Source organism: Martes martes (assembly GCF_963455335.1).
Source record: "Martes martes genome assembly, chromosome: X".
Lineage (NCBI taxonomy): Eukaryota > Metazoa > Chordata > Mammalia > Carnivora > Mustelidae > Martes > Martes martes.
Window position 1 is genome coordinate 120,016,265 of NC_137897.1, and position 144,179 is coordinate 120,160,443.

The 144,179-nt window shown below is 44.2% G+C and overlaps 1 protein-coding gene across 1 annotated transcript; it reads left to right on the forward strand.

The window, feature by feature from the left end:
• Positions 1-138,268: 138,268 nt before the first annotated feature.
• LOC308337511 (PWWP domain-containing DNA repair factor 3B-like) lies at positions 138,269-140,293 on the forward strand (the record flags this gene model as incomplete). The annotated part of the gene is made up of 1 exon (XM_080795599.1): positions 138,269-140,293. One exon carries the CDS (start codon positions 138,269-138,271, stop codon positions 140,291-140,293), a length of 2,025 nt encoding a protein of 674 aa, XP_080651725.1.
• Positions 140,294-144,179: the final 3,886 nt, after the last annotated feature.

Consider the following 144,179-nt stretch of genomic DNA (forward strand, 5'->3'; position numbering starts at 1 on the left):
AAGGGAAGCAGGTTCTCTGCTCAGCAGAGAGCCCGACCTGAGGCTCCATCCCAGGACCCTGAGATCAGGACCTGAGCTGAAGGCAGAGGCCCAACCCCCTGAGCCACCCAGGCGCCCCAACAACTCTTCTGCTTCCCCCCTCCCCGCCCCTCCCCCCCCACAGTCCTTCTTTCCAAAATATCTCACACCTGCTGGGTGATGTACTCTGGCATTAACCTTGAAAGACTTGCAACGCCGTGTCCGTCGCGTGGTCCGGGTCCCTGATCTGGTTTCATCGGACCTTGCACGGGCACGCTTCCTTTCCTATGTCTGCCTTAAAAACCGTGGGTTTGCAGGAGGGAGGCCTGAAGAACTCCACGGTTGAGGATATTGCTCCCTGAAAACTGACCCCCAAATGCCACACTTCGGTGTGTTTTGTTCTGTTTTGTTCTTTTACATTTAAATTCAATTAGCCAAGCTGTAGTACACCGTTGGTTTGTGATATAACGTTCATCAGCGATTCATCTGTTGCCTAGAACACCCGGCGCTCATCGCATGGCGCGCCCTCCTTAATGCCCACCACCATACTTCATTTTAAAATGTTTTCCACTTTTATTGCAACGCAGGAAACAATCCAGTAACTGAGAACCACTGGGGAAGAACTCCTCCAGCAGGATCATTTCTGGCAGATGTGGGGTAACGTGTTTAAAGCAATTTTCACTTGACTCACAGGGTACTTTAAGAATAATAAAGGTTGGCTCAGGTGACAAGTACTGTATGTGCAGCACCTGGCAGGATATATTTCATCCGGAAAACAAGCATGCTGTTTTAGGTATCCTTAATTAAATACCTAATGTCATTTCTTTACAGGAATGAATTACAGAATATGTTGGAACGATTTGAAGGTATGATTTAGGAGCTATTTCAGCACAAGTACATTGTTTTGAGCCATATAACACATATTAACAGGGAGTGTTAATCAGTGGAGTACAACACTGATATTTCATGCCTTGTTCTCAGACACAGGATTTTCCCTAAGTGTTTAGTGTGATTTGGCTTCATAGATTTCCTTAGTTGCCCTTTTTATCGTGGGTGTGCAGAGAATGGGGCTGCCAGCGGTGAGGTAAGAGTGACGCTTTTATTTTACACGTGGGTACATTTGATGGACTGTGGGGCTCCTAGAAAACATGGCACAAAATAATCTCTCTTCCACTTTGTGTCCCAGAGTAGGCGACAGATCAGTTTTTAAATATCAATTTTTAATTTTCTCATTGTAGTTATTTTCCTTGACTTTTCCATTTATTTTCTTTGGTGCACAAGTTTAAACCGAAGCCTGCAGAGTAAGTCTTTGTCATGCTGTTTACACTAATAAACTGTGCAGTGGAAAACTAAAGACCACTTTGCCAGCATGCTAGCAATATGTGATCAGAACCGATAGACCTCAAAGTTTCCAATCGTTCTGTCAGATGTCACTTAAACACTAACTGGGTTACAGGGCAAGACTCTTAGTAAAGAGTCCGAGGCAATATTTGAGTCCCCTGTATGGATCAGTCATACAAGCAGGTATGTATTGAAAGCTTTGCTCTACTCGGTGGTGTCAAAGTTCTTGGTGTGTGAGCTGCCTCATAAACTGATTATTACACGTGGCAAACTGGATGTAGAAAATAGTTGTAGAACAGCACGCCTTTTCATGATCCCTGGAAAATAGCTGTCGATGGCAGATCCATAACATACAATCAAATGCCTAGGAAAGCGTTTTTTGAAGCATTAAAAATTTCACTAATTGCAAAGCTGCTTTTTAAAAATGATGTAAGAAAAACTCCACTCATTTACTAAAAACATATTTAGGAAGTGTTTTCATTCCGAATAAATTCTTCTATTTCCTTAAACTCTCCATGGTCTTTTGTCCTCAGCTCAAATATACTTAAACCTCATTGACTAAATGAAAACACACACACACACACACACACACACACACACACACACATCCTATTTTCATTGCTTTATTTGTATCCCTTTTGGACACTTTTTTTTTTCCTTTTGGACACTTTTAAAATAGAATGATAAAGTGTGTTTTATATATTGAATTCTAACGAGAATCCATCTCAGCGAGTCCTTTCGTTTGAAGGATATTTTATACATTTATTAAAGACTAGCCTCTACAACTGTCTTTTCAAGAGAAAATTAAAGACTGTCATTGCGGAACCACCCCCGCACCCCATTTTTTTTTTTTTTACACATCTTGGAAGATAGTAACTTTTGCTTATTAGCTCTTTTTCCAGGATAAGTTAAATAAAGGGTGTGTGCAGGCAAAAAAATAAATAAATGAATTGGAATTCAGAGGCTAGTAACTGAAAGATTTCACAGGAAAAAAAACCATCTTGAATAATGATGAATTCATCTTGAAGATGAATAATCTTGATTTCTGATGTGAGGCCTTTAAAAAAAAAAAACAAACGCTAATTGTCTTTCCAATGCTGCTGAACCAATATTGCCTGTGTTGTCTTGAATAAACTGCAAAGAATAGCTTTCAGCATTAAATGTTAATAAATACGTATGTTTAATATAGGTGACACTAAAAGGATTCTTTATGCAAGGAGAAAAAGATGCATGATGGATACCAGAGCTTCCGTCAAAAGCATTAACCAGAAAATTGAGCGTGTTTGGAAAAGCCCGGAAGAGCAAAGGTAACGTTGTTGGGTTTTGGAACCAGAAGCTGCGTGTCATTTCTTAGTATTTGTGATGACAAATTAATTCGGTAGAATACTGTTATCCTCTATCTGTTGGAGTCTCTGTTGAAAAATACGTCTGGCTTGATTTTTGTCTAAGCAAATAGTTCCTTTCGTCCTATAAGTTCACACCATAATGGAAAAGAGATGTGTTATCTAGAGGTCAATAAAGATAACGCCTATTTTTCTCCTTTCAAATCACGATGGGGCTTTCTTAGCGTAAGAAAAAATTGCATTCATTCTGGGAGTATGCGAGCTGAATAAGAGACAAATGTCCCGTGAGAGTTAGCTGTATTCAATTATGTAGAAAAGATTAATCTTATATTTGAATAATTTTTAAATGTATCCCTATTGGGTTCACTGTTCCTTTGTGCAAAATCTTTATTGTGCCGCAGCGGGGGAAAAAGTGAAATGTTACTGTTTGGGAAACTTGTATTACATAAGTGACTATGACACCCTCACTGAATCTATTTGTCATTCCACAGCCTATATGTTATTCAGCAGGTGAATGAAAATGAAAAATTAAAAGTAAAAACAAAACCCCTTGTAGATAAAATGCAGTTTGGGGGAAAATTTATAATGCAATAAATCTTCCTTGGTTTTCAAGAGCTGAGGCATACGGGATAGCATCCCTCTTAGACAGTTAGGAGTGAGTGAGGGTTAGCAATGGGAGTAAGCCATCCGCTTTATTTTGCTGTTTTCCGTCAGAAGATTTCAGCTGTGATCGCCCCCTTCTCCCTTTATAGTACAATTTATGTCCAGTCAATTTGGTTTTGAGTGGGTTTACTTTTTTCTTAACGATACAAAGTATGACACTTACTCATAACTATGTTTTACAGGCGGAAGCTTTATCACGAATACTGCCAGCAGTTTCTAACTTTGTTTCAAGAGTGGGATAGAGATGCGCAGAAAACCAAGGAGGAAGAAGAAAAACTAGCTGTTGGTATCGGGCTTAGCTTGATAATTAATCTATAGTAACCAAGTCTCGAGTAGGAGTGGTGAGCCGAGCCACATCTTAGACCCGTAGATTTGAGCCAGAGTCCTGTTTCCATTGCTGGCTACGTGACTGGGCCCCGATCTCAGAGGAATCAGAGACGTATAGGCGCACATCCTACTCACGATAGCCCTTGGTCTCTACTTCCTCTCTTGGTTGGGGTTCCTGCAGTTCCAAGTGACAGACATTTGCCAAAGTACAAAAGAGGGATGCCCTTGGTTTATCTGAAGATGTCAAAGGGAGTTTCGCGCCAGGTATCGCTGAATGAGTCTGGGTAAATGTTGCTTGGGCAGTGCTGTCTGGGGCTCTGTCTCCGTCTCCTAATAGGACCTCTCCATGGGGTCAAGCATGACAGCACCTTACAATCCTAGATTCACTACCAGGTTAGTAACCCCAGTGTATCGAGATAACCTTTCTCCATAGGTCTGGCAGAAAAGTCCCCCGGACTGCCACCGGTAATCTAGTTTCAATCGTTTGCTCGTTCCTGAACGGGTCATTGAGCTCAGGGCACGGTTCCCTCTTAATGGACTGGCCTGTATCACATTTAGGAGTAAGGACGGTGGAGGAGATGTTGCTTTTTGAGGGCAGAGGAGAAGTCCTGGAATTGTTCCCTGAGAGGGGGCCAGTGACTGGACAAGGGAAAAAAGCATCGCCAAGCAACATTCTGGTCCAGGGTGGGTTGGGTGTCACAGCAATCGTAAATTTACGTGAGACTAGTACTCACGGTTGTGGTTGCGTCTGAGCAGCTGGAGAGCTGGATTTTCCAGGGTTGGGCTGAGGTTAGCCGTGCACCTCAACAGAGGGAGAAGGGGACAAGGTATATAAGCAAGGGTGTAGGTATGACCATCGACCATAGATTTATCTGGAAAGGGGGAAAATGAGGACAGAGGGTGGAGACAGGGGACGGTGAAAGGTGTTCATTCAATGGATGTCGGATCCTGCTAGGGCACTGAGCTGTAGTAGGAAAGGGAGAGTGAGCCACAAACACAGGGAGGTAGAGGTGGAATGTTGTGGAAAATGGGCAAAGAGCGTAGTCCAGTGGTCAAGAGCCTGGACACTGGGACAGTGATGTTTGGGATCCAGTTCTGATTTTCTAAATGCTAGCTGTGAAACCAGGGACAAACTGCTTTCCTCTGAACCTCAGTTTCCTCATCTACGAAAGGGAGTATAATAAGAGTACTTACAGGTTTTTTGTTTGTTTGTTCTGGTTTTTGTTTGTTTGTCTGCTTTTAGGATTTAAGTAAGCTCCTCCATAATAAGCTTATTTGAAATGGTTCAGACCAGTTTCTGTACATAGTTCCTCGGTAAGTCTTTGCCACTCGTAACATCATGTAGGTGTTTCAGTTATCGGGCTGACAAAAATCTAAGGTATGACTCTGAAAGCGAGTGGCTAAGTAGGGATATAACAAGTTCACTGGTGGAGGAATAGGAAGATCATGGAAGGGTTATTGGAGGGATCATGCGTGGGGATTTCAAAATCAACAAGAATAAGATATATGATTTGAATATTGTTAAGAAAGGAAATTTCCTACTTACTGACCGCCAGATAAGACTATTGTGGTGTTTCTCTATGTTGCCGGTAAACACAAATGATGTAAACTCGGTCATAACGTTTGATAAAAGAGAGGATACTAAAAAAATATTTATTTAAAAACTACTCCAGTTGAATCTAGATTTTTTTGTTGTGAGATTTTAAATTTCACCAAAATGGTCATCACAGCTTTTTTTTTTTTCTTTTATATTTGTAGAATATATTTCGACAGCAACAAAAGGTTTTGCAACACTCTAGAATTGTTTGGAGCCAGAGAACGCAAGCAATCAAAGAGTTGTATGAGCAATTCTTAAAGGTCTGTTGAATGTCGTAACACAATGTCTTCTCATAAAATGTTATATATGTATATCTATCTATCTATCTATCTATATGGAAGTAGGAAATAATTGTTTTTGTGTCTTAATACACGTCAAAAACATTTTGGTTATGCCTTCGAAATCAATTAAAATTAATTAGGCATTTTCCATTTTGAATTCATTGTTCTGATTGAACATAAATGCTAAATGTACTTCTGCTTTTCAGATTCATGAATGGTTTTGTGGGTGTTACTCAAGACAGGGAATGCTAGATTGGGAATTTTTCCAAGAAATATGCATGTCGTGCATGAAACCGATCCTTTATTAACAACTTAATCATGGTTATTTTTTCCAGAGTCAGTCTTTCTTAGGAGAGCAGTGATGACTTTGTAGTTTGAAAGTAGGAAGACTTTAAATCATTTCTCGATGTCATTTACTTCCCTTTGTGCTGCCAATGTTTCTTAAACAGCAAGTAGCCAATTTTATTTTCAGTTGCATTTTGTTAAGTGTTTCATGGCATATTTGCTTCCAGAATTATCAAAGTGACTAAGAGTGGCTTTATATGCCAACTTGTAATTGCAAGAGGCAGCACAGAGAATGAAAGAATGAAAATGAGAATGAAAAAAGCCAGAGTAAGGCTCTCAGCTTGTGAATTGAGATTACCTTCAGTCGTATTTCCACACTAGCGAATCCTCCTCAGTGACACGGACCTCTTCTTCACACAGCTACACACTCATTTGGGAGTGGATGGAATCCTGTACGTTCCCCTTCTGCCTTTGGTCAGGGTGCCCTTGTCGTCGTCGTTGTTTCTAATGTCCTAAGGATACCTAACGCGAGACGACCCACCTACCCTCTCTTATTCTTTTGCATGTGGATATAAAGTTTTCCCAGCTTCATTCGTTGAAGACACTATCTTTTCCTCATTTTGTATCCTTGGCCCCCACGTCAAAAATCAGTTGACTGTATATGTGAGAGTTTATTTCTGGGCTCACTGTTCTGTTCCATTGGTCTACACATCTGTCTTCATGCTACTTAGTACCAAGCTGTTCTTATTACTGTAGCTTTATAATATATTTTTCACATCAGGAGGTGTGGTGGCTCCAGCTTGTTGTTGTTGTTGTTCTTTCTTGAAATCGCTCTGGCTACTCACGGTCTTTTGCGGATCCACGTGAATTGTGGGGTTGCTTTGTAGAAGCATTTCTGTAGAAAAATAGCATTGGGGTTTTGATGGGGGTAACACTGAATCCGTACATTGCTTCGTGTGGTATGGGCGTTTGAACAGTATTAAGTCTTCCTGTCCATGAGCATGGGATAATCATTCCACTTATGTATGTTGCCTTTAATTTCTTTCATCAGTGCTTTGTAGTTTTCAGCCGACGGGTCTATCACCTCCTCGGTAAAGTGTTTTTCCTTAAGTATCTTACTCCTTTTGACGCCATTGTAAATGGGATTGTTTTCTTAATTTCACTTCTGGGGAACTCATTGTTAGTGTGTAGAAATACAGCTGACATTTGCGTGTTGGTTTGATAACTTGCAGCTTTGCTGAATTCATTTATTAGTTCTAACAGGGATTTTTTGCATGTGTGGAATCCTTGGGGTTTCCTACGTATAAGGTCACGCTACCTGCGAGCAGAGATAATTTCGCTTCTTCCTTTCCAGGTTGGAGGCCTTCTGTTTCCTTTTACTGCCAAAATGCTCCAGCTAGGCCCTCTGGTACTATGTTGAGTAGGAGTAGTGAGGTTGGGCAACCTTGTCTTACTCCTGATCGTAGAGGAAAAGCTTTCGGTTTTTCACCACTGAGTATGTTAGCTGTGGGCTTGTCATAAAGCTGTGGGCTTTATTATGGTGAGATACATTCCTCCTGTACCTAGTTTGTTGAGAGTTTTTATCGTGAAAGAGCGTTGAATTTTGTCAAACGCTTCTTCTGCGGCTTTTGAGATGATCATGTAATTTGTTCTTGGAAGAACCTTGTTCAAATACGTGGTGAAATGTCACTCTTCTAAACTAACTGGAATGTTTAAGAACTAGTGATGTAATTTCAAAATAAGTATTCTTTAAAGAATCTTAGGATTAAACATATACTAAATAGTAGTATTAAAATTGTTTCCAAGCGGAGAGTGTGTTGTTCTAATGCTCTGTGAAGGCCATTTATTGGGTGGCATGGAGGTTTCGTAAAGTAACAGAAATCATTTCTTCTCAATGTTATTGCCCAGTGTAACCACTTAGGGTTGGAAATTTACCGCTTTCCTTGACTCCTGTGGTCCCTTATCCTCCCCCTCCAGTTACTGTTGGGCTGTGTGGTACCTAACCTCTGCAATGGTACTTTAAATTCTTTCTTCGAATTCCCACTGCTGCAGCCCTAGCTGAGGACCTCATCGTCCCTTGCTTCTGCTACTAAACTCTCATCTGATCTCTCCATCCTTCCTAGGTCTGCGGGTAGTATCTTCCTACGAGGTAGTTCTCCCCTCTTGAAAGCCTGTCAGTAGGTTCCCCTTGTAAACTCTTAGGTATTCAAAGATTCACCATGACATGATGCCCTTTTTAGTTTTATTTGCTACATTCTGTCTTTATTCCCACCCTTCCCGATAACTGCTTCGTCTAAACTATTACTTCTACGCTCCGTTTATGTCCTTCCCCTGGAAGTGTTTTTAGCTTCTCTTTCTTCACCTGTTGAAATCTTATTCTTTTGCCAACCAGGTCGGCATTAATCTCCTTTTTCTGCTGTGCAGCCTCAACAAGTCGTGCTTCTATAACTATCATAAAATTTTTGTATCTTTTCTGTTTATGTTTGCTCTTGGCCCTGGAATATGGGAGAGATTGCGTCTTCATTTTTAAATTCCTCCACAGCACTCAACACGGTACTTTCTACATGGTACGCACTATTTCAGCACTTGTTGAATGAATAGCAAAATATAAAAAGTGGGTTGTGTCTTTCATAAGTTGTAGGGGACACATCACAGGTCGTTTTATTCCCTCTAAGGAAATCACGTTACGTTGACTATTACTGATAATAAACGTGTCATTACCTGACGTTAGAAAGCTCATTACTGGATTTCAAAATTACAGCGATTGTTGATAGGGACTCCCACTCCTTTTCTATTTTGGAGTCTATTTTGAGCTTGACCTTAGCTGCTTGACATTAACCCATTGTTTTGAGCAAAGTGTACTGTAGTTGTGTCTCCTAAAATAAGAGTATTTTGGGGCATCTGGGTGGCTCAGTCAGTTAAGCACCCAACCCTTGAGCTCAGCTCGGGTCTTCATCTCAGGGTTGTGAGTTCAAACCCCGTGTTGGAGCCCACTTAAAATAATAATAATTTAATGATGATGATGATGATGATGATGATGATGATGATTCTTATTATTCACTCGAATCTGATATTTAAAATTTTTCTTGGTGAATGTTTTGGTCTACCTGTGTGATTTTGAATTTTATTCCAAATAAGATAATGGACATCCCTGGAATATTTAAAAATGCAGTACTTTTGAAATTTAGTTTTGCATGTTTTGAACATAAGAAGAAAAATGGTGGTTTGTAACTGGACTAGGCTTTTTGTTTTAGAGTAAAGAAGACTTAGAGAAGAATCAGGAAAATTTTCTTATTGGCGAACAGAGCGAACTTAGGAAGGAAATGGTCGTGTTGCAAAAACACCTTATGATGGCACATGTAAGTAGTGTAATATTTAAAGGTGAAAATTAAGGGTTGATTTAAACGTTCAAGTAGTCTATTTGCTGTTATATGTATAATCCTTATATAAATACTAAACGAGTATATTCTCTCCTTTCATTTAACAGCAGCAACAAGAGGTGGCAACTGTTCGAAAGTCTCTTCAGTCTCTGTTATTTTGATGACATTTGAAGAAAGGACTTGAACTAAGTAACATGATAATTGTGGCTTAACAATTCCAGCTTAAATGATTACATCTTGTTACTTGTTGGCTTGTTTAAGTGCAAGCCCCTCTTTCTGTGGACCTAAACAGTTATGTGAGTAGCAACAATCCCAAAGTTATATGCAGGAAACGTTCAGAACTTTGGTAGCAATGGCGACTTCTTCTCCCTAACACTGTCAATGAAATTTCAGCAATAAAGATGATTTACATTGAAGTATGCTTCAGCGAATCTGTGTCAGTCCCCAAAGATAGAAAGTACAATTATAGAAGGTTACATTGCTCTTCCTGAAAGAAAAAATAATAACAATGAAAGAATACACCCTTCTGCGTATACTCGTAAAGTTACAGAACCAATTCCAATGAAGATAAGATTTGAAATACAGTCTACTCCACAAAATTACAAAATTTACTAAAGGCAACTCAAGTTTGTGCCCCAGAATAAGTGAAACTGCTAAAAGTCATTAAGACAACTGAATAAGATAGGTAAATATCGACTTGTGAGACATGAAGTTGTGAATATGCCATTTCCACCAAAAAAAAAAAATTAAAATGTCATTTAATTGATTTCGGTCCACTATTAAATGACACCTGCCCTTAGCGTGGATTAAAAAGTATTTTATCAACATATACGTGTGCTTAGTTACCTGTGGTTTAAATATTTCGTGCCTATCTTTAGAGGTTAATTACCTAGAAAGTTTCGTATTGCAAGTTTAATATCCAGTGAGTATATGGAAGGTTGATTGTATGCTCACCTAAAAACGTGAAATATTAATTCTCACACCTTGTCTTTATGGTGCACTTTTTACATGTGTAACTATATGAAATTTTCAATTGGAAATTGAAATTTCCGATTTTCAATTGGAAATGGAATTCAACTTCATAAGCACGAAGTTGTTTGTGAATTAGTTTGGAATAAATCAGTTAAATGTATTCTAAATTACTGAAATTCCTTTCATGAATCATTCAGAACAACAGCAACGAAAATACTCCCGTTTGGAGGAGAGGACTGTCTTTCTCCTGTTTTTCTGTGGGTTTAATATTTTAATTATGGCCACTAGAGCCCACTCTCCTATTTGTTTTATGGTTTTCCCTGTTTTCAAAGTAAGCCCAAACATTCTCATATTCATTTTCTCTCTCTCTCTCTCTCTCTCTCTCTCTCTTTTCCAAACCAAACTCTCTTTTTCTAACTTCTAACTTACTTTTCTTACATAGGAAGAAGGGAGTCCTCCACCATGAGTGAATATTTGACATCAAGGGACAGTTTACTCCTTAAATACTGCGTTTTTTGTTTTTTCGTTTTTTTATTTTGTGAAGGATTTTGCCCTTTATAAAGTTTCAATATCTAAATTATATGTTATCAAAGTTGGAATGATGGTAACAATAAGGCTAATAAAGAACTTAGAGTGTGGTTGGGAAGGTGGCCTCCCCGCATACAGCAGTAAGTCATATCACAATCTCACAGTTCCCGCGGAACACCGACAAAGCTGAACCGTTGATCGAGTAATGACACCAGAGAGGAAACCCGCCCGTTGTGTGAGTAGTTTCCAGCCTTGAGTTCCAGGACTAAGGGTTTTACCCACACCACGAGTCATCAGTTCAAATGACTTCTTACCACCAATTGTGTGAGGCTTTAGCAAAGACGCACTCAAATATTAGGGCGTAAAGATGAGGGTGTTTTTCAAAAGCGCTAGTTGCTGACTTCCTGTAGCTCGTTGTTGCCAGGAGGATCTTTGGTCCTGTGGGGAGTCCAGGTGACAGGACCCTGGCACCCTAAAGGATATAGCAGAAGGTCAGCCTCCAACCGTGACGTTGCATCTCTCCCACTGCAGACAGTATGCCAGACCGTCGTAAGCTGGAGCCTGCGGCCTGGAGGAGTAACCAGATCAGGCCTGCGCTTCCCAGACTTCCACAGAGCCTTATGGTGTTACTCAGAGGTCACACAGGGCCACAGAGGTTTGGGCCAACCTGATACACATGCGGTGTTTTACACCAGTGACCAGCTAACGGATAACAATGGGATTGATCCTACATATATTTTACCATGCCAGAGGTCATCGGCACGTGGGTTATCCAGTTAATACGTCTTTGTGCAGATATCTAAAGGATGCTTGTCCTGCCAATTCTCGAAAAACACACCATCACTGAATAGGAGGAGTGTAACTCTGCCCTGGCGTCTGCTCACAAACACCGTGTTCTGCAGTCTGACTGCAAATATCTAAGCTGTAAAATTGTACGAGGCAGCCCATTACATTTTTATCCATGTTAATCAGGAGTCCCCCAGCACTGCTAATCTAAAACAAATAATGAAATTAATTAGGTATGAAATCTCCTAAATCTAGAACCATCAACCTAAATCTGTGTTTGCTAAAATTGATTTGTTCTTGTCTACGTATAAAATAGTAATTAAAAAGGAAAAAACCAGGATGATTCCGGGAGTCAGATGAAGCAGTGATGGAGAAACCTGTAGGCACATAGTAAGTGTTGAATAAATGTTAAACGACGCCCTTGTTCTTCTTCTTAACGCGGCGGGCATGTATTAGCCACTTCGCCAGTATTATGGACTGAGGCTGTTGTGGCAGAGTAGTTTGTTCTCTCTGTGAGATTTCTTCCTATGCAAAGCTTGATTTGATGACAGCGGCCTCTTAAGAACCCACTTTTTTCAAGTACTGAGGTCAGCAACCAAGCAGAAAATAAAACATTGTATGAGGTTCAAATATGAGAACCTTCACCTCATAGTAGTTTATTAAAAATGCAGACTATCTGCTCTGTTCCACTGGTCTATGTGTCTGCTTTTATGCCAGGAGCCCCCCGCCTCCCCCCCGCCCGCCCGGCTTCCCGAAAAAAAATGCAGACTATCAACTTTTCTTTCCTAATACGGAGTTACAAGTTTTACACGTAGACTATTATACTGGATTTATTTCTGTCAACATTTAATGTATGAGATAAGTTTTATCCCATAAAAGATAGTTCAACTATTGCATTTAATTTTGTCTTGCGGAAATGAGGTCATTTGCTTGTCTATGGTAAAACATTCAACACATAGGGGGAAAATGTGCACAGTACATAGGATAACCAAATTATAGAATGAAGAAAAGAGGTACAGAGATGGAATCAGCACAAGCATAGCCCAGAGATTTTTTTTTTTTTTTTTTAGAAAATCCAGCAACGCAATATTGTTTTTCCGAATGTTTCACGGGTTCCTAAATATAGTGTTAAATGCTCATCTTGACCATCTAACCCCACATTGTTTCTTCTCAAAATGGAAATATCACAAAGATGATCAATGAAGCTACCTGAATTTCAGTCACATCTAGTCTAAGGAGGGAGAGCAAACAACAGGTGAGGGTTTATAAATAAAATTCCTGACTATGGAGGATAGCTACTCCTGTATTAAGCCCCAAAGATGTAGAAATATCTGAAATGTCTGTTGGCTTTACATTTTTTTTTTACTTTAGTTCCATGATTAACTTATTGTCTGACTGTAGTACTAAGTGAAGAATGCTAGAGAGCAACATAAGCTCACAGCTTTCAGTATGAAGAGGGGCGGGAGGCGGGGGGTGGGTACGGTGGGGGGGAGGGTGGTCGAAATCCTTGGGTGGGCGAAATCCTTGAGTGGCATGGATCAAGCTGCTAATAGCAATTATCACTGAGGTGACAGGAGACACTTACTTTCTACTTCATGCACTTCTGTCAAGTTTAAATATTGTTTTCAAAGATTTTATTTACTAATTTGACACACAGAGAGAGATCACAAGTGGGCAGAGAGGCAGGCCGGGGGGTGGGGTGGGGGGAAGCAGGCTCCCTGCTGAGCAGAGAGCCTGATGCGGGGCTTGATCCCAGGACCCTGAGACCATCACCTCAGCTGAAGGCAGAGGCCTAACGCTCTGAGCCACCCAGGTGCCCCAAGTTTAAATACTTTTTGTTACCAGTCATAAATTACTCTTGTAATCAGGAAAAAATTACAATAATCAAAGCCATCTGACTTCAGGCAATGCTTTAGACACTCTCATGTCAATTTCACTGAAAACCTAGAGAAAATTCCAATAGACTTTCTTACTAAGTTACGAATCGGCTTTTGGGTGTCCACAGACAAATCTCCACTAGTGTATAAACATGCTTAAGTGTCTTTCAAAGAACCATGAACCAACCTACGTTGCTTCCTCTAATGTCTCTCCTCCGAAACCATCACCCCACCTCCCCTTCCTTTCCTCCATATTAGACAAGCTAATTGAAAAGCAGTCTATATGCAGAGAAAGGGGAACGCTCTTACACTGTTGGTGGGAGTGCCAACTGGCGCAGCCACTCCGGAAAACAGTATGGAGGTTCCTCACAAAGGAAAAACAGAGCTACCCAGTGCACCTGGGTGGTTCAGTAGGTAAGCGTCTGCCTTCAGCTCAGGTCGTGATCCCACGGTCCTGCGATCCAGCCCTGTGTCAGGCTCCCTGCTCTGCGGGAAGCCTGCCTCTCCCTCTCCCACTCCCCTTGCTTGTGTTCCCTCTCTCGCTGTCTCTCTCTCTCTCTCTGTCCAATACATCAAATCTTAAAAAGAAAAAAAAAAAAAGGATTAGAGCTACCCTATGACCCAGCAATTGCACTACTAGGTATTTATCCAAAGGACACAAACAGAGTGATTCAAAGGGGTACATGCACCCCAATGTTTATAGCAGCAATGTCCACAATAGCCAAACTATGGAAAGAGCTCAGCTGTCCATCAACCGATGAAGGGATAAAGAAGATGTGAGTCACATATAAAATGGAATATTACTCAGCCATCAAAGAGAATGAAATCTTGCCATTTGCAACGACGTGGATGGAAGTAGAGGGTATTATGCTAAGCGAAATGAGTCAGTCGGAGAAAGACAAGTACCATATGATTTCACCCATTTGTGGAGTTTAAGAAACAAAGCGGATGAACACAGGTGAAAGGAAGGAAAAGTAAAATAAGATGAAAATGGACAGGGAGGCTAACCCTAAGAGACGCTGAACTCTAGGAAGCAAACCGAGGGTTGCTGGAAGGAAGGTTGGTGGGGGAGGAGGGATAATTGGGTGATGGGCCTTAAGGAGGGCACTTGATGTAATGGGCACTGGGTGTTCTATGCAACGGAAGAACCACTAAATTCTACCTGTGATACTACCAAAAAAAAAAAAAAAAGTAGTCTGCATTTGCAATTTACTCCTTACCCTCACATTTGCTTCTTACCGCACTAATATCTGGAGTTTGGCCACATTATTCTTACTAAACCTGTTTAAGGTAAGCATTGACTTTCTTTCTTTCTTCTCTTTCTTTTTTTCTTTCTTTCTTGTTGAGGGAGGGAAGGGGGGAGAGCGGGGCAGGGGGAGGGGCAGAGGGAGAGGGAGAGGGAGAGAATCCCAAGCAGACTCTGCACTGAGCGGGGAGCCTGAGCAAGGTGGGACTCCATCTCACGACCCTGAGGTCACGACCGGAGCCAAAATCAAAAGTCAGGCTCAACCAACTGAGCCACCCAGACACCCCAAGCACTGGCCTTCAATTGCATTTCACTAATAACCTTGCAAAACCTCTCTGCAATATTTGACAGGTTGGTCACTTCCTCTTTTTGAAATGCTTTGCTATGCTTTCATTTAGTCCATGTTCTTCCTTGGTGGAAACTCTTCTCCAGCTCCTTCTTAGACTGCTTCTTCCTCCCTGTCTTTAATTTTTCAGGATTCCATCCCTTCTCCTTTTATATTCATTGAACAATTTTATGTATACTGAAAACTACCATCTGTATGCTAAAAGCTGGTCCTGCACAACAAGTAGTTTGGGAGTAGTGGTCAACAAATGTCTGCATAAGGGGCCGAACACCATGTTTGTCGCATAGTGGGTCTAATACCGTGTGGGAATTCCCATGCTTTTGAAGGAAAGGAAAATTAACACTGAGTCTAAACAGTCACACGTAGGGATGCCTGGGTGGTTCCATCGGTTAAGCCTCCAACTCTTGATTTCGGCTCAGGTCATGATCTCACAGTTGTGAGATCGAGCCCGACGTCAGGCTCCACGCTCGGTGTGGAGCCTGATTAAGGTTCTCTCTCTCCCTCTGCCCCACGCCACCCACCATGAAATTAAAAAAAAAAAAAAAAGTAAGTAGTCACACATAAAGAACAATATATACCACATAGTAATGTTAACATTGGCTTTGCCCTTAGAATGATTGGTAGGGATTTTAATAAGTGAGCTGTAAGCACTGTTTACTCTTCTGAATTACACAAGACCCTTGCTACTTGGATTCGAACATACAAATAGGACATGACTTATCCCAAGGCTAGCATTAATTAGTACAGGGGCCGATTTCAACTGTACATTTATAAAAGTTTTCACTAAGTACATCCAGAAAAATACCAACTGATTAGCCTAAAACAATCTCTAGCTAGCGGTTGAAGAATATGGTTAAAAATAGTTATTAAGTTTCTCAGAGTCCTCAGTCTCTCATGGTTCCTCTCCCCCTCCAATTTCCCCCAACTCCTTTCTCCTCTCCATCTCCCCATGTCCTCCGTGTTATTCCTTGTGCTCCACAAGTAAGCGAAACCATATGACAATTGACTCTCTCTGCTTGACTTATTTCACTCAGCATCATCTCTTCCAGTCCCATCCATGTTGATACAAAAGTTGGGTATTCATCCTTTCTGATGGAGGCATAACACTCCATAGTGTATATGGACCACATCTTCCTTATCCATTCATCCGTTGAAGGGCATCTCCGTTCTTTCCACAGTTTGGCGACCGTGGCCATTGCTGCTATGAACATTGGGGTAAAGATGGGTACAGATGGCCCTTCTTTTCACTACATCTGTATCTTTGGGGTAAATACCCAGTAGTGCAATTGCAGGGTCATAGGGAAGCTCTATTTTTAATTTCTTGAGGAAACTCCACACTGTTTTCCAGAGTGGCTGCACCAACTTGCATCCCCACCAACAGTGTAAGAGGGTTCCCCTTTCTCCACATCCTCTCCAACACACATTGTTTCCTGTCTTGTTAATTTTGGCCATTCTGACCGGTGTAAGGTGGTATCTCAATGTGGTTTGGTTTGGATGTCCCTGATGGCTAATGATGATGCACATTTTTTCATGTGTCTGTTACCCATTTGTATGTCTTCTTTGGAGAAGTGTCTGTTCATATCTTCTGCCCAATTTTTGACGTGATTATCTGTTTTGTGTGTGTTGAATTTGAGGAGTTCTTTACAGATCTTGGATATCAGCCCTTTGTCTGTACTGTCATTTGCGAATATCTTCTCCCATTCCGTGGGTTGTCTGTTTGTTTTGTTGACTCTTTCCTTTTTTTCTTTTTATGGAATTTTTCCTTCTTTATTGTGGTACCATACACGGAACGTAAAATCTACCATCTGAACTATTTTCAAGTGGACCATTTAGTGGTACTAAATACAGTCACAATGTTGTACAACCATCACTATCCATCTGCAGAATGTTTTCCACCTTGCAATATTAAAACTCTATACCCATCATTATAGAATATTTTAACCTGGAAAATTACAGAATAACAAAACATAAGGCTATAGAAAATTTAAATAATTATTATTCATAATCCCAATATAACACACAGAGAGAGAGAGAGAGGGAGAGGGAGAAAACTATGAAAACAGCTTATATTCACTGTTTCGGGACTCCAAATATCTGTGGTCCTGCTTTAGACCACAAGGAAATGATTCATTCATTCTGTGGTTATGGAAAATAAAAACCTAAAAGCCTTGACTTAATCTTTTAATAACAAATCTTTTTAAACTCTAGATGTTACGTCACAGTGGTATTAAATGGGAAACCTTGAGACTTGATAGCCTTGTTCATACAAGTATTTTCCTTTGCTGTGCAGAAGCTCTTGATCTTGATGAAGTCCCAAAAGTTCATTTTCGCTTTTGTTTCCTTTGCCTTTGGAGACATATCGTGAAAGAAGTTGCTGTGGCCGATGTCAAAGACATCGTTCTCCTATGCCTATGTTCTCCTCTAGGATTCTGATGGATTCCTGCCTCACGTTGAGGTCTTTTATCCATTTTGTGTTTATCTTTGTGTATGGTGTAAGAGAATGGTCGAGTTTCATTCTTCTACACATAGCTGTCCAATTTTCCCAGCACCATTTATCGAAGAGACTGTCTTTTTTCCACTGTGTATTTTTTCCTGCTTTGTCGAAGATTATTTGACCATATAGTTGAGGGTCCATCTCTGGGCTCTCTGATCTGTTCCACCAGTCTATGTGTCTGTTTTTGTGCCAGTACCATGCTGTCTTGGTGATCACAGCTTTGCAGTAAAGCTTAGAATCAGGCAACGTGATGCCCCCAGTTTTGTTTTTCTTTTTTTCAACATTTCCTTAGCAATTCGGGGTCTCATCTGGTTCCATACAAATTTTGGGATTGTTTGTTCCAGCTCTTTGAAAAATGCCGGTGGAATTTTTTTTTTTTTAAGATTTTATTTATTTGACAGAGAGAGAGATCACAAGTAGGCAGAGAGGCAGGCAGAGCGAGGCGGGGGAGGGGGGAAGCAGGCTCCCCGCTGAGCAGAGAACCTGATGCGGGGCTCCATCCCAGGACCCTGAGATCATGACCTGAGCTGAAGGCAGAGGCTTAACCCACTGAGCCACGCAGGTGCCCCGTGCCGGTGGAAGTTTGACCGGAATGGCATTGAAAGTATAGATTGCTCTAGGCAATCTATACACATTATATATACAATCTAGGCAGTATAGACATTTTAACAGTGTTTATTCTTCCGATCCATGAGCATGGAATGGTCTTCCATCTTTTTGTGTCTTCTTCAGTTTCTTTCATGAGTGTTCTGTAGTTCCTGGAGTACAGATCCTTTACCTCTTTGATTAGGTTTATTCCCCGGTATCTTATGGTTCTTGGTGCTATAGTAAATGGAATCGGTTCTCTAATTTCCCTTTCTGTGTTTTCATTGTTAGCGTATAAGAAAGCCACTGATTTCTGTACATTGACTTTGTATCCTGCCACATTACTGAATTCCTGTATGAGTTCTCGTAGTTTGGGGGTGGAGTCTTTCGGGTTTCCCATATAAAGTATCACGTCATCTGCGAAGAGAGAGAGTTTGACTTCTTCATTGCCAATTTGAATACCTTTTATTTCCTTTTGTTGTCTAATTGCTGTTCCTAGGAATTCTAGTACTATGTTGAACAAGAGTGGTGAGAGTGGGCATCCTTGTCGTGTTCCTGATCTCAAAGGGAAGGCTGTCAGCTTTTCCCCATTGAGGAGGATATTCGCTGTGGGTTTTTCATAGATAGGTTTTATGCAGTTGAGGAATGTAGCCTCTATCCCTATACTTTGAATCGCTTTAATCAGGAACGGATGATGGATCTTGTCAAATGCTTTTTCTGGTTCACCTCCCCTTCCAATTTCCCTCAACTCCCTTCTCCTCTCCATCTACCCTCGTCCTCCATATTATTGAGAGACTGTGGACTCTGAAAAACAACCTGAGGGTTTTGAAGGGGCGGGGGTTGGGAGGTTGGGGGAACCAGGTGGTGGGAATTAGGGAGGGCACGGATTGCATGGAGCACTGGGTGTGGTGAAAAAACAATGAATACTGTTACGCTGAAAAGAAATTTTAAAAAACTAAATTAAAAATAACTGAGTAACTAACTAACTAAATAAATAAATAAAAATGCTTTTTCTGCATCAATTGAGAGGCCCATGTGGTTCTTCTCTCTTCTCTTACTGATTTGTTCTATCACATTGATTGATTTGCGAATGTTGAACCACCCCTGCGTCCCATGGAGAAAACCCACCTGGTCATGGTGGATAATCTTTTTAAGGTACTGTTGGATCCTGTTAGCTAGGATCCTGTGGAGAATCTTGGCATCCATATTCATCAGGGACATTGGTCTGAAATTCTCCCTTTTGGTGGGGTCTTTGCCTGGTTTGGGGATCAGGGTAATGCTGGCTTCATAAAAAGAGTTTGGAAGTTTTCCTTCTGCTTCTATTTTTTGGAAACAGCTTCAGGAGAATAGGTAGTATTTCCTCTTGGAATGTTTGGTAGAATTCCCCAGGGAATGCTGCCTGAGGGTTTTAGAGGGGAGGGGGGTGGGGGGGTTGGATGAGCCTGGTGGTGGGTATGAGGGAGGGCACGTATTGCACGGAGCACTGGGTGTGGTGCATAAACAATGAATTCTGGAACACTGAAAAGAAATTTAAGAAAATAGTTATTCAGTAATGTTTTGTGGTTTGTGTGATCTAACTCGAGGTAACAGATTCACATTTGTACTGATATCTACCTATTTTAAAACATAAAACATAGGGGCACCTGGGTGGCTCAGTGGGTTAAAGCCTCTTCCTTCGGCTCAGGTCATGATCCCAGGGTCCTGGGATGGAGTCCCGCATCGGGCTCTCTGCTCAGCGGGGAACCTGCTTCCCCCACCCTCTCTCTCTCTCTCTGCCCGCCTCTCCACCTACTCGTGATCTCTGTCTGTCAAATAAATAAATAAAAATCTTAAAAAAAAAAAAGAATTTGGGAATTTCAGTTTAAAACAAAAGACACTAATGTAAGACCAAATTAATCTTAAATTTGAATGGAAACAGCAGGAACTCATGAGTAGGAGCATGGATTCATTCGGTATGAACTCTGATTGTCAGTATGGGCCCTCAAAGAAATGTATTTCCTAGCTCTGTCCACTGCAAAGACCCGGAAGCAGTGACCATTATCGGTTGCAACAATGAGAACCCCCTAGTGCCCACCTTATGATCTCTAGAAGAAACCAGAGGTCCTTGGAGAAATGGCTGGTTTCGGATCCTGGGCAGAATAAGGACAAGATAAGTGTGGAACATCTTAGAGTATCCAAAAGTTAGGATATGTGTTGAAGTTATGTCAAAAAGACACCGGAGGCATGTGAAGGGGCTCCCAACGTCCAAATGTCAAGCAATGTGAGCGTCAGAAGGAATAATAACGGCAATGGTTTGGGTCACCAATACATTAATACCCATGAGTTCACCGCGGTACTGAAAAAGTCCCCAAACGATCCTTGTTCACTTTAAGAGACCAGAAGACAGCAACCCATCCCTCTGAAAGGGAAAGGATAAAGCAATAATTCTACCTTTCTTGTGTGAATTATCTTTCAGGAAAACAAAGCAGTTCGTAGTTACCTTCCATAGGAGAATTCCAGCCAACAAATGGAGCAAGAACAATCAAGTTAGAAAATTACCATTTTACAACACCCAATGAATTAATGGATCTACATAATAACCCTCAATGGCTGCCAAATATTTTACCTAGAGGTTGATATACAGGGTGAGCATACACTATGGTTTTCCTGGGGGCAAGTCCTGGTTTACATTGCTTGTCCACACCCTCCCTCGCTCTCAAACTTGTCTGCATTTAGATGATGCATTATATCACCACCCTAGTAACAGGGAACTTTGTAAAGAATGAGAAAAACTAGTAGCACCTGAACCCACTGCTCAACCTTAATATTATCTATATCTACGTCTGTATATATATATATATATATATATATATATATATATAGAGAGAGAGAGAGAGAGAGAGAGAGAGGGGAGAGAGAGAGTGAGAGAGAGAGTGGGGGAGGGCCCTCAGATATTAAGGATCTCCTGATGGGATGTGAAGATAGCTGGAAATGAGCCAATGGCAGAAAGTTCTTAAAGACTCAGACAGAGAGGAGGATCGCCTGGGTGTCTCAGTTCGTTAAACGATCAACTCTTGGTTTGGGCTCTGGTCATGAGATCAAGCCCCACATCGGGCTCTGTACTCAGCAGGGAGTCCTCTTGAGATTCTCTCTCTCCCCCTGCCCCTACCCCTGCTTGCGTTCTCTCTCTCTCCCTCCCTCCTTCTCTCTCTCTCTCTCTCTTTCCCTCTCTCTCAAATGAATAAATATATCCTTGGGGTGACTGGGTGACACAGTTAGTTGAGTGACTGATTCTAGGTTTCGGCTCAGGTTGTGATCTCAGGGTCATGAGATCAAGCCCTGCATCAGGCTCTGCGCTCAGCGCAGAGTCTGCTTGAGAGTCTCTCTCCCTCTCCCCCTGCCCCTCCTGTCCGTTCTCTTGTTCTCTCTCTCTCTCTCTCTCTCTCAAATAAATAAATAAATCTTAAAAGAAAAAAAGATTCAGGCAGAGAGGGAGCTACAAGGGCAAGAAGAAAGAGATTAGCTTTTCTGTTTAGTGCACTATTTCCTAGTGTCTCTTCTAAGAAAGAGATGTCTATATATCATCTAATGTTTGTTAGCACTTTTTAAATTTTTAAAAATATTTTTAAATTTATTTATTTGACACACACACACACACACACACAGAGAGAGATCACAAGTAGGCAGAGAGGCAGGCAGAGAGAGGGGGAAAGCAGGCTCCCCACAGAGCAGGGAGCCCAATGCAGGGCTCGATCCCAGGACCCTGAGGCCATGACCCGAGCTGAAGGCAGAGGCTTAACCCACTGAGCCACCCAGGTGCCCGTTTGTTCGCATTTACAAGGGGTTTTCACCTTGTATTACCAGTTGTCACAGTGGAGAGTCTCCTGATCACCTCTTGTCGGTGACAGCTGTGAACAGGCAGAGTCCCTTTTGACACAGAGGAAGGTTTTCACAGAAAAGGACCCACGGACTTCTTATCCCATTATATGATTAAAAAATCAACTGCTGCTTACTTAAGCAATGTGTGCCAATTTGTTCTATACTACTTATGTCCCTTATTTTTTGTCATCCTACTGTCTGTTGTAAGCCTAGCGTTGCGGGTAAGTCACACCTTTTAGAACGGCCACATCCCCACAAGACAAGAGGACCATCGCCGGCAAGGATGTGAGAAAAGGGAACCATTGTGCAACTGCTGATGGGATTGTAAGCTGGTGCAGCCGCCATGCAAAACAGCAGGGAAGAACCTCAGAAACTAAACAGTAGAACTACGGTACCATCCATCAGTTCCACTTCCGGGTACACATCCAAAAGAAGCAAAAAGACAGGGTGAAACAGATATTTGTGTACCTGTGTTCAGATAGCATTATTCACAATAGATACAAGTGGAAGCAACCTAACTGTCCATCACGAGATGAATGGACAAAAACAAACAAACAAACAAACAAATAAATAAATTTTTAGAAGTGACATATCCCTGCAGTGGATCATTATTTATCTCTTTAAAAAGGAAAGAAAAACTGAGACATGCTACAATATGGACGAATCTTGAAGACGTTGTGCTCAGTGAGATATTCCAGTCACAGAAGGACAAATACTGTACGTATGAGGCATCCAAACTCACAGAGAGAGTGTAGTGGTGGTTGCCAGGAGTTAGGAGGAGGAGGGAATGGGGAAGAGGTGTTTAATGGGTACATAGGTCCAGTTCGGAAAGATGAAAGAGTTTTAGAGATGGATGGCAGTGACGGGTGTACAGCAATGGGAATATACTTAAGGCCACTGAGCTGTATGTCTAAAAATGGCTTAAAAGGTAAAATTTGCGTTATTTGTGTTTTGTAGCAATAAGAAGACAGAGGGGAAACACTGTTGTAAGGACTGATATGTGGATAAGGAGGATGTGGTTCATGTATGTATAATGGGATATTACTCAGCCATCAGAAAGGATGACTACCTACCATTTACATCGACGTGGTTGGAGCTGGAGCATATTATGCCAAGTGAAATAAGTCAGTCAGAGAAAGAAAATTATCGTATGGTTTCATTCATATGTGGACTATAAGGAATAGTGTAGAGGACAATAGGGGAAAGGAGGGGAAACTGAATGGGAAGAAATCAGTGAGGGAAACAAACTGTGAGAGACTCTTGAGTCTGGGAAACAAACCGAGGGTTGCAGAAAGGCGGGGCGGGGCCGGGGGGGGGGCGGCGGCGGTGGTGGATGGGGGCATGGGGTAACTGGGTGATGGGCATTAAGGAGGGCATGTGATGCGATGAGCCCTGGGTGTTATACGCAACTAATGAATCATTGCACATTATACCGAAAGTGATGATGTACTGTATGTTGGCTAATTGAATTTAGGTTTAAATTTTAATTTTAAATTTTATCCCAGATTGACATCTGGGATACATGAAATGCTTCCACAAAACTGCAAGAAAGAAAGTCATCCTACCCATTTGAAGAAAGGTCACGACACCCACATAGATGATGCCATGGAAAAGGAAATTGAAATGGCCTATAGGCACAGAAGGAGCGCAATCTCCTTAGTGGTTGGAGAAATGCAAAAGAAGGCCACCACCGTCAGCCCCAATGTAATCCAATTATACTCAGTATTGGTGAGAATATGGAACAATTAGTACCCACGCTGCTGGTGGGAGTCTTAAGTTGGAAATAATTTGGCTATACGGAATACTCACTTAGCCTATGACCTAGCAAAGGGTCCTCACCGGCTCTAAACTCGTGGAGTCCTGGAAACGCCGCGAAGCACCATTGCACGTAGGCCAGACATCGGAGTGTTCCCAGCACCCCCGCTTTTCGGGGCTCTGAAGTGGCAAGTATCCACATGCCCATGGACAAGGGAACGGAGGAACGGACTGGGGAGCGGTCCCACAATGGCGTGCGCTACCGCAGGGAAGATGAAAGCAGTAGGGCTCCGCGGGATAGTACAGGTACTGTCAGGACACAATGTCGGGTGAAGAAGGAAGCGGCGGGACACACGAGGCACAACGTGATACAGTTTCTTGTACCACCCCGGCAGCACAGCAGGAGGCCAGGACCGTCAAGGATACCCACACGGGTCTCTAAAACAAAACAAAAACCAACCAGCCAACCAACCAGCCCGAACGACGACGACGACGACGACGACGACCATGACCACGACGACGACGACGATGATGACCACGACGACGACGACGACGACGATGACCACGACGACGACGGTGACAACACAACCCAAACAAACACCACGAACAAAAACACCCTAGAAAGCGGGGCGGGGGTGTTTACACAGGGCAAGCAGGAGGATGGCTATTCCTCCGCGAGTGGCAGCAGTGGGTGGGAAGGGCCCCGGGAGGAGACGGAGTGGGCATGGTCCAAGTGTCCCAGGTCAGGAAGGTGGAGGCTTGAGCACCGACCTGTTCCACACTCCCGTATCCTTTTGTGATTTCCGCGGAAGATGACCCGTGTAACGTCCTTGAACCGCAGCCGGGGCCTCGGACCTCGACCCTCGACCCTCGACCCTCGACCCTCGATGCTCAGCACCAGTGAGTGCCTGGACGGCGGTTGGCCCAGGGGGCGTGTCTCGGCCGAGGCCCCGCCTCCCGCACGCGCGCTGTGCCAGCCAATCAGCGACGCTCCCGCCTAGGCGTGGCTGGCTGCCTCCTCTCTGTGGAGACGCCCTCGGAGGAGCTTCGCGGAGGACGTGCTGTGGAGGTCGCTGTGCGGCTGGAGGGATGGAGGGAGGGACGGAGACAGACAGAGGACGGGGGTGGGGCATAGGGACCCTCGGGGAGGCCCCGGCGGGTAGGGAGGCGGACCCGGGGGCGCTGTGTGGCCGTGGGGGGTCTCCTCAGACGTGAGGGGACCAGGGTGTGGGGCAGCGGCGGCCGGGCTCACCTCTGACGTGATGTCCCCACGGGGTCCTCTGGGACTCCGACAGGACACGACGAGGCCCCTGAGGGCACGGCGGGCAGGGCCGGCCGGGCGGGGAGCGGGTCCGAGGGTCCCCACGTCCTGGGACGGTCACAGCTGGTGAGGAGGGGCCGTCTGCCTCTGTCCCTCCTGCCGGGCCGACCCGGCAGGACAGTTTGATCCCCTGAGGTCGTCCTGGGGCCCAGATGGAGCGTCGAGGACCGCCCCCCCACAGCCCCCCCCCCCCCACCACCACCGCTAGACCTGACCGTCCCCGGACAGGGGCAGAACGGTTTATTCCCCAACCATCCCAAGGGGACCCTTGTTTGTGTCCCGGCCAGGGTTGGGCCTCCAGACCAGCACATGGTCCCGCGGGCCCCAAAGGGGGTGGGGATGGCTTCTGTCCCAACGCAGGAGCGAGAATGTGGCGGAAGGTCCTGACACTCAGCTAGATGTCCCGGGTCGGGTCGCATGCCCTGGGTCGGGGCCGAGCAGGGAGCCAGGAGCGCAGAGGGTCGGGGGGTGGGGGGTGGGGGGTATGGGGTAGGGGTGGGGGAGGGGAGGCGAGGGAGAGGGGTCGGGGGGTCGGGGGTAGGGTTACGGGGTGGGGGTGGGGAGGGGAGGCGGGGGAGAGGGTTCGGGGGGTGGGGGGTGAGGGGTACGGGGTGGGGGTGGGGGAGGGGCAGCGGGGGAGAGGGGTCGGGGGGTGGGGGGTAGGGTTACGGGGTGGGGGTGGGGAGGGGAGGCGGGGGAGAGGGTTCGGGGGGTGGGGGGTGAGGGGTACGGGGTGGGGGTGGGGGAGGGGCAGCGGGGGAGAGGGGTCGGGGGGTGGGGGTGGGGGGTGGGGGGTACGGGGTGGGGGTGGGGGAGGGGAGGCGGGGGAGAGGGGTCCGCCAGCCGCATCGTCTTTGTGCGCTCCTGGTCCAACAAGAGACATGGGGACACACACACTCTGATCTGCGCAGGCAACCCTTGCCTGGCACCGCTCCCTGACCTTGCCCCCATTTCTTTAACACGTGTTTGCGCTCACAAGGTGCAGGAGAGCTCGGGAGACACCTCGGGATGCCGCCGGCTGGGAGGAAGCGCCTGGGGAGAGCTGCGAAGGCCCCCGTGGAGGCTCAGGGTATGGCGGCCTATGACTTGGGGAGACAAGAGAGAAGACAGCTGAGCGGGCCAGAGGTTGAAGGTAGGGTCCGTCTGACACCTTTGCAGAGAGAGCGCGTGTAGATAGCGCACACGGGCCAGGTCACTGCTTCGGAGTCCTCAGCGTTGCAAACAGTAAATTCCTTGCGCGTGCGTGTGTGTGTGTGTGTGTGTGTGTGTAGTGTGTGTGCGCGCGCGCGCGTGGGGGTGTGTGTGTGTGCGTGCGCGTGTGCGGGGGGTGTGTGTGCGTGCGTGCGCGTGTGCGGGGGTGTGTGTGCGTGCGTGCGCGCACACGCATGTAAAAAGCGGTTGCAGGTACCAGAGGCTGCCCCCTTGATGCTCCTGTCCCAGACCAGGATTACAGAGGCTTAGAGAGCAGCTCTTCTTTTTTTAAAAAAATATTTTATTTATTTATTTGACAGAGAGAGATGACAAGTAGGCAGAGAGGCAGGCAGAGAGAGAGGAAGGGAAGCAGGTTCTCTGCTCAGCAGAGAGCCCGACCTGAGGCTCCATCCCAGGACCCTGAGATCAGGACCTGAGCTGAAGGCAGAGGCCCAACCCCCTGAGCCACCCAGGCGCCCCAACAACTCTTCTGCTTCCCCCCTCCCCGCCCCTCCCCCCCCACAGTCCTTCTTTCCAAAATATCTCACACCTGCTGGGTGATGTACTCTGGCATTAACCTTGAAAGACTTGCAACGCCGTGTCCGTCGCGTGGTCCGGGTCCCTGATCTGGTTTCATCGGACCTTGCACGGGCACGCTTCCTTTCCTATGTCTGCCTTAAAAACCGTGGGTTTGCAGGAGGGAGGCCTGAAGAACTCCACGGTTGAGGATATTGCTCCCTGAAAACTGACCCCCAAATGCCACACTTCGGTGTGTTTTGTTCTGTTTTGTTCTTTTACATTTAAATTCAATTAGCCAAGCTGTAGTACACCGTTGGTTTGTGATATAACGTTCATCAGCGATTCATCTGTTGCCTAGAACACCCGGCGCTCATCGCATGGCGCGCCCTCCTTAATGCCCACCACCATACTTCATTTTAAAATGTTTTCCACTTTTATTGCAACGCAGGAAACAATCCAGTAACTGAGAACCACTGGGGAAGAACTCCTCCAGCAGGATCATTTCTGGCAGATGTGGGGTAACGTGTTTAAAGCAATTTTCACTTGACTCACAGGGTACTTTAAGAATAATAAAGGTTGGCTCAGGTGACAAGTACTGTATGTGCAGCACCTGGCAGGATATATTTCATCCGGAAAACAAGCATGCTGTTTTAGGTATCCTTAATTAAATACCTAATGTCATTTCTTTACAGGAATGAATTACAGAATATGTTGGAACGATTTGAAGGTATGATTTAGGAGCTATTTCAGCACAAGTACATTGTTTTGAGCCATATAACACATATTAACAGGGAGTGTTAATCAGTGGAGTACAACACTGATATTTCATGCCTTGTTCTCAGACACAGGATTTTCCCTAAGTGTTTAGTGTGATTTGGCTTCATAGATTTCCTTAGTTGCCCTTTTTATCGTGGGTGTGCAGAGAATGGGGCTGCCAGCGGTGAGGTAAGAGTGACGCTTTTATTTTACACGTGGGTACATTTGATGGACTGTGGGGCTCCTAGAAAACATGGCACAAAATAATCTCTCTTCCACTTTGTGTCCCAGAGTAGGCGACAGATCAGTTTTTAAATATCAATTTTTAATTTTCTCATTGTAGTTATTTTCCTTGACTTTTCCATTTATTTTCTTTGGTGCACAAGTTTAAACCGAAGCCTGCAGAGTAAGTCTTTGTCATGCTGTTTACACTAATAAACTGTGCAGTGGAAAACTAAAGACCACTTTGCCAGCATGCTAGCAATATGTGATCAGAACCGATAGACCTCAAAGTTTCCAATCGTTCTGTCAGATGTCACTTAAACACTAACTGGGTTACAGGGCAAGACTCTTAGTAAAGAGTCCGAGGCAATATTTGAGTCCCCTGTATGGATCAGTCATACAAGCAGGTATGTATTGAAAGCTTTGCTCTACTCGGTGGTGTCAAAGTTCTTGGTGTGTGAGCTGCCTCATAAACTGATTATTACACGTGGCAAACTGGATGTAGAAAATAGTTGTAGAACAGCACGCCTTTTCATGATCCCTGGAAAATAGCTGTCGATGGCAGATCCATAACATACAATCAAATGCCTAGGAAAGCGTTTTTTGAAGCATTAAAAATTTCACTAATTGCAAAGCTGCTTTTTAAAAATGATGTAAGAAAAACTCCACTCATTTACTAAAAACATATTTAGGAAGTGTTTTCATTCCGAATAAATTCTTCTATTTCCTTAAACTCTCCATGGTCTTTTGTCCTCAGCTCAAATATACTTAAACCTCATTGACTAAATGAAAACACACACACACACACACACACACACACACACATCCTATTTTCATTGCTTTATTTGTATCCCTTTTGGACACTTTTTTTTTTCCTTTTGGACACTTTTAAAATAGAATGATAAAGTGTGTTTTATATATTGAATTCTAACGAGAATCCATCTCAGCGAGTCCTTTCGTTTGAAGGATATTTTATACATTTATTAAAGACTAGCCTCTACAACTGTCTTTTCAAGAGAAAATTAAAGACTGTCATTGCGGAACCACCCCCGCACCCCCTTTTTTTTTTTTTTACACATCTTGGAAGATAGTAACTTTTGCTTATTAGCTCTTTTTCCAGGATAAGTTAAATAAAGGGTGTGTGCAGGCAAAAAAATAAATAAATGAATTGGAATTCAGAGGCTAGTAACTGAAAGATTTCACAGGAAAAAAAACCATCTTGAATAATGATGAATTCATCTTGAAGATGAATAATCTTGATTTCTGATGTGAGGCCTTTAAAAAAAAAAAACAAACGCTAATTGTCTTTCCAATGCTGCTGAACCAATATTGCCTGTGTTGTCTTGAATAAACTGCAAAGAATAGCTTTCAGCATTAAATGTTAATAAATACGTATGTTTAATATAGGTGACACTAAAAGGATTCTTTATGCAAGGAGAAAAAGATGCATGATGGATACCAGAGCTTCCGTCAAAAGCATTAACCAGAAAATTGAGCGTGTTTGGAAAAGCCCGGAAGAGCAAAGGTAACGTTGTTGGGTTTTGGAACCAGAAGCTGCGTGTCATTTCTTAGTATTTGTGATGACAAATTAATTCGGTAGAATACTGTTATCCTCTATCTGTTGGAGTCTCTGTTGAAAAATACGTCTGGCTTGATTTTTGTCTAAGCAAATAGTTCCTTTCGTCCTATAAGTTCACACCATAATGGAAAAGAGATGTGTTATCTAGAGGTCAATAAAGATAACGCCTATTTTTCTCCTTTCAAATCACGATGGGGCTTTCTTAGCGTAAGAAAAAATTGCATTCATTCTGGGAGTATGCGAGCTGAATAAGAGACAAATGTCCCGTGAGAGTTAGCTGTATTCAATTATGTAGAAAAGATTAATCTTATATTTGAATAATTTTTAAATGTATCCCTATTGGGTTCACTGTTCCTTTGTGCAAAATCTTTATTGTGCCGCAGCGGGGGAAAAAGTGAAATGTTACTGTTTGGGAAACTTGTATTACATAAGTGACTATGACACCCTCACTGAATCTATTTGTCATTCCACAGCCTATATGTTATTCAGCAGGTGAATGAAAATGAAAAATTAAAAGTAAAAACAAAACCCCTTGTAGATAAAATGCAGTTTGGGGGAAAATTTATAATGCAATAAATCTTCCTTGGTTTTCAAGAGCTGAGGCATACGGGATAGCATCCCTCTTAGACAGTTAGGAGTGAGTGAGGGTTAGCAATGGGAGTAAGCCATCCGCTTTATTTTGCTGTTTTCCGTCAGAAGATTTCAGCTGTGATCGCCCCCTTCTCCCTTTATAGTACAATTTATGTCCAGTCAATTTGGTTTTGAGTGGGTTTACTTTTTTCTTAACGATACAAAGTATGACACTTACTCATAACTATGTTTTACAGGCGGAAGCTTTATCACGAATACTGCCAGCAGTTTCTAACTTTGTTTCAAGAGTGGGATAGAGATGCGCAGAAAACCAAGGAGGAAGAAGAAAAACTAGCTGTTGGTATCGGGCTTAGCTTGATAATTAATCTATAGTAACCAAGTCTCGAGTAGGAGTGGTGAGCCGAGCCACATCTTAGACCCGTAGATTTGAGCCAGAGTCCTGTTTCCATTGCTGGCTACGTGACTGGGCCCCGATCTCAGAGGAATCAGAGACGTATAGGCGCACATCCTACTCACGATAGCCCTTGGTCTCTACTTCCTCTCTTGGTTGGGGTTCCTGCAGTTCCAAGTGACAGACATTTGCCAAAGTACAAAAGAGGGATGCCCTTGGTTTATCTGAAGATGTCAAAGGGAGTTTCGCGCCAGGTATCGCTGAATGAGTCTGGGTAAATGTTGCTTGGGCAGTGCTGTCTGGGGCTCTGTCTCCGTCTCCTAATAGGACCTCTCCATGGGGTCAAGCATGACAGCACCTTACAATCCTAGATTCACTACCAGGTTAGTAACCCCAGTGTATCGAGATAACCTTTCTCCATAGGTCTGGCAGAAAAGTCCCCCGGACTGCCACCGGTAATCTAGTTTCAATCGTTTGCTCGTTCCTGAACGGGTCATTGAGCTCAGGGCACGGTTCCCTCTTAATGGACTGGCCTGTATCACATTTAGGAGTAAGGACGGTGGAGGAGATGTTGCTTTTTGAGGGCAGAGGAGAAGTCCTGGAATTGTTCCCTGAGAGGGGGCCAGTGACTGGACAAGGGAAAAAAGCATCGCCAAGCAACATTCTGGTCCAGGGTGGGTTGGGTGTCACAGCAATCGTAAATTTACGTGAGACTAGTACTCACGGTTGTGGTTGCGTCTGAGCAGCTGGAGAGCTGGATTTTCCAGGGTTGGGCTGAGGTTAGCCGTGCACCTCAACAGAGGGAGAAGGGGACAAGGTATATAAGCAAGGGTGTAGGTATGACCATCGACCATAGATTTATCTGGAAAGGGGGAAAATGAGGACAGAGGGTGGAGACAGGGGACGGTGAAAGGTGTTCATTCAATGGATGTCGGATCCTGCTAGGGCACTGAGCTGTAGTAGGAAAGGGAGAGTGAGCCACAAACACAGGGAGGTAGAGGTGGAATGTTGTGGAAAATGGGCAAAGAGCGTAGTCCAGTGGTCAAGAGCCTGGACACTGGGACAGTGATGTTTGGGATCCAGTTCTGATTTTCTAAATGCTAGCTGTGAAACCAGGGACAAACTGCTTTCCTCTGAACCTCAGTTTCCTCATCTACGAAAGGGAGTATAATAAGAGTACTTACAGGTTTTTTGTTTGTTTGTTCTGGTTTTTGTTTGTTTGTCTGCTTTTAGGATTTAAGTAAGCTCCTCCATAATAAGCTTATTTGAAATGGTTCAGACCAGTTTCTGTACATAGTTCCTCGGTAAGTCTTTGCCACTCGTAACATCATGTAGGTGTTTCAGTTATCGGGCTGACAAAAATCTAAGGTATGACTCTGAAAGCGAGTGGCTAAGTAGGGATATAACAAGTTCACTGGTGGAGGAATAGGAAGATCATGGAAGGGTTATTGGAGGGATCATGCGTGGGGATTTCAAAATCAACAAGAATAAGATATATGATTTGAATATTGTTAAGAAAGGAAATTTCCTACTTACTGACCGCCAGATAAGACTATTGTGGTGTTTCTCTATGTTGCCGGTAAACACAAATGATGTAAACTCGGTCATAACGTTTGATAAAAGAGAGGATACTAAAAAAATATTTATTTAAAAACTACTCCAGTTGAATCTAGATTTTTTTGTTGTGAGATTTTAAATTTCACCAAAATGGTCATCACAGCTTTTTTTTTTTCTTTTATATTTGTAGAATATATTTCGACAGCAACAAAAGGTTTTGCAACACTCTAGAATTGTTTGGAGCCAGAGAACGCAAGCAATCAAAGAGTTGTATGAGCAATTCTTAAAGGTCTGTTGAATGTCGTAACACAATGTCTTCTCATAAAATGTTATATATGTATATCTATCTATCTATCTATCTATATGGAAGTAGGAAATAATTGTTTTTGTGTCTTAATACACGTCAAAAACATTTTGGTTATGCCTTCGAAATCAATTAAAATTAATTAGGCATTTTCCATTTTGAATTCATTGTTCTGATTGAATATAAATGCTAAATGTACTTCTGCTTTTCAGATTCATGAATGGTTTTGTGGGTGTTACTCAAGACAGGGAATGCTAGATTGGGAATTTTTCCAAGAAATATGCATGTCGTGCATGAAACCGATCCTTTATTAACAACTTAATCATGGTTATTTTTTCCAGAGTCAGTCTTTCTTAGGAGAGCAGTGATGACTTTGTAGTTTGAAAGTAGGAAGACTTTAAATCATTTCTCGATGTCATTTACTTCCCTTTGTGCTGCCAATGTTTCTTAAACAGCAAGTAGCCAATTTTATTTTCAGTTGCATTTTGTTAAGTGTTTCATGGCATATTTGCTTCCAGAATTATCAAAGTGACTAAGAGTGGCTTTATATGCCAACTTGTAATTGCAAGAGGCAGCACAGAGAATGAAAGAATGAAAATGAGAATGAAAAAAGCCAGAGTAAGGCTCTCAGCTTGTGAATTGAGATTACCTTCAGTCGTATTTCCACACTAGCGAATCCTCCTCAGTGACACGGACCTCTTCTTCACACAGCTACACACTCATTTGGGAGTGGATGGAATCCTGTACGTTCCCCTTCTGCCTTTGGTCAGGGTGCCCTTGTCGTCGTCGTTGTTTCTAATGTCCTAAGGATACCTAACGCGAGACGACCCACCTACCCTCTCTTATTCTTTTGCATGTGGATATAAAGTTTTCCCAGCTTCATTCGTTGAAGACACTATCTTTTCCTCATTTTGTATCCTTGGCCCCCACGTCAAAAATCAGTTGACTGTATATGTGAGAGTTTATTTCTGGGCTCACTGTTCTGTTCCATTGGTCTACACATCTGTCTTCATGCTACTTAGTACCAAGCTGTTCTTATTACTGTAGCTTTATAATATATTTTTCACATCAGGAGGTGTGGTGGCTCCAGCTTGTTGTTGTTGTTGTTCTTTCTTGAAATCGCTCTGGCTACTCACGGTCTTTTGCGGATCCACGTGAATTGTGGGGTTGCTTTGTAGAAGCATTTCTGTAGAAAAATAGCATTGGGGTTTTGATGGGGGTAACACTGAATCCGTACATTGCTTCGTGTGGTATGGGCGTTTGAACAGTATTAAGTCTTCCTGTCCATGAGCATGGGATAATCATTCCACTTATGTATGTTGCCTTTAATTTCTTTCATCAGTGCTTTGTAGTTTTCAGCCGACGGGTCTATCACCTCCTCGGTAAAGTGTTTTTCCTTAAGTATCTTACTCCTTTTGACGCCATTGTAAATGGGATTGTTTTCTTAATTTCACTTCTGGGGAACTCATTGTTAGTGTGTAGAAATACAGCTGACATTTGCGTGTTGGTTTGATAACTTGCAGCTTTGCTGAATTCATTTATTAGTTCTAACAGGGATTTTTTGCATGTGTGGAATCCTTGGGGTTTCCTACGTATAAGGTCACGCTACCTGCGAGCAGAGATAATTTCGCTTCTTCCTTTCCAGGTTGGAGGCCTTCTGTTTCCTTTTACTGCCAAAATGCTCCAGCTAGGCCCTCTGGTACTATGTTGAGTAGGAGTAGTGAGGTTGGGCAACCTTGTCTTACTCCTGATCGTAGAGGAAAAGCTTTCGGTTTTTCACCACTGAGTATGTTAGCTGTGGGCTTGTCATAAAGCTGTGGGCTTTATTATGGTGAGATACATTCCTCCTGTACCTAGTTTGTTGAGAGTTTTTATCGTGAAAGAGCGTTGAATTTTGTCAAACGCTTCTTCTGCGGCTTTTGAGATGATCATGTAATTTGTTCTTGGAAGAACCTTGTTCAAATACGTGGTGAAATGTCACTCTTCTAAACTAACTGGAATGTTTAAGAACTAGTGATGTAATTTCAAAATAAGTATTCTTTAAAGAATCTTAGGATTAAACATATACTAAATAGTAGTATTAAAATTGTTTCCAAGCGGAGAGTGTGTTGTTCTAATGCTCTGTGAAGGCCATTTATTGGGTGGCATGGAGGTTTCGTAAAGTAACAGAAATCATTTCTTCTCAATGTTATTGCCCAGTGTAACCACTTAGGGTTGGAAATTTACCGCTTTCCTTGACTCCTGTGGTCCCTTATCCTCCCCCTCCAGTTACTGTTGGGCTGTGTGGTACCTAACCTCTGCAATGGTACTTTAAATTCTTTCTTCGAATTCCCACTGCTGCAGCCCTAGCTGAGGACCTCATCGTCCCTTGCTTCTGCTACTAAACTCTCATCTGATCTCTCCATCCTTCCTAGGTCTGCGGGTAGTATCTTCCTACGAGGTAGTTCTCCCCTCTTGAAAGCCTGTCAGTAGGTTCCCCTTGTAAACTCTTAGGTATTCAAAGATTCACCATGACATGATGCCCTTTTTAGTTTTATTTGCTACATTCTGTCTTTATTCCCACCCTTCCCGATAACTGCTTCGTCTAAACTATTACTTCTACGCTCCGTTTATGTCCTTCCCCTGGAAGTGTTTTTAGCTTCTCTTTCTTCACCTGTTGAAATCTTATTCTTTTGCCAACCAGGTCGGCATTAATCTCCTTTTTCTGCTGTGCAGCCTCAACAAGTCGTGCTTCTATAACTATCATAAAATTTTTGTATCTTTTCTGTTTATGTTTGCTCTTGGCCCTGGAATATGGGAGAGATTGCGTCTTCATTTTTAAATTCCTCCACAGCACTCAACACGGTACTTTCTACATGGTACGCACTATTACAGCACTTGTTGAATGAATAGCAAAATATAAAAAGTGGGTTGTGTCTTTCATAAGTTGTAGGGGACACATCACAGGTTGTTTTATTCCCTCTAAGGAAATCACGTTACGTTGACTATTACTGATAATAAACGTGTCATTACCTGACGTTAGAAAGCTCATTACTGGATTTCAAAATTACAGCGATTGTTGATAGGGACTCCCACTCCTTTTCTATTTTGGAGTCTATTTTGAGCTTGACCTTAGCTGCTTGACATTAACCCATTGTTTTGAGCAAAGTGTACTGTAGTTGTGTCTCCTAAAATAAGAGTATTTTGGGGCATCTGGGTGGCTCAGTCAGTTAAGCACCCAACCCTTGAGCTCAGCTCGGGTCTTCATCTCAGGGTTGTGAGTTCAAACCCCGTGTTGGAGCCCACTTAAAATAATAATAATTTAATGATGATGATGATGATGATGATGATGATGATGATTCTTATTATTCACTCGAATCTGATATTTAAAATTTTTCTTGGTGAATGTTTTGGTCTACCTGTGTGATTTTGAATTTTATTCCAAATAAGATAATGGACATCCCTGGAATATTTAAAAATGCAGTACTTTTGAAATTTAGTTTTGCATGTTTTGAACATAAGAAGAAAAATGGTGGTTTGTAACTGGACTAGGCTTTTTGTTTTAGAGTAAAGAAGACTTAGAGAAGAATCAGGAAAATTTTCTTATTGGCGAACAGAGCGAACTTAGGAAGGAAATGGTCGTGTTGCAAAAACACCTTATGATGGCACATGTAAGTAGTGTAATATTTAAAGGTGAAAATTAAGGGTTGATTTAAACGTTCAAGTAGTCTATTTGCTGTTATATGTATAATCCTTATATAAATACTAAACGAGTATATTCTCTCCTTTCATTTAACAGCAGCAACAAGAGGTGGCAACTGTTCGAAAGTCTCTTCAGTCTCTGTTATTTTGATGACATTTGAAGAAAGGACTTGAACTAAGTAACATGATAATTGTGGCTTAACAATTCCAGCTTAAATGATTACATCTTGTTACTTGTTGGCTTGTTTAAGTGCAAGCCCCTCTTTCTGTGGACCTAAACAGTTATGTGAGTAGCAACAATCCCAAAGTTATATGCAGGAAACGTTCAGAACTTTGGTAGCAATGGCGACTTCTTCTCCCTAACACTGTCAATGAAATTTCAGCAATAAAGATGATTTACATTGAAGTATGCTTCAGCGAATCTGTGTCAGTCCCCAAAGATAGAAAGTACAATTATAGAAGGTTACATTGCTCTTCCTGAAAGAAAAAATAATAACAATGAAAGAATACACCCTTCTGCGTATACTCGTAAAGTTACAGAACCAATTCCAATGAAGATAAGATTTGAAATACAGTCTACTCCACAAAATTACAAAATTTACTAAAGGCAACTCAAGTTTGTGCCCCAGAATAAGTGAAACTGCTAAAAGTCATTAAGACAACTGAATAAGATAGGTAAATATCGACTTGTGAGACATGAAGTTGTGAATATGCCATTTCCACCAAAAAAAAAAAAATTAAAATGTCATTTAATTGATTTCGGTCCACTATTAAATGACACCTGCCCTTAGCGTGGATTAAAAAGTATTTTATCAACATATACGTGTGCTTAGTTACCTGTGGTTTAAATATTTCGTGCCTATCTTTAGAGGTTAATTACCTAGAAAGTTTCGTATTGCAAGTTTAATATCCAGTGAGTATATGGAAGGTTGATTGTATGCTCACCTAAAAACGTGAAAAATTAATTCTCACACCTTGTCTTTATGGTGCACTTTTTACATGTGTAACTATATGAAATTTTCAATTGGAAATTGAAATTTCCGATTTTCAATTGGAAATGGAATTCAACTTCATAAGCACGAAGTTGTTTGTGAATTAGTTTGGAATAAATCAGTTAAATGTATTCTAAATTACTGAAATTCCTTTCATGAATCATTCAGAACAACAGCAACGAAAATACTCCCGTTTGGAGGAGAGGACTGTCTTTCTCCTGTTTTTCTGTGGGTTTAATATTTTAATTATGGCCACTAGAGCCCACTCTCCTATTTGTTTTATGGTTTTCCCTGTTTTCAAAGTAAGCCCAAACATTCTCATATTCATTTTCTCTCTCTCTCTCTCTCTCTCTCTCTCTCTTTTCCAAACCAAACTCTCTTTTTCTAACTTCTAACTTACTTTTCTTACATAGGAAGAAGGGAGTCCTCCACCATGAGTGAATATTTGACATCAAGGGACAGTTTACTCCTTAAATACTGCGTTTTTTGTTTTTTCGTTTTTTTTTTTTGTGAAGGATTTTGCCCTTTATAAAGTTTCAATATCTAAATTATATGTTATCAAAGTTGGAATGATGGTAACAATAAGGCTAATAAAGAACTTAGAGTGTGGTTGGGAAGGTGGCCTCCCCGCATACAGCAGTAAGTCATATCACAATCTCACAGTTCCCGCGGAACACCGACAAAGCTGAACCGTTGATCGAGTAATGACACCAGAGAGGAAACCCGCCCGTTGTGTGAGTAGTTTCCAGCCTTGAGTTCCAGGACTAAGGGTTTTACCCACACCACGAGTCATCAGTTCAAATGACTTCTTACCACCAATTGTGTGAGGCTTTAGCAAAGACGCACTCAAATATTAGGGCGTAAAGATGAGGGTGTTTTTCAAAAGCGCTAGTTGCTGACTTCCTGTAGCTCGTTGTTGCCAGGAGGATCTTTGGTCCTGTGGGGAGTCCAGGTGACAGGACCCTGGCACCCTAAAGGATATAGCAGAAGGTCAGCCTCCAACCGTGACGTTGCATCTCTCCCACTGCAGACAGTATGCCAGACCGTCGTAAGCTGGAGCCTGCGGCCTGGAGGAGTAACCAGATCAGGCCTGCGCTTCCCAGACTTCCACAGAGCCTTATGGTGTTACTCAGAGGTCACACAGGGCCACAGAGGTTTGGGCCAACCTGATACACATGCGGTGTTTTACACCAGTGACCAGCTAACGGATAACAATGGGATTGATCCTACATATATTTTACCATGCCAGAGGTCATCGGCACGTGGGTTATCCAGTTAATACGTCTTTGTGCAGATATCTAAAGGATGCTTGTCCTGCCAATTCTCGAAAAACACACCATCACTGAATAGGAGGAGTGTAACTCTGCCCTGGCGTCTGCTCACAAACACCGTGTTCTGCAGTCTGACTGCAAATATCTAAGCTGTAAAATTGTACGAGGCAGCCCATTACATTTTTATCCATGTTAATCAGGAGTCCCCCAGCACTGCTAATCTAAAACAAATAATGAAATTAATTAGGTATGAAATCTCCTAAATCTAGAACCATCAACCTAAATCTGTGTTTGCTAAAATTGATTTGTTCTTGTCTACGTATAAAATAGTAATTAAAAAGGAAAAAACCAGGATGATTCTGGGAGTCAGATGAAGCAGTGATGGAGAAACCTGTAGGCACATAGTAAGTGTTGAATAAATGTTAAACGACGCCCTTGTTCTTCTTCTTAACGCGGCGGGCATGTATTAGCCACTTCGCCAGTATTATGGACTGAGGCTGTTGTGGCAGAGTAGTTTGTTCTCTCTGTGAGATTTCTTCCTATGCAAAGCTTGATTTGATGACAGCGGCCTCTTAAGAACCCACTTTTTTCAAGTACTGAGGTCAGCAACCAAGCAGAAAATAAAACATTGTATGAGGTTCAAATATGAGAACCTTCACCTCATAGTAGTTTATTAAAAATGCAGACTATCTGCTCTGTTCCACTGGTCTATGTGTCTGCTTTTATGCCAGGAGCCCCCCGCCTCCCCCCCGCCCGCCCGGCTTCCCGAAAAAAAATGCAGACTATCAACTTTTCTTTCCTAATACGGAGTTACAAGTTTTACACGTAGACTATTATACTGGATTTATTTCTGTCAACATTTAATGTATGAGATAAGTTTTATCCCATAAAAGATAGTTCAACTATTGCATTTAATTTTGTCTTGCGGAAATGAGGTCATTTGCTTGTCTATGGTAAAACATTCAACACATAGGGGGAAAATGTGCACAGTACATAGGATAACCAAATTATAGAATGAAGAAAAGAGGTACAGAGATGGAATCAGCACAAGCATAGCCCAGAGATTTTTTTTTTTTTTTTTAGAAAATCCAGCAACGCAATATTGTTTTTCCGAATGTTTCACGGGTTCCTAAATATAGTGTTAAATGCTCATCTTGACCATCTAACCCCACATTGTTTCTTCTCAAAATGGAAATATCACAAAGATGATCAATGAAGCTACCTGAATTTCAGTCACATCTAGTCTAAGGAGGGAGAGCAAACAACAGGTGAGGGTTTATAAATAAAATTCCTGACTATGGAGGATAGCTACTCCTGTATTAAGCCCCAAAGATGTAGAAATATCTGAAATGTCTGTTGGCTTTACATTTTTTTTTTACTTTAGTTCCATGATTAACTTATTGTCTGACTGTAGTACTAAGTGAAGAATGCTAGAGAGCAACATAAGCTCACAGCTTTCAGTATGAAGAGGGGCGGGAGGCGGGGGGTGGGTACGGTGGGGGGGAGGGTGGTCGAAATCCTTGGGTGGGCGAAATCCTTGAGTGGCATGGATCAAGCTGCTAATAGCAATTATCACTGAGGTGACAGGAGACACTTACTTTCTACTTCATGCACTTCTGTCAAGTTTAAATATTGTTTTCAAAGATTTTATTTACTAATTTGACACACAGAGAGAGATCACAAGTGGGCAGAGAGGCAGGCCGGGGGGTGGGGTGGGGGGAAGCAGGCTCCCTGCTGAGCAGAGAGCCTGATGCGGGGCTTGATCCCAGGACCCTGAGACCATCACCTCAGCTGAAGGCAGAGGCCTAACGCTCTGAGCCACCCAGGTGCCCCAAGTTTAAATACTTTTTGTTACCAGTCATAAATTACTCTTGTAATCAGGAAAAAATTACAATAATCAAAGCCATCTGACTTCAGGCAATGCTTTAGACACTCTCATGTCAATTTCACTGAAAACCTAGAGAAAATTCCAATAGACTTTCTTACTAAGTTACGAATCGGCTTTTGGGTGTCCACAGACAAATCTCCACTAGTGTATAAACATGCTTAAGTGTCTTTCAAAGAACCATGAACCAACCTACGTTGCTTCCTCTAATGTCTCTCCTCCGAAACCATCACCCCACCTCCCCTTCCTTTCCTCCATATTAGACAAGCTAATTGAAAAGCAGTCTATATGCAGAGAAAGGGGAACGCTCTTACACTGTTGGTGGGAGTGCCAACTGGCGCAGCCACTCCGGAAAACAGTATGGAGGTTCCTCACAAAGGAAAAACAGAGCTACCCAGTGCACCTGGGTGGTTCAGTAGGTAAGCGTCTGCCTTCAGCTCAGGTCGTGATCCCACGGTCCTGCGATCCAGCCCTGTGTCAGGCTCCCTGCTCTGCGGGAAGCCTGCCTCTCCCTCTCCCACTCCCCTTGCTTGTGTTCCCTCTCTCGCTGTCTCTCTCTCTCTCTCTGTCCAATACATCAAATCTTAAAAAGAAAAAAAAAAAAAGGATTAGAGCTACCCTATGACCCAGCAATTGCACTACTAGGTATTTATCCAAAGGACACAAACAGAGTGATTCAAAGGGGTACATGCACCCCAATGTTTATAGCAGCAATGTCCACAATAGCCAAACTATGGAAAGAGCTCAGCTGTCCATCAACCGATGAAGGGATAAAGAAGATGTGAGTCACATATAAAATGGAATATTACTCAGCCATCAAAGAGAATGAAATCTTGCCATTTGCAACGACGTGGATGGAAGTAGAGGGTATTATGCTAAGCGAAATGAGTCAGTCGGAGAAAGACAAGTACCATATGATTTCACCCATTTGTGGAGTTTAAGAAACAAAGCGGATGAACACAGGTGAAAGGAAGGAAAAGTAAAATAAGATGAAAATGGACAGGGAGGCTAACCCTAAGAGACGCTGAACTCTAGGAAGCAAACCGAGGGTTGCTGGAAGGAAGGTTGGTGGGGGAGGAGGGATAATTGGGTGATGGGCCTTAAGGAGGGCACTTGATGTAATGGGCACTGGGTGTTCTATGCAACGGAAGAACCACTAAATTCTACCTGTGATACTACCAAAAAAAAAAAAAAAAGTAGTCTGCATTTGCAATTTACTCCTTACCCTCACATTTGCTTCTTACCGCACTAATATCTGGAGTTTGGCCACATTATTCTTACTAAACCTGTTTAAGGTAAGCATTGACTTTCTTTCTTTCTTCTCTTTCTTTTTTTCTTTCTTTCTTGTTGAGGGAGGGAAGGGGGGAGAGCGGGGCAGGGGGAGGGGCAGAGGGAGAGGGAGAGGGAGAGAATCCCAAGCAGACTCTGCACTGAGCGGGGAGCCTGAGCAAGGTGGGACTCCATCTCACGACCCTGAGGTCACGACCGGAGCCAAAATCAAAAGTCAGGCTCAACCAACTGAGCCACCCAGACACCCCAAGCACTGGCCTTCAATTGCATTTCACTAATAACCTTGCAAAACCTCTCTGCAATATTTGACAGGTTGGTCACTTCCTCTTTTTGAAATGCTTTGCTATGCTTTCATTTAGTCCATGTTCTTCCTTGGTGGAAACTCTTCTCCAGCTCCTTCTTAGACTGCTTCTTCCTCCCTGTCTTTAATTTTTCAGGATTCCATCCCTTCTCCTTTTATATTCATTGAACAATTTTATGTATACTGAAAACTACCATCTGTATGCTAAAAGCTGGTCCTGCACAACAAGTAGTTTGGGAGTAGTGGTCAACAAATGTCTGCATAAGGGGCCGAACACCATGTTTGTCGCATAGTGGGTCTAATACCGTGTGGGAATTCCCATGCTTTTGAAGGAAAGGAAAATTAACACTGAGTCTAAACAGTCACACGTAGGGATGCCTGGGTGGTTCCATCGGTTAAGCCTCCAACTCTTGATTTCGGCTCAGGTCATGATCTCACAGTTGTGAGATCGAGCCCGACGTCAGGCTCCACGCTCGGTGTGGAGCCTGATTAAGGTTCTCTCTCTCCCTCTGCCCCACGCCACCCACCATGAAATTAAAAAAAAAAAAAAAGTAAGTAGTCACACATAAAGAACAATATATACCACATAGTAATGTTAACATTGGCTTTGCCCTTAGAATGATTGGTAGGGATTTTAATAAGTGAGCTGTAAGCACTGTTTACTCTTCTGAATTACACAAGACCCTTGCTACTTGGATTCGAACATACAAATAGGACATGACTTATCCCAAGGCTAGCATTAATTAGTACAGGGGCCGATTTCAACTGTACATTTATAAAAGTTTTCACTAAGTACATCCAGAAAAATACCAACTGATTAGCCTAAAACAATCTCTAGCTAGCGGTTGAAGAATATGGTTAAAAATAGTTATTAAGTTTCTCAGAGTCCTCAGTCTCTCATGGTTCCTCTCCCCCTCCAATTTCCCCCAACTCCTTTCTCCTCTCCATCTCCCCATGTCCTCCGTGTTATTCCTTGTGCTCCACAAGTAAGCGAAACCATATGACAATTGACTCTCTCTGCTTGACTTATTTCACTCAGCATCATCTCTTCCAGTCCCATCCATGTTGATACAAAAGTTGGGTATTCATCCTTTCTGATGGAGGCATAACACTCCATAGTGTATATGGACCACATCTTCCTTATCCATTCATCCGTTGAAGGGCATCTCCGTTCTTTCCACAGTTTGGCGACCGTGGCCATTGCTGCTATGAACATTGGGGTAAAGATGGGTACAGATGGCCCTTCTTTTCACTACATCTGTATCTTTGGGGTAAATACCCAGTAGTGCAATTGCAGGGTCATAGGGAAGCTCTATTTTTAATTTCTTGAGGAAACTCCACACTGTTTTCCAGAGTGGCTGCACCAACTTGCATTCCCACCAACAGTGTAAGAGGGTACCCCTTTCTCCACATCCTCTCCAACACACATTGTTTCCTGTCTTGTTAATTTTGGCCATTCTGACCGGTGTAAGGTGGTATCTCAATGTGGTTTGGTTTGGATGTCCCTGATGGCTAATGATGATGCACATTTTTTCATGTGTCTGTTACCCATTTGTATGTCTTCTTTGGAGAAGTGTCTGTTCATATCTTCTGCCCAATTTTTGACGTGATTATCTGTTTTGTGTGTGTTGAATTTGAGGAGTTCTTTACAGATCTTGGATATCAGCCCTTTGTCTGTACTGTCATTTGCGAATATCTTCTCCCATTCCGTGGGTTGTCTGTTTGTTTTGTTGACTCTTTCCTTTTTTTCTTTTTATGGAATTTTTCCTTCTTTATTGTGGTACCATACACGGAACGTAAAATCTACCATCTGAACTATTTTCAAGTGGACCATTTAGTGGTACTAAATACAGTCACAATGTTGTACAACCATCACTATCCATCTGCAGAATGTTTTCCACCTTGCAATATTAAAACTCTATACCCATCATTATAGAATATTTTAACCTGGAAAATTACAGAATAACAAAACATAAGGCTATAGAAAATTTAAATAATTATTATTCATAATCCCAATATAACACACAGAGAGAGAGAGAGAGGGAGAGGGAGAAAACTATGAAAACAGCTTATATTCACTGTTTCGGGACTCCAAATATCTGTGGTCCTGCTTTAGACCACAAGGAAATGATTCATTCATTCTGTGGTTATGGAAAATAAAAACCTAAAAGCCTTGACTTAATCTTTTAATAACAAATCTTTTTAAACTCTAGATGTTACGTCACAGTGGTATTAAATGGGAAACCTTGAGACTTGATAGCCTTGTTCATACAAGTATTTTCCTTTGCTGTGCAGAAGCTCTTGATCTTGATGAAGTCCCAAAAGTTCATTTTCGCTTTTGTTTCCTTTGCCTTTGGAGACATATCGTGAAAGAAGTTGCTGTGGCCGATGTCAAAGACATCGTTCTCCTATGCCTATGTTCTCCTCTAGGATTCTGATGGATTCCTGCCTCACGTTGAGGTCTTTTATCCATTTTGTGTTTATCTTTGTGTATGGTGTAAGAGAATGGTCGAGTTTCATTCTTCTACACATAGCTGTCCAATTTTCCCAGCACCATTTATCGAAGAGACTGTCTTTTTTCCACTGTGTATTTTTTCCTGCTTTGTCGAAGATTATTTGACCATATAGTTGAGGGTCCATCTCTGGGCTCTCTGCTCTGTTCCACCAGTCTATGTGTCTGTTTTTGTGCCAGTACCATGCTGTCTTGGTGATCACAGCTTTGCAGTAAAGCTTAGAATCAGGCAACGTGATGCCCCCCGTTTTGTTTTTCTTTTTTTCAACATTTCCTTAGCAATTCGGGGTCTCATCTGGTTCCATACAAATTTTGGGATTGTTTGTTCCAGCTCTTTGAAAAATGCCGGTGGAATTTTTTTTTTTTTAAGATTTTATTTATTTGACAGAGAGAGAGATCACAAGTAGGCAGAGAGGCAGGCAGAGCGAGGCGGGGGAGGGGGGAAGCAGGCTCCCCGCTGAGCAGAGAACCTGATGCGGGGCTCCATCCCAGGACCCTGAGATCATGACCTGAGCTGAAGGCAGAGGCTTAACCCACTGAGCCACGCAGGTGCCCCGTGCCGGTGGAAGTTTGACCGGAATGGCATTGAAAGTATAGATTGCTCTAGGCAATCTATACACATTATATATACAATCTAGGCAGTATAGACATTTTAACAGTGTTTATTCTTCCGATCCATGAGCATGGAATGGTCTTCCATCTTTTTGTGTCTTCTTCAGTTTCTTTCATGAGTGTTCTGTAGTTCCTGGAGTACAGATCCTTTACCTCTTTGATTAGGTTTATTCCCCGGTATCTTATGGTTCTTGGTGCTATAGTAAATGGAATCGGTTCTCTAATTTCCCTTTCTGTGTTTTCATTGTTAGCGTATAAGAAAGCCACTGATTTCTGTACATTGACTTTGTATCCTGCCACATTACTGAATTCCTGTATGGGTTCTCGTAGTTTGGGGGTGGAGTCTTTCGGGTTTCCCATATAAAGTATCACGTCATCTGCGAAGAGAGAGAGTTTGACTTCTTCATTGCCAATTTGAATACCTTTTATTTCCTTTTGTTGTCTAATTGCTGTTCCTAGGAATTCTAGTACTATGTTGAACAAGAGTGGTGAGAGTGGGCATCCTTGTCGTGTTCCTGATCTCAAAGGGAAGGCTGTCAGCTTTTCCCCATTGAGGAGGATATTCGCTGTGGGTTTTTCATAGATAGGTTTTATGCAGTTGAGGAATGTAGCCTCTATCCCTATACTTTGAATCGCTTTAATCAGGAACGGATGATGGATCTTGTCAAATGCTTTTTCTGGTTCACCTCCCCTTCCAATTTCCCTCAACTCCCTTCTCCTCTCCATCTACCCTCGTCCTCCATATTATTGAGAGACTGTGGACTCTGAAAAACAACCTGAGGGTTTTGAAGGGGCGGGGGTTGGGAGGTTGGGGGAACCAGGTGGTGGGAATTAGGGAGGGCACGGATTGCATGGAGCACTGGGTGTGGTGAAAAAACAATGAATACTGTTACGCTGAAAAGAAATTTTAAAAAACTAAATTAAAAATAACTGACTAACTAACTAACTAAATAAATAAATAAAAATGCTTTTTCTGCATCAATTGAGAGGCCCATGTGGTTCTTCTCTCTTCTCTTACTGATTTGTTCTATCACATTGATTGATTTGCGAATGTTGAACCACCCCTGCGTCCCATGGAGAAAACCCACCTGGTCATGGTGGATAATCTTTTTAAGGTACTGTTGGATCCTGTTAGCTAGGATCCTGTGGAGAATCTTGGCATCCATATTCATCAGGGACATTGGTCTGAAATTCTCCCTTTTGGTGGGGTCTTTGCCTGGTTTGGGGATCAGGGTAATGCTGGCTTCATAAAAAGAGTTTGGAAGTTTTCCTTCTGCTTCTATTTTTTGGAAACAGCTTCAGGAGAATAGGTAGTATTTCCTCTTGGAATGTTTGGTAGAATTCCCCAGGGAATGCTGCCTGAGGGTTTTAGAGGGGAGGGGGGTGGGGGGGTTGGATGAGCCTGGTGGTGGGTATGAGGGAGGGCACGTATTGCACGGAGCACTGGGTGTGGTGCATAAACAATGAATTCTGGAACACTGAAAAGAAATTTAAGAAAATAGTTATTCAGTAATGTTTTGTGGTTTGTGTGATCTAACTCGAGGTAACAGATTCACATTTGTACTGATATCTACCTATTTTAAAACATAAAACATAGGGGCACCTGGGTGGCTCAGTGGGTTAAAGCCTCTTCCTTCGGCTCAGGTCATGATCCCAGGGTCCTGGGATGGAGTCCCGCATCGGGCTCTCTGCTCAGCGGGGAACCTGCTTCCCCCACCCTCTCTCTCTCTCTCTGCCCGCCTCTCCACCTACTCGTGATCTCTGTCTGTCAAATAAATAAATAAAAATCTTAAAAAAAAAAAGAATTTGGGAATTTCAGTTTAAAACAAAAGACACTAATGTAAGACCAAATTAATCTTAAATTTGAATGGAAACAGCAGGAACTCATGAGTAGGAGCGTGGATTCATTCGGTATGAACTCTGATTGTCAGTATGGGCCCTCAAAGAAATGTATTTCCTAGCTCTGTCCACTGCAAAGACCCGGAAGCAGTGACCATTATCGGTTGCAACAATGAGAACCCCCTAGTGCCCACCTTATGATCTCTAGAAGAAACCAGAGGTCCTTGGAGAAATGGCTGGTTTCGGATCCTGGGCAGAATAAGGACAAGATAAGTGTGGAACATCTTAGAGTATCCAAAAGTTAGGATATGTGTTGAAGTTATGTCAAAAAGACACCGGAGGCATGTGAAGGGGCTCCCAACGTCCAAATGTCAAGCAATGTGAGCGTCAGAAGGAATAATAACGGCAATGGTTTGGGTCACCAATACATTAATACCCATGAGTTCACCGCGGTACTGAAAAAGTCCCCAAACGATCCTTGTTCACTTTAAGAGACCAGAAGACAGCAACCCATCCCTCTGAAAGGGAAAGGATAAAGCAATAATTCTACCTTTCTTGTGTGAATTATCTTTCAGGAAAACAAAGCAGTTCGTAGTTACCTTCCATAGGAGAATTCCAGCCAACAAATGGAGCAAGAACAATCAAGTTAGAAAATTACCATTTTACAACACCCAATGAATTAATGGATCTACATAATAACCCTCAATGGCTGCCAAATATTTTACCTAGAGGTTGATATACAGGGTGAGCATACACTATGGTTTTCCTGGGGGCAAGTCCTGGTTTACATTGCTTGTCCACACCCTCCCTCGCTCTCAAACTTGTCTGCATTTAGATGATGCATTATATCACCACCCTAGTAACAGGGAACTTTGTAAAGAATGAGAAAAACTAGTAGCACCTGAACCCACTGCTCAACCTTAATATTATCTATATCTACGTCTGTATATATATATATATATATATATAGAGAGAGAGAGAGAGAGAGAGAGAGAGAGAGTGAGAGGGGGAGAGAGAGAGTGAGAGAGAGAGTGGGGGAGGGCCCTCAGATATTAAGGATCTCCTGATGGGATGTGAAGATAGCTGGAAATGAGCCAATGGCAGAAAGTTCTTAAAGACTCAGACAGAGAGGAGGATCGCCTGGGTGTCTCAGTTCGTTAAACGATCAACTCTTGGTTTGGGCTCTGGTCATGAGATCAAGCCCCACATCGGGCTCTGTACTCAGCAGGGAGTCCTCTTGAGATTCTCTCTCTCCCCCTGCCCCTACCCCTGCTTGCGTTCTCTCTCTCTCCCTCCCTCCTTCTCTCTCTCTCTCTCTCTTTCCCTCTCTCTCAAATGAATAAATATATCCTTGGGGTGACTGGGTGACACAGTTAGTTGAGTGACTGATTCTAGGTTTCGGCTCAGGTTGTGATCTCAGGGTCATGAGATCAAGCCCTGCATCAGGCTCTGCGCTCAGCGCAGAGTCTGCTTGAGAGTCTCTCTCCCTCTCCCCCTGCCCCTCCTGTCCGTTCTCTTGTTCTCTCTCTCTCTCTCTCTCTCTCAAATAAATAAATAAATCTTAAAAGAAAAAAAGATTCAGGCAGAGAGGGAGCTACAAGGGCAAGAAGAAAGAGATTAGCTTTTCTGTTTAGTGCACTATTTCCTAGTGTCTCTTCTAAGAAAGAGATGTCTATATATCATCTAATGTTTGTTAGCACTTTTTAAATTTTTAAAAATATTTTTAAATTTATTTATTTGACACACACACACACACACACAGAGAGAGAGAGAGAGAGAGAGATCACAAGTAGGCAGAGAGGCAGGCAGAGAGAGGGGGAAAGCAGGCTCCCCACAGAGCAGGGAGCCCAATGCAGGGCTCGATCCCAGGACCCTGAGGCCATGACCCGAGCTGAAGGCAGAGGCTTAACCCACTGAGCCACCCAGGTGCCCGTTTGTTCGCATTTACAAGGGGTTTTCACCTTGTATTACCAGTTGTCACAGTGGAGATTCTCCTGATCACCTCTTGTCGGTGACAGCTGTGAACAGGCAGAGTCCCTTTTGACACAGAGGAAGGTTTTCACAGAAAAGGACCCACGGACTTCTTATCCCATTATATGATTAAAAAATCAACTGCTGCTTACTTAAGCAATGTGTGCCAATTTGTTCTATACTACTTATGTCCCTTATTTTTTGTCATCCTACTGTCTGTTGTAAGCCTAGCGTTGCGGGTAAGTCACACCTTTTAGAACGGCCACATCCCCACAAGACAAGAGGACCATCGCCGGCAAGGATGTGAGAAAAGGGAACCATTGTGCAACTGCTGATGGGATTGTAAGCTGGTGCAGCCGCCATGCAAAACAGCAGGGAAGAACCTCAGAAACTAAACAGTAGAACTACGGTACCATCCATCAGTTCCACTTCCGGGTACACATCCAAAAGAAGCAAAAAGACAGGGTGAAACAGATATTTGTGTACCTGTGTTCAGATAGCATTATTCACAATAGATACAAGTGGAAGCAACCTAACTGTCCATCACGAGATGAATGGACAAAAACAAACAAACAAACAAACAAATAAATAAATTTTTAGAAGTGACATATCCCTGCAGTGGATCATTATTTATCTCTTTAAAAAGGAAAGAAAAACTGAGACATGCTACAATATGGACGAATCTTGAAGACGTTGTGCTCAGTGAGATATTCCAGTCACAGAAGGACAAATACTGTACGTATGAGGCATCCAAACTCACAGAGAGAGTGTAGTGGTGGTTGCCAGGAGTTAGGAGGAGGAGGGAATGGGGAAGAGGTGTTTAATGGGTACATAGGTCCAGTTCGGAAAGATGAAAGAGTTTTAGAGATGGATGGCAGTGACGGGTGTACAGCAATGGGAATATACTTAAGGCCACTGAGCTGTATGTCTAAAAATGGCTTAAAAGGTAAAATTTGCGTTATTTGTGTTTTGTAGCAATAAGAAGACAGAGGGGAAACACTGTTGTAAGGACTGATATGTGGATAAGGAGGATGTGGTTCATGTATGTATAATGGGATATTACTCAGCCATCAGAAAGGATGACTACCTACCATTTACATCGACGTGGTTGGAGCTGGAGCATATTATGCCAAGTGAAATAAGTCAGTCAGAGAAAGAAAATTATCGTATGGTTTCATTCATATGTGGACTATAAGGAATAGTGTAGAGGACAATAGGGGAAAGGAGGGGAAACTGAATGGGAAGAAATCAGTGAGGGAAACAAACTGTGAGAGACTCTTGAGTCTGGGAAACAAACCGAGGGTTGCAGAAAGGCGGGGCGGGGCTGGGGGTGGGGGGGCGGCGGTGGTGGATGGGGGCATGGGGTAACTGGGTGATGGGCATTAAGGAGGGCATGTGATGCGATGAGCCCTGGGTGTTATACGCAACTAATGAATCATTGCACATTATACCGAAAGTGATGATGTACTGTATGTTGGCTAATTGAATTTAGGTTTAAATTTTAATTTTAAATTTTATCCCAGATTGACATCTGGGATACATGAAATGCTTCCACAAAACTGCAAGAAAGAAAGTCATCCTACCCATTTGAAGAAAGGTCACGACACCCACATAGATGATGCCATGGAAAAGGAAATTGAAATGGCCTATAGGCACAGAAGGAGCGCAATCTCCTTAGTGGTTGGAGAAATGCAAAAGAAGGCCACCACCGTCAGCCCCAATGTAATCCAATTATACTCAGTATTGGTGAGAATATGGAACAATTAGTACCCACGCTGCTGGTGGGAGTCTTAAGTTGGAAATAATTTGGCTATACGGAATACTCACTTAGCCTATGACCTAGCAAAGGGTCCTCACCGGCTCTAAACTCGTGGAGTCCTGGAAACGCCGCGAAGCACCATTGCACGTAGGCCAGACATCGGAGTGTTCCCAGCACCCCCGCTTTTCGGGGCTCTGAAGTGGCAAGTATCCACATGCCCATGGACAAGGGAACGGAGGAACGGACTGGGGAGCGGTCCCACAATGGCGTGCGCTACCGCAGGGAAGATGAAAGCAGTAGGGCTCCGCGGGATAGTACAGGTACTGTCAGGACACAATGTCGGGTGAAGAAGGAAGCGGCGGGACACACGAGGCACAACGTGATACAGTTTCTTGTACCACCCCGGCAGCACAGCAGGAGGCCAGGACCGTCAAGGATACCCACACGGGTCTCTAAAACAAAACAAAAACCAACCAGCCAACCAACCAGCCCGAACGACGACGACGACGACGACGACGACCATGACCACGACGACGACGACGATGATGACCACGACGACGACGACGACGACGATGACCACGACGACGACGGTGACAACACAACCCAAACAAACACCACGAACAAAAACACCCTAGAAAGCGGGGCGGGGGTGTTTACACAGGGCAAGCAGGAGGATGGCTATTCCTCCGCGAGTGGCAGCAGTGGGTGGGAAGGGCCCCGGGAGGAGACGGAGTGGGCATGGTCCAAGTGTCCCAGGTCAGGAAGGTGGAGGCTTGAGCACCGACCTGTTCCACACTCCCGTATCCTTTTGTGATTTCCGCGGAAGATGACCCGTGTAACGTCCTTGAACCGCAGCCGGGGCCTCGGACCTCGACCCTCGACCCTCGACCCTCGACCCTCGATGCTCAGCACCAGTGAGTGCCTGGACGGCGGTTGGCCCAGGGGGCGTGTCTCGGCCGAGGCCCCGCCTCCCGCACGCGCGCTGTGCCAGCCAATCAGCGACGCTCCCGCCTAGGCGTGGCTGGCTGCCTCCTCTCTGTGGAGACGCCCTCGGAGGAGCTTCGCGGAGGACGTGCTGTGGAGGTCGCTGTGCGGCTGGAGGGATGGAGGGAGGGACGGAGACAGACAGAGGACGGGGGTGGGGCATAGGGACCCTCGGGGAGGCCCCGGCGGGTAGGGAGGCGGACCCGGGGGCGCTGTGTGGCCGTGGGGGGTCTCCTCAGACGTGAGGGGACCAGGGTGTGGGGCAGCGGCGGCCGGGCTCACCTCTGACGTGATGTCCCCACGGGGTCCTCTGGGACTCCGACAGGACACGACGAGGCCCCTGAGGGCACGGCGGGCAGGGCCGGCCGGGCGGGGAGCGGGTCCGAGGGTCCCCACGTCCTGGGACGGTCACAGCTGGTGAGGAGGGGCCGTCTGCCTCTGTCCCTCCTGCCGGGCCGACCCGGCAGGACAGTTTGATCCCCTGAGGTCGTCCTGGGGCCCAGATGGAGCGTCGAGGACCGCCCCCCCCACAGCCCCCCCCCCCCCCACCACCACCGCTAGACCTGACCGTCCCCGGACAGGGGCAGAACGGTTTATTCCCCAACCATCCCAAGGGGACCCTTGTTTGTGTCCCGGCCAGGGTTGGGCCTCCAGACCAGCACATGGTCCCGCGGGCCCCAAAGGGGGTGGGGATGGCTTCTGTCCCAACGCAGGAGCGAGAATGTGGCGGAAGGTCCTGACACTCAGCTAGATGTCCCGGGTCGGGTCGCATGCCCTGGGTCGGGGCCGAGCAGGGAGCCAGGAGCGCAGAGGGTCGGGGGGTGGGGGGTGGGGGGTATGGGGTAGGGGTGGGGGAGGGGAGGCGAGGGAGAGGGGTCGGGGGGTCGGGGGTAGGGTTACGGGGTGGGGGTGGGGAGGGGAGGCGGGGGAGAGGGTTCGGGGGGTGGGGGGTGAGGGGTACGGGGTGGGGGTGGGGGAGGGGCAGCGGGGGAGAGGGGTCGGGGGGTGGGGGGTAGGGTTACGGGGTGGGGGTGGGGAGGGGAGGCGGGGGAGAGGGTTCGGGGGATGGGGGGTGAGGGGTACGGGGTGGGGGTGGGGGAGGGGCAGCGGGGGAGAGGGGTCGGGGGGTGGGGGTGGGGGGTGGGGGGTACGGGGTGGGGGTGGGGGAGGGGAGGCGGGGGAGAGGGGTCCGCCAGCCGCATCGTCTTTGTGCGCTCCTGGTCCAACAAGAGACATGGGGACACACACACTCTGATCTGCGCAGGCAACCCTTGCCTGGCACCGCTCCCTGACCTTGCCCCCATTTCTTTAACACGTGTTTGCGCTCACAAGGTGCAGGAGAGCTCGGGAGACACCTCGGGATGCCGCCGGCTGGGAGGAAGCGCCTGGGGAGAGCTGCGAAGGCCCCCGTGGAGGCTCAGGGTATGGCGGCCTATGACTTGGGGAGACAAGAGAGAAGACAGCTGAGCGGGCCAGAGGTTGAAGGTAGGGTCCGTCTGACACCTTTGCAGAGAGAGCGCGTGTAGATAGCGCACACGGGCCAGGTCACTGCTTCGGAGTCCTCAGCGTTGCAAACAGTAAATTCCTTGCGCGTGCGTGTGTGTGTGTGTGTGTGTGTGTGTAGTGTGTGTGCGCGCGCGCGCGTGGGGGTGTGTGTGTGTGCGTGCGCGTGTGCGGGGGGTGTGTGTGCGTGCGTGCGCGTGTGCGGGGGTGTGTGTGCGTGCGTGCGCGCACACGCATGTAAAAAGCGGTTGCAGGTACCAGAGGCTGCCCCCTTGATGCTCCTGTCCCAGACCAGGATTACAGAGGCTTAGAGAGCAGCTCTTCTTTTTTTAAAAAAATATTTTATTTATTTATTTGACAGAGAGAGATGACAAGTAGGCAGAGAGGCAGGCAGAGAGAGAGGAAGGGAAGCAGGTTCTCTGCTCAGCAGAGAGCCCGACCTGAGGCTCCATCCCAGGACCCTGAGATCAGGACCTGAGCTGAAGGCAGAGGCCCAACCCCCTGAGCCACCCAGGCGCCCCAACAACTCTTCTGCTTCCCCCCTCCCCGCCCCTCCCCCCCCACAGTCCTTCTTTCCAAAATATCTCACACCTGCTGGGTGATGTACTCTGGCATTAACCTTGAAAGACTTGCAACGCCGTGTCCGTCGCGTGGTCCGGGTCCCTGATCTGGTTTCATCGGACCTTGCACGGGCACGCTTCCTTTCCTATGTCTGCCTTAAAAACCGTGGGTTTGCAGGAGGGAGGCCTGAAGAACTCCACAGTTGAGGATATTGCTCCCTGAAAACTGACCCCCAAATGCCACACTTCGGTGTGTTTTGTTCTGTTTTGTTCTTTTACATTTAAATTCAATTAGCCAAGCTGTAGTACACCGTTGGTTTGTGATATAACGTTCATCAGCGATTCATCTGTTGTCTAGAACACCCCCCGCTCATCGCATGGTGCGCCCTCCTTAATGCCCACCACCATACTTCATTTTAAAATGTTTTTCACTTTTATTTCAACGCAGGAAACAATCCAGCAACCCATGAACGTGGGCGAAAAAGGCCTTCTGCAGAAACACTTGAGGACGATGTCGGGTAATGTGCTCATAGTATTTTCCCTTGCCAGATCAAGTCAACTTGGCTTACATAACAATTATTCTCTGTAAAACCCCAGAATGAGACATTTCCTCTGAAACAAATATGATCTCTGTTTATCCTTAGTAATGTTTGATGTAAATTCTTCACAGGGATGAAGTACAGAAGATGCTGCACGGACTAGGAGGTATGCTTAAATGGTATTTACGGTGAAAAAAAATAGTTTTAAACCATACGGCTTTTATAATTGAAAATGTTAATGAGGGATCTGCAACGCTGATTTTAATGCCTTGTTCTCGTATGTAGGATATTATACAAGTATTTAGTGTGATTCAACTTTGCAAGTTTCTTTACTGACCTTTTCCATTCTTGATGTGGAAAAGTAAAAATGGTACTAACATTGATGAGGTAAGAATGATGCTATTATTGTATACACGTTTACATTTCATATAAGTTAATATAAATTAAATGAAGAAAAGTGCGTACCTCCTTTTGTGTACAGAGATTAGGTGATAGATCAATTTTTCATGTCAATTTTAAATTTTCTTAATTTAATTACTTTTCATGACTTTCCGGTGTCCTAGTCTTTGGAGTAGCAGCACAAATTGAATCCTCTAAAAAACAAACAAACAAAAAATTCTTTATTGTTATTTTTCATTAGCAAACCGTGTAGCTGCCAACTAAAGCACTCTCCCAGCTAGTGAGAAATACATAATCACACCCAAACTCCCAAGTTTTCTGTTGTTCTGTCAGATGTCAGTTACACCATCTGCACTACAGGACAGTACACTTAGCAGAGTCCGAGTCAATTTGCGGCTCTTCGATAGAGATCAACCCTACGAGCAAGTATGGTTTGAAAGCTTTGCTCTGTTTGGTGGTCACAAAGAGCTGGCTTTGTGAGCTGTCTAATACACTTCTTACTACAGATGGATTCCGGGTGTGTAAAATATTTTATCATAGAGCAGATCCTTCATGACTACTGAAAAATAACTACTGACTGTAGATCCGTAAAGTCAAATCATAGGATTCGCAAAGCTTTAGTTGAAGTGTTAAGATTCTGTGAAATGCAGCACTTATGCATAAAAGTGTCATGTTAAAAGCTCCATGAAAATATTTTAAAAATGTTTTTGGATTCATTTATTTAAATTAGAATTTTTACACCTACAGCCCTTGTCTCTTTCAGTAGAACGCGGTTAAAAGCATCACTCACTAGACTGCTTGAAAAATAATTTTTTTTAATGTGCGATATAATTATTTTCATCCTTTTGAGGATCATCTTTAAGAAAATTGCACATTTTATATAATGCATTCTAATGGCAATCCATCTAGACGTGTCCCTTGAATTGGCCGGTATTTTATAAATTTAGAAAAATTTACCTTTTAGCTGTTTTCTCACAAGGAAATTAAAGTCTGTCTTTTTGATTCTCGATACACATTTTGATAATGGAAAATATTTTTATTAGTATCCCCTTTTCACTATCTCTAAACTAAAAGGTGACCTGCATTTAGAAAAGTTAGAATTGGGATACTAGTACTAGAGAAGATTTTACAGAAAATTGTGAGCAAATCTTGCTTTTCGAAATGATGCCTGCGTTATAACTGTTATTTTACTTATTTTATTTTTTGAAGTGTAACTGACGTACAATATTATATTAGTTCCAGGTATACAACACAGTGATTGGACATTTATGATGTCTGTATTGTGAATTTTAAATGTCTTTGCATATTGCCGAGGCAACATTTACCCATATTGATTTGTATATATGAAAACAAAATACTTTTCAACGCTCAATGTCAATGAATATTCTCTATACAGTTGACATTAAACAGGCTCTTCTTGCAAAGAGAAAAATGTTCGAAATGAATGCAAAAGCTTCTGTCAAAACCACTAACGAAAAAATTGAGCATGTTTGGAAGATACAGCAAGAAGAAAGGTGACGTTGTTGCTGCTGTTGTTGCTTTTTCAAGTCACGATGACATTTGTATCATTTCTTAGTATTCATTGGTGCAAATAACCTAAGACAAATTCTATTATATTGAATTTCCCAGTAAAAGATAGATTTTGCTTGATCTTTTCCTAAGCGGATTAATTCTGTTAACCTCACTCCTTAACAGAATTGAGATGTATCTCCTAGAAGCCCATAAAGATGACCTTTTTTCCCTTTCAAATAACAATTGAGTTTTCTTCCTATAACGTTAATTCATGTTTATTCTAGACCTACACTACCTGAACTTCAGGTAAATGTCTTAAACCATTATTCTTGTGATAGTTAACTGTATTCAGTTATGTAGAAAAGGTTAGTCTTATATTGTAAATAATTTGCATATTTTAGCTAAATTGGCGTTCACTGTTCTTTCTTAAAAATCATTGTTGTGCCAAAGAGAGGAAATATTTAAGTGAAATATTCCTGTTTGGAAATCTTCTATGACAAATGCATATGATATCCTTATTGAATCTACTTATCGTATCAGAACATACATGTTCTTCAGTAAGAAGAAATGAAAAGTAAACTGCTTTTAGATAAAATGAATTCTTCTGGAAAATTGACAGCACAGTAAATCCTCACTAGTTTTTAAGAGGTACGGCATATGAGAGAGCTTATATGTTGGCCAGTTAGGAACAATACTTTCGGAATAAGAGTAAATTGTTCATGTACCCTTTCTGTTTCCCATGAGACTATTTCAGCCGCCATTATGCTATCACTGCCTTCTCCTTTTATAGTGTAAATTGTGTCAGATCAATTTTGTTTTGAATATGGTTAGATTTTCCTATCTTCTTGAAGTATGACAGTGCTTGTTGTTATGGTTTACAGGCAGAATCTTCATCTCAAGTATTCTCAGCAGTTTCTGACTTTGTTTTGGGAGTGGGATACAGACATGCGGAAAGCCCAGGAACAAGAAGAAAAACTAGCTGTTGGTATCAGCCTTGGCTTTAAAATTGATTTATTTATTGTATCAAAGTCTCAAGTAGCAATAGGTCATGCAAAAACACAGGAGAGAATGTAGAGCCCATGAGCCCAGATGGGTAAAATGTGGGTAGAAGGTGTGGCGGTGGGAGACTGAATGTTCTATCTGGATTGCTTCTGTCTACTTAGTGATATAGGAAGGTCACCCATTAAGAGTTAGAGTGGTGGAGGAGGTGTTGCCTTTAGGGGGCAGAGAAGAAGTCCTGGAATTGTTTCCTGAGAGCGGGCCAGCGGATGGACTAGGGAAATATCACTGCCAAGAAGCTTTATGGGTTTAATTTAGGTTAGTGTCATAGTGATCATGAATTTAAAGTGAGACCACTCTGCATGGTTGTGGCAGGGCAGCTGGAGAGTTGGATTTTCCAGGGTTGCGATTTTGCCACGCAGACTGACAGAGTGAAAGGGAGGCAAGGTACGTGTGCAAGTGCACGGGTATAATGATTGGCCATTGGCCATGGACTTTAAGCCGAGAAGAAGGAAAAGGGAGAATATGAGAGTGGGGACTGGGGACAATGAAAAGTCGTAGGATCAACGGGATGTTAATCCTGAAAGAGTATTGAACTGTAGTAAAAAAGGGAGAGAACTACAAACAGGGAGGTAGAGGTTGGATGTTGGGGGGAAAGTGGAGAAACAGTATAGTACAGTGGCCAAGAGCCTGGACTCTGGAACCATTTGGGGGGGAACCAATCCTGGTTAACCCGTACTAGCTGTGAAATCAGGGACAAATTGTTTATCTCTGTACCTCACTCAGTTTCCTCACCTATGAAAGGAGGCGAGACATAATAAGAGTACTACAATGAATCTTGGAACACTACTTCAAAAACTAATGATGTAGTGTATGGTGACTAACATACCCCAATAAAAATTAAAAAAAAAAAAAAGAGAGTACTTGCCTCGTAGAGTTGTTTTGAGGATTAAATGAGATCATATATAATAAGTTTACTTAAAATGGTCCAGAACAGGGGCGCCTGGGTGGCTCAGTGGGTTAAAGCCTCTGCCTTCGGCTCAGGTCATGATCCCAGGGTCCTGGGATCGAGCCCCGCATCGGGCTCTCTGCTCAGCAGGGAGCCTGCTTCCCTTCCTCTCTCTCTGCCTGCTTCTCTGCCTACTTGTGATCTCTGCCTGTCCAATAGATAAATAAAATCTTAAAAATAAATAAATAAAATGGTCCAGAACAGTACCTGACACACAGTTCCTATATAAGTTTCTGCTTTAATTAATATTATGTAGATGTTGCAGTTATTGGGAATGACAGAATCCAGGGTATGACTATGTAAGTGAGTGACTAACGTAGGGAAGAGGACAAAATTATTGCTGGAAATTAGGTGAAGGAGCAGAGAGGCTAGGATCGTCTGCATGCATACTGAAATGACCAAGAAGTAATACATGTTTTGAATGTTGTTAAGAAAGAATATCTCTGGGACGTCTGGGTGACTCAGTCGGTTAAGCGTCTGCCTTTAGCTCAGGTCACGATCCCAGGGTCCTGGGATCGAGTCCCACATCAGGCTCCTTGCTCAGCAAGAAGCCTGCTTCACCCTCTGCCTGCCACTGTCCCTGCTTGTGCGTGCTCGCTTGCGCACGCTCTCTCTCTCATCTCTCTGATAATAAAATCTTAAAGAAAGAAAGAATATTTCTTCCATAACTACTGTTAGGAAGGATTATTGTATAGATTTTTGCCTGCCTGTGGTAAACACATTATTGGAAAGGTCATTTGTGGATTTTGAAGTAAAAAATTAAAACGGGTTTTCAATATGGGTGAGAAAGGCAATCTCCTACTTAATGGCTACTAGGTAGGATCATCGTATTGTTTTTGTATATTAGTGGTGAACACAATTACCCAAACTTGGTCATAAAAAGTTGTTAAAACAGGAAATATTAACAAGTATTGATTTAAAGAATATTCCTTTCAAACTTGATGTGTAGTTATGTTTTATAAGTATTAAATGTTACTCACATTTTATCACCCTTTTCTATTTTAGGGTATGTTCCGAGAGCAACGAAAGATTCTTCAACAAGCTAGAGTTGTTCAGAACCAGAGACTGCAAAAAATTAAAAATTTATATGAGCAATTCTTAAAGGTCTGTTGTATTTGGCAACACAATATATTCTTATGAAACATCATGTGGAGGGGCGCCTGGGTGGCTCAGTCGGTTGAGCAACCGACTCCTGGTTTTCGCTGAGGTCGTGGGTTCTGATTTCATGGATTGTGGGACTGAGACCCGCCTCATGCTCCCTGCTTAGCGGGGACTCCGCTTGAGGATTCTCTCCCTCTTCCCCTCCTCCCACTTGCATGTGCACATGCTCTCTCTCTCTCTCTCTCTAATAAGTAAGTAAATATTTTTAAAAAATATTTAATATGTACATAAAAGTGGAAGATACTTTGTTTCTTTCCAAATCTATGGGGAGGAAACATTTAGGTTATACGTCTATATTGTTAAACATTTTCCATTTGAAATTCATTGTTTTGGATTTAACATAACTGGCAAATGCATTTTTATTTTTAGGATTAATTAATAGTTTCATGGGAATCATTTAAAACAGGGAACTGTAAAGTGGGTATCTTACCTAGAAATATAGGTACTTTGAAGAAAACTGGTACTTTATTAACACTTCAATCATAATTTTTTGCTCAACAATCAGTTTGGAGGAGATCAGCAGCAAATATACAGTGGAAACTCAGGGAGTCTATAAATCACTTCTACGTGTCTTAGACTTGTATTCACGGTTTCTGTTAAATATGAGTAGGCAATTGTAATTGATGAGTAACACTCTTATATTCAAATGTGTTACGTGAGTGTTTCATGGCATATTTGCCTTTGGAATATTGGACTAATAATGACGTTATGTGCATACTTAAAATCATAAGGAAAGGTCTAAATGTATAACAGAGTGAAAAAGCGAGAAGAGGACTAAATGTTTGTAAATTGAGAATGATCTGCTGTGATACTTGCACATTAGCAAATTGTTCTCAGTGACACAGACCTCTTCTTCGTGCAGATATATGCTTATTTAGGAGGCGATGGAATCCTGCACATTCCCTTTTTTTTTTTTTCTTAGTGTGTGTGTGGGCGGGGGCGGGGGCGGGGGCGGGGGCGGGGTGGGGGAGGAGGGGTGTGGGAGGTGTTACTTTACCTCTGTAACTGTACCTTAATATCTTTCTTTGAATTCCCGCTGCCACTGCCCTAGTTCAGGATCTCATCCTTTCTTGCTTATACTATTGAACTCTGATCTGAGTTCTCTCTTCTCCAGCCCATCCTTCACAGTTCTGCAATATGATGTTCCAAAACGTATACCTTCCCTCCTGAAAACCTGTCGTTAGCTTCCCATTTTAAACACTCAGGAATTCAACGTCTGCCCTGTAACAAGACTCCCTTTGTACTTTTATACTTCTATCCCTCCTTTTCCTCCCACCCCTCCAGTAACCTAACTCACCAACTAACCCACTCGCTAAACTTACTTCCTTGTTTCTAGAGTACTTTCAATTCCCTCTTCCCTTTACCTACTGAAATCTTACCCTTTTGCCAACTAAATCAGAATCGATTTTATTTTCCAGTACACAGTCATGGCAAGTTGTGTTTCCTTAATCGTGTTGTTTTCATTTGCATGTCTTTTTATTCTCACTGGAATAGGGAAGGAAGAGATCGTGCATTCATTTTCAAATTCCTCCACAGCCCTTAACAGTACTTTTTACGTAGTATGCACTAGATCACTATTTGCTAAATGAAGAGCAAAGATTCAGAACATGTTTGTTTTTTCATGACCTAAAGCGGTCGTGTTACAGGTCATTTTATTCCCGCCAACGGGATCATGTTACAGTGATTTTTACTCGTTGTAAGTGCACTGTTACATGGTGTTTAGAAAGCTTATTAGAGAGTTTTGAAATTATGGTATTTCATTCTATGAGACTGTCAGTCCTTTTCTTTTCTTTCCTCCACCTTGGCCTTAACTGTTTATAACCCATTGTTTCGAGCAAAGTGTACTACCGCCGTGTGTCTGTAATAATTATATTTGACTCAAGCACAACATTTAAAAAATTTCTTAAGTGGGTATTTTGATCTCCATGTATTAGGTGTAGTATTTTATTTGGAATAAATAATGAGCATCCTTTGAATATTAAGAATTGTTACTTTTGAAGTTTAATTTTTTAAAGATTTTATTTATTTATTTTTGCGGGGCGGGGAGGGGAGAGAGAGAGAGAGAGCGCGCGCGCGAGAGCGAGCAAGTGCGTGAGCAGGGGGAAGGGCAGAGGGAGAGGGAGAAGCAGGCTCCCCACTGAGCAAGGAGCCAGACGTGGGACTCGATCCCAGGACCCTGAGATCATGACCTGAGCCAGAGGCAGGCGCTTACCTGACTGAGCCACCCAGGCGCCCCTTGAAATTTTTAATTCTACGTGTTTGGAGCATGAGATGAAAAGTGGTGATTTATAACTGAACAAGGCTTTTTGTTTTAGAGTATGCAGGACTTAGAGAAGGAGCATGAACATCTTCTTGCTGATGAACAAAGTGAAGTTAGGGAAGAAATGACCAAGTTGCAAAACAAAATTATGATGGAAGCTGTAAGTAGTGTATATTTAATATTAAGAACACTCATTTTAAGTGTTAAGGAGGGATGTGAGCATTGGGGTATTTTGTTTGCCAAAACGTATATAACAATTACCTAGATAACATGCAAATGTTTAATATTTCCTTCCTTGAAACAGCAACGGCAAGAGCTGGCAATTGTCCAAAAGTCTCTTCATTCCTTGTTGTTCTGATGACTTTGAAGAAAGAACAGGAACCTAAGTTTTACAATACAAGTGTAACATTAGCTACGCCGAACCACGTTGTAGTAGTTTAAAAATTAGAGTTGAAATCAGTACATCTTGTTTATCATAGCTTTCTTGTTAAGTGCAAGAATCTTTTCCAGTTAAAACCCCAAACCCTGAACAGTTATGTGGGTAGCAGCAATTCCACAATTACATGCATTGAGCTTTCAGTCCTCCGTTAGTAATGGTGACTTTTTGTACTTAACACTGTCAATTAACTTTTAACAATAAGGACGATTTAATTTTGGGCTTGGCCCCAGTGGATCTGTATCGGTCCCAAAAGTTTCAATGCACAAGTACAGAAAGAAGGCTACATTGCTTTTCAAAAGGAAAAAAAAAAGAGAGAATATAAAATCTATCTTATCTGTGTACCCGCTTGTATTTACTCATTAGTTTACAGAGACAATGCCAATAAAAATACGATTTCAGAAGAAAATGTACTCTACTGCCTTATAAAAATTATTGAAAGTAAACATGAGATTGTGTTTTTGAATAAAGTGAACTGCCTAAAATCACTGGGAGAACAGAACTCCATATATAAAGAACAGTGCTGAGACATGGGTTTGTAGATATGTCATTTCCACAAAGACGTCAAAATGTCATTTACTTGGTGTTGCTTCACTATGAAATGACACCTGCCTTTAGGATTGATCGAAAGTATTTCATTAATAATACACTTAATTGCTTATGGTTTGAGTATTTCACATCTGTCTTTAAAGATAAATCACCTACAGTTCTTTGGTTTTGTTTTCAAGTTTAATATTCATTGAGTATGCGGAAAGTTGATTTTATATTTGAGAACTAAGAACTTGAATAATTAATTCTTATACACTTGCTTCCATAAGGGGCATTTTTTTACATTTAATAACATAACACCATCTTCACTTGGGCATGTCATTTAATAAACATGACATTGTTTCAGAATATATTTGGGATAAGTCAGTTAAATGTATTTTTTGTGAATTACTAAAATGGTTTTCATGTATCATTCAAAACAAAACAATCCCGTTTGGAGGAGAGGAATGATTTTCTCCTGTTTTTTCTGCATGGTGTTTTGTTTTGTTTTACGTTAGTTCTGACCCCTATATACCACCACCCTTCTGTTTGTTTTGAGGTTTTTCCAAGTTTTAAAAAATAAGCCCATATAAGATCTCATTTTCTAACTGCAACAATGTATGCAGGAATAAATGAGTCCTCCACCACTATCCAATACTTGACACTACAGGGAGAATTTAATTGCTCAATTTTGTGTGTTTGTAAAGCACTTTCCTTTCAAGCCAACACAGGTGTTGGTATATGCGTCTGAAGTTCTGTTCCAAACTTCTAATAAGGTCCTCATTCTATTAGCTATAGAGACAAAAATAAGTACTCCAAAGGTCCCCCATGAAAGTTCTAGTGTTCATACTAAGCCATCTAATTTTGTGTGAGAGCGCAGAGACGATAATCAGTACATAATGTACTTAGTGTTCAAACAGTTGACATTTATTTCATCCCCTGACAACCTCAAATGAGTAAAATATGTACTCGAAGCAACTTTGGCCGATACTCTAAGGGGAAGAAATATTTTGCCTTTATAATTATTTATATATTTATACATAATTTGCCATTATATATTATTCGTATACATACTACAATCTACACACACACACGTTCTAACATATATATTAGACTTTTTTAAAAAAAAGATTTCATTTGTTTATTTGAGAGAGAGAGAGAGCATGAGAGAGGGAGAAGGGCAGAGGGAGAAGCAGACCCCCTGCTGAGCAGGGAGCCCAATGCGGGGTGGGTGGGGTGGGGTGGGGTGGGGGGCTCGATCCCGGGACTCCAGGATCATGGCCTGAGCTGAAGGCAGTCGCTCAACCAACTGAGCCACGCAGGTGCCCCTAGACTTTATATTTTAAAACAGCTTTAGGTTCACAGCAAAATGGAGCAGAAGGCTTTTTTTTTTTTTTCCACCCAAGTAGGTGGGTTTTACTTCAATTTCAGCTTTCCACTACCTTTTACTGTAGTTGCTTTCAGGGAGAGCTCTCAAAGATAGATGAACCATGAGAGACTACGGACTCCGGGAAACAAACTGAGGGTTTTAGAAGGAAGGGAGGGGGATGGGTTGGCCCAGTGACAGGTATTAAGGAGGGCACGGATAGCCTGAACCACTGGGTGTTATATGCAAACAATGAGTCATGGAAGACTACATCAAAAACTAATGATGTACTCCATGGTGACCAACATAACACAATAAAAAACAGAATAAAATTAAAAAAGGAAAGATGATGGAAATGAATCCTGTACTGGCTTATTTAAACCAGAAGCTATTTTAGGAATCCAATAAAACTAGGTGGAATTCAGTTCTTGGTACTTGTTTTAAGGACAGAAAACTGTCCTTGCGACCTTTCTTTATGGCAGCCAGTAACACTGGGTGTTCTCTACAGTTGAAAGTCTTGTTTCTTGGCTTTCCTCTCTTCCCCACCCCGTCCATGTTCATTTGCTTCTTAAATTCCACTTATGAGTGAAATCATATGGTATTTGTCTTTCTTTGACTGACTTATTTCACTTAGCACAATACTCTCTAGCTCCATCCATGTTGTTGCAAATGGAAAGATTTCATTATTTTTTTATGGCTGAATAATATTCCTCTCTCTCTCTCTCTCTCTGTGTGTGTGTGTGTGTGTATAAAACTCATCATCCGAAAAACAAATAATCCAATTAAAAATGGGCAGGGGACATGAATAGACATTTTTCTAAGGAAGACATACAGGTGTCCAATAGACACATGAAAAGATGCTCAGCATCACTCATCATCAGGGAAATACAAATCAAAACTTTTTTTCGGCTTCCCGAAAAAAAATGCAGACTATCAACTTTTCTTTCCTAATACGGAGTTACAAGTTTTACACGTAGACTAATATACTGGATTTATTTGTTTTAACATTTAATGTATGAGATAAGTTTTATCCCATAAAAGATAGTTCAACTATTGCATTTAATTTTGTCCTGGGGAAATGAGGTCATTTGCTTGTCTATGGTAAAACATTCAACACATAGGGGGAAAATGTGCACAGTACATAGGATAACCAAATTATAGAATGAAGAAAAGAGGTACAGAGATGGAATCAGCACAAACATAGCCCAGAGATTTTTTTTTTTTTTTAGAAAATCCAGCAACGCAATATTGTTTTTCCGAATGTTTCACGGGTTCCTAAATATAGTGTTAAATGCTCATCTTGATCATCTAACCCCACATTGTTTCTTCTCAAAATGGAAATATCACAAAGATGATCAATGAAGCTACCTGAATTTCAGTCACATCTAGTCTAAGGAGGGAGAGCAAACAACAGGTGAGGGTTTATAAATAAAATTCCTGACTATGGAGGATAGCTACTCCTGTATTAAGCCCCAAAGATGTAGAAATATCTGAAATGTCTGTTGGCTTTACATTTTTTTTTTACTTTAGTTCCATGATTAACTTATTGTCTGACTGTAGTACTAAGTGAAGAATGCTAGAGAGCAACATAAGCTCACAGCTTTCAGTATGAAGAGGGGCGGGAGGCAGGGGGTGGGTACGGTGGGGGGGAGGGTGGTCGAAATCCTTGGGTGGGCGAAATCCTTGAGTGGCATGGATCAAGCTGCTAATAGCAATTATCACTGAGGTGACAGGAGACACTTACTTTCTACTTCATGCACTTCTGTCAAGTTTAAATATTGTTTTCAAAGATTTTATTTACTAATTTGACACACAGAGAGAGATCACAAGTGGGCAGAGAGGCAGGCCGGGGGGTGGGGTGGGGGGAAGCAGGCTCCCTGCTGAGCAGAGAGCCTGATGCGGGGCTTGATCCCAGGACCCTGAGACCATCACCTCAGCTGAAGGCAGAGGCCTAACGCTCTGAGCCACCCAGGCGCCCCAAGATTAAATACTTTTTGTTACCAGTCATAAATTACTCTTGTAATCAGGAAAAAATTACAATAATCAAAGCCATCTGACTTCAGGCAATGCTTTAGACACTCTCATGTCAATTTCACTGAAAACCTAGAGAAAATTCCAATAGACTTTCTTACTAAGTTACGAATCGGCTTTTGGGTGTCCACAGACAAATCTCCACTAGTGTATAAACATGCTTAAGTGTCTTTCAAAGAACCATGAACCAACCTACGTTGCTTCCTCTAATGTCTCTCCTCCGAAACCATCACCCCACCTCCCCTTCCTTTCCTCCATATTAGACAAGCTAATTGAAAAGCAGTCTATATGCAGAGAAAGGGGAACGCTCTTACACTGTTGGTGGGAGTGCCAACTGGCGCAGCCACTCCGGAAAACAGTATGGAGGTTCCTCACAAAGGAAAAACAGAGCTACCCAGTGCACCTGGGTGGTTCAGTAGGTAAGCGTCTGCCTTCAGCTCAGGTCGTGATCCCACGGTCCTGCGATCCAGCCCTGTGTCAGGCTCCCTGCTCTGCGGGAAGCCTGCCTCTCCCTCTCCCACTCCCCTTGCTTGTGTTCCCTCTCTCGCTGTCTCTCTCTCTCTCTCTGTCCAATACATCAAATCTTAAAAAGAAAAAAAAAAAAAGGATTAGAGCTACCCTATGACCCAGCAATTGCACTACTAGGTATTTATCCAAAGGACACAAACAGAGTGATTCAAAGGGGTACATGCACCCCAATGTTTATAGCAGCAATGTCCACAATAGCCAAACTATGGAAAGAGCTCAGCTGTCCATCAACCGATGAAGGGATAAAGAAGATGTGAGTCACATATAAAATGGAATATTACTCAGCCATCAAAGAGAATGAAATCTTGCCATTTGCAACGACGTGGATGGAAGTAGAGGGTATTATGCTAAGCGAAATGAGTCAGTCGGAGAAAGACAAGTACCATATGATTTCACCCATTTGTGGAGTTTAAGAAACAAAGCGGATGAACACAGGTGAAAGGAAGGAAAAGTAAAATAAGATGAAAATGGACAGGGAGGCTAACCCTAAGAGACGCTGAACTCTAGGAAGCAAACCGAGGGTTGCTGGAAGGAAGGTTGGTGGGGGAGGAGGGATAATTGGGTGATGGGCCTTAAGGAGGGCACTTGATGTAATGGGCACTGGGTGTTCTATGCAACGGAAGAACCACTAAATTCTACCTGTGATACTACCAAAAAAAAAAAAAAAAGTAGTCTGCATTTGCAATTTACTCCTTACCCTCACATTTGCTTCTTACCGCACTAATATCTGGAGTTTGGCCACATTATTCTTACTAAACCTGTTTAAGGTAAGCATTGACTTTCTTTCTTTCTTCTCTTTCTTTTTTTCTTTCTTTCTTGTTGAGGGAGGGAAGGGGGGAGAGCGGGGCAGGGGGAGGGGCAGAGGGAGAGGGAGAGGGAGAGAATCCCAAGCAGACTCTGCACTGAGCGGGGAGCCTGAGCAAGGTGGGACTCCATCTCACGACCCTGAGGTCACGACCGGAGCCAAAATCAAAAGTCAGGCTCAACCAACTGAGCCACCCAGACACCCCAAGCACTGGCCTTCAATTGCATTTCACTAATAACCTTGCAAAACCTCTCTGCAATATTTGACAGGTTGGTCACTTCCTCTTTTTGAAATGCTTTGCTATGCTTTCATTTAGTCCATGTTCTTCCTTGGTGGAAACTCTTCTCCAGCTCCTTCTTAGACTGCTTCTTCCTCCCTGTCTTTAATTTTTCAGGATTCCATCGCTTCTCCTTTTATATTCATTGAACAATTTTATGTATACTGAAAACTACCATCTGTATGCTAAAAGCTGGTCCTGCACAACAAGTAGTTTGGGAGTAGTGGTCAACAAATGTCTGCATAAGGGGCCGAACACCATGTTTGTCGCATAGTGGGTCTAATACCGTGTGGGAATTCCCATGCTTTTGAAGGAAAGGAAAATTAACACTGAGTCTAAACAGTCACACGTAGGGATGCCTGGGTGGTTCCATCGGTTAAGCCTCCAACTCTTGATTTCGGCTCAGGTCATGATCTCACGGTTGTGAGATCGAGCCCGACGTCAGGCTCCACGCTCGGTGTGGAGCCTGATTAAGGTTCTCTCTCTCCCTCTGCCCCACGCCACCCACCATGAAATTAAAAAAAAAAAAAAAGTAAGTAGTCACACATAAAGAACAATATATACCACATAGTAATGTTAACATTGGCTTTGCCCTTAGAATGATTGGTAGGGATTTTAATAAGTGAGCTGTAAGCACTGTTTACTCTTCTGAATTACACAAGACCCTTGCTACTTGAATTCGAACATACAAATAGGACATGACTTATCCCAAGGCTAGCATTAATTAGTACAGGGGCCGATTTCAACTGTACATTTATAAAAGTTTTCACTAAGTACATCCAGAAAAATACCAACTGATTAGCCTAAAACAATCTCTAGCTAGCGGTTGAAGAATATGGTTAAAAATAGTTATTAAGTTTCTCAGAGTCCTCAGTCTCTCATGGTTCCTCTCCCCCTCCAATTTCCCCCAACTCCTTTCTCCTCTCCATCTCCCCATGTCCTCTGTGTTATTCCTTGTGCTCCACAAGTAAGCGAAACCATATGACAATTGACTCTCTCTGCTTGACTTATTTCACTCAGCATCATCTCTTCCAGTCCCATCCATGTTGATACAAAAGTTGGGTATTCATCCTTTCTGATGGAGGCATAACACTCCATAGTGTATATGGACCACATCTTCCTTATCCATTCATCCGTTGAAGGGCATCTCCGTTCTTTCCACAGTTTGGCGACCGTGGCCATTGCTGCTATGAACATTGGGGTACAGATGGCCCTTCTTTTCACTACATCTGTATCTTTGGGGTAAATACCCAGTAGTGCAATTGCAGGGTCATAGGGAAGCTCTATTTTTAATTTCTTGAGGAATCTCCACACTGTTTTCTAGAGTGGCTGCACCAACTTGCATTCCCACCAACAGTGTAAGAGGGTTCCCCTTTCTCCACATCCTCTCCAACACACATTGTTTCCTGTCTTGTTAATTTTGGCCATTCTGACCAGTGTAAGGTGGTATCTCAATGTGGTTTTGGTTTGAATCTCCCTGATGGCTAATGATGATGAACATTTTTTCATGTGTCTGTTACCCATTTGTATGTCTTCTTTGGAGAAGTGTCTGTTCATATCTTCTGCCCAATTTTTGACGTGATTATCTGTTTTGTGTGTGTTGAATTTGAGGAGTTCTTTACAGATCTTGGATATCAGCCCTTTGTCTGTACTGTCATTTGTGAATATCTTCTCCCATTCCGTGGGTTGTCTGTTTGTTTTGTTGACTGTTTCCTTTTTTTCTTTTTATGGAATTTTTCCTTCTTTATTGTGGTACCATACACGGAACGTAAAATTTACCATCTGAACTATTTTCAAGTGGACCATTTAGTGGTACTAAATACAGTCACAATGTTGTACAACCATTGCTATCCATCTGCAGAATGTTTTCCACCTTGCAATATTAAAACTCTATACCCATCATTATAGAATATTTTAACCTGGAAAATTACAGAATAACAAAACATAAGGCTATAGAAAATTTAAATAATTATTATTCATAATCCCAATATAACACAGAGAGAGAGAGAGAGAGAGAGAGAGAGAGAGAGGGAGAGAGAGAAAACTATGAAAACAGCTTATATTCACTGTTTCGGGACTCCAAATATCTGTGGTCCTGCTTTAGACCACAAGGAAATGATTCATTCATTCTGTGGTTATGGAAAATAAAAACCTAAAAACCTTGACTTAATCTTTTAAAAAAAATCTTTTTAAACTCTAGATGTTAAGTCACAGTGGTATTAAATGGGAAACCTTGAGACTTGATAGCCTTGTTCATACAAGTATTTTCCTTTGCTGTGCAGAAGCTCTTGATCTTGATGAAGTCCCAAAAGTTCATTTTCGCTTTTGTTTCCTTTGCCTTTGGAGACATATCGTGAAAGAAGTTGTTGTGGCCGATGTCAAAGACATCGTTCTCCTATGCCTATGTTCTCCTCTAGGATTCTGATGGATTCCTGCCTCACGTTGAGGTCTTTTATCCATTTTGTGTTTATCTTTGTGTATGGTGTAAGAGAATGGTCGAGTTTCATTCTTCTACACATAGCTGTCCAATTTTCCCAGCACCATTTATCGAAGAGACTGTCTTTTTTCCACTGTGTATTTTTTCCTGCTTTGTCGAAGATTATTTGACCATATAGTTGAGGGTCCATCTCTGGGCTCTCTGCTCTGTTCCACCAGTCTATGTGTCTGTTTTTGTGCCAGTACCATGCTGTCTTGGTGATCACAGCTTTGCAGTAAAGCTTAGAATCAGGCAACGTGATGCCCCCCGTTTTGTTTTTCTTTTTTTCAACATTTCCTTAGCAATTCGGGGTCTCATCTGGTTCCATACAAATTTTGGGATTGTTTGTTCCAGCTCTTTGAAAAATGCCGGTGGAATTTTTTTTTTTTTAAGATTTTATTTATTTGACAGAGAGAGAGATCACAAGTAGGCAGAGAGGCAGGCAGAGCGAGGCGGGGGAGGGAGGAAGCAGGCTCCCCGCTGAGCAGAGAACCTGATGCGGGGCTCCATCCCAGGACCCTGAGATCATGACCTGAGCTGAAGGCAGAGGCTTAACCCACTGAGCCACGCAGGTGCCCCGTGCCGGTGGAAGTTTGACCGGAATGGCATTGAAAGTATAGATTGCTCTAGGCAATCTATACACATTATATATACAATCTAGGCAGTATAGACATTTTAACAGTGTTTATTCTTCCGATCCATGAGCATGGAATGGTCTTCCATCTTTTTGTGTCTTCTTCAGTTTCTTTCATGAGTGTTCTGTAGTTCCTGGAGTACAGATCCTTTACCTCTTTGATTAGGTTTATTCCCCGGTATCTTATGGTTCTTGGTGCTATAGTAAATGGAATCGGTTCTCTAATTTCCCTTTCTGTGTTTTCATTGTTAGCGTATAAGAAAGCCACTGATTTCTGTACATTGACTTTGTATCCTGCCACATTACTGAATTCCTGTATGGGTTCTCGTAGTTTGGGGGTGGAGTCTTTCGGGTTTCCCATATAAAGTATCACGTCATCTGCGAAGAGAGAGAGTTTGACTTCTTCATTGCCAATTTGAATACCTTTTATTTCCTTTTGTTGTCTAATTGCTGTTCCTAGGAATTCTAGTACTATGTTGAACAAGAGTGGTGAGAGTGGGCATCCTTGTCGTGTTCCTGATCTCAAAGGGAAGGCTGTCAGCTTTTCCCCATTGAGGAGGATATTCGCTGTGGGTTTTTCATAGATAGGTTTTATGCAGTTGAGGAATGTAGCCTCTATCCCTATACTTTGAATCGCTTTAATCAGGAACGGATGATGGATCTTGTCAAATGCTTTTTCTGGTTCACCTCCCCTTCCAATTTCCCTCAACTCCCTTCTCCTCTCCATCTACCCTCGTCCTCCATATTATTGAGAGACTGTGGACTCTGAAAAACAACCTGAGGGTTTTGAAGGGGCGGGGGTTGGGAGGTTGGGGGAACCAGGTGGTGGGAATTAGGGAGGGCACGGATTGCATGGAGCACTGGGTGTGGTGAAAAAACAATGAATACTGTTACGCTGAAAAGAAATTTTAAAAAACTAAATTAAAAATAACTGACTAACTAACTAAATAAATAAATAAATAAAAATGCTTTTTCTGCATCAATTGAGAGGCCCATGTGGTTCTTCTCTCTTCTCTTACTGATTTGTTCTATCACATTGATTGATTTGCGAATGTTGAACCACCCCTGCGTCCCATGGAGAAAACCCACCTGGTCATGGTGGATAATCTTTTTAAGGTACTGTTGGATCCTGTTAGCTAGGATCCTGTGGAGAATCTTGGCATCCATATTCATCAGGGACATTGGTCTGAAATTCTCCCTTTTGGTGGGGTCTTTGCCTGGTTTGGGGATCAGGGTAATGCTGGCTTCATAAAAAGAGTTTGGAAGTTTTCCTTCTGCTTCTATTTTTTGGAAACAGCTTCAGGAGAATAGGTAGTATTTCCTCTTGGAATGTTTGGTAGAATTCCCCAGGGAATGCTGCCTGAGGGTTTTAGAGGGGAGGGGGGTGGGGGGGTTGGATGAGCCTGGTGGTGGGTATGAGGGAGGGCACGTATTGCACGGAGCACTGGGTGTGGTGCATAAACAATGAATTCTGGAACACTGAAAAGAAATTTAAGAAAATAGTTATTCAGTAATGTTTTGTGGTTTGTGTGATCTAACTCGAGGTAACAGATTCACATTTGTACTGATATCTACCTATTTTAAAACATAAAACATAGGGGCACCTGGGTGGCTCAGTGGGTTAAAGCCTCTTCCTTCGGCTCAGGTCATGATCCCAGGGTCCTGGGATGGAGTCCCGCATCGGGCTCTCTGCTCAGCGGGGAACCTGCTTCCCCCACCCTCTCTCTCTCTCTCTGCCCGCCTCTCCACCTACTCGTGATCTCTGTCTGTCAAATAAATAAATAAAAATCTTAAAAAAAAAAGAATTTGGGAATTTCAGTTTAAAACAAAAGACACTAATGTAAGACCAAATTAATCTTAAATTTGAATGGAAACAGCAGGAACTCATGAGTAGGAGCGTGGATTCATTCGGTATGAACTCTGATTGTCAGTATGGGCCCTCAAAGAAATGTATTTCCTAGCTCTGTCCACTGCAAAGACCCGGAAGCAGTGACCATTATCGGTTGCAACAATGAGAACCCCCTAGTGCCCACCTTATGATCTCTAGAAGAAACCAGAGGTCCTTGGAGAAATGGCTGGTTTCGGATCCTGGGCAGAATAAGGACAAGATAAGTGTGGAACATCTTAGAGTATCCAAAAGTTAGGATATGTGTTGAAGTTATGTCAAAAAGACACCGGAGGCATGTGAAGGGGCTCCCAACGTCCAAATGTCAAGCAATGTGAGCGTCAGAAGGAATAATAACGGCAATGGTTTGGGTCACCAATACATTAATACCCATGAGTTCACCGCGGTACTGAAAAAGTCCCCAAACGATCCTTGTTCACTTTAAGAGACCAGAAGACAGCAACCCATCCCTCTGAAAGGGAAAGGATAAAGCAATAATTCTACCTTTCTTGTGTGAATTATCTTTCAGGAAAACAAAGCAGTTCGTAGTTACCTTCCATAGGAGAATTCCAGCCAACAAATGGAGCAAGAACAATCAAGTTAGAAAATTACCATTTTACAACACCCAATGAATTAATGGATCTACATAATAACCCTCAATGGCTGCCAAATATTTTACCTAGAGGTTGATATACAGGGTGAGCATACACTATGGTTTTCCTGGGGGCAAGTCCTGGTTTACATTGCTTGTCCACACCCTCCCTCGCTCTCAAACTTGTCTGCATTTAGATGATGCATTATATCACCACCCTAGTAACAGGGAACTTTGTAAAGAATGAGAAAAACTAGTAGCACCTGAACCCACTGCTCAACCTTAATATTATCTATATCTACGTCTGTATATATATATATATATATATATATATATATATAGAGAGAGAGAGAGAGAGAGAGAGAGAGAGGGGAGAGAGAGAGTGAGAGAGAGAGTGGGGGAGGGCCCTCAGATATTAAGGATCTCCTGATGGGATGTGAAGATAGCTGGAAATGAGCCAATGGCAGAAAGTTCTTAAAGACTCAGACAGAGAGGAGGATCGCCTGGGTGTCTCAGTTCGTTAAACGATCAACTCTTGGTTTGGGCTCTGGTCATGAGATCAAGCCCCACATCGGGCTCTGTACTCAGCAGGGAGTCCTCTTGAGATTCTCTCTCTCCCCCTGCCCCTACCCCTGCTTGCGTTCTCTCTCTCTCCCTCCCTCCTTCTCTCTCTCTCTCTCTCTTTCCCTCTCTCTCAAATGAATAAATATATCCTTGGGGTGACTGGGTGACACAGTTAGTTGAGTGACTGATTCTAGGTTTCGGCTCAGGTTGTGATCTCAGGGTCATGAGATCAAGCCCTGCATCAGGCTCTGCGCTCAGCGCAGAGTCTGCTTGAGAGTCTCTCTCCCTCTCCCCCTGCCCCTCCTGTCCGTTCTCTTGTTCTCTCTCTCTCTCTCTCTCTCTCAAATAAATAAATAAATCTTAAAAGAAAAAAAGATTCAGGCAGAGAGGGAGCTACAAGGGCAAGAAGAAAGAGATTAGCTTTTCTGTTTAGTGCACTATTTCCTAGTGTCTCTTCTAAGAAAGAGATGTCTATATATCATCTAATGTTTGTTAGCACTTTTTAAATTTTTAAAAATATTTTTAAATTTATTTATTTGACACACACACACACACACAGAGAGAGAGAGAGAGAGAGATCACAAGTAGGCAGAGAGGCAGGCAGAGAGAGGGGGAAAGCAGGCTCCCCACAGAGCAGGGAGCCCAATGCAGGGCTCGATCCCAGGACCCTGAGGCCATGACCCGAGCTGAAGGCAGAGGCTTAACCCACTGAGCCACCCAGGTGCCCGTTTGTTCGCATTTACAAGGGGTTTTCACCTTGTATTACCAGTTGTCACAGTGGAGAGTCTCCTGATCACCTCTTGTCGGTGACAGCTGTGAACAGGCAGAGTCCCTTTTGACACAGAGGAAGGTTTTCACAGAAAAGGACCCACGGACTTCTTATCCCATTATATGATTAAAAAATCAACTGCTGCTTACTTAAGCAATGTGTGCCAATTTGTTCTATACTACTTATGTCCCTTATTTTTTGTCATCCTACTGTCTGTTGTAAGCCTAGCGTTGCGGGTAAGTCACACCTTTTAGAACGGCCACATCCCCACAAGACAAGAGGACCATCGCCGGCAAGGATGTGAGAAAAGGGAACCATTGTGCAACTGCTGATGGGATTGTAAGCTGGTGCAGCCGCCATGCAAAACAGCAGGGAAGAACCTCAGAAACTAAACAGTAGAACTACGGTACCATCCATCAGTTCCACTTCCGGGTACACATCCAAAAGAAGCAAAAAGACAGGGTGAAACAGATATTTGTGTACCTGTGTTCAGATAGCATTATTCACAATAGATACAAGTGGAAGCAACCTAACTGTCCATCACGAGATGAATGGACAAAAACAAACAAACAAACAAACAAATAAATAAATTTTTAGAAGTGACATATCCCTGCAGTGGATCATTATTTATCTCTTTAAAAAGGAAAGAAAAACTGAGACATGCTACAATATGGACGAATCTTGAAGACGTTGTGCTCAGTGAGATATTCCAGTCACAGAAGGACAAATACTGTACGTATGAGGCATCCAAACTCACAGAGAGAGTGTAGTGGTGGTTGCCAGGAGTTAGGAGGAGGAGGGAATGGGGAAGAGGTGTTTAATGGGTACATAGGTCCAGTTCGGAAAGATGAAAGAGTTTTAGAGATGGATGGCAGTGACGGGTGTACAGCAATGGGAATATACTTAAGGCCACTGAGCTGTATGTCTAAAAATGGCTTAAAAGGTAAAATTTGCGTTATTTGTGTTTTGTAGCAATAAGAAGACAGAGGGGAAACACTGTTGTAAGGACTGATATGTGGATAAGGAGGATGTGGTTCATGTATGTATAATGGGATATTACTCAGCCATCAGAAAGGATGACTACCTACCATTTACATCGACGTGGTTGGAGCTGGAGCATATTATGCCAAGTGAAATAAGTCAGTCAGAGAAAGAAAATTATCGTATGGTTTCATTCATATGTGGACTATAAGGAATAGTGTAGAGGACAATAGGGGAAAGGAGGGGAAACTGAATGGGAAGAAATCAGTGAGGGAAACAAACTGTGAGAGACTCTTGAGTCTGGGAAACAAACCGAGGGTTGCAGAAAGGCGGGGCGGGGCCGGGGGTGGGGGGGCGGCGGTGGTGGATGGGGGCATGGGGTAACTGGGTGATGGGCATTAAGGAGGGCATGTGATGCGATGAGCCCTGGGTGTTATACGCAACTAATGAATCATTGCACATTATACCGAAAGTGATGATGTACTGTATGTTGGCTAATTGAATTTAGGTTTAAATTTTAATTTTAAATTTTATCCCAGATTGACATCTGGGATACATGAAATGCTTCCACAAAACTGCAAGAAAGAAAGTCATCCTACCCATTTGAAGAAAGGTCACGACACCCACATAGATGATGCCATGGAAAAGGAAATTGAAATGGCCTATAGGCACAGAAGGAGCGCAATCTCCTTAGTGGTTGGAGAAATGCAAAAGAAGGCCACCACCGTCAGCCCCAATGTAATCCAATTATACTCAGTATTGGTGAGAATATGGAACAATTAGTACCCACGCTGCTGGTGGGAGTCTTAAGTTGGAAATAATTTGGCTATACGGAATACTCACTTAGCCTATGACCTAGCAAAGGGTCCTCACCGGCTCTAAACTCGTGGAGTCCTGGAAACGCCGCGAAGCACCATTGCACGTAGGCCAGACATCGGAGTGTTCCCAGCACCCCCGCTTTTCGGGGCTCTGAAGTGGCAAGTATCCACATGCCCATGGACAAGGGAACGGAGGAACGGACTGGGGAGCGGTCCCACAATGGCGTGCGCTACCGCAGGGAAGATGAAAGCAGTAGGGCTCCGCGGGATAGTACAGGTACTGTCAGGACACAATGTCGGGTGAAGAAGGAAGCGGCGGGACACACGAGGCACAACGTGATACAGTTTCTTGTACCACCCCGGCAGCACAGCAGGAGGCCAGGACCGTCAAGGATACCCACACGGGTCTCTAAAACAAAACAAAAACCAACCAGCCAACCAACCAGCCCGAACGACGACGACGACGACGACGACGACCATGACCACGACGACGACGACGATGATGACCACGACGACGACGACGACGACGATGACCACGACGACGACGGTGACAACACAACCCAAACAAACACCACGAACAAAAACACCCTAGAAAGCGGGGCGGGGGTGTTTACACAGGGCAAGCAGGAGGATGGCTATTCCTCCGCGAGTGGCAGCAGTGGGTGGGAAGGGCCCCGGGAGGAGACGGAGTGGGCATGGTCCAAGTGTCCCAGGTCAGGAAGGTGGAGGCTTGAGCACCGACCTGTTCCACACTCCCGTATCCTTTTGTGATTTCCGCGGAAGATGACCCGTGTAACGTCCTTGAACCGCAGCCGGGGCCTCGGACCTCGACCCTCGACCCTCGACCCTCGACCCTCGATGCTCAGCACCAGTGAGTGCCTGGACGGCGGTTGGCCCAGGGGGCGTGTCTCGGCCGAGGCCCCGCCTCCCGCACGCGCGCTGTGCCAGCCAATCAGCGACGCTCCCGCCTAGGCGTGGCTGGCTGCCTCCTCTCTGTGGAGACGCCCTCGGAGGAGCTTCGCGGAGGACGTGCTGTGGAGGTCGCTGTGCGGCTGGAGGGATGGAGGGAGGGACGGAGACAGACAGAGGACGGGGGTGGGGCATAGGGACCCTCGGGGAGGCCCCGGCGGGTAGGGAGGCGGACCCGGGGGCGCTGTGTGGCCGTGGGGGGTCTCCTCAGACGTGAGGGGACCAGGGTGTGGGGCAGCGGCGGCCGGGCTCACCTCTGACGTGATGTCCCCACGGGGTCCTCTGGGACTCCGACAGGACACGACGAGGCCCCTGAGGGCACGGCGGGCAGGGCCGGCCGGGCGGGGAGCGGGTCCGAGGGTCCCCACGTCCTGGGACGGTCACAGCTGGTGAGGAGGGGCCGTCTGCCTCTGTCCCTCCTGCCGGGCCGACCCGGCAGGACAGTTTGATCCCCTGAGGTCGTCCTGGGGCCCAGATGGAGCGTCGAGGACCGCCCCCCCCACAGCCCCCCCCCCCCCCACCACCACCGCTAGACCTGACCGTCCCCGGACAGGGGCAGAACGGTTTATTCCCCAACCATCCCAAGGGGACCCTTGTTTGTGTCCCGGCCAGGGTTGGGCCTCCAGACCAGCACATGGTCCCGCGGGCCCCAAAGGGGGTGGGGATGGCTTCTGTCCCAACGCAGGAGCGAGAATGTGGCGGAAGGTCCTGACACTCAGCTAGATGTCCCGGGTCGGGTCGCATGCCCTGGGTCGGGGCCGAGCAGGGAGCCAGGAGCGCAGAGGGTCGGGGGGTGGGGGGTGGGGGGTATGGGGTAGGGGTGGGGGAGGGGAGGCGAGGGAGAGGGGTCGGGGGGTCGGGGGTAGGGTTACGGGGTGGGGGTGGGGAGGGGAGGCGGGGGAGAGGGTTCGGGGGGTGGGGGGTGAGGGGTACGGGGTGGGGGTGGGGGAGGGGCAGCGGGGGAGAGGGGTCGGGGGGTGGGGGGTAGGGTTACGGGGTGGGGGTGGGGAGGGGAGGCGGGGGAGAGGGTTCGGGGGATGGGGGGTGAGGGGTACGGGGTGGGGGTGGGGGAGGGGCAGCGGGGGAGAGGGGTCGGGGGGTGGGGGTGGGGGGTGGGGGGTACGGGGTGGGGGTGGGGGAGGGGAGGCGGGGGAGAGGGGTCCGCCAGCCGCATCGTCTTTGTGCGCTCCTGGTCCAACAAGAGACATGGGGACACACACACTCTGATCTGCGCAGGCAACCCTTGCCTGGCACCGCTCCCTGACCTTGCCCCCATTTCTTTAACACGTGTTTGCGCTCACAAGGTGCAGGAGAGCTCGGGAGACACCTCGGGATGCCGCCGGCTGGGAGGAAGCGCCTGGGGAGAGCTGCGAAGGCCCCCGTGGAGGCTCAGGGTATGGCGGCCTATGACTTGGGGAGACAAGAGAGAAGACAGCTGAGCGGGCCAGAGGTTGAAGGTAGGGTCCGTCTGACACCTTTGCAGAGAGAGCGCGTGTAGATAGCGCACACGGGCCAGGTCACTGCTTCGGAGTCCTCAGCGTTGCAAACAGTAAATTCCTTGCGCGTGCGTGTGTGTGTGTGTGTGTGTGTGTGTGTAGTGTGTGTGCGCGCGCGCGCGTGGGGGTGTGTGTGTGTGCGTGCGCGTGTGCGGGGGGTGTGTGTGCGTGCGTGCGCGTGTGCGGGGGTGTGTGTGCGTGCGTGCGCGCACACGCATGTAAAAAGCGGTTGCAGGTACCAGAGGCTGCCCCCTTGATGCTCCTGTCCCAGACCAGGATTACAGAGGCTTAGAGAGCAGCTCTTCTTTTTTTAAAAAAATATTTTATTTATTTATTTGACAGAGAGAGATGACAAGTAGGCAGAGAGGCAGGCAGAGAGAGAGGAAGGGAAGCAGGTTCTCTGCTCAGCAGAGAGCCCGACCTGAGGCTCCATCCCAGGACCCTGAGATCAGGACCTGAGCTGAAGGCAGAGGCCCAACCCCCTGAGCCACCCAGGCGCCCCAACAACTCTTCTGCTTCCCCCCTCCCCGCCCCTCCCCCCCCACAGTCCTTCTTTCCAAAATATCTCACACCTGCTGGGTGATGTACTCTGGCATTAACCTTGAAAGACTTGCAACGCCGTGTCCGTCGCGTGGTCCGGGTCCCTGATCTGGTTTCATCGGACCTTGCACGGGCACGCTTCCTTTCCTATGTCTGCCTTAAAAACCGTGGGTTTGCAGGAGGGAGGCCTGAAGAACTCCACGGTTGAGGATATTGCTCCCTGAAAACTGACCCCCAAATGCCACACTTCGGTGTGTTTTGTTCTGTTTTGTTCTTTTACATTTAAATTCAATTAGCCAAGCTGTAGTACACCGTTGGTTTGTGATATAACGTTCATCAGCGATTCATCTGTTGCCTAGAACACCCGGCGCTCATCGCATGGCGCGCCCTCCTTAATGCCCACCACCATACTTCATTTTAAAATGTTTTCCACTTTTATTGCAACGCAGGAAACAATCCAGTAACTGAGAACCACTGGGGAAGAACTCCTCCAGCAGGATCATTTCTGGCAGATGTGGGGTAACGTGTTTAAAGCAATTTTCACTTGACTCACAGGGTACTTTAAGAATAATAAAGGTTGGCTCAGGTGACAAGTACTGTATGTGCAGCACCTGGCAGGATATATTTCATCCGGAAAACAAGCATGCTGTTTTAGGTATCCTTAATTAAATACCTAATGTCATTTCTTTACAGGAATGAATTACAGAATATGTTGGAACGATTTGAAGGTATGATTTAGGAGCTATTTCAGCACAAGTACATTGTTTTGAGCCATATAACACATATTAACAGGGAGTGTTAATCAGTGGAGTACAACACTGATATTTCATGCCTTGTTCTCAGACACAGGATTTTCCCTAAGTGTTTAGTGTGATTTGGCTTCATAGATTTCCTTAGTTGCCCTTTTTATCGTGGGTGTGCAGAGAATGGGGCTGCCAGCGGTGAGGTAAGAGTGACGCTTTTATTTTACACGTGGGTACATTTGATGGACTGTGGGGCTCCTAGAAAACATGGCACAAAATAATCTCTCTTCCACTTTGTGTCCCAGAGTAGGCGACAGATCAGTTTTTAAATATCAATTTTTAATTTTCTCATTGTAGTTATTTTCCTTGACTTTTCCATTTATTTTCTTTGGTGCACAAGTTTAAACCGAAGCCTGCAGAGTAAGTCTTTGTCATGCTGTTTACACTAATAAACTGTGCAGTGGAAAACTAAAGACCACTTTGCCAGCATGCTAGCAATATGTGATCAGAACCGATAGACCTCAAAGTTTCCAATCGTTCTGTCAGATGTCACTTAAACACTAACTGGGTTACAGGGCAAGACTCTTAGTAAAGAGTCCGAGGCAATATTTGAGTCCCCTGTATGGATCAGTCATACAAGCAGGTATGTATTGAAAGCTTTGCTCTACTCGGTGGTGTCAAAGTTCTTGGTGTGTGAGCTGCCTCATAAACTGATTATTACACGTGGCAAACTGGATGTAGAAAATAGTTGTAGAACAGCACGCCTTTTCATGATCCCTGGAAAATAGCTGTCGATGGCAGATCCATAACATACAATCAAATGCCTAGGAAAGCGTTTTTTGAAGCATTAAAAATTTCACTAATTGCAAAGCTGCTTTTTAAAAATGATGTAAGAAAAACTCCACTCATTTACTAAAAACATATTTAGGAAGTGTTTTCATTCCGAATAAATTCTTCTATTTCCTTAAACTCTCCATGGTCTTTTGTCCTCAGCTCAAATATACTTAAACCTCATTGACTAAATGAAAACACACACACACACACACACACACACACACATCCTATTTTCATTGCTTTATTTGTATCCCTTTTGGACACTTTTTTTTTTCCTTTTGGACACTTTTAAAATAGAATGATAAAGTGTGTTTTATATATTGAATTCTAACGAGAATCCATCTCAGCGAGTCCTTTCGTTTGAAGGATATTTTATACATTTATTAAAGACTAGCCTCTACAACTGTCTTTTCAAGAGAAAATTAAAGACTGTCATTGCGGAACCACCCCCGCACCCCCTTTTTTTTTTTTTTACACATCTTGGAAGATAGTAACTTTTGCTTATTAGCTCTTTTTCCAGGATAAGTTAAATAAAGGGTGTGTGCAGGCAAAAAAATAAATAAATGAATTGGAATTCAGAGGCTAGTAACTGAAAGATTTCACAGGAAAAAAAACCATCTTGAATAATGATGAATTCATCTTGAAGATGAATAATCTTGATTTCTGATGTGAGGCCTTTAAAAAAAAAAAAACAAACGCTAATTGTCTTTCCAATGCTGCTGAACCAATATTGCCTGTGTTGTCTTGAATAAACTGCAAAGAATAGCTTTCAGCATTAAATGTTAATAAATACGTATGTTTAATATAGGTGACACTAAAAGGATTCTTTATGCAAGGAGAAAAAGATGCATGATGGATACCAGAGCTTCCGTCAAAAGCATTAACCAGAAAATTGAGCGTGTTTGGAAAAGCCCGGAAGAGCAAAGGTAACGTTGTTGGGTTTTGGAACCAGAAGCTGCGTGTCATTTCTTAGTATTTGTGATGACAAATTAATTCGGTAGAATACTGTTATCCTCTATCTGTTGGAGTCTCTGTTGAAAAATACGTTTCACTTATTCTGGGGCACAAACTTAAGTTGCCTTTAGTGAATTTTGTAATTTTGTGGAGTAGACTGTATTTCAAATCTTATCTTCATTGGAATTGGTTCTGTAACTTTACGAGTATACGCAGAAGGGTGTATTCTTTCATTGTTATTATTTTTTCTTTCAGGAAGAGCAATGTAACCTTCTATAATTGTACTTTCTATCTTTGGGGACTGACACAGATTCGCTGAAGCATACTTCAATGTAAATCATCTTTATTGCTGAAATTTCATTGACAGTGTTAGGGAGAAGAAGTCGCCATTGCTACCAAAGTTCTGAACGTTTCCTGCATATAACTTTGGGATTGTTGCTACTCACATAACTGTTTAGGTCCACAGAAAGAGGGGCTTGCACTTAAACAAGCCAACAAGTAACAAGATGTAATCATTTAAGCTGGAATTGTTAAGCCACAATTATCATGTTACTTAGTTCAAGTCCTTTCTTCAAATGTCATCAAAATAACAGAGACTGAAGAGACTTTCGAACAGTTGCCACCTCTTGTTGCTGCTGTTAAATGAAAGGAGAGAATATACTCGTTTAGTATTTATATAAGGATTATACATATAACAGCAAATAGACTACTTGAACGTTTAAATCAACCCTTAATTTTCACCTTTAAATATTACACTACTTACATGTGCCATCATAAGGTGTTTTTGCAACACGACCATTTCCTTCCTAAGTTCGCTCTGTTCGCCAATAAGAAAATTTTCCTGATTCTTCTCTAAGTCTTCTTTACTCTAAAACAAAAAGCCTAGTCCAGTTACAAACCACCATTTTTCTTCTTATGTTCAAAACATGCAAAACTAAATTTCAAAAGTACTGCATTTTTAAATATTCCAGGGATGTCCATTATCTTATTTGGAATAAAATTCAAAATCACACAGGTAGACCAAAACATTCACCAAGAAAAATTTTAAATATCAGATTCGAGTGAATAATAAGAATCATCATCATCATCATCATCATCATCATTAAATTATTATTATTTTAAGTGGGCTCCAACACGGGGTTTGAACTCACAACCCTGAGATGAAGACCCGAGCTGAGCTCAAGGGTTGGGTGCTTAACTGACTGAGCCACCCAGATGCCCCAAAATACTCTTATTTTAGGAGACACAACTACAGTACACTTTGCTCAAAACAATGGGTTAATGTCAAGCAGCTAAGGTCAAGCTCAAAATAGACTCCAAAATAGAAAAGGAGTGGGAGTCCCTATCAACAATCGCTGTAATTTTGAAATCCAGTAATGAGCTTTCTAACGTCAGGTAATGACACGTTTATTATCAGTAATAGTCAACGTAACGTGATTTCCTTAGAGGGAATAAAACGACCTGTGATGTGTCCCCTACAACTTATGAAAGACACAACCCACTTTTTATATTTTGCTATTCATTCAACAAGTGCTGAAATAGTGCATACCATGTAGAAAGTACCGTGTTGAGTGCTGTGGAGGAATTTAAAAATGAAGACGCAATCTCTCCCATATTCCAGGGCCAAGAGCAAACATAAACAGAAAAGATACAAAAATTTTATGATAGTTATAGAAGCACGACTTGTTGAGGCTGCACAGCAGAAAAAGGAGATTAATGCCGACCTGGTTGGCAAAAGAATAAGATTTCAACAGGTGAAGAAAGAGAAGCTAAAAACACTTCCAGGGGAAGGACATAAACGGAGCGTAGAAGTAATAGTTTAGACGAAGCAGTTATCGGGAAGGGTGGGAATAAAGACAGAATGTAGCAAATAAAACTAAAAAGGGCATCATGTCATGGTGAATCTTTGAATACCTAAGAGTTTACAAGGGGAACCTACTGACAGGCTTTCAAGAGGGGAGAACTACCTCGTAGGAAGATACTACCCGCAGACCTAGGAAGGATGGAGAGATCAGATGAGAGTTTAGTAGCAGAAGCAAGGGACGATGAGGTCCTCAGCTAGGGCTGCAGCAGTGGGAATTCGAAGAAAGAATTTAAAGTACCATTGCAGAGGTTAGGTACCACACAGCCCAACAGTAACTGGAGGGGGAGGATAAGGGACCACAGGAGTCAAGGAAAGCGGTAAATTTCCAACCCTAAGTGGTTACACTGGGCAATAACATTGAGAAGAAATGATTTCTGTTACTTTACGAAACCTCCATGCCACCCAATAAATGGCCTTCACAGAGCATTAGAACAACACACTCTCCGCTTGGAAACAATTTTAATACTACTATTTAGTATATGTTTAATCCTAAGATTCTTTAAAGAATACTTATTTTGAAATTACATCACTAGTTCTTAAACATTCCAGTTAGTTTAGAAGAGTGACATTTCACCACGTATTTGAACAAGGTTCTTCCAAGAACAAATTACATGATCATCTCAAAAGCCGCAGAAGAAGCGTTTGACAAAATTCAACGCTCTTTCACGATAAAAACTCTCAACAAACTAGGTACAGGAGGAATGTATCTCACCATAATAAAGCCCACAGCTTTATGACAAGCCCACAGCTAACATACTCAGTGGTGAAAAACCGAAAGCTTTTCCTCTACGATCAGGAGTAAGACAAGGTTGCCCAACCTCACTACTCCTACTCAACATAGTACCAGAGGGCCTAGCTGGAGCATTTTGGCAGTAAAAGGAAACAGAAGGCCTCCAACCTGGAAAGGAAGAAGCGAAATTATCTCTGCTCGCAGGTAGCGTGACCTTATACGTAGGAAACCCCAAGGATTCCACACATGCAAAAAATCCCTGTTAGAACTAATAAATGAATTCAGCAAAGCTGCAAGTTATCAAACCAACACGCAAATGTCAGCTGTATTTCTACACACTAACAATGAGTTCCCCAGAAGTGAAATTAAGAAAACAATCCCATTTACAATGGCGTCAAAAGGAGTAAGATACTTAAGGAAAAACACTTTACCGAGGAGGTGATAGACCCGTCGGCTGAAAACTACAAAGCACTGATGAAAGAAATTAAAGGCAACATACATAAGTGGAATGATTATCCCATGCTCATGGACAGGAAGACTTAATACTGTTCAAACGCCCATACCACACGAAGCAATGTACGGATTCAGTGTTACCCCCATCAAAACCCCAATGCTATTTTTCTACAGAAATGCTTCTACAAAGCAACCCCACAATTCACGTGGATCCGCAAAAGACCGTGAGTAGCCAGAGCGATTTCAAGAAAGAACAACAACAACAACAAGCTGGAGCCACCACACCTCCTGATGTGAAAAATATATTATAAAGCTACAGTAATAAGAACAGCTTGGTACTAAGTAGCATGAAGACAGATGTGTAGACCAATGGAACAGAACAGTGAGCCCAGAAATAAACTCTCACATATACAGTCAACTGATTTTTGACGTGGGGGCCAAGGATACAAAATGAGGAAAAGATAGTGTCTTCAACGAATGAAGCTGGGAAAACTTTATATCCACATGCAAAAGAATAAGAGAGGGTAGGTGGGTCGTCTCGCGTTAGGTATCCTTAGGACATTAGAAACAACGACGACGACAAGGGCACCCTGACCAAAGGCAGAAGGGGAACGTACAGGATTCCATCCACTCCCAAATGAGTGTGTAGCTGTGTGAAGAAGAGGTCCGTGTCACTGAGGAGGATTCGCTAGTGTGGAAATACGACTGAAGGTAATCTCAATTCACAAGCTGAGAGCCTTACTCTGGCTTTTTTCATTCTCATTTTCATTCTTTCATTCTCTGTGCTGCCTCTTGCAATTACAAGTTGGCATATAAAGCCACTCTTAGTCACTTTGATAATTCTGGAAGCAAATATGCCATGAAACACTTAACAAAATGCAACTGAAAATAAAATTGGCTACTTGCTGTTTAAGAAACATTGGCAGCACAAAGGGAAGTAAATGACATCGAGAAATGATTTAAAGTCTTCCTACTTTCAAACTACAAAGTCATCACTGCTCTCCTAAGAAAGACTGACTCTGGAAAAAATAACCATGATTAAGTTGTTAATAAAGGATCGGTTTCATGCACGACATGCATATTTCTTGGAAAAATTCCCAATCTAGCATTCCCTGTCTTGAGTAACACCCACAAAACCATTCATGAATCTGAAAAGCAGAAGTACATTTAGCATTTATGTTCAATCAGAACAATGAATTCAAAATGGAAAATGCCTAATTAATTTTAATTGATTTCGAAGGCATAACCAAAATGTTTTTGACGTGTATTAAGACACAAAAACAATTATTTCCTACTTCCATATAGATAGATAGATAGATAGATATACATATATAACATTTTATGAGAAGACATTGTGTTACGACATTCAACAGACCTTTAAGAATTGCTCATACAACTCTTTGATTGCTTGCGTTCTCTGGCTCCAAACAATTCTAGAGTGTTGCAAAACCTTTTGTTGCTGTCGAAATATATTCTACAAATATAAAAGAAAAAAAAAAAAGCTGTGATGACCATTTTGGTGAAATTTAAAATCTCACAACAAAAAAATCTAGATTCAACTGGAGTAGTTTTTAAATAAATATTTTTTTAGTATCCTCTCTTTTATCAAACGTTATGACCGAGTTTACATCATTTGTGTTTACCGGCAACATAGAGAAACACCACAATAGTCTTATCTGGCGGTCAGTAAGTAGGAAATTTCCTTTCTTAACAATATTCAAATCATATATCTTATTCTTGTTGATTTTGAAATCCCCACGCATGATCCCTCCAATAACCCTTCCATGATCTTCCTATTCCTCCACCAGTGAACTTGTTATATCCCTACTTAGCCACTCGCTTTCAGAGTCATACCTTAGATTTTTGTCAGCCCGATAACTGAAACACCTACATGATGTTACGAGTGGCAAAGACTTACCGAGGAACTATGTACAGAAACTGGTCTGAACCATTTCAAATAAGCTTATTATGGAGGAGCTTACTTAAATCCTAAAAGCAGACAAACAAACAAAAACCAGAACAAACAAACAAAAAACCTGTAAGTACTCTTATTATACTCCCTTTCGTAGATGAGGAAACTGAGGTTCAGAGGAAAGCAGTTTGTCCCTGGTTTCACAGCTAGCATTTAGAAAATCAGAACTGGATCCCAAACATCACTGTCCCAGTGTCCAGGCTCTTGACCACTGGACTACGCTCTTTGCCCATTTTCCACAACATTCCACCTCTACCTCCCTGTGTTTGTGGCTCACTCTCCCTTTCCTACTACAGCTCAGTGCCCTAGCAGGATCCGACATCCATTGAATGAACACCTTTCACCGTCCCCTGTCTCCACCCTCTGTCCTCATTTTCCCCCTTTCCAGATAAATCTATGGTCGATGGTCATACCTACACCCTTGCTTATATACCTTGTCCCCTTCTCCCTCTGTTGAGGTGCACGGCTAACCTCAGCCCAACCCTGGAAAATCCAGCTCTCCAGCTGCTCAGACGCAACCACAACCGTGAGTACTAGTCTCACGTAAATTTACGATTGCTGTGACACCCAACCCACCCTGGACCAGAATGTTGCTTGGCGATGCTTTTTTCCCTTGTCCAGTCACTGGCCCCCTCTCAGGGAACAATTCCAGGACTTCTCCTCTGCCCTCAAAAAGCAACATCTCCTCCACCGTCCTTACTCCTAAATGTGATACAGGCCAGTCCATTAAGAGGGAACCGTGCCCTGAGCTCAATGACCCGTTCAGGAACGAGCAAACGATTGAAACTAGATTACCGGTGGCAGTCCGGGGGACTTTTCTGCCAGACCTATGGAGAAAGGTTATCTCGATACACTGGGGTTACTAACCTGGTAGTGAATCTAGGATTGTAAGGTGCTGTCATGCTTGACCCCATGGAGAGGTCCTATTAGGAGACGGAGACAGAGCCCCAGACAGCACTGCCCAAGCAACATTTACCCAGACTCATTCAGCGATACCTGGCGCGAAACTCCCTTTGACATCTTCAGATAAACCAAGGGCATCCCTCTTTTGTACTTTGGCAAATGTCTGTCACTTGGAACTGCAGGAACCCCAACCAAGAGAGGAAGTAGAGACCAAGGGCTATCGTGAGTAGGATGTGCGCCTATACGTCTCTGATTCCTCTGAGATCGGGGCCCAGTCACGTAGCCAGCAATGGAAACAGGACTCTGGCTCAAATCTACGGGTCTAAGATGTGGCTCGGCTCACCACTCCTACTCGAGACTTGGTTACTATAGATTAATTATCAAGCTAAGCCCGATACCAACAGCTAGTTTTTCTTCTTCCTCCTTGGTTTTCTGCGCATCTCTATCCCACTCTTGAAACAAAGTTAGAAACTGCTGGCAGTATTCGTGATAAAGCTTCCGCCTGTAAAACATAGTTATGAGTAAGTGTCATACTTTGTATCGTTAAGAAAAAAGTAAACCCACTCAAAACCAAATTGACTGGACATAAATTGTACTATAAAGGGAGAAGGGGGCGATCACAGCTGAAATCTTCTGACGGAAAACAGCAAAATAAAGCGGATGGCTTACTCCCATTGCTAACCCTCACTCACTCCTAACTGTCTAAGAGGGATGCTATCCCGTATGCCTCAGCTCTTGAAAACCAAGGAAGATTTATTGCATTATAAATTTTCCCCCAAACTGCATTTTATCTACAAGGGGTTTTGTTTTTACTTTTAATTTTTCATTTTCATTCACCTGCTGAATAACATATAGGCTGTGGAATGACAAATAGATTCAGTGAGGGTGTCATAGTCACTTATGTAATACAAGTTTCCCAAACAGTAACATTTCACTTTTTCCCCCGCTGCGGCACAATAAAGATTTTGCACAAAGGAACAGTGAACCCAATAGGGATACATTTAAAAATTATTCAAATATAAGATTAATCTTTTCTACATAATTGAATACAGCTAACTCTCACGGGACATTTGTCTCTTATTCAGCTCGCATACTCCCAGAATGAATGCAATTTTTTCTTACGCTAAGAAAGCCCCATCGTGATTTGAAAGGAGAAAAATAGGCGTTATCTTTATTGACCTCTAGATAACACATCTCTTTTCCATTATGGTGTGAACTTATAGGACGAAAGGAACTATTTGCTTAGACAAAAATCAAGCCAGACGTATTTTTCAACAGAGACTCCAACAGATAGAGGATAACAGTATTCTACCGAATTAATTTGTCATCACAAATACTAAGAAATGACACGCAGCTTCTGGTTCCAAAACCCAACAACGTTACCTTTGCTCTTCCGGGCTTTTCCAAACACGCTCAATTTTCTGGTTAATGCTTTTGACGGAAGCTCTGGTATCCATCATGCATCTTTTTCTCCTTGCATAAAGAATCCTTTTAGTGTCACCTATATTAAACATACGTATTTATTAACATTTAATGCTGAAAGCTATTCTTTGCAGTTTATTCAAGACAACACAGGCAATATTGGTTCAGCAGCATTGGAAAGACAATTAGCGTTTGTTTTTTTTTTTTAAAGGCCTCACATCAGAAATCAAGATTATTCATCTTCAAGATGAATTCATCATTATTCAAGATGGTTTTTTTTCCTGTGAAATCTTTCAGTTACTAGCCTCTGAATTCCAATTCATTTATTTATTTTTTTGCCTGCACACACCCTTTATTTAACTTATCCTGGAAAAAGAGCTAATAAGCAAAAGTTACTATCTTCCAAGATGTGTAAAAAAAAAAAAAATGGGGTGCGGGGGTGGTTCCGCAATGACAGTCTTTAATTTTCTCTTGAAAAGACAGTTGTAGAGGCTAGTCTTTAATAAATGTATAAAATATCCTTCAAACGAAAGGACTCGCTGAGATGGATTCTCGTTAGAATTCAATATATAAAACACACTTTATCATTCTATTTTAAAAGTGTCCAAAAGGAAAAAAAAAAGTGTCCAAAAGGGATACAAATAAAGCAATGAAAATAGGATGTGTGTGTGTGTGTGTGTGTGTGTGTGTGTGTTTTCATTTAGTCAATGAGGTTTAAGTATATTTGAGCTGAGGACAAAAGACCATGGAGAGTTTAAGGAAATAGAAGAATTTATTTGGAATGAAAACACTTCCTAAATATGTTTTTAGTAAATGAGTGGAGTTTTTCTTACATCATTTTTAAAAAGCAGCTTTGCAATTAGTGAAATTTTTAATGCTTCAAAAAACGCTTTCCTAGGCATTTGATTGTATGTTATGGATCTGCCATCGACAGCTATTTTCCAGGGATCATGAAAAGGCGTGCTGTTCTACAACTATTTTCTACATCCAGTTTGCCACGTGTAATAATCAGTTTATGAGGCAGCTCACACACCAAGAACTTTGACACCACCGAGTAGAGCAAAGCTTTCAATACATACCTGCTTGTATGACTGATCCATACAGGGGACTCAAATATTGCCTCGGACTCTTTACTAAGAGTCTTGCCCTGTAACCCAGTTAGTGTTTAAGTGACATCTGACAGAACGATTGGAAACTTTGAGGTCTATCGGTTCTGATCACATATTGCTAGCATGCTGGCAAAGTGGTCTTTAGTTTTCCACTGCACAGTTTATTAGTGTAAACAGCATGACAAAGACTTACTCTGCAGGCTTCGGTTTAAACTTGTGCACCAAAGAAAATAAATGGAAAAGTCAAGGAAAATAACTACAATGAGAAAATTAAAAATTGATATTTAAAAACTGATCTGTCGCCTACTCTGGGACACAAAGTGGAAGAGAGATTATTTTGTGCCATGTTTTCTAGGAGCCCCACAGTCCATCAAATGTACCCACGTGTAAAATAAAAGCGTCACTCTTACCTCACCGCTGGCAGCCCCATTCTCTGCACACCCACGATAAAAAGGGCAACTAAGGAAATCTATGAAGCCAAATCACACTAAACACTTAGGGAAAATCCTGTGTCTGAGAACAAGGCATGAAATATCAGTGTTGTACTCCACTGATTAACACTCCCTGTTAATATGTGTTATATGGCTCAAAACAATGTACTTGTGCTGAAATAGCTCCTAAATCATACCTTCAAATCGTTCCAACATATTCTGTAATTCATTCCTGTAAAGAAATGACATTAGGTATTTAATTAAGGATACCTAAAACAGCATGCTTGTTTTCCGGATGAAATATATCCTGCCAGGTGCTGCACATACAGTACTTGTCACCTGAGCCAACCTTTATTATTCTTAAAGTACCCTGTGAGTCAAGTGAAAATTGCTTTAAACACGTTACCCCACATCTGCCAGAAATGATCCTGCTGGAGGAGTTCTTCCCCAGTGGTTCTCAGTTACTGGATTGTTTCCTGCGTTGCAATAAAAGTGGAAAACATTTTAAAATGAAGTATGGTGGTGGGCATTAAGGAGGGCGCGCCATGCGATGAGCGCCGGGTGTTCTAGGCAACAGATGAATCGCTGATGAACGTTATATCACAAACCAACGGTGTACTACAGCTTGGCTAATTGAATTTAAATGTAAAAGAACAAAACAGAACAAAACACACCGAAGTGTGGCATTTGGGGGTCAGTTTTCAGGGAGCAATATCCTCAACCGTGGAGTTCTTCAGGCCTCCCTCCTGCAAACCCACGGTTTTTAAGGCAGACATAGGAAAGGAAGCGTGCCCGTGCAAGGTCCGATGAAACCAGATCAGGGACCCGGACCACGCGACGGACACGGCGTTGCAAGTCTTTCAAGGTTAATGCCAGAGTACATCACCCAGCAGGTGTGAGATATTTTGGAAAGAAGGACTGTGGGGGGGGAGGGGCGGGGAGGGGGGAAGCAGAAGAGTTGTTGGGGCGCCTGGGTGGCTCAGGGGGTTGGGCCTCTGCCTTCAGCTCAGGTCCTGATCTCAGGGTCCTGGGATGGAGCCTCAGGTCGGGCTCTCTGCTGAGCAGAGAACCTGCTTCCCTTCCTCTCTCTCTGCCTGCCTCTCTGCCTACTTGTCATCTCTCTCTGTCAAATAAATAAATAAAATATTTTTTTAAAAAAAGAAGAGCTGCTCTCTAAGCCTCTGTAATCCTGGTCTGGGACAGGAGCATCAAGGGGGCAGCCTCTGGTACCTGCAACCGCTTTTTACATGCGTGTGCGCGCACGCACGCACACACACTACACACACACACACACACACACACACCCCCACGCGCGCGCGTGCACACACACTACACACACACACACACACACACACACGCACGCACGCGCAAGGAATTTACTGTTTGCAACGCTGAGGACTCCGAAGCAGTGACCTGGCCCGTGTGCGCTATCTACACGCGCTCTCTCTGCAAAGGTGTCAGACGGACCCTACCTTCAACCTCTGGCCCGCTCAGCTGTCTTCTCTCTTGTCTCCCCAAGTCATAGGCCGCCATACCCTGAGCCTCCACGGGGGCCTTCGCAGCTCTCCCCAGGCGCTTCCTCCCAGCCGGCGGCATCCCGAGGTGTCTCCCGAGCTCTCCTGCACCTTGTGAGCGCAAACACGTGTTAAAGAAATGGGGGCAAGGTCAGGGAGCGGTGCCAGGCAAGGGTTGCCTGCGCAGATCAGAGTGTGTGTGTCCCCATGTCTCTTGTTGGACCAGGAGCGCACAAAGACGATGCGGCTGGCGGACCCCTCTCCCCCGCCTCCCCTCCCCCACCCCCACCCCGTACCCCCCACCCCCCACCCCCATCCCCCGAACCTTCTCCCCCGCCTCCCCTCCCCCACCCCCACCCCGTACCCCTCACCCCCCACCCCCCGACCCCTCTCCCCTGCCGCCCCTCCCCCACGCCCACCCCGTACCCCCCACCCCCCACCCCCCACCCCCCGACCCCTCTCTCCCGACGCCCCTCCCCCACCCCCACCCCGTACCCCCCACCCCCCACCCCCATCCCCCGAACCTTCTCCCCCGCCTCCCCTCCCCCACCCCCACCCCGTACCCCTCACCCCCCACCCCCCGACCCCTCTCCCCTGCCGCCCCTCCCCCACGCCCACCCCGTACCCCCCACCCCCCACCCCCCACCCCCCGACCCCTCTCTCCCGACGCCCCTCCCCCACCCCCACCCCGTACCCCCCACCCCCCACCCGCCACCCACAAACCCTCTCCCCCGCCTCCCCTCCCCCACCCCCACCCCGTACCCCTCACCCCCCACCCCCCGAACCCTCTCCCCCGCCTCCCCTCCCCACCCCCACCCCGTAACCCTACCCCCCACCCCCCGACCCCTCTCCCCCGCTGCCCCTCCCCCACCCCCACCCCGTACCCCTCACCCCCCACCCCCCGAACCCTCTCCCCCGCCTCCCCTCCCCACCCCCACCCCGTAACCCTACCCCCGACCCCCCGACCCCTCTCCCTCGCCTCCCCTCCCCCACCCCTACCCCATACCCCCCACCCCCCACCCCCCGACCCTCTGCGCTCCTGGCTCCCTGCTCGGCCCCGACCCAGGGCATGCGACCCGACCCGGGACATCTAGCTGAGTGTCAGGACCTTCCGCCACATTCTCGCTCCTGCGTTGGGACAGAAGCCATCCCCACCCCCTTTGGGGCCCGCGGGACCATGTGCTGGTCTGGAGGCCCAACCCTGGCCGGGACACAAACAAGGGTCCCCTTGGGATGGTTGGGGAATAAACCGTTCTGCCCCTGTCCGGGGACGGTCAGGTCTAGCGGTGGTGGTGGGGGGGGGGGGGGCTGTGGGGGGGGCGGTCCTCGACGCTCCATCTGGGCCCCAGGACGACCTCAGGGGATCAAACTGTCCTGCCGGGTCGGCCCGGCAGGAGGGACAGAGGCAGACGGCCCCTCCTCACCAGCTGTGACCGTCCCAGGACGTGGGGACCCTCGGACCCGCTCCCCGCCCGGCCGGCCCTGCCCGCCGTGCCCTCAGGGGCCTCGTCGTGTCCTGTCGGAGTCCCAGAGGACCCCGTGGGGACATCACGTCAGAGGTGAGCCCGGCCGCCGCTGCCCCACACCCTGGTCCCCTCACGTCTGAGGAGACCCCCCACGGCCACACAGCGCCCCCGGGTCCGCCTCCCTACCCGCCGGGGCCTCCCCGAGGGTCCCTATGCCCCACCCCCGTCCTCTGTCTGTCTCCGTCCCTCCCTCCATCCCTCCAGCCGCACAGCGACCTCCACAGCACGTCCTCCGCGAAGCTCCTCCGAGGGCGTCTCCACAGAGAGGAGGCAGCCAGCCACGCCTAGGCGGGAGCGTCGCTGATTGGCTGGCACAGCGCGCGTGCGGGAGGCGGGGCCTCGGCCGAGACACGCCCCCTGGGCCAACCGCCGTCCAGGCACTCACTGGTGCTGAGCATCGAGGGTCGAGGGTCGAGGGTCGAGGGTCGAGGTCCGAGGCCCCGGCTGCGGTTCAAGGACGTTACACGGGTCATCTTCCGCGGAAATCACAAAAGGATACGGGAGTGTGGAACAGGTCGGTGCTCAAGCCTCCACCTTCCTGACCTGGGACACTTGGACCATGCCCACTCCGTCTCCTCCCGGGGCCCTTCCCACCCACTGCTGCCACTCGCGGAGGAATAGCCATCCTCCTGCTTGCCCTGTGTAAACACCCCCGCCCCGCTTTCTAGGGTGTTTTTGTTCGTGGTGTTTGTTTGGGTTGTGTTGTCACCGTCGTCGTCGTGGTCATCGTCGTCGTCGTCGTCGTCGTGGTCATCATCGTCGTCGTCGTCGTGGTCATGGTCGTCGTCGTCGTCGTCGTCGTCGTTCGGGCTGGTTGGTTGGCTGGTTGGTTTTTGTTTTGTTTTAGAGACCCGTGTGGGTATCCTTGACGGTCCTGGCCTCCTGCTGTGCTGCCGGGGTGGTACAAGAAACTGTATCACGTTGTGCCTCGTGTGTCCCGCCGCTTCCTTCTTCACCCGACATTGTGTCCTGACAGTACCTGTACTATCCCGCGGAGCCCTACTGCTTTCATCTTCCCTGCGGTAGCGCACGCCATTGTGGGACCGCTCCCCAGTCCGTTCCTCCGTTCCCTTGTCCATGGGCATGTGGATACTTGCCACTTCAGAGCCCCGAAAAGCGGGGGTGCTGGGAACACTCCGATGTCTGGCCTACGTGCAATGGTGCTTCGCGGCGTTTCCAGGACTCCACGAGTTTAGAGCCGGTGAGGACCCTTTGCTAGGTCATAGGCTAAGTGAGTATTCCGTATAGCCAAATTATTTCCAACTTAAGACTCCCACCAGCAGCGTGGGTACTAATTGTTCCATATTCTCACCAATACTGAGTATAATTGGATTACATTGGGGCTGACGGTGGTGGCCTTCTTTTGCATTTCTCCAACCACTAAGGAGATTGCACTCCTTCTGTGCCTATAGGCCATTTCAATTTCCTTTTCCATGGCATCATCTATGTGGGTGTCGTGACCTTTCTTCAAATGGGTAGGATGACTTTCTTTCTTGCAGTTTTGTGGAAGCATTTCATGTATCCCAGATGTCAATCTGGGATAAAATTTAAAATTAAAATTTAAACCTAAATTCAATTAGCCAACATACAGTACATCATCACTTTCGGTATAATGTGCAATGATTCATTAGTTGCGTATAACACCCAGGGCTCATCGCATCACATGCCCTCCTTAATGCCCATCACCCAGTTACCCCATGCCCCCATCCACCACCGCCGCCGCCCCCCCCCCGGCCCCGCCCCGCCTTTCTGCAACCCTCGGTTTGTTTCCCAGACTCAAGAGTCTCTCACAGTTTGTTTCCCTCACTGATTTCTTCCCATTCAGTTTCCCCTCCTTTCCCCTATTGTCCTCTACACTATTCCTTATAGTCCACATATGAATGAAACCATACGATAATTTTCTTTCTCTGACTGACTTATTTCACTTGGCATAATATGCTCCAGCTCCAACCACGTCGATGTAAATGGTAGGTAGTCATCCTTTCTGATGGCTGAGTAATATCCCATTATACATACATGAACCACATCCTCCTTATCCACATATCAGTCCTTACAACAGTGTTTCCCCTCTGTCTTCTTATTGCTACAAAACACAAATAACGCAAATTTTACCTTTTAAGCCATTTTTAGACATACAGCTCAGTGGCCTTAAGTATATTCCCATTGCTGTACACCCGTCACTGCCATCCATCTCTAAAACTCTTTCATCTTTCCGAACTGGACCTATGTACCCATTAAACACCTCTTCCCCATTCCCTCCTCCTCCTAACTCCTGGCAACCACCACTACACTCTCTCTGTGAGTTTGGATGCCTCATACGTACAGTATTTGTCCTTCTGTGACTGGAATATCTCACTGAGCACAACGTCTTCAAGATTCGTCCATATTGTAGCATGTCTCAGTTTTTCTTTCCTTTTTAAAGAGATAAATAATGATCCACTGCAGGGATATGTCACTTCTAAAAATTTATTTATTTGTTTGTTTGTTTGTTTGTTTTTGTCCATTCATCTCGTGATGGACAGTTAGGTTGCTTCCACTTGTATCTATTGTGAATAATGCTATCTGAACACAGGTACACAAATATCTGTTTCACCCTGTCTTTTTGCTTCTTTTGGATGTGTACCCGGAAGTGGAACTGATGGATGGTACCGTAGTTCTACTGTTTAGTTTCTGAGGTTCTTCCCTGCTGTTTTGCATGGCGGCTGCACCAGCTTACAATCCCATCAGCAGTTGCACAATGGTTCCCTTTTCTCACATCCTTGCCGGCGATGGTCCTCTTGTCTTGTGGGGATGTGGCCGTTCTAAAAGGTGTGACTTACCCGCAACGCTAGGCTTACAACAGACAGTAGGATGACAAAAAATAAGGGACATAAGTAGTATAGAACAAATTGGCACACATTGCTTAAGTAAGCAGCAGTTGATTTTTTAATCATATAATGGGATAAGAAGTCCGTGGGTCCTTTTCTGTGAAAACCTTCCTCTGTGTCAAAAGGGACTCTGCCTGTTCACAGCTGTCACCGACAAGAGGTGATCAGGAGACTCTCCACTGTGACAACTGGTAATACAAGGTGAAAACCCCTTGTAAATGCGAACAAACGGGCACCTGGGTGGCTCAGTGGGTTAAGCCTCTGCCTTCAGCTCGGGTCATGGCCTCAGGGTCCTGGGATCGAGCCATGCATTGGGCTCCCTGCTCTGTGGGGAGCCTGCTTTCCCCCTCTCTCTGCCTGCCTCTCTGCCTACTTGTGATCTCTCTCTCTCTCTGTGTGTGTGTGTGTGTCAAATAAATAAATTTAAAAATATTTTTAAAAATTTAAAAAGTGCTAACAAACATTAGATGATATATAGACATCTCTTTCTTAGAAGAGACACTAGGAAATAGTGCACTAAACAGAAAAGCTAATCTCTTTCTTCTTGCCCTTGTAGCTCCCTCTCTGCCTGAATCTTTTTTTCTTTTAAGATTTATTTATTTATTTGAGAGAGAGAGAGAGAGAGAGAGAGAACAAGAGAACGGACAGGAGGGGCAGGGGGAGAGGGAGAGAGACTCTCAAGCAGACTCTGCGCTGAGCGCAGAGCCTGATGCAGGGCTTGATCTCATGACCCTGAGATCACAACCTGAGCCGAAACCTAGAATCAGTCACTCAACTAACTGTGTCACCCAGTCACCCCAAGGATATATTTATTCATTTGAGAGAGAGGGAAAGAGAGAGAGAGAGAGAGAAGGAGGGAGGGAGAGAGAGAGAACGCAAGCAGGGGTAGGGGCAGGGGGAGAGAGAGAATCTCAAGAGGACTCCCTGCTGAGTACAGAGCCCGATGTGGGGCTTGATCTCATGACCAGAGCCCAAACCAAGAGTTGATCGTTTAACGAACTGAGACACCCAGGCGATCCTCCTCTCTGTCTGAGTCTTTAAGAACTTTCTGCCATTGGCTCATTTCCAGCTATCTTCACATCCCATCAGGAGATCCTTAATATCTGAGGGCCCTCCCCCACTCTCTCTCTCACTCTCTCTCTCCCCTCTCTCTCTCTCTCTCTCTCTCTCTCTATATATATATATATATATATATATATACACAGACGTAGATATAGATAATATTAAGGTTGAGCAGTGGGTTCAGGTGCTACTAGTTTTTCTCATTCTTTACAAAGTTCCCTGTTACTAGGGTGGTGATATAATGCATCATCTAAATGCAGACAAGTTTGAGAGCGAGGGAGGGTGTGGACAAGCAATGTAAACCAGGACTTGCCCCCAGGAAAACCATAGTGTATGCTCACCCTGTATATCAACCTCTAGGTAAAATATTTGGCAGCCATTGAGGGTTATTATGTAGATCCATTAATTCATTGGGTGTTGTAAAATGGTAATTTTCTAACTTGATTGTTCTTGCTCCATTTGTTGGCTGGAATTCTCCTATGGAAGGTAACTACGAACTGCTTTGTTTTCCTGAAAGATAATTCACACAAGAAAGGTAGAATTATTGCTTTATCCTTTCCCTTTCAGAGGGATGGGTTGCTGTCTTCTGGTCTCTTAAAGTGAACAAGGATCGTTTGGGGACTTTTTCAGTACCGCGGTGAACTCATGGGTATTAATGTATTGGTGACCCAAACCATTGCCGTTATTATTCCTTCTGACGCTCACATTGCTTGACATTTGGACGTTGGGAGCCCCTTCACATGCCTCCGGTGTCTTTTTGACATAACTTCAACACATATCCTAACTTTTGGATACTCTAAGATGTTCCACACTTATCTTGTCCTTATTCTGCCCAGGATCCGAAACCAGCCATTTCTCCAAGGACCTCTGGTTTCTTCTAGAGATCATAAGGTGGGCACTAGGGGGTTCTCATTGTTGCAACCGATAATGGTCACTGCTTCCGGGTCTTTGCAGTGGACAGAGCTAGGAAATACATTTCTTTGAGGGCCCATACTGACAATCAGAGTTCATACCGAATGAATCCACGCTCCTACTCATGAGTTCCTGCTGTTTCCATTCAAATTTAAGATTAATTTGGTCTTACATTAGTGTCTTTTGTTTTAAACTGAAATTCCCGAATTCTTTTTTTTTTTTTTAAGATTTTTATTTATTTATTTGACAGACAGAGATCACGAGTAGGCGGAGAGGTGGGCAGAGAGAGAGAGAGAGAGGGTGGGGGAAGCAGGTTCCCCGCTGAGCAGAGAGCCCGATGCGGGACTCCATCCCAGGACCCTGGGATCATGACCTGAGCCGAAGGAAGAGGCTTTAACCCACTGAGCCACCCAGGTGCCCCTATGTTTTATGTTTTAAAATAGGTAGATATCAGTACAAATGTGAATCTGTTACCTCGAGTTAGATCACACAAACCACAAAACATTACTGAATAACTATTTTCTTAAATTTCTTTTCAGTGTTCCAGAATTCATTGTTTATGCACCACACCCAGTGCTCCGTGCAATACGTGCCCTCCCTCATACCCACCACCAGGCTCATCCAACCCCCCCACCCCCCTCCCCTCTAAAACCCTCAGGCAGCATTCCCTGGGGAATTCTACCAAACATTCCAAGAGGAAATACTACCTATTCTCCTGAAGCTGTTTCCAAAAAATAGAAGCAGAAGGAAAACTTCCAAACTCTTTTTATGAAGCCAGCATTACCCTGATCCCCAAACCAGGCAAAGACCCCACCAAAAGGGAGAATTTCAGACCAATGTCCCTGATGAATATGGATGCCAAGATTCTCCACAGGATCCTAGCTAACAGGATCCAACAGTACCTTAAAAAGATTATCCACCATGACCAGGTGGGTTTTCTCCATGGGACGCAGGGGTGGTTCAACATTCGCAAATCAATCAATGTGATAGAACAAATCAGTAAGAGAAGAGAGAAGAACCACATGGGCCTCTCAATTGATGCAGAAAAAGCATTTTTATTTATTTATTTAGTTAGTTAGTTAGTCAGTTATTTTTAATTTAGTTTTTTAAAATTTCTTTTCAGCGTAACAGTATTCATTGTTTTTTCACCACACCCAGTGCTCCATGCAATCCGTGCCCTCCCTAATTCCCACCACCTGGTTCCCCCAACCTCCCACCCCCCGCCCCTTCAAAACCCTCAGGTTGTTTTTCAGAGTCCACAGTCTCTCAATAATATGGAGGACGAGGGTAGATGGAGAGGAGAAGGGAGTTGAGGGAAATTGGAAGGGGAGGTGAACCAGAAAAAGCATTTGACAAGATCCATCATCCGTTCCTGATTAAAGCGATTCAAAGTATAGGGATAGAGGCTACATTCCTCAACTTCATAAAACCTATCTATGAAAAACCCACAGCGAATATCCTCCTCAATGGGGAAAAGCTGACAGCCTTCCCTTTGAGATCAGGAACACGACAAGGATGCCCACTCTCACCACTCTTGTTCAACATAGTACTAGAATTCCTAGGAACAGCAATTAGACAACAAAAGGAAATAAAAGGTATTCAAATTGGCAATGAAGAAGTCAAACTCTCTCTCTTCGCAGATGACGTGATACTTTATATGGGAAACCCGAAAGACTCCACCCCCAAACTACTAGAACTCATACAGGAATTCAGTAATGTGGCAGGATACAAAGTCAATGTACAGAAATCAGTGGCTTTCTTATACGCTAACAATGAAAACACAGAAAGGGAAATTAGAGAACCGATTCCATTTACTATAGCACCAAGAACCATAAGATACCGGGGAATAAACCTAATCAAAGAGGTAAAGGATCTGTACTCCAGGAACTACAGAACACTCATGAAAGAAACTGAAGAAGACACAAAAAGATGGAAGACCATTCCATGCTCATGGATCGGAAGAATAAACACTGTTAAAATGTCTATACTGCCTAGATTGTATATATAATGTGTATAGATTGCCTAGAGCAATCTATACTTTCAATGCCATTCCGGTCAAACTTCCACCGGCACGGGGCACCTGCGTGGCTCAGTGGGTTAAGCCTCTGCCTTCAGCTCAGGTCATGATCTCAGGGTCCTGGGATGGAGCCCCGCATCAGGTTCTCTGCTCAGCGGGGAGCCTGCTTCCTCCCTCCCCCGCCTCGCTCTGCCTGCCTCTCTGCCTACTTGTGATCTCTCTCTCTGTCAAATAAATAAAATCTTAAAAAAAAAAAAATTCCACCGGCATTTTTCAAAGAGCTGGAACAAACAATCCCAAAATTTGTATGGAACCAGATGAGACCCCGAATTGCTAAGGAAATGTTGAAAAAAAGAAAAACAAAACTGGGGGCATCACGTTGCCTGATTCTAAGCTTTACTGCAAAGCTGTGATCACCAAGACAGCATGGTACTGGCACAAAAACAGACACATAGACTGGTGGAACAGAGCAGAGAGCCCAGAGATGGACCCTCAACTATATGGTCAAATAATCTTCGACAAAGCAGGAAAAAATACACAGTGGAAAAAAGACAGTCTCTTCGATAAATGGTGCTGGGAAAATTGGACAGCTATGTGTAGAAGAATGAAACTCGACCATTCTCTTACACCATACACAAAGATAAACACAAAATGGATAAAAGACCTCAACGTGAGGCAGGAATCCATCAGAATCCTAGAGGAGAACATAGGCATAGGAGAACGATGTCTTTGACATCGGCCACAACAACTTCTTTCACGATATGTCTCCAAAGGCAAAGGAAACAAAAGCGAAAATGAACTTTTGGGACTTCATCAAGATCAAGAGCTTCTGCACAGCAAAGGAAAATACTTGTATGAACAAGGCTATCAAGTCTCAAGGTTTCCCATTTAATACCACTGTGACTTAACATCTAGAGTTTAAAAAGATTTTTTTTAAAAGATTAAGTCAAGGTTTTTAGGTTTTTATTTTCCATAACCAGAGAATGAATGAATCATTTCCTTGTGGTCTAAAGCAGGACCACAGATATTTGGAGTCCCGAAACAGTGAATATAAGCTGTTTTCATAGTTTTCTCTCTCTCCCTCTCTCTCTCTCTCTCTCTCTCTCTCTCTCTCTGTGTTATATTGGGATTATGAATAATAATTATTTAAATTTTCTATAGCCTTATGTTTTTTTATTCTGTAATTTTCCAGGTTAAAATATTCTATAATGATGGGTATAGAGTTTTAATATTGCAAGGTGGAAAACATTCTGCAGATGGATAGCAATGGTTGTACAACATTGTGACTGTATTTAGTACCACTAAATGGTCCACTTGAAAATAGTTCAGATGGTAAATTTTACGTTCCGTGTATGGTACCACAATAAAGAAGGAAAAATTCCATAAAAAGAAAAAAAGGAAACAGTCAACAAAACAAACAGACAACCCACGGAATGGGAGAAGATATTCACAAATGACAGTACAGACAAAGGGCTGATATCCAAGATCTGTAAAGAACTCCTCAAATTCAACACACACAAAACAGATAATCACGTCAAAAATTGGGCAGAAGATATGAACAGACACTTCTCCAAAGAAGACATACAAATGGGTAACAGACACATGAAAAAATGTTCATCATCATTAGCCATCAGGGAGATTCAAACCAAAACCACATTGAGATACCACCTTACACTGGTCAGAATGGCCAAAATTAACAAGACAGGAAACAATGTGTGTTGGAGAGGATGTGGAGAAAGGGGAACCCTCTTACACTGTTGGTGGGAATGCAAGTTGGTGCAGCCACTCTAGAAAACAGTGTGGAGATTCCTCAAGAAATTAAAAATAGAGCTTCCCTATGACCCTGCAATTGCACTACTGGGTATTTACCCCAAAGATACAGATGTAGTGAAAAGAAGGGCCATCTGTACCCATCTTTACCCCAATGTTCATAGCAGCAATGGCCACGGTCGCCAAACTGTGGAAAGAACGGAGATGCCCTTCAACGGATGAATGGATAAGGAAGATGTGGTCCATATACACTATGGAGTGTTATGCCTCCATCAGAAAGGATGAATACCCAACTTTTGTATCAACATGGATGGGACTGGAAGAGATGATGCTGAGTGAAATAAGTCAAGCAGAGAGAGTCAATTGTCATATGGTTTCGCTTACTTGTGGAGCACAAGGAATAACACGGAGGACATGGGGAGATGGAGAGGAGAAAGGAGTTGGGGGAAATTGGAGGGGGAGAGGAACCATGAGAGACTGAGGACTCTGAGAAACTTAATAACTATTTTTAACCATATTCTTCAACCGCTAGCTAGAGATTGTTTTAGGCTAATCAGTTGGTATTTTTCTGGATGTACTTAGTGAAAACTTTTATAAATGTACAGTTGAAATCGGCCCCTGTACTAATTAATGCTAGCCTTGGGATAAGTCATGTCCTATTTGTATGTTCGAATCCAAGTAGCAAGGGTCTTGTGTAATTCAGAAGAGTAAACAGTGCTTACAGCTCACTTATTAAAATCCCTACCAATCATTCTAAGGGCAAAGCCAATGTTAACATTACTATGTGGTATATATTGTTCTTTATGTGTGACTACTTACTTTTTTTTTTTTTTTAATTTCATGGTGGGTGGCGTGGGGCAGAGGGAGAGAGAGAACCTTAATCAGGCTCCACACCGAGCGTGGAGCCTGACGTCGGGCTCGATCTCACAACCGTGAGATCATGACCTGAGCCGAAATCAAGAGTTGGAGGCTTAACCGATGGAACCACCCAGGCATCCCTACGTGTGACTGTTTAGACTCAGTGTTAATTTTCCTTTCCTTCAAAAGCATGGGAATTCCCACACGGTATTAGACCCACTATGCGACAAACATGGTGTTCGGCCCCTTATGCAGACATTTGTTGACCACTACTCCCAAACTACTTGTTGTGCAGGACCAGCTTTTAGCATACAGATGGTAGTTTTCAGTATACATAAAATTGTTCAATGAATATAAAAGGAGAAGGGATGGAATCCTGAAAAATTAAAGACAGGGAGGAAGAAGCAGTCTAAGAAGGAGCTGGAGAAGAGTTTCCACCAAGGAAGAACATGGACTAAATGAAAGCATAGCAAAGCATTTCAAAAAGAGGAAGTGACCAACCTGTCAAATATTGCAGAGAGGTTTTGCAAGGTTATTAGTGAAATGCAATTGAAGGCCAGTGCTTGGGGTGTCTGGGTGGCTCAGTTGGTTGAGCCTGACTTTTGATTTTGGCTCCGGTCGTGACCTCAGGGTCGTGAGATGGAGTCCCACCTTGCTCAGGCTCCCCGCTCAGTGCAGAGTCTGCTTGGGATTCTCTCCCTCTCCCTCTCCCTCTGCCCCTCCCCCTGCCCCGCTCTCCCCCCTTCCCTCCCTCAACAAGAAAGAAAGAAAAAAAGAAAGAGAAGAAAGAAAGAAAGTCAATGCTTACCTTAAACAGGTTTAGTAAGAATAATGTGGCCAAACTCCAGATATTAGTGCGGTAAGAAGCAAATGTGAGGGTAAGGAGTAAATTGCAAATGCAGACTACTTTTTTTTTTTTTTTTTGGTAGTATCACAGGTAGAATTTAGTGGTTCTTCCGTTGCATAGAACACCCAGTGCCCATTACATCAAGTGCCCTCCTTAAGGCCCATCACCCAATTATCCCTCCTCCCCCACCAACCTTCCTTCCAGCAACCCTCGGTTTGCTTCCTAGAGTTCAGCGTCTCTTAGGGTTAGCCTCCCTGTCCATTTTCATCTTATTTTACTTTTCCTTCCTTTCACCTGTGTTCATCCGCTTTGTTTCTTAAACTCCACAAATGGGTGAAATCATATGGTACTTGTCTTTCTCCGACTGACTCATTTCGCTTAGCATAATACCCTCTACTTCCATCCACGTCGTTGCAAATGGCAAGATTTCATTCTCTTTGATGGCTGAGTAATATTCCATTTTATATGTGACTCACATCTTCTTTATCCCTTCATCGGTTGATGGACAGCTGAGCTCTTTCCATAGTTTGGCTATTGTGGACATTGCTGCTATAAACATTGGGGTGCATGTACCCCTTTGAATCACTCTGTTTGTGTCCTTTGGATAAATACCTAGTAGTGCAATTGCTGGGTCATAGGGTAGCTCTAATCCTTTTTTTTTTTTTCTTTTTAAGATTTGATGTATTGGACAGAGAGAGAGAGAGAGACAGCGAGAGAGGGAACACAAGCAAGGGGAGTGGGAGAGGGAGAGGCAGGCTTCCCGCAGAGCAGGGAGCCTGACACAGGGCTGGATCGCAGGACCGTGGGATCACGACCTGAGCTGAAGGCAGACGCTTACCTACTGAACCACCCAGGTGCACTGGGTAGCTCTGTTTTTCCTTTGTGAGGAACCTCCATACTGTTTTCCGGAGTGGCTGCGCCAGTTGGCACTCCCACCAACAGTGTAAGAGCGTTCCCCTTTCTCTGCATATAGACTGCTTTTCAATTAGCTTGTCTAATATGGAGGAAAGGAAGGGGAGGTGGGGTGATGGTTTCGGAGGAGAGACATTAGAGGAAGCAACGTAGGTTGGTTCATGGTTCTTTGAAAGACACTTAAGCATGTTTATACACTAGTGGAGATTTGTCTGTGGACACCCAAAAGCCGATTCGTAACTTAGTAAGAAAGTCTATTGGAATTTTCTCTAGGTTTTCAGTGAAATTGACATGAGAGTGTCTAAAGCATTGCCTGAAGTCAGATGGCTTTGATTATTGTAATTTTTTCCTGATTACAAGAGTAATTTATGACTGGTAACAAAAAGTATTTAAACTTGGGGCGCCTGGGTGGCTCAGAGCGTTAGGCCTCTGCCTTCAGCTGAGGTGATGGTCTCAGGGTCCTGGGATCAAGCCCCGCATCAGGCTCTCTGCTCAGCAGGGAGCCTGCTTCCCCCCACCCCACCCCCCGGCCTGCCTCTCTGCCCACTTGTGATCTCTCTCTGTGTGTCAAATTAGTAAATAAAATCTTTGAAAACAATATTTAAACTTGACAGAAGTGCATGAAGTAGAAAGTAAGTGTCTCCTGTCACCTCAGTGATAATTGCTATTAGCAGCTTGATCCATGCCACTCAAGGATTTCGCCCACCCAAGGATTTCGACCACCCTCCCCCCCACCGTACCCACCCCCCGCCTCCCGCCCCTCTTCATACTGAAAGCTGTGAGCTTATGTTGCTCTCTAGCATTCTTCACTTAGTACTACAGTCAGACAATAAGTTAATCATGGAACTAAAGTAAAAAAAAAATGTAAAGCCAACAGACATTTCAGATATTTCTACATCTTTGGGGCTTAATACAGGAGTAGCTATCCTCCATAGTCAGGAATTTTATTTATAAACCCTCACCTGTTGTTTGCTCTCCCTCCTTAGACTAGATGTGACTGAAATTCAGGTAGCTTCATTGATCATCTTTGTGATATTTCCATTTTGAGAAGAAACAATGTGGGGTTAGATGGTCAAGATGAGCATTTAACACTATATTTAGGAACCCGTGAAACATTCGGAAAAACAATATTGCGTTGCTGGATTTTCTAAAAAAAAAAAAAAAAAATCTCTGGGCTATGCTTGTGCTGATTCCATCTCTGTACCTCTTTTCTTCATTCTATAATTTGGTTATCCTATGTACTGTGCACATTTTCCCCCTATGTGTTGAATGTTTTACCATAGACAAGCAAATGACCTCATTTCCCCAAGACAAAATTAAATGCAATAGTTGAACTATCTTTTATGGGATAAAACTTATCTCATACATTAAATGTTAAAACAAATAAATCCAGTATATTAGTCTACGTGTAAAACTTGTAACTCCGTATTAGGAAAGAAAAGTTGATAGTCTGCATTTTTTTTCGGGAAGCCGAAAAAAAGTTTTGATTTGTATTTCCCTGATGATGAGTGATGCTGAGCATCTTTTCATGTGTCTATTGGACACCTGTATGTCTTCCTTAGAAAAATGTCTATTCATGTCCCCTGCCCATTTTTAATTGGATTATTTGTTTTTCGGATGATGAGTTTTATACACACACACACACAGAGAGAGAGAGAGAGAGAGAGGAATATTATTCAGCCATAAAAAAATAATGAAATCTTTCCATTTGCAACAACATGGATGGAGCTAGAGAGTATTGTGCTAAGTGAAATAAGTCAGTCAAAGAAAGACAAATACCATATGATTTCACTCATAAGTGGAATTTAAGAAGCAAATGAACATGGACGGGGTGGGGAAGAGAGGAAAGCCAAGAAACAAGACTTTCAACTGTAGAGAACACCCAGTGTTACTGGCTGCCATAAAGAAAGGTCACAAGGACAGTTTTCTGTCCTTAAAACAAGTACCAAGAACTGAATTCCACCTAGTTTTATTGGATTCCTAAAATAGCTTCTGGTTTAAATAAGCCAGTACAGGATTCATTTCCATCATCTTTCCTTTTTTAATTTTATTCTGTTTTTTACTGTGTTATGTTGGTCACCATGGAGTACATCATTAGTTTTTGATGTAGTCTTCCATGACTCTTTGTTTGCATATAACACCCAGTGGTTCAGGCTATCCGTGCCCTCCTTAATACCTGTCACTGGGCCAACCCATCCCCCTCCCTTCCTTCTAAAACCCTCAGTTTGTTTCCCGGAGTCCGTAGTCTCTCATGGTTCATCTATCTTTGAGAGCTCTCCCTGAAAGCAACTACAGTAAAAGGTAGTGGAAAGCTGAAATTGAAGTAAAACCCACCTACTTGGGTGGAAAAAAAAAAAAAAGCCTTCTGCTCCATTTTGCTGTGAACCTAAAGCTGTTTTAAAATATAAAGTCTAGGGGCACCTGCGTGGCTCAGTTGGTTGAGCGACTGCCTTCAGCTCAGGCCATGATCCTGGAGTCCCGGGATCGAGCCCCCCACCCCACCCCACCCCACCCACCCCGCATTGGGCTCCCTGCTCAGCAGGGGGTCTGCTTCTCCCTCTGCCCTTCTCCCTCTCTCATGCTCTCTCTCTCTCTCTCTCTCAAATAAACAAATGAAATCTTTTTTTTAAAAAAGTCTAATATATATGTTAGAACGTGTGTGTGTGTAGATTGTAGTATGTATACGAATAATATATAATGGCAAATTATGTATAAATATATAAATAATTATAAAGGCAAAATATTTCTTCCCCTTAGAGTATCGGCCAAAGTTGCTTCGAGTACATATTTTACTCATTTGAGGTTGTCAGGGGATGAAATAAATGTCAACTGTTTGAACACTAAGTACATTATGTACTGATTATCGTCTCTGCGCTCTCACACAAAATTAGATGGCTTAGTATGAACACTAGAACTTTCATGGGGGACCTTTGGAGTACTTATTTTTGTCTCTATAGCTAATAGAATGAGGACCTTATTAGAAGTTTGGAACAGAACTTCAGACGCATATACCAACACCTGTGTTGGCTTGAAAGGAAAGTGCTTTACAAACACACAAAATTGAGCAATTAAATTCTCCCTGTAGTGTCAAGTATTGGATAGTGGTGGAGGACTCATTTATTCCTGCATACATTGTTGCAGTTAGAAAATGAGATCTTATATGGGCTTATTTTTTAAAACTTGGAAAAACCTCAAAACAAACAGAAGGGTGGTGGTATATAGGGGTCAGAACTAACGTAAAACAAAACAAAACACCATGCAGAAAAAACAGGAGAAAATCATTCCTCTCCTCCAAACGGGATTGTTTTGTTTTGAATGATACATGAAAACCATTTTAGTAATTCACAAAAAATACATTTAACTGACTTATCCCAAATATATTCTGAAACAATGTCATGTTTATTAAATGACATGCCCAAGTGAAGATGGTGTTATGTTATTAAATGTAAAAAAATGCCCCTTATGGAAGCAAGTGTATAAGAATTAATTATTCAAGTTCTTAGTTCTCAAATATAAAATCAACTTTCCGCATACTCAATGAATATTAAACTTGAAAACAAAACCAAAGAACTGTAGGTGATTTATCTTTAAAGACAGATGTGAAATACTCAAACCATAAGCAATTAAGTGTATTATTAATGAAATACTTTCGATCAATCCTAAAGGCAGGTGTCATTTCATAGTGAAGCAACACCAAGTAAATGACATTTTGACGTCTTTGTGGAAATGACATATCTACAAACCCATGTCTCAGCACTGTTCTTTATATATGGAGTTCTGTTCTCCCAGTGATTTTAGGCAGTTCACTTTATTCAAAAACACAATCTCATGTTTACTTTCAATAATTTTTATAAGGCAGTAGAGTACATTTTCTTCTGAAATCGTATTTTTATTGGCATTGTCTCTGTAAACTAATGAGTAAATACAAGCGGGTACACAGATAAGATAGATTTTATATTCTCTCTTTTTTTTTTCCTTTTGAAAAGCAATGTAGCCTTCTTTCTGTACTTGTGCATTGAAACTTTTGGGACCGATACAGATCCACTGGGGCCAAGCCCAAAATTAAATCGTCCTTATTGTTAAAAGTTAATTGACAGTGTTAAGTACAAAAAGTCACCATTACTAACGGAGGACTGAAAGCTCAATGCATGTAATTGTGGAATTGCTGCTACCCACATAACTGTTCAGGGTTTGGGGTTTTAACTGGAAAAGATTCTTGCACTTAACAAGAAAGCTATGATAAACAAGATGTACTGATTTCAACTCTAATTTTTAAACTACTACAACGTGGTTCGGCGTAGCTAATGTTACACTTGTATTGTAAAACTTAGGTTCCTGTTCTTTCTTCAAAGTCATCAGAACAACAAGGAATGAAGAGACTTTTGGACAATTGCCAGCTCTTGCCGTTGCTGTTTCAAGGAAGGAAATATTAAACATTTGCATGTTATCTAGGTAATTGTTATATACGTTTTGGCAAACAAAATACCCCAATGCTCACATCCCTCCTTAACACTTAAAATGAGTGTTCTTAATATTAAATATACACTACTTACAGCTTCCATCATAATTTTGTTTTGCAACTTGGTCATTTCTTCCCTAACTTCACTTTGTTCATCAGCAAGAAGATGTTCATGCTCCTTCTCTAAGTCCTGCATACTCTAAAACAAAAAGCCTTGTTCAGTTATAAATCACCACTTTTCATCTCATGCTCCAAACACGTAGAATTAAAAATTTCAAGGGGCGCCTGGGTGGCTCAGTCAGGTAAGCGCCTGCCTCTGGCTCAGGTCATGATCTCAGGGTCCTGGGATCGAGTCCCACGTCTGGCTCCTTGCTCAGTGGGGAGCCTGCTTCTCCCTCTCCCTCTGCCCTTCCCCCTGCTCACGCACTTGCTCGCTCTCGCGCGCGCGCTCTCTCTCTCTCTCTCCCCTCCCCGCCCCGCAAAAATAAATAAATAAAATCTTTAAAAAATTAAACTTCAAAAGTAACAATTCTTAATATTCAAAGGATGCTCATTATTTATTCCAAATAAAATACTACACCTAATACATGGAGATCAAAATACCCACTTAAGAAATTTTTTAAATGTTGTGCTTGAGTCAAATATAATTATTACAGACACACGGCGGTAGTACACTTTGCTCGAAACAATGGGTTATAAACAGTTAAGGCCAAGGTGGAGGAAAGAAAAGAAAAGGACTGACAGTCTCATAGAATGAAATACCATAATTTCAAAACTCTCTAATAAGCTTTCTAAACACCATGTAACAGTGCACTTACAACGAGTAAAAATCACTGTAACATGATCCCGTTGGCGGGAATAAAATGACCTGTAACACGACCGCTTTAGGTCATGAAAAAACAAACATGTTCTGAATCTTTGCTCTTCATTTAGCAAATAGTGATCTAGTGCATACTACGTAAAAAGTACTGTTAAGGGCTGTGGAGGAATTTGAAAATGAATGCACGATCTCTTCCTTCCCTATTCCAGTGAGAATAAAAAGACATGCAAATGAAAACAACACGATTAAGGAAACACAACTTGCCATGACTGTGTACTGGAAAATAAAATCGATTCTGATTTAGTTGGCAAAAGGGTAAGATTTCAGTAGGTAAAGGGAAGAGGGAATTGAAAGTACTCTAGAAACAAGGAAGTAAGTTTAGCGAGTGGGTTAGTTGGTGAGTTAGGTTACTGGAGGGGTGGGAGGAAAAGGAGGGATAGAAGTATAAAAGTACAAAGGGAGTCTTGTTACAGGGCAGACGTTGAATTCCTGAGTGTTTAAAATGGGAAGCTAACGACAGGTTTTCAGGAGGGAAGGTATACGTTTTGGAACATCATATTGCAGAACTGTGAAGGATGGGCTGGAGAAGAGAGAACTCAGATCAGAGTTCAATAGTATAAGCAAGAAAGGATGAGATCCTGAACTAGGGCAGTGGCAGCGGGAATTCAAAGAAAGATATTAAGGTACAGTTACAGAGGTAAAGTAACACCTCCCACACCCCTCCTCCCCCACCCCGCCCCCGCCCCCGCCCCCGCCCCCGCCCACACACACACTAAGAAAAAAAAAAAAAGGGAATGTGCAGGATTCCATCGCCTCCTAAATAAGCATATATCTGCACGAAGAAGAGGTCTGTGTCACTGAGAACAATTTGCTAATGTGCAAGTATCACAGCAGATCATTCTCAATTTACAAACATTTAGTCCTCTTCTCGCTTTTTCACTCTGTTATACATTTAGACCTTTCCTTATGATTTTAAGTATGCACATAACGTCATTATTAGTCCAATATTCCAAAGGCAAATATGCCATGAAACACTCACGTAACACATTTGAATATAAGAGTGTTACTCATCAATTACAATTGCCTACTCATATTTAACAGAAACCGTGAATACAAGTCTAAGACACGTAGAAGTGATTTATAGACTCCCTGAGTTTCCACTGTATATTTGCTGCTGATCTCCTCCAAACTGATTGTTGAGCAAAAAATTATGATTGAAGTGTTAATAAAGTACCAGTTTTCTTCAAAGTACCTATATTTCTAGGTAAGATACCCACTTTACAGTTCCCTGTTTTAAATGATTCCCATGAAACTATTAATTAATCCTAAAAATAAAAATGCATTTGCCAGTTATGTTAAATCCAAAACAATGAATTTCAAATGGAAAATGTTTAACAATATAGACGTATAACCTAAATGTTTCCTCCCCATAGATTTGGAAAGAAACAAAGTATCTTCCACTTTTATGTACATATTAAATATTTTTTAAAAATATTTACTTACTTATTAGAGAGAGAGAGAGAGAGAGCATGTGCACATGCAAGTGGGAGGAGGGGAAGAGGGAGAGAATCCTCAAGCGGAGTCCCCGCTAAGCAGGGAGCATGAGGCGGGTCTCAGTCCCACAATCCATGAAATCAGAACCCACGACCTCAGCGAAAACCAGGAGTCGGTTGCTCAACCGACTGAGCCACCCAGGCGCCCCTCCACATGATGTTTCATAAGAATATATTGTGTTGCCAAATACAACAGACCTTTAAGAATTGCTCATATAAATTTTTAATTTTTTGCAGTCTCTGGTTCTGAACAACTCTAGCTTGTTGAAGAATCTTTCGTTGCTCTCGGAACATACCCTAAAATAGAAAAGGGTGATAAAATGTGAGTAACATTTAATACTTATAAAACATAACTACACATCAAGTTTGAAAGGAATATTCTTTAAATCAATACTTGTTAATATTTCCTGTTTTAACAACTTTTTATGACCAAGTTTGGGTAATTGTGTTCACCACTAATATACAAAAACAATACGATGATCCTACCTAGTAGCCATTAAGTAGGAGATTGCCTTTCTCACCCATATTGAAAACCCGTTTTAATTTTTTACTTCAAAATCCACAAATGACCTTTCCAATAATGTGTTTACCACAGGCAGGCAAAAATCTATACAATAATCCTTCCTAACAGTAGTTATGGAAGAAATATTCTTTCTTTCTTTAAGATTTTATTATCAGAGAGATGAGAGAGAGAGCGTGCGCAAGCGAGCACGCACAAGCAGGGACAGTGGCAGGCAGAGGGTGAAGCAGGCTTCTTGCTGAGCAAGGAGCCTGATGTGGGACTCGATCCCAGGACCCTGGGATCGTGACCTGAGCTAAAGGCAGACGCTTAACCGACTGAGTCACCCAGACGTCCCAGAGATATTCTTTCTTAACAACATTCAAAACATGTATTACTTCTTGGTCATTTCAGTATGCATGCAGACGATCCTAGCCTCTCTGCTCCTTCACCTAATTTCCAGCAATAATTTTGTCCTCTTCCCTACGTTAGTCACTCACTTACATAGTCATACCCTGGATTCTGTCATTCCCAATAACTGCAACATCTACATAATATTAATTAAAGCAGAAACTTATATAGGAACTGTGTGTCAGGTACTGTTCTGGACCATTTTATTTATTTATTTTTAAGATTTTATTTATCTATTGGACAGGCAGAGATCACAAGTAGGCAGAGAAGCAGGCAGAGAGAGAGGAAGGGAAGCAGGCTCCCTGCTGAGCAGAGAGCCCGATGCGGGGCTCGATCCCAGGACCCTGGGATCATGACCTGAGCCGAAGGCAGAGGCTTTAACCCACTGAGCCACCCAGGCGCCCCTGTTCTGGACCATTTTAAGTAAACTTATTATATATGATCTCATTTAATCCTCAAAACAACTCTACGAGGCAAGTACTCTCTTTTTTTTTTTTTTAATTTTTATTGGGGTATGTTAGTCACCATACACTACATCATTAGTTTTTGAAGTAGTGTTCCAAGATTCATTGTAGTACTCTTATTATGTCTCGTCTCCTTTCATAGGTGAGGAAACTGAGTGAGGTACAGAGATAAACAATTTGTCCCTGATTTCACAGCTAGTACGGGTTAACCAGGATTGGTTCCCCCCCAAATGGTTCCAGAGTCCAGGCTCTTGGCCACTGTACTATACTGTTTCTCCACTTTCCCCCCAACATCCAACCTCTACCTCCCTGTTTGTAGTTCTCTCCCTTTTTTACTACAGTTCAATACTCTTTCAGGATTAACATCCCGTTGATCCTACGACTTTTCATTGTCCCCAGTCCCCACTCTCATATTCTCCCTTTTCCTTCTTCTCGGCTTAAAGTCCATGGCCAATGGCCAATCATTATACCCGTGCACTTGCACACGTACCTTGCCTCCCTTTCACTCTGTCAGTCTGCGTGGCAAAATCGCAACCCTGGAAAATCCAACTCTCCAGCTGCCCTGCCACAACCATGCAGAGTGGTCTCACTTTAAATTCATGATCACTATGACACTAACCTAAATTAAACCCATAAAGCTTCTTGGCAGTGATATTTCCCTAGTCCATCCGCTGGCCCGCTCTCAGGAAACAATTCCAGGACTTCTTCTCTGCCCCCTAAAGGCAACACCTCCTCCACCACTCTAACTCTTAATGGGTGACCTTCCTATATCACTAAGTAGACAGAAGCAATCCAGATAGAACATTCAGTCTCCCACCGCCACACCTTCTACCCACATTTTACCCATCTGGGCTCATGGGCTCTACATTCTCTCCTGTGTTTTTGCATGACCTATTGCTACTTGAGACTTTGATACAATAAATAAATCAATTTTAAAGCCAAGGCTGATACCAACAGCTAGTTTTTCTTCTTGTTCCTGGGCTTTCCGCATGTCTGTATCCCACTCCCAAAACAAAGTCAGAAACTGCTGAGAATACTTGAGATGAAGATTCTGCCTGTAAACCATAACAACAAGCACTGTCATACTTCAAGAAGATAGGAAAATCTAACCATATTCAAAACAAAATTGATCTGACACAATTTACACTATAAAAGGAGAAGGCAGTGATAGCATAATGGCGGCTGAAATAGTCTCATGGGAAACAGAAAGGGTACATGAACAATTTACTCTTATTCCGAAAGTATTGTTCCTAACTGGCCAACATATAAGCTCTCTCATATGCCGTACCTCTTAAAAACTAGTGAGGATTTACTGTGCTGTCAATTTTCCAGAAGAATTCATTTTATCTAAAAGCAGTTTACTTTTCATTTCTTCTTACTGAAGAACATGTATGTTCTGATACGATAAGTAGATTCAATAAGGATATCATATGCATTTGTCATAGAAGATTTCCAAACAGGAATATTTCACTTAAATATTTCCTCTCTTTGGCACAACAATGATTTTTAAGAAAGAACAGTGAACGCCAATTTAGCTAAAATATGCAAATTATTTACAATATAAGACTAACCTTTTCTACATAACTGAATACAGTTAACTATCACAAGAATAATGGTTTAAGACATTTACCTGAAGTTCAGGTAGTGTAGGTCTAGAATAAACATGAATTAACGTTATAGGAAGAAAACTCAATTGTTATTTGAAAGGGAAAAAAGGTCATCTTTATGGGCTTCTAGGAGATACATCTCAATTCTGTTAAGGAGTGAGGTTAACAGAATTAATCCGCTTAGGAAAAGATCAAGCAAAATCTATCTTTTACTGGGAAATTCAATATAATAGAATTTGTCTTAGGTTATTTGCACCAATGAATACTAAGAAATGATACAAATGTCATCGTGACTTGAAAAAGCAACAACAGCAGCAACAACGTCACCTTTCTTCTTGCTGTATCTTCCAAACATGCTCAATTTTTTCGTTAGTGGTTTTGACAGAAGCTTTTGCATTCATTTCGAACATTTTTCTCTTTGCAAGAAGAGCCTGTTTAATGTCAACTGTATAGAGAATATTCATTGACATTGAGCGTTGAAAAGTATTTTGTTTTCATATATACAAATCAATATGGGTAAATGTTGCCTCGGCAATATGCAAAGACATTTAAAATTCACAATACAGACATCATAAATGTCCAATCACTGTGTTGTATACCTGGAACTAATATAATATTGTACGTCAGTTACACTTCAAAAAATAAAATAAGTAAAATAACAGTTATAACGCAGGCATCATTTCGAAAAGCAAGATTTGCTCACAATTTTCTGTAAAATCTTCTCTAGTACTAGTATCCCAATTCTAACTTTTCTAAATGCAGGTCACCTTTTAGTTTAGAGATAGTGAAAAGGGGATACTAATAAAAATATTTTCCATTATCAAAATGTGTATCGAGAATCAAAAAGACAGACTTTAATTTCCTTGTGAGAAAACAGCTAAAAGGTAAATTTTTCTAAATTTATAAAATACCGGCCAATTCAAGGGACACGTCTAGATGGATTGCCATTAGAATGCATTATATAAAATGTGCAATTTTCTTAAAGATGATCCTCAAAAGGATGAAAATAATTATATCGCACATTAAAAAAAATTATTTTTCAAGCAGTCTAGTGAGTGATGCTTTTAACCGCGTTCTACTGAAAGAGACAAGGGCTGTAGGTGTAAAAATTCTAATTTAAATAAATGAATCCAAAAACATTTTTAAAATATTTTCATGGAGCTTTTAACATGACACTTTTATGCATAAGTGCTGCATTTCACAGAATCTTAACACTTCAACTAAAGCTTTGCGAATCCTATGATTTGACTTTACGGATCTACAGTCAGTAGTTATTTTTCAGTAGTCATGAAGGATCTGCTCTATGATAAAATATTTTACACACCCGGAATCCATCTGTAGTAAGAAGTGTATTAGACAGCTCACAAAGCCAGCTCTTTGTGACCACCAAACAGAGCAAAGCTTTCAAACCATACTTGCTCGTAGGGTTGATCTCTATCGAAGAGCCGCAAATTGACTCGGACTCTGCTAAGTGTACTGTCCTGTAGTGCAGATGGTGTAACTGACATCTGACAGAACAACAGAAAACTTGGGAGTTTGGGTGTGATTATGTATTTCTCACTAGCTGGGAGAGTGCTTTAGTTGGCAGCTACACGGTTTGCTAATGAAAAATAACAATAAAGAATTTTTTGTTTGTTTGTTTTTTAGAGGATTCAATTTGTGCTGCTACTCCAAAGACTAGGACACCGGAAAGTCATGAAAAGTAATTAAATTAAGAAAATTTAAAATTGACATGAAAAATTGATCTATCACCTAATCTCTGTACACAAAAGGAGGTACGCACTTTTCTTCATTTAATTTATATTAACTTATATGAAATGTAAACGTGTATACAATAATAGCATCATTCTTACCTCATCAATGTTAGTACCATTTTTACTTTTCCACATCAAGAATGGAAAAGGTCAGTAAAGAAACTTGCAAAGTTGAATCACACTAAATACTTGTATAATATCCTACATACGAGAACAAGGCATTAAAATCAGCGTTGCAGATCCCTCATTAACATTTTCAATTATAAAAGCCGTATGGTTTAAAACTATTTTTTTTCACCGTAAATACCATTTAAGCATACCTCCTAGTCCGTGCAGCATCTTCTGTACTTCATCCCTGTGAAGAATTTACATCAAACATTACTAAGGATAAACAGAGATCATATTTGTTTCAGAGGAAATGTCTCATTCTGGGGTTTTACAGAGAATAATTGTTATGTAAGCCAAGTTGACTTGATCTGGCAAGGGAAAATACTATGAGCACATTACCCGACATCGTCCTCAAGTGTTTCTGCAGAAGGCCTTTTTCGCCCACGTTCATGGGTTGCTGGATTGTTTCCTGCGTTGAAATAAAAGTGAAAAACATTTTAAAATGAAGTATGGTGGTGGGCATTAAGGAGGGCGCACCATGCGATGAGCGGGGGGTGTTCTAGACAACAGATGAATCGCTGATGAACGTTATATCACAAACCAACGGTGTACTACAGCTTGGCTAATTGAATTTAAATGTAAAAGAACAAAACAGAACAAAACACACCGAAGTGTGGCATTTGGGGGTCAGTTTTCAGGGAGCAATATCCTCAACTGTGGAGTTCTTCAGGCCTCCCTCCTGCAAACCCACGGTTTTTAAGGCAAACATAGGAAAGGAAGCGTGCCCGTGCAAGGTCCGATGAAACCAGATCAGGGACCCGGACCACGCGACGGACACGGCGTTGCAAGTCTTTCAAGGTTAATGCCAGAGTACATCACCCAGCAGGTGTGAGATATTTTGGAAAGAAGGACTGTGGGGGGGGAGGGGCGGGGAGGGGGGAAGCAGAAGAGTTGTTGGGGCGCCTGGGTGGCTCAGGGGGTTGGGCCTCTGCCTTCAGCTCAGGTCCTGATCTCAGGGTCCTGGGATGGAGCCTCAGGTCGGGCTCTCTGCTGAGCAGAGAACCTGCTTCCCTTCCTCTCTCTCTGCCTGCCTCTCTGCCTACTTGTCATCTCTCTCTGTCAAATAAATAAATAAAATATTTTTTTAAAAAAAGAAGAGCTGCTCTCTAAGCCTCTGTAATCCTGGTCTGGGACAGGAGCATCAAGGGGGCAGCCTCTGGTACCTGCAACCGCTTTTTACATGCGTGTGCGCGCACGCACGCACACACACCCCCGCACACGCGCACGCACGCACACACACCCCCCGCACACGCGCACGCACACACACACACCCCCACGCGCGCGCGCGCACACACACTACACACACACACACACACACACACACGCACGCGCAAGGAATTTACTGTTTGCAACGCTGAGGACTCCGAAGCAGTGACCTGGCCCGTGTGCGCTATCTACACGCGCTCTCTCTGCAAAGGTGTCAGACGGACCCTACCTTCAACCTCTGGCCCGCTCAGCTGTCTTCTCTCTTGTCTCCCCAAGTCATAGGCCGCCATACCCTGAGCCTCCACGGGGGCCTTCGCAGCTCTCCCCAGGCGCTTCCTCCCAGCCGGCGGCATCCCGAGGTGTCTCCCGAGCTCTCCTGCACCTTGTGAGCGCAAACACGTGTTAAAGAAATGGGGGCAAGGTCAGGGAGCGGTGCCAGGCAAGGGTTGCCTGCGCAGATCAGAGTGTGTGTGTCCCCATGTCTCTTGTTGGACCAGGAGCGCACAAAGACGATGCGGCTGGCGGACCCCTCTCCCCCGCCTCCCCTCCCCCACCCCCACCCCGTACCCCCCACCCCCCACCCCCACCCCCCGACCCCTCTCCCCCGCTGCCCCTCCCCCACCCCCACCCCGTACCCCTCACCCCCCACCCCCCGACCCCTCTCCCCTGCCGCCCCTCCCCCACGCCCACCCCGTACCCCCCACCCCCCACCCCCCACCCCCCGACCCCTCTCTCCCGACGCCCCTCCCCACCCCCACCCCGTACCCCCCACCCCCCACCCGCCACCCACAAACCCTCTCCCCCGCCTCCCCTCCCCCACCCCCACTCCGTACCCCTCACCCCCCACCCCCCGACCCCTCTCCCCCGCTGCCCCTCCCCCACCCCCACCCCGTACCCCTCACCCCCCACCCCCCGAACCCTCTCCCCCGCCTCCCCTCCCCACCCCCACCCCGTAACCCTACCCCCGACCCCCCGACCCCTCTCCCTCGCCTCCCCTCCCCCACCCCTACCCCATACCCCCCACCCCCCACCCCCCGACCCTCTGCGCTCCTGGCTCCCTGCTCGGCCCCGACCCAGGGCATGCGACCCGACCCGGGACATCTAGCTGAGTGTCAGGACCTTCCGCCACATTCTCGCTCCTGCGTTGGGACAGAAGCCATCCCCACCCCCTTTGGGGCCCGCGGGACCATGTGCTGGTCTGGAGGCCCAACCCTGGCCGGGACACAAACAAGGGTCCCCTTGGGATGGTTGGGGAATAAACCGTTCTGCCCCTGTCCGGGGACGGTCAGGTCTAGCGGTGGTGGTGGGGGGGGGGGGGGCTGTGGGGGGGGCGGTCCTCGACGCTCCATCTGGGCCCCAGGACGACCTCAGGGGATCAAACTGTCCTGCCGGGTCGGCCCGGCAGGAGGGACAGAGGCAGACGGCCCCTCCTCACCAGCTGTGACCCTCCCAGGACGTGGGGACCCTCGGACCCGCTCCCCGCCCGGCCGGCCCTGCCCGCCGTGCCCTCAGGGGCCTCGTCGTGTCCTGTCGGAGTCCCAGAGGACCCCGTGGGGACATCACGTCAGAGGTGAGCCCGGCCGCCGCTGCCCCACACCCTGGTCCCCTCACGTCTGAGGAGACCCCCCACGGCCACACAGCGCCCCCGGGTCCGCCTCCCTACCCGCCGGGGCCTCCCCGAGGGTCCCTATGCCCCACCCCCGTCCTCTGTCTGTCTCCGTCCCTCCCTCCATCCCTCCAGCCGCACAGCGACCTCCACAGCACGTCCTCCGCGAAGCTCCTCCGAGGGCGTCTCCACAGAGAGGAGGCAGCCAGCCACGCCTAGGCGGGAGCGTCGCTGATTGGCTGGCACAGCGCGCGTGCGGGAGGCGGGGCCTCGGCCGAGACACGCCCCCTGGGCCAACCGCCGTCCAGGCACTCACTGGTGCTGAGCATCGAGGGTCGAGGGTCGAGGGTCGAGGGTCGAGGTCCGAGGCCCCGGCTGCGGTTCAAGGACGTTACACGGGTCATCTTCCGCGGAAATCACAAAAGGATACGGGAGTGTGGAACAGGTCGGTGCTCAAGCCTCCACCTTCCTGACCTGGGACACTTGGACCATGCCCACTCCGTCTCCTCCCGGGGCCCTTCCCACCCACTGCTGCCACTCGCGGAGGAATAGCCATCCTCCTGCTTGCCCTGTGTAAACACCCCCGCCCCGCTTTCTAGGGTGTTTTTGTTCGTGGTGTTTGTTTGGGTTGTGTTGTCACCGTCGTCGTCGTGGTCATCGTCGTCGTCGTCGTCGTCGTGGTCATCATCGTCGTCGTCGTCGTGGTCATGGTCGTCGTCGTCGTCGTCGTCGTCGTTCGGGCTGGTTGGTTGGCTGGTTGGTTTTTGTTTTGTTTTAGAGACCCGTGTGGGTATCCTTGACGGTCCTGGCCTCCTGCTGTGCTGCCGGGGTGGTACAAGAAACTGTATCACGTTGTGCCTCGTGTGTCCCGCCGCTTCCTTCTTCACCCGACATTGTGTCCTGACAGTACCTGTACTATCCCGCGGAGCCCTACTGCTTTCATCTTCCCTGCGGTAGCGCACGCCATTGTGGGACCGCTCCCCAGTCCGTTCCTCCGTTCCCTTGTCCATGGGCATGTGGATACTTGCCACTTCAGAGCCCCGAAAAGCGGGGGTGCTGGGAACACTCCGATGTCTGGCCTACGTGCAATGGTGCTTCGCGGCGTTTCCAGGACTCCACGAGTTTAGAGCCGGTGAGGACCTGTTTACAACCCCACCCGCAGAGCACAGCAGTTCCTGTTTCTCTACTTCTACGCCAACACTTGTCATTCTGTTGGGTTTGGCGGGGGGGGGGGGGGGGGGGGTAGGGGGCGGGGCGAGAGGATTGTTTTGTTTTTTGCATTTTGCTGGTTTGGTAACAGGCATCCCAATGAGTGTGAAGTGCCATCTCCTCGTCTTTTTGATTTGCATCTCGCTGCTGATTACTCGTGTTCAGCACCCTTTCATGTGCTTATTGGCCATTTGTATACTTTCTTTGCAGAAATGTCCAGTCAAGTCCTTTGCCAACTTTTTAATGTGTCTTTTTTCTTTTTCCCATTGTGGCTGAGTCATAGGACCTCTCTATGTGTTCAGGATTTTAACCTCTTATCAGATAGACTATTTGGAATAATTTTTATCCATTCCACGGGTTGCCTGGGCGCTGTGTTGATAATGTCCTTTGAGGCACACACGTTTTAAATGCTGTTGTCGTCCAATTTATCCATTTCTTCCCCTTGACTCCTGGGCCTTTTAGAATGAAATTGTCTGAACCCTAAGGTCATAAAAGTTTTCTCCTCTATTTTCTTGAAATTGTTTTAAGGTGTTACTTTGCATTTTTTAGTCTTTGGTCATGCTAAGTTGATTTTTGTGTTCCCTGTCAGATATCTGATTGCTTTTTTCCTCCCATGAAAAAAAAATTGTGTCATCTTCATTTATTGAATGGTGCCCGCTTTCCCCGCTGTCAGCTGTGCCATGTCTGTCATATGTCAACTTTCTCTATGTCCCTGATTCTGCTTCTCTATCCTGTTCCACCAGTCATTTCGTTTAATCCTGTGCCAAAACCACAGCTTCCGGTAGAATGAAGATTCTAAGCCAGATCCGTCTAACTCCGAATCCTTGGATATTAGCTTACACTGTGATGCCTACGTTCCTTCGGCCATTCCTCAGAGCCTCCACGACAGGGTCTACTCCACATGTGAGGACACTTAGCGTCTTGCCTCCTTTGACTCCCCCTTTATCCTCTCCATTCTGAGCTTCTTACACTTTCCTCAAGCACACCATTGCTGTTTCCTGCCACTGGGCCTTTGGACAAGCTCCACCAGCTTCTCTGTCGGGTCTTGCTTGACACTCCTTCCTTTGCCTGCCCCTGTGACTTGTGCTGCCTCTCTCCTCTCACTGCACTGTCATCCAATCATCTGCGTGCTAATGAGACTGTACTATTTTGCCTCACTTTGACCATGCGGGAAACCTGCACAACTCTACCAACCAGATTTGGAACTTCCAATTCATATTGGTCACTGTCTGCCCATTAAAAAAAAAAAAGAACACTTCTGTGGGGCTTTACTGCCCTTTGAAAGTATACATACCCATGACTCATTTAATTACCCCAATAACCCTCTGGAGGATGAATTAGTGTAAGGCCAGATTATAATTTAAGAGGACGAGGATCAAAGAGTACAAGTGTTTACCCAAGTTTGCAGAGCTGCGCAGTAGAGCTAGGGCCAGACCTTTGGTATTTTGACCCGTTGCTCTCCCCTGGCCCTCGCCCGTCACTGTTTTGTGTCACTTTGCCTCTCTGGGAATAACCACATCTTCAGCTGTAAATCATGATCTCTAGCAGTGTTGTCTCTTCCAGTAACACCGAAAATGGTTTGAAGAGTGTCACTGTAGACGTGGAGGTCCTTTACAAAGTTGTTGTTTTTGACGTAAATTTCAAAACAAGTTAATCGGGGGAGGCACTATCTTTGACATTTTGGAGGGCACCTAAACATTATGAAATGACAAACCCATTGAAGAGTTCGTGCAGACCAGACCAGATGACAAGCAAAAAGGGGCTATCCTCGGCAGGGCAAAGATCGGTAGTTCAACAACTATTTTCCGGTTCCAAATTTTCAGGGACGTTCTGATTCTTTATGGCTGCCACGAGGAGGGGAATCTGAATTTGTAGGAAGCGGCCACAAGGGGTTTGGGTAATTAATAAAGATAAGGTAAGGTAAGTGCTGTGGAGGGTCCTGTGCCTACCTAAGCATTCCATCCTCTACCCTTTCATCCTTGCTAACAGAACCTTGACCCCATCGCATAGAGAGGTGAGCACATGGCCCAGTCCAGCTCCTGGGCTGGCCATGATACTTGTCCCAGATGACACCGGTGGCATTCCCAGGAAAGCTGCTTGAACTGGAAAGAGATGCAGCTGGTTCCCCGCTTTGATCTTTCCCCTTTCTCTTGCCAGCAGTACGGATACAACGTCCGTGTCCTTGGAGACAAAAGCCACAGCTAAGCATAGAGGGACAAGAAGAAAAAAAGATCCTGGCTCCTTGAGCTGTGGTACCAGCCCTGAATGACGTATTCCTACTGTGTGTCACCAGGAGTAAAGGTATTTGTCTGAGCCACTATTCAAAATGCAGTAAAATGCAATTCATAATGATAGAGCAGTGCATAACCGGAATTTATTTTTACCCAACTCATACCAGGTGTGGTAGACTGTTACTGTAACAGTTAAGCCCAAACACGTTTAATGACTCAAAACTACTTCGTTTATTTCTCCCGTAACATTTCCGGGAAAGTGAGTATGTCCTCCTGGTGGGCATTATCCGTGCACGGCTACAGGGACTCAGGCTGTCAGAAAGTCTGCCACGTCCAACACGTGGCTTCCACGTTTGCCCTGGAGGCGGCCCGCTTTGCAGTTTGCTCAAAGGGGGAAAGAGCAGAGAGGTGCACCAGGTACAAGGTTTCTACGAGTTAGGTCTGGCAGTGGCACACATCATTTCCGCTGACATCCCGTTGCCTGGCTCTCAGTCACACAGTCACATCTAACAGCAAGGAAAGCTGGGAAATGATGCCTAGTTGGGGGCCCAGGACGGCGAGATTTTACAGGAGTGCAAGGATTTTAGGTGGAGAGGAGTGCAAGGATTTAGGTGGTGAGCTGGAAGACCCTGCAACCTGTGCCTTTCTAAAATTAATGTAAAACTTGACTACACTGGGTTTTCTTAAAGGGAAACTCACAAAAATGCTCAAAGCCCGAACTGAAAGTCCAACATGAAATTAAACAAGGCCATCCCACTTTATGGACTGTGAGGCAGTGAGCTAATCTCTTGACTTCTCTAAGCCTCGCTGACTTTCTCACTATCTTAAAGGCACAGCAATAGTATTTGTCTCATAATATTTTGGGTGAAATTAAGGGAAGTAATGCATAAAAACACTCATGGGCGCTCAATAATATAAGGCAAGCTCTCCAATATTAGTAACAGTATAATGACATTAATGTTCATAATTAATTCTATTTAATTGCGAGTATGTTATAATAATTATTATGTGGCCATTATTATGGCCACTTCTTTTAGCCACTGGTACACAGTTTCCTGAATATCAAACACTGAATGCAAACTAGTGCCTGCCATATATTTGAAAGCATAAAAAACAAATATTTTCATCATCGGGATTACATATAACATTTCATTAACAAACGTGGATTCGGGACGGGAAACATATCGTTCAAGTATACGAATTATTTAGGGTATGTCAAATGTCTCAAGGGCATTCTTATCCCTTAAGGCAGTGTTTCTCCCACAGAAGTCAGAGAGGACGACAGATGTTTGAATAAAAGCAAAAAAAAAAAAAACTGCATACAGTTCTGGTTGACCCCTCCCTTCTTTTTTTCCTTCCACTCTCCCTGTTCTCCTTTGGCCTCCATAACTGCATACTCTCCTGCTATCCCCTTTCATTCTGGCAACTTCCTATTACCATTGCTAGGTCCTTCTTTTCTTTTCTTTGTTTTGAAGATTGCATTTGTTTGTTTGTTTTATTTTATTTTTATGTATTTTATTTAATTGATTAATTGATTGATGGATGGATTTGCTTATTTATTTATTTATTTATTTGTCAGAGAGAGAGGCGGGGGTGGTCACAAGCAGGCAGAGAGGCAGGCAGAGGGAGAGGGAGAAGCAGGCTCCCCGCTGAGCCAGGAGCCTGACAGGGGACTCCATCCCAGGACCGCAAGATCATGACCTGAGCCGAACGAAGGCAGACGCTTCACCGACTGAGCCACCTGGGCATCCCGCCAGCTCCTTCTTTTCAAATGAGCCCTCACGTGATGGCGTTCCTCAGGACTTGGTTTTACGTGGTTCTTTTCTCAATTTATACCCTTTCCCTAAATGCTTCCGTGTATGCCCATGGTTTCAATGGCCATTTACATCAGAGTTTCTCAAAGTGTGGTGCATGGGATCGCCTGTATCAGAATCACGGAAAAGAGAGGGTTAAAGTCCAGATTCCCTGGATCTGTCCAAGGCCTGCCCAATCAACTATGTGGGCGGGCACTGGGAATCTGCATTTTAAATAAATTCTCCAGGTTGCTCTCAACCCCGCTAAAGTCCGAACCACTGTATTTGTCAGGGAGGACCTGACTGTCATTAACAACGGCAGCTCAACATCTCCATCTGGTGGCTTCCTCACACCACTGTCTTTGTTTTGCAATTGTAGTCCATGGATGTTAGAAAACTATTAAAAACCTGAAAAACCCATACGTACATATAACAAAAATAGTATATCAAACTTAAAAACCTGAAAACAGGAAAGAACTAGGAACAGAGGACATTAGTGGAGTATCTGCTCCATGAATAACCAAGATTGAGTTGTAACATCTTTTGACTTTTTCCAACACCAAACTTGAACTTGTCTGTACTAAACTTTTTTTTTTAAAGACTTTGTTTATTTATTTGACAGACAGAGATCACAAGTAGGCAGAGAGGCAGGGAGGAAGCAGGCTCCCTGCCGAGCAGAGAGCCCGATGCGGGGCTCGATCCCAGGACCCTGAGATCATGACCTGAGCTGAAGGCAGAGGCTTAACCCACTGAGCCACCCAGGCGCCCCTGTACTAAACTTTTAAGGGGAATGCAAACGGATGCATCTCAGTTGTCATCCGACCACACAAAAACACAGTTTTCGGTGACACCTATCTGTAGACCATTGCACCATGCATGTTTTGATTTCTTACAGGAGGATTTCATGAATTTTCAAGGTGTCTCTCCAGAGGTTAGCTAATTAAAAAAACGTTCCACTTTCCAAAAACAATTTAATACAATTCTACCGTTACGTCTTTCTTCTAACTAATAAAGGAATAAATACTCATGGTAGAAAAACTTGCACAAAATATAAAACTTACGGAGGAAATGGAATTCATACTTCATTCTGCTACTGAGACCTACTATACAGTTTGAAATTGGGGGATACCCTCTGCTTCCTTCCTTCTCCCTTCCTTTCTCTCCCACTCTTCCCCCTATATTATTTTCCTTTAACACTTCACTTTTTTGTACCTGCCTTAATTTGCTACTAGCCCTGGGTTGTCTGGTTTTGTTTTGTTTTGTTTTGTTTTGTTTTTCCTTCCTTCCTGGTTTTAGTCACTCGTTTTACTTCTTTCCTCTAAGATTTAGAAGCAAAGCTTCAATATTTTATTCCGTCCAATCCCACTTTCATACTGACTACTTCAAGTTAGCGGGCTAATGCTTAGCCAGTGAAATATGTTTTGTTTCTAATTCCCTTCCTTATACTGTTCAACATTTCACCGGCTCTTGTAAGCTCACCAGTGTGTTGGGTGAGAGGTGACTGATGATGACCCTCCAGCGGGGGGAGGGGAGGGGTAAGGATCGTCTCTTCAACAAGTGCCTCTGGGACAATGGCATATCCACACACAAATGAATGAAGTTGGACACTATAGTCACACCGTACACAGAACGCCTAAATATAAGAGCTAAAATTATAAAACTCTCAGAATAAAACGCCATAGTAAACCTTCATGACCTTGGATCTCTTAAATATTAGACCAAATGCAACAAAAGAAAAAAATAGGTAAGTTGGCCTTCATCAAAATGAAAGTATTTTTGCATTAAAAGACACTATTGAGGGGCACCTGGGTGTCTCAGTCAGTTAGGCGTCTGCCTTCGGCTCAGGTCTTGATCCTGGGGTCCTGGGATGGAGCCCCGCATCGCATCGGGCTCCCTGCTCAGCGGGGAGCCTGCATCTCCCTCTCCCACTCCCCCTGCTTCTGTTCCCTCTCTCGCTGTCTCTCTCTCTGTCAAATAAATAATAAAACAGAAGTTTTTTTTTGTTTTTTTTTGTTTTTTTTAAAAAAAGACAATGTTGAGAGAGAGAGAGAAGGTATCCTACAAGATGGGAGAAAACACTGGCAAATCATATGTCTAGGGAGAGTCTAGTAACCAGATTATATAAAGAACCCTTACAACTCCAACCAAATGACAAAGCAAACGATAAATATGGGAAAGGGATCTGAAAACATATTTCTCCAAGAAAGATATACAAATGGCTATCATGATAGTATGCTCAATATGATTAGTCTTTAGGAATTGCAAATCAAAACCTAACAATAGGTATTAACACCCATTGGGATGTCTAACATTAGGGGGGAAATAACAAACTGCTCTTGAGAATGTGGGGAAGTTGGAAGACTTATACACTGCTGGTGGGAATTTAAAATGGTACAGCCACCGTTAAAAACAGTTTGGGGAGGAGCGCCTGGGTGGCTCAGATGGTTAAGCATCTGCCTTCAGCTCAGGTCTTGATCTTGGGGTCCTGGGATCGAGCCCCGTGGTGGGCTCCCTGCTCGGTGGGGAGCCTGCTTCTCCCTCTCTCACTCTCTCATTCATTCTCTCTCTCTCTCTCTCTCTCTCTCTCTCTCTGCATCTCCCCCCGCTTGTGCTCGTGCTCTCTCTCTTTCTGTCAGATAAACAAAAACTTTTTAAAAAATTATGTTAATCACCCTGCGGTACCTCATTGGTTTTCGATGTAGTGTTCCATGATTCACTGTTTGCATAAAACACCCCGTGCTCCATGCAATCCGTGCCCACCTTAACACTCATCGCCAGGCTCACCCATCCCCCAAACCCCCTGCCCTCTAAAACTCTCAGTTTCCCAGAGTCCACAGTCTCTCGTGCTTCGTCCCCCACTCCGATTTCTCCCCCTACGTTTCCCCCTTCCTTCTCCTAATGTCCTCCATGCTATTCCTCATGCTCCACAAGTAAGTGAACCCATGTGATAATTGACTTCCCCTGCTTGACTTAGTTCACTCAGCATAATCTCCTCCAGTCCCACCCATGCTGATGCGAAAGTTGGGTAGTCACCCTTTCTGATGGCTGCGTAATATTCCATTGTGTATATGGACCCCATCTTCTTTATCCATTCGTCTGTTGAAGGGCAAATTGGCTCCTTCCACAGTCTGGCTGTTGTGGACATTGCTGCTATGAACAAAATCTTTATTTTATTTTTATTTTTATTTTTTGCTGTAGTTTTTATTTATTTACTTTTTATTATGTTATGTTAGTCATCATACAGTGCACCATTAGTTTTTGATGTAGTGTTCCAAGATTCAAAATCTTCAAAAGAAAATAAAAAGACATAAAAACAGTTTGGTGGTTCCCCAAAAGCTTAAACATACAATTAGCATATGGTGCACCAGAGATATCCCCACCACACCCCCCAGTTTAAAACAGGCATTCAGAAAACACACGAACACGTATGTTCATAGTAGCACTATTCAAAACAGCCCAAAGTGGAAGCAACCCAATTTTCTATCCACAGGTGACTGGATAAACACAAGGTGGACTAGCCATACAACAGAGTATTATACAGACACAAAAGGGAATGTTGCAATATAGATGAACTTTAAAACGATTATTCTGAGTATAATAAGCTACACACAAAAGGTTACATATTGTGTGATTCCATTCATATGAAATATTCAGAATAAGCCAGCCCGTAAAGACAGAACGTAGATTTGTGGTCGCCAGGGGTTGGGGGCCGGTGGGAGTGAGGAGTGACTGGGTATAAGATGGGTGTAAGATTTCCTTTAGAACTTATGAAAATGTTTTGTTAAGAAGAAAGAGGTGACGGTTTCACAACACTGCACATTTACTTCATGCCACTGAATGGTATGCTTTAAAATGTTATGTGAATCTCAACGCAGTAAAGAAATATCTTAATTAAACATAGTGTTTCTTTTTATTTATTTTATTTTATTTTTTTATGTTTTTTTTTATTTTCAGCGTAACAGTATTCATTGTTTTTGCACCACACCCAGTGCTCCATGCAATACGTGCCCTCCCTAATACCAACCACCTGGTTCCCCCAACCTCCCAACCCCTGCCCCTTCAAAACCCTCAGGTTGTTTTTCAGAGTCCATAGTCTCTCATGGTTCACCTCCCCTTCCAATTTCCCTCAACTCCCTTCTCCTCTCCATCTACCCTTGTCCTCCATATTATTTGTTATGCTCCACAAATAAGTGAAACCATATGATAACTGACTCTCTCTGCTTGACTTATTTCACTCAGCATAATCTCTTCCAGTCCCGTCCGTGTTGCTACAAAAGTTGGGTATTCGTCCTTCACAGTGTTTCTTTGACCACTGTAATACAATGTTGAAGTGTTTTGGAAAAAAAAAAAAAACAGACAAAACAAAACCTAAGCAGTCCCATTTTAACGTATTCATTTAAAAATAATTAATACTAAGCCCATGATTGCTTACCCGTAAATACGCTTCAGGAAAGAAAATCACATTTTTGAAAGCAAACAGAAGTATTAAAAGTATGGCATTGTTTTACCTCTTTGCAAATCTATTTAATACCTCCCTGAATAGGAAGGACCTGGATCTTCTTACCTGCCTCTTCACTTCACCTCTTGCAATCTGTTGTTTCAATGGAAAGGCAACCAAGCCGTCCAGAGTCACTGATACTGCGTAGGGAGAAGGAGGCCTCCCTGGTCCTCCAGAGGGTTCCCAGGGACCACCCCCAAGGCCTCCCAGAATGACCACTGGGCACTGCCAAAGTCTGCTGTTCCCTCATGAAGTTTAATCAGCCCTTTGAGAGCAGAGACACTATTAGCTGATTTGAGAAAAATGGAGCCTAGGGAACAGGGACGTTAGGGCGCAATGTGAAAGTCACACAGGCGAGGAGACGCAGACCTGAGACTCAAACCTGCATCGGTCTTTCAGAAAGCATGTCTGATTTGAAAAGATTGACCATGGACGCACCCAACTCTGTTCCCTCCCCAAAACCTACACAGGCTACACGGGGGGTGGGGGGGAGGGGGTCTCGGTATCTCTCTCCCTCTCCTCTACACTAAGAACCTGGTGAAAGCCTTCATTCAGTTGGCACACAGTTATGTGAAAGTCCAGCTTGCACGTCTCTCTTGGATCGCATGTAGAATGGGAGGGCTTTGTCTGGCCCCAGAATCTGGGGTCTAGGGCTGTGCTGGGTCTGTCTGGAATCATCATCTCATGAGGGGCTGATCTGGGGCATCAGTTGCCAAATCAGCATTCAGTGACCTCATGTCAGCGGCTTGAAGTCGGCCATAATGGGAGTATTTACATCACGGAAATGGGAAAACCCTGGAAATTGGAATTGCACTCTCCCCTCTCAAGGGCCCGTCTCCCGCACATCACTGCCCAGGACTGGCCACAGAAGAACTGCCTGGAGCTCATTACCAGGAGGAAGAGCTGCATCACAGGGCAGCTCTGTCCCCTAATGTAAATGACTATGGGAGAGGAGGTGGGTGCTGTGCGCCCTGAGGATAGGAGCCCCGTCTCTGTGCATAGTATTCTTTGTCAGTGTGGTTGCAGCAGTCCATGCTGAGCACAGATCCCAAATGTGAGAGGTTCATCTCCCTATCGTCCTATCGTCTCCCTATCGTCCTAGATCAAGGACATTTGGGGGAGTTGTCTCTCTTCTCAGGAATCACTGGTGTCCTGAAAACCCTGTCAATACATACTTGTCCAACTGTAGACTCGGGGTCATTTGGTCCTGAGTTTCTAGTTTGCCTTCCACTGACAGACATCCAGCCCCTTCATCCTCACACGATTCCTCCTCTTGGGTCATTTTAAATCGACTGAGAGTCCTTGGATCCCACCTACACCAACACACCTGGCCTCATGTGTCCTGGCAGGTTGAAAGGAGGCCCTTAACAGGACCTGGATCCCAAGTGGTGTGTGTGTGTGTGTGTGTGTGTGTGTGTGTGTGTGTGTGTGTGTGTGAAGGGAAAACAGAAGCTGTTATCTTTCTACTTTATTTCCTCCATAATCCACTTTCCAAGAACTCCCCTGCCCTCAATACCTTTTCTGAGAACATAGGGTATTGTCTCTAATATTTCATTCATTCATTCACTCACTCACTCATTCATTCATTCATTGGGTTGGTCAGGGTGTAACTGACTGAGAGTGAGATCAGTGCTCTGCATCTGAGGATGTATTAGTACTTCCTCGTTTCCATAGAAAGCTAACATCAGGGAGAACGTTTTGATGACATTCTGGTTTCCATGACAACTGGGGTAGGCCATTCTTTCCTGGAGACAGAAACATTTAACAAGGACATTTACAGACTGGAGAGATGGAGTAACTGTAGAAACATCGAGACTAGTGGGTGTCTGCTATCAATGTGAGTCGTGTGTGTGTGTGTGTGTGCGTGCGTGTGTGTGTGTTGCCAACGTGTGGTCTTTAGTCGGACATTAAGAGCTCTAATCCCTCCCGTTTTAGAAGGGAGGATGTCAGCTCCTCTTGTGGGGGGGGGGCGCTAAGGTGATTGAATAACCTGTCACACCCCAGTCCCATTTCGCTATCCTGAGGTGACACCATTGCACGAGGGCATTGTTACCTGAGTTCTGGAAAACAGAGATCCCCAAATATTTCTCATTGTGTACCTCTGCTTAACAATTGTCCCATGAACCTTTAAGGACGTAAGTTTACTCATTTACACCTGCTTACAGTAAAGTTACTATGTGTACGATATGAGAGAGAACATTAGGAGTCAGCAAGCGAGGGAGATGGGTAGGATTGGAAAAATCTAATGTTACTTTGCGTAACCTCGGGGATAATACTGTGCTCACCCCGAGTAGCTGACACACACACACACACAAACTGAGAAACATCCCTAAAAGACAAAGTCTGAGCCCAAGCTCTGAGGTCTCCTCCTCAGAGGTCATGGCTTCTCAGAACCACCATACCGTCCCTTGGTTTCTCCAGAACTACAAGTGCCTACACTTCCTATCATGGCACTCTTGTCTCACTGTTCCTTTTTGTCTTTTTTTTTTTTTCTTTTTTGGTCTCCAAATAATTCTGTCAAGCTCTCTCTAATTAAAATAATAAGAGAATATCGCCTATTAGTCATGTTTGTTTTTCCCTCTTTGTTCTTAGGGCCATTCTTTTCCCTTTGGTTTCTAGAAGTTTTACTATGATGAGCCTAGACCTGTTTGTGTGTGTTTTCTCGTGTGTGTATGTGTGTGTGTGTGCGCGCGCGCGCGCACGCGTGACGGGGGGAGTGGGAAGGGAGAAAATGTATTATGTTCGCAGGTTGGCACATCATTATACCACCTGATAGTTTTTCTTTGTTTTGGAACACTGTTGGCTATTGTTCCTTCATACATTCAGCAACGCTTCTCTCTTCTTGGACTGCAATACAATATCTCTTATGTGGTTAAATATATACATTTTAATAATGAACATTTCCTTTGATCAATATAAAATATACCTCAAAGGCATTTCAAGTCTATTCTCATTGCTTTCTCTGCAGTGGTTTGGTACCGTTTTTCTTGCCTTCTTTTTTGTTCACTGACATCCAGTATTTCATTTCGTATCTCCTTAGAATCTTTGTAAAGTAAGGTTTTGGTGCCTATGTATACATAAATTTGTCCTCCCTGTAACATCTTAAAACATTTGAAAAACGATGATGTATACCCTCACTCACCACACACTCCCATCCTTTTTCTTCTTCTCTTTTCGGTGAAACAATGCCATGACATTTCTGTTTACCATTCTAGACTTTTCTCTTGCATTTACATGTCTTTTGTACCCTAAGATGAAGTATATATTGTTGCTCTCCATGTGAATGTGTGCTTTACGTAAAGGGTATTATTGGCACTTAATTGGCCTCTAGTTAGATGTTTGTTTGTTTGTTTGGTTTGGTTTGGTTTTTGGTTTGTGGTTTGTGGTTTTTTTGTTTGTTTGTTTGTTTTTGGTCTGACTTTTTTTTCCTGAGTCAGTACGTGAAGGTCTGCATCAGTCTTTGTGTGGGAGACATAACACACCCTTGTTGGCTTAGATTATAGGTTTGTTAGTCTTTCCCCACGGGTAGCAAGCACCTGGCACACATCCAATGTTGTCGTGACAAGCTACAGTGCAATGACTTCTCTTGTGAACGAGGGCACCTTTTTCTTCTTGCGCACGACACAGGGAAATCGGTACGTTCTGAAATACGCACCTTGTCCACTCACCTGGATATTAGTAGCTATGGAGGTCTCACCTGCAGGAAAGAGGAGGCTGTCCTTGATTTTTTTCAACCCTAATGCCGCGCGTGATTTCATTAGTGTTATGGATGGTGGCGGAGGTCTCCCTTGTGGCCGGTAATAGGGTCTGGAGGGGTAACAGAGCATCTTTGGAAGAAAGTTGGCCTACTTGACGGGAGAAACCACCTGAGTTTGTGAAAGGCATGGGAGGGAAGTCACTCTAGTCTTAAAACAAGGCCCTGGGGGAAACCTTGACTTTTTGTATAGTTCTTCGCTCAAGCACTCCTGCTTCTCCTTCTCTGAGTAGATGGCTCTTGGTGGTGTGTGCCTGCAGGCGTAGCCGCTGGGGTTCCTTCTTCCTCAAGGAAAAATTGGGAGGCAGAGCTTGGCAATTTGAAGGTGTATGTGTATTTAGTGTTGTAGCTGATCATTTGTAGGTAAGAAGCAAGCCTAACTGTTTCACTTCTTTGAGAAAACTGAGGCCAGGTCATGATTTTCCAGCCTGTAATATTTGCCATTTAAGTGTTTGTACAAAAATAGCCCAGATTTCCAAGTAGGCATGACACTCTATGAATTTATGAAACTAGTGAACAACATAAGGGAAAGGTTTGAAGATATCAAATCCCATTCCGTTATTCTACAAATGGAACTCAAACCCGATGAATGCTTAAAAACTTTCGCATGTGGGGTGCCTGGGTGGCACAGTGGGTTAAGGCCTCTGCCTTCGGCCCAGGTCATGATCTCAGGGTCCTGGGATCGAGCCCCGCATCGGGCTCTCTGCTCGGCAGGGAGCCTGCTTCTCCCACCCCCAACCCCACCCCCCCGTCTGCCTCTCTGCCTACCTGTGATCTCTCTCTCTGTCAAATAAGTAAATAAAAATCTTTTAAAAAAATCTGAGGGTTTTGAAGGGGCGGGGGGTGGGAGGTTGGGGGAGCCAGGTGGCGGGTATTAAGGAGGGCGCATATTGCATGGAGCACTGGGTGTGGTGCATAAAGAATGAATTCTGTTACACTGAAAAGAAATAAAAAAAGAAAAAAATGAAAACAACTTTCACATGTGAAAGTTCATGCTGAATTCATCTGGCACTGGAAAGGTGAAAAAATAGGCAAGAACGTACTTTCTTTTATAACTGAAATTACGTAAGATGTGCCTTTATAATAAAAAGGGGCAACTGCCAGCTTTTTTTTTTTTTTAAAGGAAATACATGTTTGGGGGATGGTTTAAAATCACAAAACATAGCGCCCTGTTCAGTGGGGAGTCTGCTTCTCCCTCTGTCTCTTCCCCTCCCCTGCCCCGACTCGTGTGCGCGCTCTCTCTCTCTCTCTCAAATAAATAAATAAATTTAAAAAAAAAAAAAAGGGGAAAGAAACTCCAAGGGATGCCTGGGTGGCTCAGCCGGCTGAGCGTCCCACTCTTCATTTTGGCTCAGGTCGTGATATCAGAGTCGTGAGACTGAGCCCTGCGTCGGGCTCCACACTAGGCATGGAGCCTCCTTGAGATTCTCTCTCTCCCTCTCCTGATGCCGCTCCCCCCTCCCTCTAACAACAACAACAACCAAAGTCCGGTGAATAAGTAGTCATTGTAGGGAAGGAATGAGTGGGTGTTGGGGTCAAGGTGAGAGAAGGCCTGCCTCTGGGGAGTGGGGTGGTATGGGAATTATACTGACGAAAGTGCCCTTATTTTGAGACAAGACCTTCGGAGGATTGTTTTCTTCTTTCTTTGGAAGTGATTATACAGCCCTTACTGGGGAAAGGAGTTGAAGAATAAAGCTTCCAAAATAGTTCTTCCAGAACTCATGGCTGTTGATTGGAAAAAATAAATACCCATTGCCATCGAGTTCTCTTCATTCCTTAACCAAAGAGCAAATGGAATAGAACAAAAGTTTACCAGGACTTAAATGCCGTAGCTGGTCCATCTGAGGGTTCTATTTCTTGATGGTCCAGAATTGACTGTGAAGTTATAGACTGTGGAGGAGCTGTTTGTACCATTTCCCTTCCAGGTTCTTTTTTAAATATTTCATTTATTTATTTGAGAAAGAGAGAGAGAGACAGACAGACAGACAGAGGGGAGAGAGAAAGGGCGAGTGGGCAAGCGGGGGGGGGGGGGTGGGGGGGGAGGGGGAGGGGCAGAGAGAGAGGGAAGCGCGGACTCCCCGCTGAGCAGGGAGCCCAGATGCGGGACTCAATCCCAGGACCCTGAGGTCATGACCCGAGCCAAAGGCAGAGACTTAACTGACTGAGCCACCCAGGCGTCCCTCCCCTTCTGTTTTTTTTTTTTTAAGATTTTATTTATTTATTTGACAGAGAGGGAGAGAGAGAGAGATCACAAGTAGGCAGAGAGGCAGGCAGAGACAGAGAGGGAAGCAGGCTCCCTGCTAAGCAGAAAGCCCAATGCGGGGCTCGATCCCAGGACTCCGAGACCATGACCTGAGCCAAAGGCAGAGGCTTAACCCACTGAGCCACCCAGGTGCCCCCTCTTCTGTTTTAGTCTATTTATTTTTACTGGGCAGGCATGTTTGATATGGTTGTAAACTAAAATTCTGGACACATTTTCATATCCAAGCCCTCTGAGGATTGGGGGGTTACTTTAAAGGTTACTTTAGTGTCATTCAAAGGTTCTGTTTTTAATACGTTGTTCCTGGTGTGCGAAAGAGGACCGAGACTTACATATCATTGTCTCTGTCGATCTGTCATCTGTCTGTCTATACCCCCACCTGTATACATCTTTGGGGGGGAAAGAAGAGAGCTGCGCTCCTGTTAGTACGAAAGATAAAAGGAAAATCACTTGCAACATTGTGTACCAACCCTTAATGGAAGTTATGTGGACAATGGGCCAAAGCATATGGTGAGAAGGCCATGTAGGATTTAACATTTTCCTTTAACACCCTTCCCTTCCGATTGCCTCTCTGAAGGGTGCATTGCTTTGGTCATCGGAGAATTAACTGCCATCGACATTTTGGTTGTCCGCTGAAAGTTACTCCATTAAAGTGTTTCCCAGTTGAACAGATAGATGTACACAAATGAGAATAGGAGAGGATATTCAAATAGGTGGTATGGTTTTTAAAGCCCTTTTTAATATCTCATAGAAAATATGTATAAACAGACTAAAAAATGATGGGAGTCTCTGGACCCATATAGTTGTAGTTAGCATTCCTCCTAGGTGATCAGATTACTGATGCTTAACATTTTCCCCACTTTGTAACTTTAAACAACAGTTTAGATAATTTCATGTGTATTTTCAAAATAAGGAACCGAAAGGAGCTAAAAATAACATCTGCACGGGAAGCAGAAACATTTGCATGCGTGTGTAGAGCAGAAAGCATGGATTATATGCATCAACATCAGGCATCTTGGGCCTCTAACGTCATTACTCTGAGCGCATGTGTGTGTGTGTGTGTGTGTGTCTGTCTGTCTGTCTTGGGGACGGGTAGCTATCTGGCTGGAGATGAGGTGACTCAGGCACTCCTGTATGAGGGGCTCGCGGGTCCTGCTGCGGGGAGACTGCAGTTGGCTGAGTCACCTGTTTTTCCTTCTCCCTTTTGTTCTGTGTCCTCACATGACACCTGTGTTCTGAGAGCCGGCACGCTGAGTTCTCTAAAGCAGAGGACACAATACCTGCGTGATCATACACTCTGGCAAGAAAAGGTTTGTGCGGGCTATCCCCAAAGTAGGTATAGTTAGTCACCATACATTTCATGTTATACCTCTGAGTATGTGTGAACAAAGCTGTGCATTCATGCATTTATTAGGGAAATAATATTTTGTACTATGAAACACATCATTTGAAACTGATCATGGATGAGCTCAAATCTGTGAGTTATAATACACATTTGAACAGTGTATATACAGAGAAGTAGAACCCATTAACAGGGTATTTCTTGGGGGGCGGGGAGAGGGATTGAGAGAACAACTGCATTTTCTGCCTTACACACATCTAAATGTTTGAAATGTATTTAAATAAAGCTTTTAAAATGTCAGAGAAACCACATTGTAAAGAGATTCACAAAAACCATGCGAAAAAATCAGCACTCACATGAAACAGTGATCAAATGCGCGCTTGAGGGAAGAAAGGTAGTCCTAGGCAATATGTGCAGGCATGTGTATATGGACGCGTAGGAAACGTGTGACAGGCCCATATGCCATCATACTGACAGTAAGCGTCTATAATGTATGGCCTCCCGTATATATCTCTCCACCCGTTTCGTGTTCTCTACAAACCCATTTAATGTTACTTGAGAAACACCAAGACACGCTTACATTATAGACCCCATTTTTGTTACACACCACACACACACACACCACACACACACACACACACACACACACACACACACACCACACACACACCGGCTGCTCCTATTAAATCAATGCTTCCAAGGCAGACAAAAAGACTATCATGAAAGCAGTCGTTCCCAGGGTTCTGAAATAGGAGGACTGGCCTAAACTAGGTAGCTTAACGTCGAAATAGTTTGGAAACGCAAAAGAAGGAAGCAAATAGACATGTCCACATTGTAAATGAGATTTAACTAATTTTTTTCTGTTTCAGAATGGCCTGCATCCCACAGTTGGGGAAGGGAAAATGATGAACCCATCCCCATTCTGTTGGCTTAATTTCCCATCTGCTTTTCTGATTTTCTAGATTAACATTAGAGGTACATGGTAGGTCCTGGGTATCTACATTCGATGTCATTCGATCCCTGGAAGGACAGTGCACTTCAGAAGCACAGAACAGAGTCCAGGGGCTGCCGGACAAGCAGTTGGAGTGTGTGAATCAACAGACGCAGCTCACAGAACCTCGCCTCCCCCGATCCACGTGGTGTTCTGTAAGACGTTCTTATTTTACTAAACACTTCATTTGCAATCATTTCGTGTTGACATTTGGAGTGTGGTTTGTTTTGCCCCTCGCCCTACAGTCACTTTCTTACACAAAATTGTGCCGGGGGCGGGGGGAACAGCCTTTTAAACCACCACAGAGAAACGAAAATGCGCGCGGCGCAGCCAATGGCCCATGCCTGCAGCAATCCTGATGAAGGGCGGTACCAGTAACCCCCAGGATGACCTTCGGGAGCCTCTGGATTCTAAGCTCAGGCTCCCGAACACGATATTGTGCTGACATTCAGTGTCTGTAGGCTGGAGATCACCTCTGGCTTCCTTGGGTGCACCGGGTGGCATTAGCACCCACCAGGAAAGGAAAACCGAAGCGTTCCCCCAGGGTGAGCCCCAGGGAGCACAAAAGGCGCAGGATGTCCAGTAACACAGATGAGATCTGGAAAATGACACCCACCTCCCCATACAGACGCTCTTTAATACGCAGTAGTAACAAGCAGGGCAAGAAGTTGGGTTTGGACGGTTATAAAACCCCTCTGGTATCTTCTGTATTTTTCCGCCCGAGAGCTGCCATGTGTTTACCCCCTGTCGGAGACACACTCTTTCTGTTTCTTTGTTTGCTCTCTTATCAATCCTCATTGACCGTCGTTCTTCTCCTTCTCCAGAAGGAATTCTTTTTCCTAATACTTTTCTTCTCTTCCTTTCCCACATTCCAGTATTCGCCAGCATAGTCCCTTCAAAACACAAGTTCCCGCGACCCTGGGAGATTCAGGTGAAGAAGGACGGGCCACACAAGCTGGGAACCCTTTGCGGTCCTAAGGCCGAAAGGGTGTGGTGAAGAACATTGTTTTAGGGAAGACCTGCCGTGCCTGCGGGTGTGATGGCCAGGCCTCTCGGACCTCTATTAATTACCTCTTGAGAGGAAGCTCAAATCATAATGGATGCTGAGTATGTCCTATGCAATTGGAAAGGCCACGTTTGGCCAGCAAAGGTTTTGTCCAGAGCTAGGACCTCACCAAGACATAAGAGGAAAGGGGCACTTTTTCTCGAAGTTGAAATACTCACAGTAGACGAAAAAATTAAAGTGAAAACCACAGACGCAAAGATCCTAAATGAGTCTCAAATTGAATACGTTGCCTCCCTGCTGATAGCCGAGTCGAAGGCCAGTGTCCCACCAGGACAGGAAGTGCCCTACAGAAACGCTCTTGCAGTGGCCCTAGAGGTTCTGAATGAGAGAGCGAATTTGGGTCCAGCAAGAGCATCAGATGATCCAGAGACCACAAAGGGGACCACAAAAGCGTCCCAAAGGGGACCACAAAAGCGATCTCGTAAAAAGTTCCGGAAGCCCAAAGGGAGCTTGCTGAGGCGTCTCAGGAGGAGCAAAAAACTCAGATCGCTGCTGGTACGCTCACAGACTGAGGGCGCCCCGGGCGGTGGCCAACCACAGGCACACAGAACCGTCACGCCTATTCCCAGGAAAACGCGAGCGGAGCCCTCACAAAGCTCCGGCGTGGACCCAAACTTCCCATCGCGTGGTGCAGAACATGATTCTGAGAAAGAGGGCAAGGAAAAGAGGCACACCTTGAGAGTTAGGGCCTTGCGTTGCCCCGCCAAGGAGGAGGGTACAGGTGCTAAAGATGGAGGCACCCTTCCATCTCCGCCACCAGGTTTCAACCTCCCTGTACCCAAGGCTCTGAAAGAAGAGGCCCATGACACCTACCCAAAGACCCTGGCCGTCTCCTCCGAATGCTCTGCCCTCTCCGGGAATGTTGAGGACCACGGAGAGGGTCCCCGGAAGCCAGGCTTGGAAGGTGCGGCAGCATCCTCCAGTGCCCCTCACCCGAGGCTGCGTTGTTCACTCCGCCTGGCAAATAAAAAAAGGAAGCTGCAGGCGCTAGAGTTTGAGAAAGGGCTGCAGGAACTTCAGGCTTCAGTCGACTCAAAGGCCGTTAACCCCACCGCTGCTATTAGAAAGGATGTCGGCGAGGAAATGGGGCAACCGATAAGCATGGCTTTTCCACAAGAGCCTTGTCCCATTGAAGGAGGAACGATGGTCTGGTTTAAATTCCAAAATCACCCATTTTGGCCAGCAGTGGTAAAGAGTGTCAGCCAAACAGAGCAGACTGCAAGGGTGCTTTTGATTGAGGCAAACATGCCCTGTGAAATGAGCGGCATTCGAGTTCCTCTTCGAAGATTAAAACACCTGGACTGCAAGGAGAAGGAAAAACTAACGAAGAGAGCCGGGAAAGTGTACGAGCAAAGTGTGAACTGGTGTTTCTCCCTGATTTCCCACTACAGAGAAGGGCTCGGTCGTGGGTCCTTTGCAGGCTCTTTCCTGGACTATTATGCTGCTGATATCAGTTACCCAATTAGGAAAGCCATCGAAGATGGGGACGTGGAGATCGATTTCCCGAAGGTGAATTATGCCGACCTGGAAGATTCTGAGGAGGAGGCCTCCCTGGGTGGGAGGAGGCCCCGCAAGAGAATTCTCCCGGACCGGATGAGGGCTGCTCAGGACCGAGCCAACCAGGAGCTCGTGGACTTCATTGTGAAAAGAAAGGGAGCCGATCACCACCTCCTGGACATCGTCAAAGGCAGGAAACAGTCCAGGTGGCTGGCATCATTTCTGAAGTCAAGCAGGTACGTGATCTGCGTTGAAACGTACCTGGAGGATGAAGACCAGTTGGATGTCGTGGTAAGACACTTGCAAGAAATCTACAAACAGATAGACAAGAAAATGCTGACTCTGGCAAGAGACGACAAGGTGAGTTTTGTTCTGGAAGTTCTTCTGCCGGAAGCAATCATTTGCTCAATTGCTGCACTTGATGGATTAGGTTACAAGGAGGCAGAACAAAAGTACCTAAAGGGGCCACCGGTGCATTACCGGGAAAAAGAGCTATTTGATAAAAATATTCTAAAGGGAATGAGAAAGAGAGCAGCAACAAGGGGCAAAGCTAAATAACTCTTCTTGTGCCCACACTTTAGCAGGGAGACCTCTCACTGCCCTGTCTGTATGAAATGTGTGATCCTTCCATTCTGTGTGGCGTGTAAATGACATTCTGTGAATTTGCGGCCCTGGGAACATGCTGGATTCCTTTTGGATCCATCTCTAGCACCTATGGGTAGCACGGCCATCGCCATGTCTGGTTCCCAAACGCTTCACAAACTAATTTGTTAATTAGTTTGTTAGCCCGTTAATTTGTTCGTTAGTTTGTAAGTTTAACTAGTTTGTTAAGTGCTGCAAGCCGTTGTACTTCCCGCCACTTGCTTGGACGTGTAATTATCCAGGTGCTTTCCTGACGTTGCTTTTGACAGCACTCCGTATTTTAATATAGGAGGCACGTTCTTGTATTACGTGAAAGACCCCTGGTGTCAGACATCGAGCCACGATCGTTTTTAAAATCTCAGATAGGTGTTTACAGGAACATCCCATGGGTTTCTCATTCTTTTTGCAACGCCTCAGTATAAATGATCTGACCGCCTTCCTAAGGTAATTCCTAAATTCGATCTGCCATGCTCATCTGTTTGGGAAAACAGCCCTGAGGGGCGAAGCCAACAGCAGAGATGTTTCGTTTTCTATGTATTGCCACTACCTTCAAATGGTTCTTGGAAAAGCAGTCTGGAATCCAAAGTTAAGGGGTCATCTGCCCGCAGTCCACATGTGGATGAACGAAATCTCAACGTGCGAGAAACATTTTGTCGGCCTGTGCGAGATTGTTGACTCTATGCTTCCCTCAGATTCCACTTAGGGAAGTAGCTCTCGTCCGGTGGCTAAAGGGTTTCCTAAAACAGGCTCCTGGCTGTCTTCCTAACTGACCGGATGCTTTACACATAGCGGGTTTTCCCCATGTGGAAGACAACGAGAGTAATCATACACGCCGCTTAGCTATTTGAGGCCTAGGAATCCAGGCTCACTGCTAGGAGCCCATCTAAGTGGCACACATTGTAGGGAAGCATGCACTTGGTTCTGGACCCGTGTCCCCTAAAACACAGTCATTGTCTCAAACCAAGCAAGCTTTCTCTTCTGACTTATTCGCTGACGAGCCCTGACAGGTTCCAGCGGTCCTAAAGGCAGCCTGGTAAGTCCCACTAGGCTGCTTGAGCAATACAGATGGACAAGGATCTGGGAACTCCGAAACGGGCAACGGAAAATCCTCCATGGGGCTAAACATGGCTGTTGTCAGAATACAACGAAACATCTCTAAGTACAAGACGAATTCTGAAGTCCACTCTTTGTTATCCTAACTTGAAACAACATTTTTTTGGGGGGGGGGGAAATGTCACAAAAGCTAGCTTACTTTAAAAACTTGGTGTGAAAGAAAACACTAAAGGTTTAACACGAACCTGAGTGCATTTTTATTCTTAGAGGGAATCAACTGTCCCTCGCAGGCCCATGTTATGTATTCATATGGCCATATGATGTGTGTGTGTGTGTGTGTGTGTGTGAAATTTGCAAGAGTTCGCTGTTTTGATTCACAATAAAACCATTGTATCTTTTACCTTGATCTTCTGCTCCATTGTACTTTATTTTTTTTAAAGATTTCATTTATTTATTTGACAGAGAGAGAGAGATCACAAGTAGGCAGAGAGGCTAGCAGAGAGAGGAGGAAGCAGGCTCCCCGCTGAGCAGAGAGCCGGATGCGGGGCTCGATCCCAGGACCCCGGGATCATGACCTGAGCCGAAGGCAGAGGCTTTAACCCACTGAGCCACCTAGGCGCCCCCTCCATTGTACTTTAGACTGTACAACTACATAGCTGGTATCTCTAAATATATACCCGTAACGTATGTACATACACCTACATACGTGTGTGCGCGCGTGCGCGGGCGCACGCGCAATTTGGGAATCTCAGTGATTTAGTCCTCATATTTTAAAGTCCAACATGAATTTTCTTCTCATCCTCAGTAAATACCCACTCTCAGGCTTGTTTTTGTAATTTTAGAAGAGGGCCTACCAAACTGTGTAAGCTTCAGGCCCATCAGAACCTTCCTTGGACTCTGCCTGAGAGGCACCAACGACTCCTGAGGCATTCTGCCTGGGATAATCCACATGACATCCTCATGGTCCTGAAAAGTACTTGGAAACTCATCATCTCCATGCTGTAGGTGGACCTTGTACACTGGAACAACACACTTTATTTCTCCTATAAACATCGTGTCTCACTGAATCAAACATATCACTCAACTTCAGCCTTCTCATATAGCCATATCTGGCTCTACATTCTAATATTTCCTTCACTGCCTCATCCATCCATCCACCCACCCACCCATCCATAGCATTGTGAGTCAGTAGAGCAAGTAAGATGTGGTTTAAGGCTCTGATCTGAGGATGAATTTCAGGTGCCATAGAAAGATGGCAATCTTGGGACCCAGGTGGCAATCTAATCTCCAAGATGACTGTGATGCTCTGCCTCATGTTCTTAATGAGAAATATTTATCGACATAATGGATTGACGGCCTATACGTGAAACCGGAACTCCTGATGTTCCCGTACTTGGGAGATTGCGGGTGTCTCTTGGTTTGGGGTGAAGGGAGAGCAGATGGTCCCTCCTGGGGCGTCACTTATGCCTGACGCATTCACTGAAGAGGGCACACATGCCTAGGACATGCATCTCTTCTCCTCCACTTGAACCAGAATCACATTTGGGGTGTGCAGCTGGATTTGGGGGGTTGGCTGTGTAGATGCTGAGATACCTTCCAGCCTGAGCAGTGGTTAAGGTGGCTCTAAGATGGCCCTAAACTGGCTCTCTATCGTGTGTGTGTGTGTGTGTCTGTCTGTCTGTCTGCTGGGCTAGCCCAACCTGTCACCCACCCTAACCTACTGGATTAAGGAGACCTCCACTCCTCCAGTCATAAGGCAGATGGTGGAAGATCAGGCCCTGACCCTAACTGTTGGCTGGCAGAGCCGCATGGAGACGGCATGCACAGGATTTACGGGTCTCCATATTCACGTATGGATCTGACAAAGAAAAAGTGGAACCCCGAGACACACTAAGGTGATGAGCATAACACTGAATACCCGGAATCCCCTGAAACCTCACCTGGGCATTAGCAGCCCCTAACTCTTGCTACTGGAGAAGCTTCCTTGTTCCTGGAGACCCTGCAAAGACCTCATTTAGGGCAGCCCCCTAAACAGATGTTGCTTCTCTTATTCAACATTAATCTCTGCTAACTTCCATTACCGTCGGACTACTAACAAGGGCAGGTAAGACTAGGTAAGAACACAGCACAAGAGAAAAAAATACAGTTTTGTTCGGATGGGAGAGGCCTTGCATTCAGAAGGAACTGTAGGACCTGGCCCATGCGTACTTGCAGGAAGTGAGAGAATACACGTGCCAATGGCTTTTGAGAATGGTGGACCCGCGAGACAGGGAACAGAATATAAGTCAGTATCGGGAGAACTTACTAACGTGGGAGCACAGAGCTGTGACTGGGGGGGTTTGATGTCCTTAAAGAGGCCAACCCAGCAGCCTGACGTGCACATTGTATAAGCGTGGGCAACAGCAGTCTATAGTAAATGACATGGAAGTGCTGGAACTTCCTAGGCAGAGAAAATTGAGGAATTGGTGAGAAGGTCCAGGGGAGTAGGTTTTTTAGACAGGACTCATAATGTGACATCAGACGTCCTACCTCCGGCCGCTGTTTCTTTGGACGGTGGGGAAATCGCTACTCAAATAAGGAAGGTGCTGGTGAAGCGGCACTGACATCTTTGAAGAGCTCAGTGCTGACTCTCCTCTGCAAACCATGGTTGGAAGCAAGCGACGCTGGCGTGGAACTGGCAATCAATGGAGATGACAGGATTCTCAAAAGGCAGGGTCCCAATGGTGGCACAGAACTACCGGGGCAAGGA